The 144179-nt window shown below is 33.1% G+C and overlaps 4 protein-coding genes across 4 annotated transcripts in view; all 4 read left to right on the top strand.

Moving 5' to 3' along the window:
• Positions 1-24765: 24765 nt before the first annotated feature.
• On the top strand, positions 24766-45610 carry LOC143047144 (uncharacterized). Its single transcript, XM_076220094.1, has 10 exons — positions 24766-25150; positions 33101-33193; positions 34448-34636; positions 36847-36915; positions 37235-37507; positions 39889-40029; positions 41598-41702; positions 42294-42455; positions 44335-44460; positions 45105-45610. The coding sequence occupies exons 2-10, from the start codon at positions 33128-33130 to the stop codon at positions 45360-45362; spliced, it is 1389 nt and encodes a 462-aa protein (XP_076076209.1). The 5' UTR covers positions 24766-25150; positions 33101-33127; the 3' UTR covers positions 45363-45610.
• Positions 45611-46389: 779 nt separating this feature from the next.
• LOC143047143 (uncharacterized) lies at positions 46390-83215 on the top strand. The gene is made up of 16 exons (XM_076220093.1): positions 46390-46762; positions 54713-54805; positions 56060-56248; positions 58459-58527; positions 58847-59119; positions 61501-61641; positions 63210-63314; positions 63906-64067; positions 65947-66072; positions 66717-66884; positions 71409-71483; positions 73140-73383; positions 74568-74659; positions 75596-75715; positions 76094-76265; positions 78934-83215. Exons 2-16 carry the CDS (start codon positions 54740-54742, stop codon positions 79443-79445), a joined length of 2514 nt encoding a protein of 837 aa, XP_076076208.1. The 5' UTR covers positions 46390-46762; positions 54713-54739; the 3' UTR covers positions 79446-83215.
• Positions 83216-94765: 11550 nt separating this feature from the next.
• Positions 94766-106731, top strand: LOC143047142 (uncharacterized). The gene is made up of 6 exons (XM_076220091.1): positions 94766-94981; positions 96638-96881; positions 98066-98157; positions 99094-99213; positions 99592-99763; positions 102450-106731. The coding sequence occupies exons 1-6, from the start codon at positions 94976-94978 to the stop codon at positions 102959-102961; spliced, it is 1146 nt and encodes a 381-aa protein (XP_076076206.1). The 5' UTR covers positions 94766-94975; the 3' UTR covers positions 102962-106731.
• Positions 106732-127948: 21217 nt separating this feature from the next.
• LOC143047141 (USP6 N-terminal-like protein) overlaps positions 127949-144179 on the top strand; it is a 23197-nt gene continuing 6966 nt past the window's right edge. The window contains exons 1-9 of the mRNA XM_076220090.1: positions 127949-128069; positions 135714-135763; positions 136229-136311; positions 139412-139497; positions 139840-139882; positions 140565-140645; positions 141567-141674; positions 142501-142610; positions 143775-143889. Of these exons, the coding sequence (XP_076076205.1) occupies positions 135754-135763; positions 136229-136311; positions 139412-139497; positions 139840-139882; positions 140565-140645; positions 141567-141674; positions 142501-142610; positions 143775-143889 (636 nt within the window). The 5' untranslated portion in view covers positions 127949-128069; positions 135714-135753. The remainder of the gene's footprint in view (positions 128070-135713; positions 135764-136228; positions 136312-139411; positions 139498-139839; positions 139883-140564; positions 140646-141566; positions 141675-142500; positions 142611-143774; positions 143890-144179) is intronic.

Raw genomic sequence — 144179 nt, 5'->3', positions numbered from 1 at the left:
TAGTTCCACATTAATACGACAATTTTGGAAAAAGGGTCCATTAACATAAAGGTATACTTAACTCTTGAGCTGGGGAGTCTAGCTGTCCTGGCGGTCTGGACCCCCTGCCGTCCTGGGTCTGCATCTGCAAGAGAAAAAAAAAGTGCACATTAGTTCCACATTAATACGACAATTTTCGAAAAAGGGTCCATTAACATAAAGGTATACTTAACTCTTGAGCTGGGGAGTCTAGCTGTCCTGGCGGTCTGGACCCCCTGCCGTCCTGGGTCTGCATCTGCAAGAGAAAGAAAAAGTGCACATTAGTTCCACATTAATACGACAATTTTGGAAAAAGGGTCCATTAACATAAAGGTATACTTAACTCTTGAGCTGGGGAGTCTAGCTGTCCTGGCGGTCTGGACCCCCTGCCGTCCTGGGTCTGCATCTGCAAGAGAAAAAAAAAGTGCTCATTAGTTCCACATTAATACGACAATTTTGGAAAAAGGGTCCATTAACATAAAGGTATACTTAACTCTTGAGCTGGGGAGTCTAGCTGTCCTGGCGGTCTGGACCCCCTGCCGTCCTGGGTCTGCATCTGCAAGAGAAAGAAAAAGTGCACATTAGTTCCACATTAATACGACAATTTTGGAAAAAGGGTCCATTAACATAAAGGTATGCTTAACTCTTGAGCTGGGAAGTCTAGCTGTCCTGGCAGTCTGGACTCCCTGCCGTCCTGGGTCTGCATCTGCAAGAGAAAAAAAAAGTGCACATTAGTTCCACATTAATACGACAATTTTGGAAAAAGGGTCCATTAACATAAAGGTATACTTAACTCTTGAGCTGGGGAGTCTAGCTGTCCTGGCGGTCTGGACCCCCTGCCGTCCTGGGTCTGCATCTGCAAGAGAAAAAAAAAGTGCACATTAGTTCCACATTAATACGACAATTTTGGAAAAAGGGTCCATTAACATAAAGGTATACTTAACTCTTGAGCTGGGGAGTCTAGCTGTCCTGGCGGTCTCGACCCCCTGCCGTCCTGGGTCTGCATCTGCAAGAGAAAAAAAAAGTGCACATTAGTTCCACATTAATACGACAATTTTGGAAAAAGGGTCCATTAACATAAAGGTATACTTAACTCTTGAGCTGGGGAGTCTAGCTGTCCTGGCGGTCTGGACCCCCTGCCGTCCTGGGTCTGCATCTGAAAGAGAAAAAAAAAGTGCACATTAGTTCCACATTAATACGACAATTTTGGAAAAAGGGTCCATTAACATAAAGGTATACTTAACTCTTGAGCTGGGGAGTCTAGCTGTCCTGGCGGTCTGGACCCCCTGCCGTCCTGGGTCTGCATCTGCAAGAGAAAGAAAAAGTGCACATTAGTTCCACATTAATACGACAATTTTGAAAAAAGGGTCCATTAACATAAAGGTATACTTAACTCTTGAGCTGGGGAGTCTAGCTGTCCTGGCGGTCTGGACCCCCTGCCGTCCTGGGTCTGCATCTGCAAGAGAAAAAAAAAGTGCACATTAGTTCCACATTAATACGACAATTTTGGAAAAAGGGTCCATTAACATAAAGGTATACTTAACTCTTGAGCTGGGGAGTCTAGCTGTCCTGGCGGTCTGGACCCCCTGCCGTCCTGGGTCTGCATCTGCAAGAGAAAAAAAAAGTGCACATTAGTTCCACATTAATACGACAATTTTGGAAAAAGGGTCCATTAACATAAAGGTATACTTAACTCTTGAGCTGGGGAGTCTAGCTGTCCTGGCGGTCTGGACCCCCTGCCGTCCTGGGTCTGCATCTGCAAGAGAAAAAAAAAGTGCATATTAGTTCCACATTAATACGACAATTTTGGAAAAAGGGTCCATTAACATAAAGGTATACTTAACTCTTGAGCTGGGGAGTCTAGCTGTCCTGGCGGTCTGGACCCCCTGCCGTCCTGGGTCTGCATCTGCAAGAGAAAAAAAAAGTGCACATTAGTTCCACATTAATACGACAATTTTGGAAAAAGGGTCCATTAACATAAAGGTATACTTAACTCTTGAGCTGGGGAGTCTAGCTGTCCTGGCGGTCTGGACCCCCTGCCGTCCTGGGTCTGCATCTGCAAGAGAAAGAAAAAGTGCACATTAGTTCCACATTAATACGACAATTTTGGAAAAAGGGTCCATTAACATAAAGGTATACTTAACTCTTGAGCTGGGGAGTCTAGCTGTCCTGGCAGTCTGGACCCCCTGCCGTCCTGGGTCTGCATCTGCAAGAGAAAAAAAAAGTGCACATTAGTTCCACATTAATACGACAATTTTGGAAAAAGGGTCCATTAACATAAAGGTATACTTAACTCTTGAGCTGGGGAGTCTAGCTGTCCTGGCGGTCTGGACCCCTTGCCGTCCTGGGTCTGCATCTGCAAGAGAAAAAAAAAGTGCACATTAGTTCCACATTAATACGACAATTTTGGAAAAAGGGTCCATTAACATAAAGGTATACTTAACTCTTGAGCTGGGGAGTCTAGCTGTCCTGGCGGTCTGGACCCCCTGCCGTCCTGGGTCTGCATCTGCAAGAGAAAAAAAAAGTGCACATTAGTTCCACATTAATACGACAATTTTGGAAAAAGGGTCCATTAACATAAAGGTATACTTAACTCTTGAGCTGGGGAGTCTAGCTGTCCTGGCGGTCTGGACCCCCTGCCGTCCTGGGTCTGCATCTGCAAGAGAAAAAAAAGTGCACATTAGTTCCACATTAATACGACAATTTTGGAAAAAGGGTCCATTAACATAAAGGTATACTTAACTCTTGAGCTGGGGAGTCTAGCTGTCCTGGCGGTCTGTACCCCCTGCCGTCCTGGGTCTGCATCTGCAAGAGAAAGAAAAAGTGCACATTAGTTCCACATTAATACGACAATTTTGGAAAAAGGGTCCATTAACATAAAGGTATACTTAACTCTTGAGCTGGGGAGTCTAGCTGTCCTGGCGGTCTGGACCCCCTGCCGTCCTGGGTCTGCATCTGCAAGAGAAAGAAAAAGTGCACATTAGTTCCACATTAATACGACAATTTTGGAAAAAGGGTCCATTAACATAAAGGTATACTTAACTCTTGAGCTGGGGAGTCTAGCTGTCCTGGCGGTCTGGACCCCCTGCCGTCCTGGGTCTGCATCTGCAAGAGAAAAAAAAAAGTGCACATTAGTTCCACATTAATACGACAATTTTGGAAAAAGGGTCCATTAACATAAAGGTATACTTAACTCTTGAGCTGGGGAGTCTAGCTGTCCTGGCGGTCTGGACCCCCTGCCGTCCTGGGTCTGCATCTGCAAGAGAAAAAAAAAGTGCACATTAGTTCCACATTAATACGACAATTTTGGAAAAAGGGTCCATTAACATAAAGGTATACTTAACTCTTGAGCTGGGGAGTCTAGCTGTCCTGGCGGTCTGGACCCCCTGCCGTCCTGGGTCTGCATCTGCAAGAGAAAAAAAAAGTGCACATTAGTTCCACATTAATACGACAATTTTGGAAAAAGGGTCCATTAACATAAAGGTATACTTAACTCTTGAGCTGGGGAGTCTAGCTGTCCTGGCGGTCTGGACCCCCTGCCGTCCTGGGTCTGCATCTGCAAGAGAAAGAAAAAGTGCACATTAGTTCCACATTAATACGACAATTTTGGAAAAAGGGTCCATTAACATAAAGGTATACTTAACTCTTGAGCTGGGGAGTCTAGCTGTCCTGGCGGTCTGGACCCCCTGCCGTCCTGGGTCTGCATCTGCAAGAGAAAGAAAAAGTGCACATTAGTTCCACATTAATACGACAATTTTGGAAAAAGGGTCCATTAACATAAAGGTATACTTAACTCTTGAGCTGGGGAGTCTAGCTGTCCTGGCGGTCTGGACCCCCTGCCGTCCTGGGTCTGCATCTGCAAGAGAAAAAAAAAGTGCACATTAGTTCCACATTAATACGACAATTTTGGAAAAAGGGTCCATTAACATAAAGGTATACTTAACTCTTGAGCTGGGGAGTCTAGCTGTCCTGGCGGTCTGGACCCCCTGCCGTCCTGGGTCTGCATCTGCAAGAGAAAAAAAAAGTGCACATTAGTTCCACATTAATACGACAATTTTGGAAAAAGGGTCCATTAACATAAAGGTATACTTAACTCTTGAGCTGGGGAGTCTAGCTGTCCTGGCGGTCTGGACCCCCTGCCGTCCTGGGTCTGCATCTGCAAGAGAAAGAAAAAGTGCACATTAGTTCCACATTAATACGACAATTTTGGAAAAAGGGTCCATTAACATAAAGGTATACTTAACTCTTGAGCTGGGGAGTCTAGCTGTCCTGGCGGTCTGGACCCCCTGCCGTCCTGGGTCTGCATCTGCAAGAGAAAGAAAAAGTGCACATTAGTTCCACATTAATACGACAATTTTGGAAAAAGGGTCCATTAACATAAAGGTATACTTAACTCTTGAGCTGGGGAGTCTAGCTGTCCTGGCGGTCTGGACCCCTGCCGTCCTGGGTCTGCATCTGCAAGAGAAAAAAAAAGTGCACATTAGTTCCACATTAATACGACAATTTTGGAAAAAGGGTCCATTAACATAAAGGTATACTTAACTCTTGAGCTGTGGAGTCTAGCTGTCCTGGCGGTCTGGACCCCCTGCCGTCCTGGGTCTGCATCTGCAAGAGAAAAAAAAGTGCACATTAGTTCCACATTAATACGACAATTTTGGAGAGAAGGGTCCATTAACATAAAGGTATACTTAACTCTTGAGCTGTGGAGTCTAGCTGTCCTGGCGATCTGGACCCCCTGCCGTCCTGGGTCTGCATCTGCAAGAGAAAAAAAAGTGCACATTAGTTCCACATTAATACGACAATTTTGGAGAGAAGGGTCCATTAACATAAAGGTATACTTAACTCTTGAGCTGGGGAGTCTAGCTGTCCTGGCGGTCTGGACCCCCTGCCGTCCTGGGTCTGCATCTGCAAGAGAAAAAAAAAGTGCACATTAGTTCCACATTAATACGACAATTTTGGAAAAAGGGTCCATTAACATAAAGGTATACTTAACTCTTGAGCTGGGGAGTCTAGCTGTCCTGGCGGTCTGGACCCCCTGCCGTCCTGGGTCTGCATCTGCAAGAGAAAAAAAAAGTGCACATTAGTTCCACATTAATACGACAATTTTGGAAAAAGGGTCCATTAACATAAAGGTATACTTAACTCTTGAGCTGGGGAGTCTAGCTGTCCTGGCGGTCTGGACCCCCTGCCGTCCTGGGTCTGCATCTGCAAGAGAAAAAAAAAGTGCACATTAGTTCCACATTAATACGACAATTTTGGAAAAAGGGTCCATTAACATAAAGGTATACTTAACTCTTGAGCTGGGGAGTCTAGCTGTCCTGGCGGTCTGGACCCCCTGCCGTCCTGGGTCTGCATCTGCAAGAGAAAAAAAAAGTGCACATTAGTTCCACATTAATACGACAATTTTGGAAAAAGGGTCCATTAACATAAAGGTATACTTAACTCTTGAGCTGGGGAGTCTAGCTGTCCTGGCGGTCTGGACCCCCTGCCGTCCTGGGTCTGCATCTGCAAGAGAAAAAAAAAGTGCACATTAGTTCCACATTAATACGACAATTTTGGAAAAAGGGTCCATTAACATAAAGGTATACTTAACTCTTGAGCTGGGGAGTCTAGCTGTCCTGGCGGTCTGGACCCCCTGCCGTCCTGGGTCTGCATCTGCAAGAGAAAAAAAAGTGCACATTAGTTCCACATTAATACGACAATTTTGGAAAAAGGGTCCATTAACATAAAGGTATACTTAACTCTTGAGCTGGGGAGTCTAGCTGTCCTGGCGGTCTGGACCCCCTGCCGTCCTGGGTCTGCATCTACAATAGAAAAAAAAAGTGCACATTAGTTCCACATTAATACGACAATTTTGGAAAAAGGGTCCATTAACATAAAGGTATACTTAACTCTTGAGCTGTGGAGTCTAGCTGTCCTGGCGGTCTGGACCCCCTGCCGTCCTGGGTCTGCATCTGCAAGAGAAAAAAAAGTGCACATTAGTTCCACATTAATACGACAATTTTGGAGAGAAGGGTCCATTAACATAAAGGTATACTTAACTCTTGAGCTGTGGAGTCTAGCTGCCCTGGCGGTCTTGACCCCCTGCCGTCCTGGGTCTGCATCTACAAGAGAAAAAAAAAGTGCACATTAGTTCCACATTAATACGACAATTTTGGAGAGAAGGGTCCATTAACATAAAGGTATACTTAACTCTTGAGCTGTGGAGTCTAGCTGCCCTGGCGGTCTTGACCCCCTGCCGTCCTGGGTCTGCATCTACAAGAGAAAAAAAAAGTGCACATTAGTTCCACATTAATACAACAATTTTGGAAAAAGGGTCCATTAACATAAAGGTATACTTAACTCTTGAGCTGTGGAGTCTATAAACAATTAAACCCCTGTCAGATTTGCTCTAAATGCTTTGGTCATTGAGATATTAGTCAAAAACTGCATTTAACCCCCTATGTTCTATTTTTAACCATGGCGGCCATCTTGGTTGGTTGGCCGGGTCACCGGACACATTTTGAAAACTAGATACCCCAATAATGATTGTAGCCAAGTTTGGTTTAATTTATCCCAGTAGTTTCAGAGGAGAATATTTTTGTAAAAATTAACGACGCCGGATGCAAAGTGATGAGAAAAGCTGACTTGGCCTTTTTGTCCAGGTGAGCTAAAAAGTTGATCAACCACCATTTTAGAAATAGTTTGATATTGGTGATAATTACAAAGTATAAATTTTATAAAAATCTGGCAAATATTGTATCCATGAGAGCACTTACGAGGCCATTTTCCACAAATTTAATATTTCCAAGGGACATAACACTTTTAAAAATTGTTTATCAGCCCCAATTATAGAGCTTGTCAAAAACAAGAGGAGGCTCTCAAGAGCCTGAATCGCTAACCTTGATTTTTTGGCATTTATCTTTCGTTTAAGAGTGTAAGTGTCTAATTTCATCGTAGTTTTTTTTTTTTTTTTTTTAATATACATTATATATAATAAGTGTTTGAAAATGTAGTTTTTTGTCATACTTTCTTCAATTTGGTTGGAATTGGTTCAGTAGTTTTAGAGAAGATTTTTTAAAGTTAAAAAACATGATAAACAAATTGTATAAAAATTGTCCTTAAAGGGCAATAACTCTTTGAGAGGTCAATTGACAAGTTTGGTTTTATGAATCTTACTTTGCTGAACATATTTGCTGTTTACAGCTGATCTTTATCATTAATACTATTCAAGATAATAACCAAAAACTGCAAAATTTCCTTAAAATTACCAATTTAGTGGCATCAACCCAACATTGGGTTATTAGGTTCATCTGAAAATTTCAGTGCTGAAAGAACTTTACCTTGTGAACACTTTTTACCCCATATCAGATTTGCTCTAACTGCTTTGGTTTTAATATAAGCCAAAAACTGCATTTTACCCCTCTGTTCTATTTTTAGCCATGGTGGCCAGGTTTTTTTTGACAAAACAGAAATAAAACACAAACTTTATTCTAGACATGTACCTAAATATCATTCAGCTTCAGTTTGGATGGAATTGGTTCAGTGGTTTCAGAAAAGAAGATTTTTTAAAGTTAGAAAACAAATTGTGTAAAATTGTCCAAAAAAGGCCAATAACTCTTCAAGGGGTCAATTGACAATTTTTGTCATACATGTATTAACTTATTTGTAGATCTTACTTTGCTGAACATATTTGCTGTTTATCTTTATCATTAATACTATTCAAGATAATTACCAAAAACTGCAAAATTTCCTTAAAATTTTCAATTTAGTGGCAGCAAACAAACAATGCGTTATTAAATTCATCTGAAAATTACAAGGCTGATAGAACGTTCCCTTATGAACACTTTAACCCATTTTAGATTTGCTCTAACTGCTTTAGTTTTTGAGATATATCAGCCAAAAACCACATTTTACCCCCATTTTCTATTTCTAGCCATGTTTTTTGACTAAACAGTAATATAACGCAAACTTAATTCTTGATACCCTAAGGATCATTCAGTTTAAGTTTGGTTGGAATTGGTTCAGTAGTTTCAGAGGAGAAGATGTTTGAAATAGTTTACACCAGACAGACGACGACGGACGCCAAGTAATAGCTAAAGCTCACCGTTCCAAAGGAACAGTGATAAAAAAAGAATTTGTTGATATTAACCTATATAGTATAAGTTTTATCAAAATCTGGCATGATTTGTACCCTAGAGAGCACTGATGAGGGCATGTACCATAAATTCAGTATTTCAAAGGGGCACAATTCTTTTAAACAAGAGGCTCTCATGAGCCTGAATCACTGACCTGTTATCGTTTGCTCAGATACAATTTGTAAACTAGATACCCTAAGGAATATTAAATTAGAGTTTGCAAGTATTTTGCAAAGTGGCCTCCAGGTGCAGGAGTTTCTCGCTGCATTGAAGACCTGTTGGTGACCTTCTGCTGTTGTCTGCTCTATGGTCAGGTTGTTGTCTCTTTGACACATTCCCCATTTCCATTCTCAATTTTATTACAGAAGATTTTTGAAATAGTTTACAATGACAGACGACAACCATGACCGATGACGTACTATAACAGACAACGGACAATGACAGCAGTCGCTAAGTGATGGCATAAGCTCGCATCAGAACCTTCCGTCCCTGGTGAGCTAAAAAGTCAATTGCCCACAATTTTAGAACTCGTCTGAGATATAACTGATATTAACCTATAGCATAAGTTTTAATATACATTTTTTTGTAATATGCTACAGGGCAGAGCTTGATATGACTGCAGAGGTCGAACTCTGAACAGTTGGGACAAGTATGGACAACATTCAAGCGTGATACCGCTCTGAATTTGGATTGTTATTAAATATTTGACAAAACATAGGTTTTTGACACAAAATGTATGTGTTCCAATTGAACATAAAAAAATTAAATTAACCTATTATGGTCTAATACCCAAAACTAAATATATATATGGTTAGTTTCAGTATATCAAAGAATCCCAAGAATTATTTTTTTGATGAAATCCAACAAGGTTTAATGCTGTGGGCCCTTTTGATCTCAATGTGGACCAATTTTATAATGGGGCCCAAAAAACAAAAATCTAAAATTAAAATACATGGTGAGATTTAGCATATCAAAGAACCCAAAAAATTCAATTTTTTAAAAAATACTCTTAATTCAATTTTGGACCTTAAAGTGGATCAATTTGAAAAAGGACCCTGGGCCCCAGATTAAAAATATAAATACAGTTAGATTCAGCATATAAAAGAACACCAATAATTCAATTTTTAATAAATCAAACAAAGTTGAATTTTTTTGACCCTTTTGACCTCAATGGGGACCAATTTAATGAAGGGGCCCAAATATCAAAAATCTAAATACATTGTTAGACTCAGCCTATATTCAGTTTTTGTTGAAATAAAACAAAGTTCAATTTTGGATCCCGATTTGGACCAACTTGAAAACTGGGCCATTAGTCAAAAATTTAAGTACATGTTTAGATTCAGCATATCAAAGAACCCTAAGAAATCATTTTTTGTTAAAATCGAACTTAAGTGTTATTCTAGATCCTTTGGACCTTATTGTAGACCAATTTTAAAATGGTACCAAAAATTAAGAATCCATATACATGTACATGGTTAGATTTGGCATGTCAAAGAACCGCAATACATATTAATTCAATTTTTTTATGAAAGCAAACAAAGTTTAATTTTGGACCCCAATTTGGACCAACTTGAAAACTGGGTCCATAATAAAAAATCTAAAAAGATGTTTAGATTCAGCATATCAAAGAACTCCAAGAATTCAACTTTTATTGAAATCAAACTAAGTTTAGTTTATGTAGACCAAATTGAAAACGGGACCCAAAATTAAAAATTTCAGTAAAAACTTTGACTCAAATAATTTAATTTTTAATGAAATCAAACAAAGTTTAATTTTGGACCCCAATTTGGACCAACTTGAAAACTGGGTCCATAATAAAAAATCTAAAAAATGTTCCAAGAATTCAACTTTTATTGACACTTCAGACCTAAATGTAGACCAAATTGAAAACGGGACCCAAAATTAAAAATCTAAGTAAAAGCTTTGACTCAAATAATTTAATTTTTGATGAAATCAAACATAGTTTAATTTTGGACCTTTTGAACCTCATGTGGACCAATTTAAAACGGGGCCCAAATTCCAAAAACTTAGTATACGATTAGATTCAGCATATTTAAGAACCCCAAGAATTCAAGAATAAAACCCCATTGAAATTAGTCAAGAACCAAGAAATTTATACAAAATATTAGAAAAGTATTGTTTTTATGAGATACAAAGTGACATGTGAACCCCCCCCCCCCTTTTTATACAAAAAAACTCAATTACTCTAAAATAAAATTTTAAATCATCACCAAAAAGTATACAGATCTTTGGATTAGAATAATTAAGAAGTGTGTGAAGTTTATAGCAATAATCAGAAATCATTTTTGAGATACAGCGCAACATGTGAAAAAACACCCCCCTGTTTTAATTATAGAGTCCTGTAACTCAAAAAGTTTAAATCCTATTTTCACCAAAAAGTATACAGATTGTTTGACCATCACAAGAAACAACTGTCTTCAGTTTCATGAAATTTGGACAAGCGGTTCTCAAGTTACAGTGCGACATGTGGATGCAGGACAGACAAAAAAGTCATATGGTAACGGATAGACGGACAGAGGGAAGCCATACATTTGTATACCATTATATTTCACTTCAAAATTTTGTGTATAAAAAGTGGGGTATTCCCTGTTTAAGAGTGTACCAGTGTTTAGAAAAGGTATACAGCCTTTACAGGGAGTTCCTTTTCCAATTAAAATTTATGGTATGAAAGGAGTAGGTCCGGTAAGGGCAGATTTTGGCCTCAATTTTCAAGTTCATCTGACGAAAGATTTTAGACACTTTTTAAACACTTAAGTGTCTATTTCGGATGATTCAATAAGTTAATGTGAAAGATTTTAACTGATATACTCATTAAAAACGCTCCGATTCTAGCTTAAATATGAAAAATCCGTCAAATATGCCCAAAAATGTCACTTTTCAGATGGTTTTTGTCAAAAATGAAAGTGGCCGCATCCGTGTTCATTCACAACCTTTATATATGTTATGTATTATCATAAAATACAACTAACAGTTAAATATTATGAATGAACACGAATGTTGCCACTTTCATTTAAGACGGAAACTGTCTGAAATTTAGCTAAAATGCTAAAATTGTGAAGATTTCAGTAATTTAGCATGTCTAAATGATGCTGGTACCCGATATATGTGCATTGTATTGTCAAAAACAGCCCAAATTTATGTAGCATAAGCATTTTACTTTCAAATGAATAACTAAAGTTTTACATCAATTTTGTAAAACAGCTATATTTTGGGGCCAAAAAGGGGGCTTACTGAACCTACTCCTTTACCTATGAGCATTTAAAAAAAATTGACAACAGAGTGGATTGGAGTACTGTTTTTTTATATTAATGGTTTAACTTTAATCATAGCATTTACCGGTCTACTCGACTCATTTGAATTTGTAAACTTTTATTGGCATGATAAATTTGGACTTGAAATGAATATAGTGGATCGAAGGTAACGATAAAAGACATTAATCTAGCCATAAACAGAAGAGATATAAAAAGTCGGCGTAGCAAAATACAGGTTTAGTCCCTAAATATACTTAAAATTCGTTCTTCTTTTTTTGGTATCCAGTTATCCATCTTCTTCTTCTTTCGTACATCGGTGTTTACTAACTACTGCGCATGCGTACTAGGATAAAAATATTAAAAACAAAAATTTATAAAAGAATAGTACCAGCAAAAAATAAATAAATCCAACATGACATGTGGTTAAAACTACATACCTATTAAGGTTTACTGTTCAATATTGTAGATAATTGTTGGTGTCAACTTTTCTGTAGCGGAAGTTAACGTGGGAGAGGGGGGGAGGGGGGGGGAGGTCACATTTCAGTGGCGGATCTATAAAATTTTCATAAGTGGGGGCCTACTGGCTGATTAAGAGGGGGCCCGCTCACGTCACGCTTCAGTGATTCTATATAATAAACCCAGTTTATTTCTCAAAAGGGGGGCCCCCTAAATCCGCCTCTGCATTTGGAAGCAGTTAATTCCATTGAGTAATTGTTAAAGGAAAAAGGAATAATTCTAACAGTAATTTTTATGCGACAATATGATCACGAAGTTAGACAGAACAATTCAAACGAGAAAACTAAAGGCCTTATTTATGTCTGAGACTACAATAACACATTATAGTTGTCTCTGTTTATTAAGTACATTATGAGTTTAGTTGGTTTTTTTAAGTCTGCGTTGTTGTGATAAAGGAAGGTCATTTAAGAGTATTTAGCATGCCTGTAGGATAACGATTACAGTCATACCTAGTCGCACTCCGGGTCATCTCAAGTTTATTGTATTGTTCACCAGTATGAGGGTTCCAAACCAAGCAAGCCGCATACTCTAGTTTTGGTCGAACATGTACAAGTGTCGTAAGTAGGTATTCCTGAGACTTAATGACGTCCTTTATGTTTGGGATAGATGTTTTGATATTTCTTTTAACAAAGTCTATGCTTTTGTTTACATTTGCAATAATATTGTTTGTGTGTTGATCAAGTCCATTTTAAATCAGGTTGAAGAGTAATATCAAGATATTATGATGAAGAGATGATTCTATACAGTATGACTGCGACGAATGTAATTATGTTTGACGGTAGCTTTCTTGTTTGAGGCAGTGTCAGGATGAAAAGCCATGATCAGCCAGTCTTCTGTTGTCAATGGTTGTATCATATACGGTATAGTCTTCGTGCGTTTTAGAGCTTTTTCCTAAAGCATGTAGTTTAAAGGTTTGATTGGCTTGTTTGCTTTGTTTGAATAAACTTTTTTCTCAAGCATCAATTAACATGAAACAAGCTGCAGCCCCACCTATATATTGAGTGCAATGTAAATCTTAACTATAATGCTTGAGCAAACAGTTATACAATCAAATCAAGCAAGTTCATATTATAACCTGTAAACGTGCCAGCTTTAGGAAAATAGCTGTAACTCGTTCTCGACATTTAAGACCACTGAACCTATATATAAACGTTCGCGTGTAAAAATCAAATACGCCGTTATTTACAGCTAGGTCATTGTTATGGTACCGGCGAAGAAAAAATAAGACGATTGATAATATAAGGAAGTGCCAATCATGACTTTTATTGTAAAATGAATAACCATTTACTCGACAAATACAATACTAACCAATAAATAGATAGCCGGCCTTTATTAACCATGAATCGGGAAATTAAGGACGAACTATAAAACAGGACTTCACTTAAACTTAAACTGGGACTATCAAAATATTGAGCCATAGACTATAACTTAAGTCAAAATTAGTTTGTCAATAGTCTAGGTCGACTCAGTGTATTCAAATAAGAGGGGGGGGGGGATTACACACGGCTTCCGCTGGGCTAATATAGCTTAACTCAAGATTTTGATCATTATTCAACTTCATCTAGTACAGCATACGTTTTACCGCTAGCAAACTCTTTATATCTTGATAATGTATCAATCATTTACTTCAGATCCACTTTCGCCTCGTCGTAAATATGCGTGATATATTTGCCACTGGAGCACGGGAGCAATCAATTCATCAGTTTCATATAGTGATGCATACTGATAATTCAAACAGTTTTCCAGTTGTGATATTTTATTTTTATTTGATATTTTATTTTTAAACGAGAATTTTGAATTTCTTTCCGCATTTTTCTCTTTGAATTCATTTGTTTGAATAATCAATAATAATATAGTAGTCTACATCAGTGGTTAAATTGTATGCAGCCAAACTATGTAGAGGGCAGTAGAACAAAAAACAATCTCCATTGTGTATATGTGCAATAACTCATTATATATTGAAGCGTAAAACCACGGCAGTTAGTCTCGTTTAGGTGGAAAAATTACTGTGTCAATTTCATATACTTATATATTGTAAATATATATGTCATAAAAGCAAGTTTTATTTATTTAGATGGTGTTTTAACGTATAGATAGCGCGAAACTCTCCTTACTCTATGCATCGGATATACAACTTTTTTTATTTCGACTAAACGAGGCTGCAAATTTATACATCCGATCAGCTAAACGGCCGCACCCAATTTTAGCAAAGATATACACGTAACTGCATGTGGGACGGGAGCAGTCCAGATATGAGAATAGTTCTATACCCAATCAATCCTTTTTTATGAAAAAGATTTTAAGGTTTACATTAATACGACAGCAACCCAACGACACATATAATTCAAAACACTTAGAGTCAACATACAGATTTTTGTTATAGCTAGAAGCCTGTAAAGAAAAAAAAACCAAAACTGCAACATGAATATATAGTACGGAGTCGGTGAGATTTTAGACAAGTGTTTGGTTTCAAAATTTCAAGTGTTCTTTATTTATTTCGATATTTGAAATTATAGACAGTGTAATATAAATCAGTGTAAGAAAAACACTTCTTTGTAAAGTAACAGTAAAATAAAAAATGATTATGGATGATGGACGTCAAGTGGCATATTAAATGAATAATCAGAACAAAAACATCAAATGTAAATATAATTTGAAAATTAACCTAGCTTTGACTATAGACCGACACACAGAAACGGATTTCTAACGTGTAATACGTTTGTTTTAAAAGAGGGATGAAATATACCAGAGCCGGGGATTATTTTAATAGTTTGTAATTCCATGGTTTGCATGTTTCACACCCGGGTTTCACAATTTTGACGAACACAATAGTAAAGCTAACTAATTATTATCTTGTTCATTATAAATAAGAAGATGCGATATGAGTGCTATCGAGACAGTTTAGGCTGTCAGAAGTTCCACTGGAAACTTTGTTATAAACAATGTCATAATACCTATTCCTGTTGGAACAAATATGCTATGCCATTTATTCCATTAGGAACAAATACTGTAATATTTTTTCCTTTTGGAACTTTTATTATGAAGGAACTTCTATTCCGTGACATCAAGCCAAGACCGTACATTTACCTATAATTGTTTCCTTTTATAAATTGTGACTTGGATGGAGAGTTGTCTCATTGGCACTCATACCACATATTCATATATCCAGTCAATGACAAAGGGGAAAACAGTTGCAATAACATAGCAAATAAAACGACAGTGACCATCTTCATCAATCACATGAAGAGTTGGCATGGTAAAAAATGTTTGTGAGCCCTCAACCTCCATCTAATTTGGGGAAAAAAGAGTGCCAATACACATGGAAAACAACTAACACTTTGAATCACCAAGTAATTTATATATGTTAATCGAAATTTTGGAATCCTAATGAAGCATCCAGTGTAATAGTATCATTATCATAAAGGTATTTACTCTAAGTGTTGGTCAAAACTGTGAGACGTATTCTCTATAATTTTTCATAAATGTAGCATATGGAATATCATATTTAGCGCATTTTTAAACATCCTGGTCTAGACATGTGTTTCAAGGGGTGTGAATATGAGTTCGCACCGAATAAAAAACACTTCCTGATTTAGAATAAAATATCAAATCCTGACATCCCGAAATTCGAAACAAGTGATCCCTGCCCGCGAAAGTGTCAATCCCGAAATCCCAAACTTAAAAACACCCGATCCTGACGTCCTGAAAATGGTCCTGCCCCCTCTCATGTAACTTGCGTCTAAAAAGATGACTCAACTTTAAAATTTCCCTCTAATTTGCTCCCCTTGAACTCTATTTGGCCCCTTCCCCCGTCATTTTCCTCTACATTTGTTTAAAAGTCATATATACTTTTTGGTCCATTTACAGTAACAGCTGTTTTGTGATTTTGATTCGGTTTCCATGTATTTGTGTCTTATATGAAGGATGTTTCAGGTCATGTTTTCCTAAACATCTTATTGCTATTTGTCTGCCATGACTGGACATTACCCAGGTTCCTGTAAAATTTTGACTTCACAATACAAAATAACTGATGCCACAACGGAAACGGGATTGTTGTATGACATCAATAGTTAAAGTGGGACAATAGTAAGTGATATTAGGTGACTTGAATCTAAGAGTCATTTGCTTAAATCAGTTCCAATAATGCATTGGACATACATAAATATGTAAGGTTTTTCTGTTGGTCAAGTGACAATTTTTATACGACAGCAAAAAAAGTTTTTGCGTCGTATAATGGTATGATGTTGTCGTCGTCTCTTCGTCCGAGGAAACATTTAGTTTCCAGACAATAACTTTAGTTTTAGTAAATTGATTTTTATAAATTTTAAACAGAAGGTTCAATACCACTAAAGGAAGGTTGGGCTTGATTTTGGGGTCGTAGAAAGCTGTACCCTGCGGAGCATCTGGTCGTTATAGGTACAACAATCAAACATCACCCACACCAAACTGGATGTAATTGAAAGACATCTAGAGGTCAATAGACAGTCTCCAACAGAAGACAAAAAAAAAGAAAAATATAGCGAATTTTGGAGAATTTATATTATTACATGTAAATACATTTGAAATATCTAAGATACATTGTTTCAAATTTTTTAGTTTTAGGTTCCACCTAGCTACCATTTTAGAAAACTGGCATTTCAATGCTAGTCTATTTAAGGGATATTTGATTTTCCTTGGTTGTACATGTAGATATGGAATATTATTTTATCATGAAGTCAGATTTGAAAACGACTTGGGGAATGAAGTTGTCAGTAAAGACCGAATGTCAGTTTTAGTCTTATATATGCACTTTAAAATTTTAGTCTTACATGTATATAATTATGTGTACATATATCACTGATTCAGTGGCAATGGTAAATAGACACTGACAAGTCTTAGATAACATTTTATAGTTTTGAATGTTTTTTTCATCAGTTGACTAAAATTAGGTGGAGGTGTGTTATTTCCAACAGAGGGGCACCCAACCTATATCACATGATTTGTGCATGAAGTAAATTGATAGTTGCTAGATACTGAAGGATTATACCACAAGAAAGTTTTAACCATATATAAGTAAAATACGATAAAAAAAATCATGTCTTTTTCAGGACTTCTGATCCAACCATGTAGTATGGCATGTTATTGAGATATGGTTTTGGTCGATGGATGTTCGTGAAGGACCTGAAGTACAAAGTATATCACTGGATTTAGCTCTTTGTCTAAGTGTATTATTAAAGTACTTTGCTTTGAGCTCAGTTCATTGTTATGCAATTCATTCTTTGTGAAATAAAGATTTGACAGACAACTCTCATGTACAAGGATTTGTCAAAGAAGTATCACCTCCATGTACAATGTAAGTAACAGGGAGATAAAAGCATTCTATTTCGATTGTTCATTGACCAAATTTAAAAAAAAAAGACCAAATTTACCTGACAATGCTACTCCCGCTACTAGTAATATGATGCTAGGTTGTTTTAATACATCTGAACTGCCTACTGATGACTTGGTCCTGAGTGTAAATGGTCCTTCAAGTATGTTTAAAAAAATCATAAGGCCTATCTGGCCTAATCGATTTCTAAACCTATATTTTATTGTACATGTTGAACATTTTTCTTTCATTTGTTTATTTCTTAATTTTTGTGAATTAACATTGATACAGTAACTGTTAATTACTACACTTTCATACCACAACAAATACTGTATTGGTACATGTATCACTTATATTAGTATCCATATAACAGAAAAAAATGAAAAGAGAATAATTTTACATAACCTTTTGAATACTATTACTTTTTGATATTTAGACATATCAAGACTAATTAAGCTGTTGATAATATCCACTTGACATGCTTGAAATTCTATCAAGATTACTTTTGGAGCAGTTATGAGTCTTTGGAGCATGCTCACAAAGGTTCTTTTGGTGAAATCATTGTCATATTAGTCAAAAATTTTCTTTGCTTCGGCCAGATTTGGAGGGGATATTATCAAAGAATTGATAAAAAATCAGCACAAAGGTTCTCTTCCTAGATCATATAGCCCCAAGAATCATGTCTGGCATTTCCATTACTAAAAACCAATAAATGTATTCTAATATGAGGAACATTTTAACAAAAAAATTTACTAATGATACTGATGATCCACCACAGAATGATATAAGTAGAACCATACAAATAGTAAGTAAATACATATAAAAAAAGATGTGGTATGATTGCCAATGAGACAATTCTCCACAAGAGACCAAAATGACACAGAAATTAACAAATACAGGTCACCATATGGCCATCAACAATGAGCAAAGCCAATACCCCATTATCAGCTATAAAAGGCCCCGAAATGACAATGTAAAACAATTCAAACGAGAAAACTAACGGCCTTATTTATGTACAAAAAATAAACAAAATGCGAATATGTAACACACAAACAAACGACAACCACTGAATTTCAGGCTCCTTATATCATGTTATCAAATCTATATATCATCTCCCATTTAGAAAAAAAAACACATCAAAAAATGAACCTATTATGTGTTGCTCTCCTTGCTACAAAATGAATCCAAAATCAAAGATGTGGAACATATTCTATCATAATCATTTGGTAACTAATGTAATTACTGTCTCTTATTCCATACCCGTCTTGAACATAAAAAATAAATATTAAATAAACAATACTCCTAATGCTCAGGATGCTTGTCATCGTGCAACGCCGTTAATAACACCATATAAGAAAACATGGAACTCCCTTTTTTCATAAGACACTGTCAAACATCCAAACATACTATCCACACTCAGTGTCCACACTAGTTAAAAATATTAAAATTCTATTTAGGTATTTGCCAAACCTCAGGTCAACAGAGTGAACGTCTCCTGCTATACATGCCTCATCCGACAAGCTAATCCATTTTGACTGAGTCAGTTTTGAATTATATTACAGTAAATAGTACACCAAGTTTTAAGATCAGACATTTACTTTTTAAATACAAATTTACATTGTCTTATCGGGGCCTTTTACAGCTTACTATGCGGTATGGGCTTTGCTCATTGTTGAAGGCTGTACGGTGACCTATAGTTGTTAATGTCTGAGTCATTTTGGTCTTTTGTGGATAGTTGTCTCATTGGCAATCATACCACATCTTTTTTATATTAGAAGACAATACAATCTTATCATACCAATACAATTAAATAGCTATGTTGAGGGAACAACATGGGAACGGGATAACTATCTTCTGGAAACGACAAAGCATCTTGAGGGAACAGCATATTTGTTCTTTCATAGCTGCATTTTGCCGCTGTAGTTTATATAGTTTAATTGCTGTTCTTTAGCTTTTCAGACCTTGTTGAATTTGAAAATGTAAATAAATAATAAATAGACGGAACATATCTTATTGAAAGCAAACGATATGTCTACTCTATGCAGTACTGAATTTGCGCTGAAGCTTAACTTAAACGGTCCCACTAATAGTCGATAACCACTCTGACTGATTTACTACAATTGATAATTCTGAAAATGTATTAACAAACTGAACATGATTTGTTTAATAAATGATCAGTCGTTTAAGATATACGCACGTCGACGATCAGTCTTTTAAGATATACGCACGTCGACAGACGTAGTGTAATGCTTCTTTTCCGTCGCTTTAAAAATAACCGAGGTCATATCAGCAATCAATCTTGTTGTGAATCTGTGCCAACAATTTCACCAGTAACAGGATTAAGAGGACGACCATTTGATATTTCCCGGGGGAGGAGGATTGTATTCTTTATTTTAACTTCTTTTGCAGCGCAATCTAATTTTCGACATTTTTTACATCTAGCATAGATACGGCGTTGTTCTGTAATGTTCCCTGTAATATTGAGAACAGACACTTTTCTTTGAAATGGACCCTGGTTATAGCTAGTTCACTATCTACAAAGCTAAAAGGTGCTGTAGGTTTGCACTCCGTCCGTCTGTTTGTCCGTCTGTCCGTCCGTTATCAGTCCTGTTAATCAGTTTCACAATTTCCCCCCGTTATTTTTGAATTTATAGGTTTGATATTTGGTACATAGTTTTATCCTGACCAATTATTACAGATCAAGTAATTTAGTATGTTATATAATGTTGAAAGATTTGTTTAAATAGAAAATTTAAAATCTTACAATAAAACGCAAATGGAAATGAATATGCATGAAGAAACATATAAATGTAAAAAAAATCTGCTGTTCCTTGCGGGCTAGGATTCAGAATGAGATGAACAATTAAATGAATATTCCGTGACTTTATTCACTTTATTCATCTTTAAATGAAATAATATTAATATAAGATAAATGTTTGTCTAAAAATCAACCTGCATGTTTTTTCATATATTTCCTGACCATATGAGTATTTGGACCGTAATCGTATGTGTTTATGTAACAGAAAATATATTCCAGCACTAAAATTTGTTCCGGACCTAAATAAGTTCCGAAACAAAAATCATAGCTCCGTGAATATTGTTCCGATTAATATTAAGAGTTTTTAAAAAGTTAAATAAATTCCTGTGATATTATTTTTAAACAAACATACACATATTTTAAAAAATCAATGAACAAGTTCCGCTCAAACCTATTTTCACAGAAACTTTGAGAATCAGAAAATAAGTACCTTTGCTTACTTCTAACAAAATTGAACCATACTGGGGCTAGAAGAGAATTATTTCACTATTCAACTTTCATCAATGTTTGGGTAAAACTCATACATTTGTTTTGTTTTTATCTTGTAAAGCTGGTGCCCCTTTAAATGCATTTCACAAAATCTTAAACTGAAATGTTGATTACGCGGACGTCGGAAAAGACATCACATGAACATGTATATTTATACAGTTCTCCGTTATAGATTTATTCGTATCCGCAAAGTACCAAAGTATGGTAGCCAGAAAAAGAAAACAAGTTTTTCTATTTCATACTTTGTATAACTTAACTTGGCAATAAAATATTATATTACTTTGTGAGAAACTATATATCTCCAGCTGGACCCCTATAATGGTTTACTTTTACATATTGTAATATTAATATATATTACATTTGACTCATACCACATCTTTTGATATTTACATGTATGGGCGTTTTTCAATAAAAACGCGATTTCTTGTCCCAGCCACTTTTTAAAAAAATGTGTTTGATCTTTACAAGTAATTTTTTGTGCAGTCAGTACATTGAATTAGATTTAACATTGTTACGCAAAGAAACATATACTATTTTTAGCGGGATTAATAAGATATTGATTCCTGAATGGTTCAAAATAACCAAAATGGCATGTCCCTAGACCCCCTGTTCAACATTCATATTCTAAAATATTGTAAAAAAAAGGTAGAAATAAATGTTATTTTTACTTGGTATAAGTTCTTTAATTATTCAAAATAAAATTGAGAATGGAAATTGGGAATGTGTCAAAGAGAAAACAACCCGACCATAGAAAAAACAACAGCAGAAGGTCACCAACAGGTCTTCAATGTAGCGAAAGTATGTTTAGAGCCAACATATCTTAACAAACAGCTTTTGACAAAGGATTTTTTTATTTTAGAAGGTGTGTCCCTGACAAAATGTCCACTTCGAAACGAAGTCATTAAATTTTGCTAAAAAGCAATTTTATAAAATCAATCATTGTCAATTACTGCTTGCAAGAGATATAAACATTAGGGTCTTACAAAAGAAGTGGTGCTTTTAAAACGGCAGTTTAATTGTTGGCAAACAAAATTGAGCACATCAAATTGACCAGAGTGATACCGTATTTTTGTTAATGTCCACTACGAAACGGGTCAAATCTCCTTCGGTATCTGGTTTTAAAATTATGAAAAAAATATCAGTGTACAGCTTAGTACGCGCTTTGATTAATAGAATCATTCTTGTTACTATTGCAATATAGGGATTGTGGGGGAAAATAAAACATGTGAATATGTCCACTACGAAACGGTCACCTACGAAACAAGTATGGCAGAAAAAAGTTTCGTAGTGGACACTACCACTACCATGCAGTCGTTTTTTTTACTCTTTTTTTCAATTATATTCGTGCAGAACAGATAATAAGGGTTAATTTTTCTTTAAAGTTACAGAAACGCGAAAACCATTCGCGCCCTATGCGACACATGGCGCTAACGGGAGTTGTAAGTTGTAAGTAAGTTTCATGTAATTTTCAGTATGTTTTTGTCAACATAGAATAGGGTTGATGTCCACTGCGAAACTTTTTGTCCACTACGAAACGGTTTTGTCCATTACGAAACTCGTCAAAATGTCCACTATACGTAACATGAGTTGTACCTTCATACATGTATATAAAGTACTGTCTAATCTTTATTGATAACATATGGTTCTCTAATTCAGAAAAAAAATAAGTAAAACAAACTGGAATGTAAAAAGGAGACATGAAAATGCAATAAGATGTTCGTTAAGAAGCAGTTTCGTAGTGGACAAATGTCCCCTACGAAACAGTATATAAATTATGAGAATAATATCATTTAAAAGAGCATTTAAGATTGCAATTTTTACTTGAAAACAGGTCTATAATATAGGTATTCAAAATAGTTCTTGAAATAAAATTTTAGAGAAGTTGATTTTCCATTTTTTTAAGTCTGAAAAATACACTTTTATTGAAAAACGCCCGTATACCGTTTAGAGGGCTATTTTCACCGGGTGTAAATTTTTGCTTATTTTTGAGGATAGAACAAAATCGCCAAATTAAATTTCGCCAATATAAAAGTGCACATGAAAAGGTATAGATAAAAGTTTTGAATCCGTCAAAATAATACCCGCCAAAATATATTGTATACCTTATTCAATGAAAGTCGTAAATTTTTACACCCACGAAAATAACCCGCTATACCACGGCCGACACTCGGCTAACCGAGAGATTGGTCGGTTAATCTATATTGAGTATGTGGCTATATCGGCGGTGGGTCTGTTAATCGGGTTGGCTAAAGTCTGTTAATCAGGTGTTATCGAGGAAATCATTGGAAATTCTGCATGTTTCATTGTATAACTTTTTAAATATATGTTTATCATAAAAATTATTCATGTCTAACAAAACAATTCAATGTACTGAATCCAGTGGTGTAATTATTATTTTTCTAGCTTCGATGTACGATCTATAAAATGAAAAGGCGTGTTACTCATCAATAAATTTATACACATTTTACACACACAAAATGTACACAAAAAGACACGTTGGTTGAATTTACTTGCATGCGATATTTTGAACATCGAACAAAGACAGGCATTATGTTTGTCAACCAAATTGATATCATTGTGTGAAAAATCTACACAAAAATCTGTATTTTGGTGACATAAATCAATCTTTATTTAAAACCTGGTCTGTTAATGGGTCGGATGTATAAAACCCGGTCTGTTAATTGGTCTGTTAAGAGTTATGAATGGCAATAAATATGGGGTGTTATCAGATGAAATGGGTAGGCTCAAGACGAGTGGCTAAAATATACGGAAACAACACATGAGCAATGAAACATAATATATACGGAAACACTGACATGAACAATGAATTTAGGCCATGAATATTGAAAACTGATATAAAAAGTGTAATATTAAAGTATTATTAAACATCATGTTAAAATGCCATATTTTGATTGCCTAATACGAAGGTGTTAATTTACTCTATCACATGGCTGAGCGGGTGACAATTTTTTGGAATGTCACCCTCTCGGCTAGACCAATCAAAAATTGGCAGTTTAAACGACAATGAATTGAATCTACATCAAGTTATTTTATAGACAATGCTTAAAGTTCTAATTTACTATACAACGAAGCGTGGAACGACTCAAACTTATTTCTTTTACAATTGTTGGAAAAACGTATTTCACTTGTTAATATTTTTACTTTAAAACCTATAAATCATTGTGTGTTATGCTTATTGTTGATATTAAACGCATTCGTTCACCATCGATGGGTTTCAACTGGTGATGTACATTTCATCATGTTCAATGTGATGTATATTTCTCACCCAGATATCAGGCCTTTTGAAAGGGGTATTTACCAAAATTTAAATAAATAAACCGAATATCAAAATAACAACAATTGAAAATATTTTTTTTTCTTGATAGCAGAGCTTTTTTCCCGTTTCGGGCCTAATCCTTGTATCGTTTATATGTCAAGTCAATGCACTACTATTGTCTATTTACTTCACTTCTGAAGATTTTTCAAATACCCGTTACGCTGTCAAGTACGTAGTACGGGGCGCCGAATGGGACTCTTGTGTTTTTGTCGACAAAATTCAATTTTGTACGGACAAAAGTGAGTTTTGTTCAACAAAAACGAGTTCAGTTTAACAAAATTTGTAGCATACTACAAATTTCAATTTTGTCATACAAAATTATCTTTCGGTGGACAAAAGTTAGTTTTGTCATGACAAAATTCATTTTTGTAACACAGACTTTACTTTTGTTACCTAATTTGAATATTGGGCGACAAAAGTCAATTTTGTATGCAAAACAGGTTTGGTTTGGATTCTGTGAACTAATTTGCATACAAAACTGAGATTTTGTCACAACATTCAATTTTGTGTTTATTTTTGTGTAGACAAAATTGAGTTTTGTTAAATCGTGAGAAATGAAAATTTAACACAAAAGTCAATTTTGTGCCACAAGAGTCAATTTTGTGTCACAAAAGTCAATTTTGTCTTCACAGAATTCACAAAATTGTATTTTGTGTGACAGAATTCAATTTTGTCATGACAAAAATGAATTTTGTCATGACAAAAATGACTTTTGTAATGACAAAATTCATTTTTGTCGACAAAATTCATTTTTGTCATGACAAAAGTCATTTTTGTGTCACAAAATTCATTTTTGTCATGACAAAATTGACTTCTGTCACACAAAATTCAATTTTGTGTTTATTTTTGTGTGGACAAAATTGACTTTTGTGACACAGAAGTGAATTTTGTAATGACAAAATTCATTTTTGTCGACAAAATTCATTTTTGTCATGACAAAAGTCATTTTTGTAATGACAAAAGTCATTTTTGTTGTGACAAAATTTAATTTTGTGTTTATTTTTGAGTTTTGTTAAACAGAAGTGAAAATTTAACAAAGAAGTCTATTTTGTGTTACAAAACTCAATTTTGTATCACAAAACTCAATTTTGTATCACAAAACTCAATTTTGTATGCAAATGAATTCTCTCATCACGAAGAAGTAAGAAGGCCTCTCATTGGATATAGTAACCGCGGGTCTCGCAGGTTCAAGGATACATCATATGGATTATGCGCTATTCTGCAAAAGACTGAAAAGTAAGTATAGATACCTTATTAAGTATGTAATATAGCAAATATAGGACATTTTGTACAATATTGTTTATTCTAATATGACGTCCTTCTTTGGCTAACACTGTGTAATGTATATATAAATAGGATACATCCGACGTCAGTTGTTTTATACGAATTTCGCGAAATCGCACATGTTTTCTATTTGTCAGGATTTAAAGGAAAGAACAAAAAAAACTTGTTTGAAACACAGTCGCTTGAATTTAAGTGATATATGTATGGCAAAAATACTGTTATATGTAATATTATACATATAACAGTATTTTTTTTCCATACATGTATCACTAAAATTCAAGCGATTGTGTTTCAAGCGAGTTTTTGTTCTTTCCTTTAAATCCCGACAAATAGAAAACATGTGCGATTTCGCGAAATTTGTCTATTTTAACCACACGCATTGTTATCGAGAAGCAAGCTTATTTCACCATTTCCAGTTTTCAGACGTGAAATAATATTTTACAATTTTAACCTACTTTTCCTTGTTCCCAAAACTACCCAAACTTCATCCCCACGGTTCATGTTCAAAGGGGACTGTTCAATATTCATCATCAGAGGGATTGGCTGGTGCATTCAATATTTTGTATCATAAAAAAAATGGATGCGAGCATCCATTTGAATTTTAAAAAATTTTCACCGCCCATCTAAACATTTCTGTAAAAAAATTAGTTGCCATTTATTACAAAAAAAATCTATAATTCTAAGCTTGTTTCTCTTTTTTGAAATCATATGTACCTGAGAATCACCAAATAAGCTGGAGGTGGAGTACATGTATACCACCAATTTATGTATGTTATATAGTTATCAAAATCATTTAAAAATATATTTTCGGTATACTTTTTTTTCTATGGACTCTCATTTAAGTCCCACCCTATTCAACATTTTCATAAATGATCTACCTCAAATGTTTAAACAGGATGACTGTGATCCCTTGAAAATAGAAGACAAATATTCGAAGTCTCCTATTTGCTGATGATATTTTGATAATGTCTGAAACTAAAGAGGGTCTTCAGTCAAGTTTAAACCATTTGTCTCAATACTGTGATAAATGGCAGGTAACTGTAAATTGAAAAAAAACTAAAACTATGATTTTAACAGTTTAAGCACAAGTAACAATAGGAAAAATCTTAACCATTCCTTTAATTATAATGGTGATAAATTAGAGCAAATGGAAAAGTTTAAATTTCATGGTAATATTGTTAGTCAGAATGGAAATCTTATTCATTCAACACAAGAATTAGCCAAAAAATCTATGAAAGTAATGTATTCTATAAAAACATATTGTAATTCGATTCATCAGACTCCTGTAAATTTGTCAAACCATTTATTTAACTCACTCGTCAGACCTATATTAACTTATAACAGTGAAATATGGTATATGGATGCATACTCATCCTTTTATTAAGCTTCAATTTATAAAGGAGATAAAAATAACAAAAAAGTAGATACTCTTAATTTCATTGACAAAAGTCCACCTGATAAAGTACTAAATAAATTTAATAAGTTAACTTTAGGAGCAAAAAAATGCTCTTGAAATATAGCTGCTCGATCTGAATTAGGCAGCTACCCTATTGATTGCTTTATAAAAAGACAAACTCTTCTTTTTCATGATAGACTATTAAGGGAAGAAACTAGTCCCTTACTAAAAGAGACACTAAATTTGGCAAAAACTTTACATAATGCAGGTATTTATTCTTGGTACTCCTATGTAAATCATGTCAGAAGTCAAAATGATTTAGAAATTGTTAACCAAAATAAGGATAAAAATAATAGGCTAATATACAAACAAAATCTAGAAAACTCCTATGAAAATTTATATAATGATAAAATATTAAATTTACAAAAGAATAGCAAACTCCAACTTTTTAAAAAAATAAAGAAAAGCTATAACTTTGAACCATACCTACTTTCTCAAAACTTTGAATATAGACAACTAATTTCTAAATTTCAAATAAGTGACCACTGCTTATTAATAGAAACTGGAAGATCTATACAGGAAAATTCCCAGAGATTTAAGACTATGTACACATTGTGATGTACTAGATGATGAGTTTCATTTCTTTTTTAAATGTAAAATAAAGGAACATTTAAGAAAAGAATTTTTAAATGAAAATAAATGTAATAACTTAAATGATATAGATAAATTAAAACATATCCTCAATCCTGAAACAAAACAGGACACTTGCAAATTAGGCTCCTTTTTAAAAAATTCACTAACACTGAGGGCAGGGAGTCCTTGATATAATTTGAATCTCTTATATATATATTGATTTAAAAAAAAGACAAATTATAGTTCAAAGTGTCTCCGTTGTTTATTTTCATTGTTTTATGTTAACTGTATATTATGTATAATGTTTTAAGCCATTGGTCCATATGGGCGTAAAGTGCTTTTCAATAAAGAAAATTATAATATAAAAAAAGAAAAAAAAGAAAATTCATTATAGAATGCACCACCAAACTGTTGACAGTCAGAAATGCTCATTTATTGTCCCCTCTAAAAAAAAAAACAATAGACCACTTTCGAGTTCATCCGTCACCGGAAAAAACTCGTCAATTATACGCGCCTTTATCACCGTCAATTGTGCGTTTAGGGGCGTCGTCACTTCCTTCCAATGTTGAGCGAGTGGTTGGAAAACTATAATTCTATATTGTACGAATTATTCGGCAAATTGAATTCTCAAAATTGACAATCAACACTGCTGTCATTAGGGAATTGTCAGTAAGTACCTACAGAGCAACCATTATTTCTAGTTTATCCTGCACAAAGACGATCACCAAGACGCTTGATGAACGTAAATAGTGCAGGGATACAGGCGAGCCCCTCTATCTGGTAAATGACGTCATAAAGGCGTGCATAATTGACGAGTTTTTGCCGGTGACGGATGAACTCGAAAGTGGTCTATCCTGGAATTCAGTGGATATGATTAGTGACTTATTACATTTATATATAGATGCAGTATAATTTATCAACTCACAAACAAAGGTTTTTTGATTTATCAACCAGAATATAGCCCATCCTACAATATCTGTTTTTATACGCCCGTAAAAACTTTGACCGGATGTATTATGGTATACACATGTCGGTTGTCCGTCCGTCTGTCTGTCCGGCGTAAACATGTCGCACCGTAACTTGAGAACAACTTATCCAAATTTAATGAAACTTAATATAGTTGTTTTTTATGATGGTCAAATGATCTGTATACTTTTTTGTGAAAATTAGATTTAAACTTTTTGATTTACGACACTTTGTAACTGAAACAGGAGTGTGTTGTTTTCACATGTCGCACTGTATCTTAAAAACGATTCTTGATTATGGCTTAAAACTTAAAACACTTCTTAGTTATATTAATCTTAATATCTGTATACTTTTTGTTGATAATTCAAAATTTCATTTTTGAGTTATTGTGTATTTTGTAAAAAAGGGGGAGGTTTTTTTTTACATGTCGCGCCATATCTCAAAATCTATTTATGATTATTGCTACAAACTTTACACACTTCTTTGTTATATTAATCTTAAGATCTGTATACTTTTTGATGATGATTCAAAATTTCATTTTTGAGTGATTGAGTATTTTGTAAAAAAGGGGGAAGTTTATTTTACATGTTGTGCCGTATCTGTAACAATTTATGATTATTACTTTAAACTTTACACACTTCTTTGTTATATTGATCTAAAGATCTGTATACTTTTTGGTGATGATTCAAAATTTTATTTTTGAGTTATTGAGTATTTTGTTAAACAGGGGAGTTTTTTTTACAATTTTGTCGCGCCGTATCTCAAAAATAATTTATGATTATTGCTTAAAACTTTACACACTTCTTTGTTATATTAATCTAAAGATCTGTATACTTTTTGGTTTTGATTCAAAATTTTATTTTAGTGATATTTAGTTTTTTGTAAAAAAAACAAACCAGGGTCTGGGGTTTCCCGCCCTGTCTCAAAAACTATATATGGTTATTGCTTAAAACTTTCTCAGAAACTATTTATGAGTATTGCATATAATTTCGACATAAGACGTCGGGCGTATCATGAGCTCATGGCGCAGCTGTTTATTTCTACTGGGGGACACATAGGTACATTTACAGGGGAGTGAAACAATAGGCTTGCGCGCATCTTTCTTAGTTTAATGCATATGAAATTGGAATAAAAAAATTGTAGAAAGGTACAAACTTGTGACAAAAAAAAATATTGCAGTTTAGACAGTATATATATATGAATCCATCCTAATTTGAAAATGAACTTTAGTTTTAAAAGGGACTACTTAAAATCTATCAGTCTATCTTTGAAAATGACCATTACCTTTTTAAATCAAATGGGAAGCTATATCCATAATTGTACTGTTCTTACAAAGTGCACAGTTTATTTTCATTAAGATTTTTATGCTCAAATGATATGAACTTAATTATTATGTAAAAAAAAATAGACTTTTCATTTGGAATTAAATTCATATAGTTAACATTAGAAAATGTCTAACTTTTTCAAATTATGTGAGATTTTCATACAACTTGTCTCCTTTTTCAATATTTTTATACTGTTCTTACATCATGTACATATTGGAAAATTTGTTTTTCATTTATATTTATTGGTGTCAAATTTTATCCTTTTAAATCAAAAGAGAAAATGAGAATTTTCAGTTAGGACTAAATTCAGATACTAATAGTCAACTTTGAGAATTTCTGTAACTTCATAAAATGACCTGAGATTTTCATAGAATAAGGCCATTATGTCATGTTTATACTGTTCTTACAATACATGTAAAATCTTAACTCATTTAGAGATATATACTACATGTTGAATAGGCAAATTCTACAATTGTTTTCAGTAAATCATGACTGTCAGTGATAGCAACTGTTATTTTTTTCAAGTCATAAGATTGTTACAGACCTTTACAAGCATACTCCATGCAAATTAGTCCTAAATATTACATTTTGTGATTACTTAACACAAGATTTGAAAATTTGAAGTTAAATGCAAATGGAATTAAACTATTTGATAGGAAACAATTGTTGATAAATAATACTCCAAATTGACAACAACACTTCAAATTAGATACCAAGCTAGGCTTTAGAACAATTTCATGTATCATATAATAGTAAAACGAACTCAATTTACATTGTAAAGAAACTTTAATTTTCTATATTTATCTTATCTATTTAGAACTCTATTGCTAATTTCACTTTTCATTGTTTCTCTCACCATGACGTCAAATTTAATGCACCACTTTAAGTACTTCAGGGATGAATTTCTGTATAAAAATTGTCCTGATGAAGCCTGCCTTGCAGGCGATACATGTAGACCACAGCAAATAAAATTGCAGACCATTTGAAGTGTTGTTGTCAATTTGGAGTATTATTTAAATGTTGCATTCATTTGCATAATTTGACAACCCGGCATATCAAGGTATCCACTTCAGGGACTCTATCGAAATGATTCACACAGGCGTTGGTTCACCTCTTGGAGTTTAGTTGTTGATAAAGTTAATGAAATATTTAATGTTTTATATATATTAAAATGTTAATTGAATATTTTATATATAAATTAATAGAAATAAGGTTGAGTCCCACATTAACAGTTTGATTTTTCCCAACAAAAAAGCTAGGGTCTGCCCCTGTCACTATTCTTAGTAAAAAATGATTTTGCCCTGCCCAAGTTTGCACATGCCAATCTCGCAGTTAAATATTGAACAGTCCCTAAATAAAACCACATTTAAAAGAATGTCTGTTTCCCCTCCCCCGGGTCTACCCTTTGTAAACAGACCAGGAAGGCAGGTTCTTTTTTTTTTTTTTTTTTGAACTGGTAGTGATTGTCATAGCATGGTCACATGAATAGACCACTTTCAAGTTCATCCGTCACTGGAAAAAACTCGTCAATTATACGCGCCTTTATCACCGTCATTTTTGCGTTTAGGGGCGTCGTCACTTCCTCCCAATGTTGAGAGAGTGGTTGGAAAACTATAATTCTATATTGTACGAATTATTCGGCAAATTGAATTCTCAAAATTGACAATCAACACTGCTGTCATTAGGGAATTGTCAGTAAGTACCTACAGAGCAACCATTATTTCTAGTTTATCCTGCACAAAGACGATCACTAAGACGCTTGATGAACGTAAATAGTGCAGGGATACAGGCGAGCTCCTCTATCTGGTAAGTGACGTCATAAAGGAGTGCATAATTGACGAGTTTTTGCCGGTGACGGATGAACTCGAAAGTGGTCCATTGTTTGACTTGTCCAGTCCAGGCCACTTATCAGTTGTTTGTGCTCAATTTTATTGTATTTAATTTTATTTAGATTATCAATCCTTCAGCTTTCAAGCACTTTCCAAAAATTGAAACAAATTATTTTCAGGAAAGGGGGGGGGGGGGAAAGGGAAACAAACATATTTTTAATTTTGGCCTAGCAAGTTTTTAAATATCATATCTTATGAACTTTTAAATTTAATCCAATTCAATTATCGGAAAAGTAATGCCCTTAAATATTGTTACTATGACAGTAAAAATTAATAACAGCTGTGACAACATCTTATAACACATAAGAATTGGTTTATTAATTTAAAACCATCTAAAATATGTATTAAAGATAATTATAAATATTCAATGCATATATTTTATTTTTGTCCTTGAGAGATAATTCCTAGGATATCTGTTAAAGATGTCTAAATTGACCAATAAGGCTAAAAAAAAATTATTATTCATTTCTAGAGACAAATGATACTAATTGATATTTTTCTTCAATTTGAGTAATTTTAAATCTTCTATTAATATCAAACATGCATACCATACTATACTTTTGACAACTATCAAGAACTGATGACCTTTTGCACACAATGTCAAAATTGAGCACAACAACGGATGTTATGATTTTTTTTTATTTACGCAAGAGAACATCGTGAGGATAAGGGGATACAAGTATCTACTAAATTAACACAATCAACTTTGACCACATTTATTTGAAGAACTGGCCCAACTGGAAAAAAGTTTGTTACATTGTCGAGAACTGATAACACTGATAGAGATTACAAAGGACATTTCGTTGAGCCGGCAAATGACGATGGCCTTCTTTAAATAATGGAGTGTATTGCTGCCGAGTAGAGCAAGGCGGAAAAAAAATAATGGTGATTGTTGTAAAAAATAAACAAAAAATAACGAAAACACATGAACTCTTCCTACAGAAGGGACTGATCATTTAACTTTAAAAGGGGGGGGGGGTCATGTTTTTTTTTCTGGCCAAATATTTATTTTTAAGACACGTCACAACAAATTATTTTTTCAAACTTAACAGGGGGGAACTGAACACGAAACATGTGAAATAAAATTGTGAAACGAGAAATAAGATCATAAATATTAAAGCAATAAGTGATAGAAGTTATTATTCAGCCATTATTGGAGATCATGCAGTCATTATCAATGATCATGGATACTTTGAGTCACATTTTAGTGCTGGGCTGACTTATAAATCATTTCTGGCCTACTTTTCAATCAAATGTGTGATATTTTAAGCACGAGAAATTGAAGCTAACTGACACGAAAAATGGGAAATATTTAAGGGGAAACACGAAGCACACACACTGACCCTAACACAAGAAAAGGAGAAATAAAATGTCTAAACACGAAAACACAGTAAATTAAAACAGTTGGAAACCTTGCACGAATATAACCCTTCACCACCCTCTTAACATTATTTTTATGGTATGCATCCTCCCTCAGAATATTTTTTCTTCTTCCTTTGAATATTTTTTTCCCTCAAAATTTAGAATCAATTATATTTTTGTGTTGGCAAACAAATTATAAAAATTAAAAGGCTCTTGAGCAAGTAATCGTCATGGATAATCAGTTGTATAGATTCTGAAATTGTAATTGATAATTTTTAGTAGATTTTCCTATTGAATGCATAAAAAAATGATTTTTTTTTTATTTTCAAAGAAAGCTTTGCCGAACAATTGAGTTGTGATGAATGAGAATAATGATCCTCCACTACCTGCTAACAACAGTGTGTTGTTGCAACAATTTGGACAGGTAAGAATTTAATATATGAATGAAACTGAACACCATGAGACAGAGTAATTTGTTTGTACATTAAAGTCTGCCTAAACCAACAATTTTGATAACTGAAATTCTGTCCAAACTTTCAGGGATCACTTTAGGCTGCCACTTGGCTTCATTGACACAGTAAAATGATAAAGAACGCACTGAAACATTTACTGTGGGCCAGATAGACGCAGTACCGATTCTAAGGGTGCATGGTTTATCAAACAATGCCTTTACATAATTGCTGTTATCCTTGGAATCTTACTTAGAGGCCACCATTACTATGTATCGCATATTTTGTTGTTGTTGAACTGACCCCTTTTGTCGGAGTTATGTGACTAATTGACTATTTCTTATTATTGTACACTAAGGGAACATTTTGTGGATGCAATTCCTCATCGACCACTAATCCGATTTCTTTAAATTTTTCAGGATCGCTAGTTTCCATAAGTACTACATCATACTGCACCTCCATTTTAATATCAACCAATTTTGTTGGAGTTACATGTATGGGACCATACTGTTCTTATCCCCCCCCTGTACATTGACGGGGGCATTAAGCTTTACCCTTGTCTTTATGTACATGTATATATGAAAAATAGTTGGGTCCTGTTCTATAACTAATGTTTGCCTCAACCAAGGCAAATGATTTAAAACTTATACACAAATGTTTATTACGTACTACAATGTACACAATACAGATCAGGTTCAAATTTAGGTGCTGTCACTTTTGCCGTTCTTGAGTTGTGCCCCTTTTTACCTGAGAAAAGATAGTATATGAAATGCTAAGTACCATAAAACACAGATCTTGTTCCTATTTGGGTGGCGTCACTTTCACTGTTCCTGAGTAATTCTCCTTTTCCATTTTGTTCTTGTCCCGATTATGCATGATTCAATCCATTTTGCCCGCATGGACATCCAAGTCCTTTAATACACATTCTTCATTTATTTATTTTCCCCGAGTTGTAGTTTGAATATCCTATAAATGAACAGGAAATGGTTTGGGACATAAATTGAATCATTTTAAGTGAATGGTGCAGAAGCTTAGCAAAGAGGCAAAGATCTATATTTATAGAGTTTCGTATGCACCCCCACCCCCCGTAAGATGACAGGGGCATTAAGATTTACCCTTGTCCATCTGTATGTCCATCTGTCTGTCCTTCCGGCATATTCCCTATTAATTTATTAGTTTAAATTTTACTAATTAAATATTTAATGTTCTATCTATCCTTTTTCTGCCAGTTCCTGCAGACTATTCAACCATTGCTTGCCACTCAATCTTCATCAGCATCAGATGCTTTGTCAATACAGTCTGAAGTAACTCAACCAGAGAGACAGTCACAGATTGCATCACAGACTGAGAGCTCAAAGCAGTCACATCCAAGGCAGATCTTTTCCCCAAGCCGTTTACGTATACCATCGGCAAGGATGGTAAGATAATTGCTTATTTTATGCCGCCTTTTATTGCCCCGTCTTGATGGGTTGATGTAAGTTTTACCTTCTGTTCTGTCTGTAGGTGCTAATGTATGTCCTGCATATTTTCCTCAGCTAATACTTTGGAATTTTCCATGTCCATGAGAATGGTTTGAAATTTGATGTTTAGCATGAGTTGTACTCTATTTTCCAGACATTTTTAGCTCGCCTTCCTCAAAGGTAGGGTGAGCTTTTGCAATCACCTTGCATCCAATAGTTTGCATGATTGTTTCTTAGAGTATTCTGCACAAAATGATTGTTAAGATTTTCAGAAAGATCGGTTGACAGATGTTGGAGTTATGGCCCCTGAAACATGTAGGTTAAGGTAATTAGTTGAGGGATTCAGGTTCCTAGGCGCCTCTAGTTTATATAATTTCATTGAATTTCAGTGTTACATTTTTGTGAACTAAAACGTAAGAACTGTCCATGGGAATGATTAAAAAACGTGCATACAGCGTCAGCATGAGGGTTTGTAATGTGTGTTTTTGCAACTTTCATTAAGGTGGAATGTCAATATCCTGTTCACCAAACTTTTTTTAGGCGTTGACATTCATGTTCTTTGGACAAATCAAAAAAATTTGTTTTTTTAAATTTTATCTTAATTCTTAAACTTCATCAAGAGCTAGTATGTTTTCACGTCTGTCTGTCCATCAGTCACCGCAAATCAGTTTTCCACACTTTTTTAAATCGTGCTTGAAGATATTGATTTGATATTTGGTATATAGTTTAATAAACATGACCAGTTACAGATCAAGTTCAAATTTGGTTTATGTAGGATGATTTTTTGTTGTTGTGGTCCTACTAATAAGGACTTCCACAAAAATAATCAGTTTTCTATACTTTTCAGCGTCAGGTTTATAGTTTTATTATGACTAGTTACAGATCAGTTTTGAATTATGTCCTGGTCTGATGATTTTTGGTGAAGTTATGGTCTTTGGACTTAGAGAATTTATTAATTACACAAATACTGTAAACCAGGTTATTTTCTTGCTGTCTTTTTCTTGCGATTTAATTACCAACTAAATCCACATCGACTGTTTTAAAATTACCATTTTACAATTATAAAGTGAAAAAAGTTAAATACAAAAGCATGTTGTGTCATATTTTCCTGACAATTAATATCTACCTTGAACTTTCTTAGTACATTTTAAGTTCTATTACATCAATGATTTATAATATTTGCATATGCTAGTTCTATAATTGACGCCCGTCCCCTTTTACGGCTTTCATTATACATGAACCTTAGGAATGTTAGCATGTTAACTTTATGAGTATAGTTTTTAGATATGCAATTAGTGTCATTGAGCCAATTCACGTGCAGGCTTGTTAAAACAGTTACACAATTATATGAAAGAAATGACTTGATCAAAAGAGCATCTAATGCTGTAGGTGTTGTGTTTTGTTGTTAAGGTGGTACCTAACACTACAGGGAGATAACTCTGTAAAATCGGCTAAACATTTTAATTATGTTGTGTTGTAAAAGGAATATTAGGCTTTTCCGATTGATCAAAATTGGTGTTTGTCAAATTGCTATATAACCAGTGTAATTTTTCTGACAAAACGGTTGGTTCAATTTTTTTATATTTTCATATTTTAGTTAAAGTGTCACAGAAAATACTTTGACAAAATTTTATGAAAATTAAATGAGCCAAATTTATTGTAGTGAAAGTGTTGGGTGCCACCTCAATCAGTAGACTATTTGATACGTGACAAGAAACCACTGCAGATTAACGGATTGGGGTGTGACATGATTACATAACATTTACTGTTTTAGTGTTTATTGCTCAGCCAATTAGTCATGTCAATTGATGTTTTAATATTTTAACAAACTTACAAATGATAAACAGTCTGTAATTTCACTTTGTCTTTTTATGAATAATTACAGATAATGTTTCAATTGGGTTCTAGTCTTATGATTTGTAGGTCCTTGGACTTAGAAAAAAGCCCAAACTATCTGTTTTCAGAACTTCTTTTTCATGTAGCTTAAAAATATTGATTTGATATACAGATTTTTGACGAGTCATGTGTTAGTCCGAGTCCATACTTGTCTTTACTGTTCAGGGTTCAACCTGTGTGGTCTTATCAACAAGCTGCACCCATTGAAGCCAGTAGGGTTCCATGTATTGTTTGCAATATATTAAGAATGCTTGATGAATGTTTGTTTTCAGAATTCTAGTGCTACATTGTCCCTTTTGAGGGCAGAGTCTGAAGATGACTTTGTGCAGCAATCAAGTATGGTGAGTATGGTAATGGTAAGTTGAGTATTTATTTGTAAGTTACATTAATTATTATATTATTTCAAGGGAAATCATGTGTAAAAAAACAACAAAATTGTGGCAGGAGACATGTCTTAAGTATTAATAATGGTTACAGTCTCTGTTCACCTGGCCTTTACATGATCTAGTTATTACCATATATACTATAAAAAAAAATCTCATGGCAGGCAGTGTTTTGCAAAAGAGGACAGCTATACTGTAAATTTGTATATATTTTTATTGATGTCATAAATAAGTTGGCATGATAATACAAATTTTCATTTGAAATATTTTTAAACAGCCTGTTCTTAGACGTCCCAAGCGCACAAGGGCAGTGACGGTTGAAGTCAAGGGAAAGAGGAGGGGACGAGTTATCACAAAAGACGTTGTAATACTGCCTCACACAACATCATCACATCTTGACACCTACACTATGCCTACGTCAAACATGATAACAGAGTTGGCAAAGAGGAACATGGTGGGAAAAATTACATTTTCTTCGGTTGACAAAGAAGATGCTGTAAGGAGTGAAATAAATTCCCTTTTTGGGGATTTCAGTTTCGCATATCTGCAGGTATTGATTGATCTTAGGTGCTGCTTGGTTTGATTGTTAATTAGTTAGACCAGGCATTGTAAGACACAAAAAAAAGAAAACAAACATTTTATGTTGTTTTGGCTGATAAAATTGACTTCAGTTGGGTGGCATTAAAGGGAAACTTCACGTTTTTTCACTTATCATCTTATGTTCATAATTCCATAAAAAAAACATATTCACCAAGTTTTATTTTGAATTAAAACTAATAAAGAAGAAAATGGGGAATTATTAATTTTATTCCTTCAAACTTCCTGACTAATTTGACGTAGTTGAAGTCTTTTTGCATGCTGGGAGTGAAATAAATCTCATTTGAGTCTTGTTCGTTAGCCATATATATGATAAGGGCATTTAAAGTGCATCAACGACTTTTAGTGTAGCTATCAACCAACTAAAAACAAGTGATAGCCATACAACTTTTAAAATGAGATTGTAGGATTTATATGCGGATTTTTTATATGAAATTTAGTAATAAAAGTTAATCATACAATAGAACATTTTTATGATGTTTTTACTACAAATATTTTAAACAAACAAATGAAACTGACATGATCATGCAATAGTGTATTAAAAATACATGCTTGATTCTGACAATGGGTATTAGGGCTATTCCATTTAAACATACATCAACCCCCAGGAAGGCACTATGACAATAGGGCAGCCACCCAGAGAAGCATTTTTACAAATTTTGAAGGATTGTCCTCATCAAAACTTTGAAAAGGGCACCCACCACTAGAAGTGGTTTCAAAATGCCTTCCTGGGGGTTGATCTATGTTTAAATGGAATAGCCCTTATTATGTGACACTTTGTGAATGTTGAATGCGTGGTTAAACTCGAGATAATTACTGTGCCTATCCAATAAGCTTTGTGGTAGTAAACTACCTATTGCCTGACCAGTTTAAAAATTGTCAATACAATTTGTCCATTTAAATTGTACAACAGGTATTGTGAGAGCTATTATCAACAGGTGGTCATTTAACTACCTGTAGATTTACCTGGTTTGTTTTTGACAGAGCTAATTTAAATGAATTTAAATGAATGATACATGTAGCTAGCTTGCTTTCCTCATGTTTAATGTCCTGAATGAACTATTCTATTTAGGTATGGGATATTTTACATTAAATACACTATTTGTTCTTTCTAATAAAGATATGTATTGTATATTTATTCATTTTGCTTACAATCACAAATAAATCATTGCTGGTAAATCCCACTTTCATAATGAAGAATAAAGCATTGAAATTTCTATTCACTAAGCCATTTGTACTTTTTTTTGATATATATTGAAAATAAATTTTTAAACAGTAATTCCAATTGAAGTAGATCCTTAATATCAAATGAAACTTAGCATCACTGCTATTCCATTTCAGGAATCTTAATATAACATGAAAATATATCCCATTAGAAAACACTACGCCACACATAATTCATCTTGTAGAATTATTCACAAATAATTGGGCTATCCAAAAAAATCCATTTCACAAACACTTTAATTCCATTTAGGATCAAAAACTTAAAATACATCCCACATTAAAAACACCATGAAGCAAACATATATCGCCTTTTTTATAAACTAAATTCACTGATTGAAATTTCCATCTTGACTATTTTGAGACACAAAAAGAAATGGCTTAAAATGTCCCATCTCTAAATAGAATAGTCTATTCTGGACATTGGTCATGATGCATGAGGAAAGCAAGCTAGCTATCAGTCATTTAAATTTTACCTTTTAGGAATAGTGAAGATTTTTTTACTGGGTAGTTAAATGACCACCTGTTGATGAGCTCTCACAATACCTATTGTACAATTTAAATTTATTCTGGTCAGGCAATAGGTATTTAAATACCTCAAAGGTGATGGGATAATGACAGTAAAAGATGAGCATATATTCCATTCTGATCTTTTAATCTTCAATCAGTGAATTCTAGCCATCACGGTTCACCGTTCCAGGTGTGAACAACTATGTATGATAAAGGGAAATGCATTAGCTCACTTTTAAATGAAGTATGACTTCTGATTACTTTTGTAACGATGAAATACTTAATTAATTTAATTGATTAAATTTATAAAAAATAATAGCCTTTTAAACACAGTGTAATGAACTTATAAAAAGGGGGCTAATATACCAGGTAAACCTACAGGTTGAAGTTGAATTTTCAAGAAGGAAGTATGCCATCATGATGAAACTCAATACACGTATGCATTTCGCTTGCACTAGTCCACATGGACTAATAATTGACTCAAAGGTCCAGATAAGATAACTGGTAATACAAATTTAAGACAGAAGCCAGAATCACTATAAGAAGAATATGTGATGTTTTATTAATTCTTAAGTTTTTAAATCAACCATATTATTCATCTAGGTTATGCCAGGAAATAAAAGTCTCAAGAAACCATTTGTTTCCAAGAGTGTCAGGTTTGATGCAACTACCTTGATAACCATGAGCCCACAGGGACGAATGTACATTTTGGCACTAGAACCTGTCCCCAGTGCATCAAGTATAGTAAGTTCTGATAAGAATGCTTATAATACATCCTGCATTGCAGGCACCCTATAGTTTTCACTTTATCCTTCTGTCACCTGTTAACAATTTGTTGTTAACACAAAAGCTTTGAAATCCTTACGAAATACAGACCTGAAATTTGACAGCACCAGAGTTTTACTCAAAATTGCATTTGGTAAATCATGAAAGTTCACAGCTTATTTTGATCTCTGCCAGCGTTTCCAATATATATGGGTTATCATTGCACTCGTCCCTTGAAGACAGCCTTAGAGATTATATGTTCGTATGAGCTCTGTACAGTGATACTGCATAGATGCCAACCATTATGATTTTGGCGTAGTTTTCCGATTTTGCGATAAAAACTACGCTATTACATTCAAAGTGGAATAGTTACAGATTACCAATCATCGTCGTTCAATTTTAAATTTGTAATACACGGATTTTTATCATTACTTTTCCGTCCTGGTCTGGTATTTAGAAAATGCCAATGTAATGCTTTCGAATTCTCGAGAGTTATCAACCAATTGTTGAGTAACTAACTGACTTCCGAAGAGGCAAACTTGCATTTTATGAAGTAGCCTTCCCCCTTTCTCTACTTCTCCTTGACAAAACGAAAATGTACCAGTCGAGAACATCTGAACAATTATTTAATGCTACAGACAACATGTTAAATGACAAATTTTAGTGCACATCACTTAACAACCACTTGTCAGTAATTTTTATTGGTAAATGTAAGTTTATGAATGATAACTGAAAGCTTTTCAAAAATACGTAAAATTTGATAATTTGTTACTGATTGTGTTAAAACAGGGTTGGCATCTATGATACTAGACATATTATCACTCACAATTTAAAGGAAAGTTAAGCAAAATAGCTATAAAACCACATATAAATGCATCATCAGATAATCATAAAACTGGAGATAAATACTGTATACAACAGTGTTGACCGGGTACTAAATGTCCAATATTTTGTTTGTTCTCAGTAAAACATTCAGTTCTTTCTATTTGAATCAGTATTATATTTTGGAAAAACATTAATTCAAACTTTGGCAGTTTTGAATATTGGGACTTTTCACTGAGCACAGCACTGCAAATGTACTGCCTAAATAATTTCATAATGATGTTCATTTTCTGGATGTGTGCTAATGGAAGAGGTGGCTACGCCATGCTATGCGACCCCTCCTTACAAAAATTGATTTTGACCAGTAAAAATTAGCCAACACTTCATATAAACAAATAGACAAAAGCTTTAAAACTGTTTTTTGCAGTCATCCTGAAGATCTATTGAAATTGGCAAAAGTCCAGTAAAATTAAGTTTGGTCCAGTAAAAGTTGTTGATGAACTTGACTAGATGTCCAGTAAGTTTATCTAAAAAAATATCAAATTATGTCCGTTAAAAAGGTCTTTGGTCCAGTGAAGAACCTACTGTTTTCGTACTATTAGTTAAAAGTTTTTGGTGTACTGCACTGCCTAAAATCAGTGGTGGATGTTAAGCCTATAATTGTGCATATTCACTAGTTTCTCTTTAAAAGATTAATGAAATTTCTATTTCATTTGAATTTAAAGGAGAGCGATGAGGATGACAAGGAAAACAACTTGGATGGCATTGAGAACCACAAAGCAGGTGAAATGGAGTGTCATGAAGCTGACAGAAGCACTAGTGTCCATAGAGTAGGTTTTATGGCTTATTTTAATCTATTTGTGCCCCACAACTTGAAGTTTAGTTGCATATTTTTTAACCCTTATCTGTCAGTCTGTCCTATTTAGGGGATAACTATTCCCGCAGTTTTATGCTAGAATGTTTTTACCTGCATCACCTGTGGTAAAAGCAGGTCTAGTACTCACTCCGTCGGTCAGTCCCTCTGTCTGTCAGGTTTTAACTTAACGGGTGGTTTTTTTTCTACAAAGCTTGAGATATTGAGCTGAAATTTGAAATATGAGTCTACTATGATGAGTTACAGATCAAGTTTGCTGTTTGTTTGGGTCAACTGGTATTTGGCAAAATTACAGCCTATGGATTTAGAAAAAAAACAACAGTTTAATGCAAGAAAGATTTTGATTTGTCTTATGTTTGTTCATGTGTTGAAGATATGTATATTAGGATTTTATAGTTCACGTTAACAAAGTTTAGGTTGACTATTGGAGTACCCTTGGCGTTCTTGTTATATGGAGCTGATCAATTTCCAGTTGCTCTAGATAATTAAGTTTGTTGTATAGTTATTTGTTTTCCAATATACAGACAAGTGTTTGTTTTATTTTCAGACATGCCCAGCTGGTCACACTCTGGAAGGTCTTGGTAGTAACTGTCTTTGCTGTGAGCAAGACAGAGAGTATGCACAGGTTTTGGCTATTGACCGTGAAATAAGAAGAAGAGAGGAAGCAGAAAGGAGGCAAGCTACTGAAGCTGCTGAGGCAGTTGAATTAGTAAGTAATGTATATGCAGTGATGTGTGTGAGAAAGAATTATTCCCACAACTTTATACTTACATTTTTATACGCCCGGGCAATAACTCAAAAACACTTTCACCAATTTCCCTGAAACTTAAGTGAATTGTTATATCTACTGAGGTAAGCTCCCTTTTGTCTTTTTTTAATTTCAGATTTTTAGTTTTGGATTTATGGGGCTTTATTCATAAAAAAAGGGGGGATTTTCAACACTTTGGACAACAACTCAAAAAGGCTTTCACCAATGTCCATGAAACTTTGGTGAATTGTTTATATCTATTGATGTAACAAGTAGCACTTAATAAAATCTGATGAAAACATAAAATTTGTAAAATCTGTAGTTGAATTTAAAACATTAAATTTCTTGTAAAAAATAGGTTCCATGAATGTCATACGTTAGTACTTATTATTGAGTAGTTGCAAGGATGAAAGCACATTAGCAGTCCCTGAGATTCTAACTGTTCCCTGAGGCATATATCATTTTATGATAACATACTTTCATCACCTATTTCCTCATTTAGATCATAACTTTCAGTAGAGTCACTTTCACCATCTTCACTTTCACTGTTTCTTCTTGCTGCTCCTCATTGTCATTGTAGTCTTTTTTGTCATTTTTATATGCCCGTCGTCTTTCAGACGGGACGTATTATGGTATACCGTTGTCCGTCCGTTGTCCACACTTCAGACAATAACTCATATAAGCTCCCTTTCCATTTTTATACCCCACGCAACGAGTTGCGGAGGGTATAATGTTTTTGATCCGTCAGTCCGTCCGTCAGTCCTGTTTCTTGTCATCGCAACTCCTCTCAAACCACATAACAGAATTCCACGAAACCTTTTTCAGATAATAAGGACATACTATGTAGTTGTGCATATTGACAGAAATTTGCGATTCAATTTTTTTTCTAGGAGTTACGCCCCTTTGAACTTATTTACTTTAATGTACTACTGCAACAGTTTGTCATCGCAACTCCTCTCAAACCACACAACAGAATTTCATGAAACCTTTTCAGATAATAAGGACATACTATGTAGTTGTGCATATCGACGGGAAATTGCAATTCAATTTTTTTCTAGGAGTTACGCCCCTTTGAACTTATTTACTTTAATGTACTACTGCAACAGTTTGTCATCGCAACTCCTCTGAAACCACATAACAGAATTTCATGAAATTTTGTAGATAATAAAGACATACTATTTAGTTTTGCATATTGGCAGGAAATTAATTTTTCTTATACAATTTTTTTTTCTTAAACTTATTTAATTTCTCCAATGACAATTTGGGGACGTGGGGTATGTGAGCGTGCTCTGACACTAAGGTTCTTTAATATAAATATAAAAGGTACTTGGTACTCAGAAAGTGTGTTGTGAACAAGATAGAATGTATGGATGAAAAATTAAGACAACAAACTCAGTTAAATTTGAGGTAGCCTTAATAGTGCCAATTTTTTTGTGCATTTTTATTCATTATTTGACAGGGCTCACACTATTTCTAGTTGATCATATAAATTCATTAAAAGACAAGTTAAAAGAGCAACAGGCGTATCATGCGCTAAAGTGCAGCCTTTTATTATCCACTGCCGTGAAAAAAAAGAATTTTTATTTCACAACAGATTAAGTTAAAATTTTGACACACTTTTAAAAGCTGTATGCATTATAGCTTGAACAGTCTTAATTTCATCATTTTCATCCATTTTTTATATTTGGTAAATGCCTTTTACGTGATTGAAAATTGCAAAATTTTTCTTGTTAGTGTTCTAGAATTTGATGTTTCATTTGAACAGTAGTATCTAATCATGTTCACACAAGTGTTGATATTCTCATTCTCAAATTTTAACTTTACTTGCTTCCTATAACAGATAAGATTGAGGAGGCAAACAAGATTGCTCGCTGAGCAAACAGATTCAGATCATGGATTTGAAATAAAGATACGAACGCAAGAGGGAGTCCTGTCCAGAAAATTCTTGGAATGTCAGGACATTCAGGTAAATTTCAGTAAAATATGAACAGAAACAATGCTACTTGAACCCCTTTTGAACAAAGTTGGTTGTGCAGGGTCTGTAGATTTTCTGTTGTATTCTCTACATATTTTATACAAATCATGCAGGAGCTGCTCCATGCGTGTTAGGCAATTTCTTACAAATTCCACAGACAATTTATTGTGTGAATCAACATTTATTTTTAGAGTCCTCCCTTCCAAGTTGTCATTACAATGAACATGATGAATATTATAAATGGTTAAAAATGTGACCATATTGTCAATTCTGGCAATTTTGAGCTTGAATAAAACATTCAATAATGTCACAAAATGACGTCACTTTTCATTTTTGGAGAAATCAAAAATGAAAATTAGGAAAATCTTCATTTTCACAGAATTTGATACATAACGGATTCCAGAAGCATTCTGTCAAAATATCAGTTCATTTCTATAATTAACTTTAAAGATATTGGCATCTGAATTTAAATTCCAACGAAATTAATATAAGTGGGGCGTTTCTTTTGTTGGTTAGTATATTTCATTGTTTCAACAAGAATCATGAGCTCTAGGAATTAAATCACCAAATATATTGCAGTGACTATCAAAAGATTTTTTGAATAGAAGTTCATGATATTTTATTTTCTTCGTTAGGTGCTGATGGACTTCATTGGCTCACAGTCAAGTGCAACTGAGTTTTTTACTGTTAGGGGTGCAACAATGGAGATGGCACTAGAGTCGTCTTTGTCAGGCAAGCCATTGTCACACTTTGGGATAACTGGCCCAACGGTGCTAAATTCTGTCTGGATGACAGAAAGCGAGGTAAGAAAACTGAAGTTATATATTTGTACCCTTTTCATTTTAGTGTACTGCTTTATTATGTCCCAACCATGTACAGGATGTGACATATAGTGTTACCCTTGTCCATAAGTCAGTCCGTACATAACACTTTGGTTAAGGTCCATATCTCAGAAAGTAGACATGGTATAGTTATGGTACTTCACCTGTGGAAGTGTCATGGGTAGTGTGCCACGGTTCAGAAACTCTCAGGTCACTTTGACCTACATTTTATGCTTCATTGACTCTGGTTCAGTTCTTTTGAGTTGAGTTTATATCTGGGAAAGTACAATCTATGGGAGGGACATCTACAGGGTGCTGAATGGGACTTGCACTTTTTGTAATCAAAATCAATTTTGCGTTTACAAAATTCAAATCTGTCATTACAAAACCATTTTCGTCTTGCAAAACTATGTACGGGGCGCCGAATGGGACTCTTGTGTTTTTGTCGACAAAATTCAATTTTGTACGGACAAAAGTGAGTTTTGTTCAACAAAAACGAGTTCAGTTTAACAAAATTTGTAGCATACTACAAATTTCAATTTTGTCATACAAAATTATCTTTCGGTGGACAAAAGTTAGTTTTGTCATGACAAAATTCATTTTTGTAACACAGACTTTACTTTTGTTACCTAATTTGAATATTGGGCGACAAAAGTCAATTTTGTATGCAAAACAGGTTTGGTTTGGATTCTGTGAACTAATTTGCATACAAAACTGAGATTTTGTCACAACATTCAATTTTGTGTTTATTTTTGTGTAGACAAAATTGAGTTTTGTTAAATCGTGAGAAATGAAAATTTAACACAAAAGTCAATTTTGTGCCACAAGAGTCAATTTTGTGTCACAAAAGTCAATTTTGTCTTCACAGAATTCACAAAATTGTATTTTGTGTGACAGAATTCAATTTTGTCATGACAAAAATGAATTTTGTCATGACAAAAATGACTTTTGTAATGACAAAATTCATTTTTGTCGACAAAATTCATTTTTGTCATGACAAAAGTCATTTTTGTGTCACAAAATTCATTTTTGTCATGACAAAATTGACTTCTGTCACACAAAATTCAATTTTGTGTTTATTTTTGTGTGGACAAAATTGACTTTTGTGACACAGAAGTGAATTTTGTAATGACAAAATTCATTTTTGTCGACAAAATTCATTTTTGTCATGACAAAAGTCATTTTTGTAATGACAAAAGTCATTTTTGTTGTGACAAAATTTAATTTTGTGTTTATTTTTGAGTTTTGTTAAACAGAAGTGAAAATTTAACAAAGAAGTCTATTTTGTGTTACAAAACTCAATTTTGTATCACAAAACTCAATTTTGTATCACAAAACTCAATTTTGTATGCAAATGAATTCTCTCATCACGAAGAAGTAAGAAGGCCTCTCATTGGATATAGTAACCGCGGGTCTCGCAGGTTCAAGGATACATCATATGGATTATGCGCTATTCTGCAAAAGACTGAAAAGTAAGTATAGATACCTTATTAAGTATGTAATATAGCAAATATAGGACATTTTGTACAATATTGTTTATTCTAATATGACGTCCTTCTTTGGCTAACACTGTGTAATGTATATATAAATAGGATACATCCGACGTCAGTTGTTTTATACGAATTTCGCGAAATCGCACATGTTTTCTATTTGTCAGGATTTAAAGGAAAGAACAAAAAAAACTTGTTTGAAACACAGTCGCTTGAATTTAAGTGATATATGTATGGCAAAAATACTGTTATATGTAATATTATACATATAACAGTATTTTTTTTCCATACATGTATCACTAAAATTCAAGCGATTGTGTTTCAAGCGAGTTTTTGTTCTTTCCTTTAAATCCCGACAAATAGAAAACATGTGCGATTTCGCGAAATTTGTCTATTTTAACCACACGCATTGTTATCGAGAAGCAAGCTTATTTCACCATTTCCAGTTTTCAGACGTGAAATAATATTTTACAATTTTAACCTACTTTTCCTTGTTCCCAAAACTACCCAAACTTCATCCCCACGGTTCATGTTCAAAGGGGACTGTTCAATATTCATCATCAGAGGGATTGGCTGGTGCATTCAATATTTTGTATCATAAAAAAAATGGATGCGAGCATCCATTTGAATTTTAAAAAATTTTCACCGCCCATCTAAACATTTCTGTAAAAAAATTAGTTGCCATTTATTACAAAAAAAATCTATAATTCTAAGCTTGTTTCTCTTTTTTGAAATCATATGTACCTGAGAATCACCAAATAAGCTGGAGGTGGAGTACATGTATACCACCAATTTATGTATGTTATATAGTTATCAAAATCATTTAAAAATATATTTTCGGTATACTTTTTTTTCTATGGACTCTCATTTAAGTCCCACCCTATTCAACATTTTCATAAATGATCTACCTCAAATGTTTAAACAGGATGACTGTGATCCCTTGAAAATAGAAGACAAATATTCGAAGTCTCCTATTTGCTGATGATATTTTGATAATGTCTGAAACTAAAGAGGGTCTTCAGTCAAGTTTAAACCATTTGTCTCAATACTGTGATAAATGGCAGGTAACTGTAAATTGAAAAAAAACTAAAACTATGATTTTAACAGTTTAAGCACAAGTAACAATAGGAAAAATCTTAACCATTCCTTTAATTATAATGGTGATAAATTAGAGCAAATGGAAAAGTTTAAATTTCATGGTAATATTGTTAGTCAGAATGGAAATCTTATTCATTCAACACAAGAATTAGCCAAAAAATCTATGAAAGTAATGTATTCTATAAAAACATATTGTAATTCGATTCATCAGACTCCTGTAAATTTGTCAAACCATTTATTTAACTCACTCGTCAGACCTATATTAACTTATAACAGTGAAATATGGTATATGGATGCATACTCATCCTTTTATTAAGCTTCAATTTATAAAGGAGATAAAAATAACAAAAAAGTAGATACTCTTAATTTCATTGACAAAAGTCCACCTGATAAAGTACTAAATAAATTTAATAAGTTAACTTTAGGAGCAAAAAAATGCTCTTGAAATATAGCTGCTCGATCTGAATTAGGCAGCTACCCTATTGATTGCTTTATAAAAAGACAAACTCTTCTTTTTCATGATAGACTATTAAGGGAAGAAACTAGTCCCTTACTAAAAGAGACACTAAATTTGGCAAAAACTTTACATAATGCAGGTATTTATTCTTGGTACTCCTATGTAAATCATGTCAGAAGTCAAAATGATTTAGAAATTGTTAACCAAAATAAGGATAAAAATAATAGGCTAATATACAAACAAAATCTAGAAAACTCCTATGAAAATTTATATAATGATAAAATATTAAATTTACAAAAGAATAGCAAACTCCAACTTTTTAAAAAAATAAAGAAAAGCTATAACTTTGAACCATACCTACTTTCTCAAAACTTTGAATATAGACAACTAATTTCTAAATTTCAAATAAGTGACCACTGCTTATTAATAGAAACTGGAAGATCTATACAGGAAAATTCCCAGAGATTTAAGACTATGTACACATTGTGATGTACTAGATGATGAGTTTCATTTCTTTTTTAAATGTAAAATAAAGGAACATTTAAGAAAAGAATTTTTAAATGAAAATAAATGTAATAACTTAAATGATATAGATAAATTAAAACATATCCTCAATCCTGAAACAAAACAGGACACTTGCAAATTAGGCTCCTTTTTAAAAAATTCACTAACACTGAGGGCAGGGAGTCCTTGATATAATTTGAATCTCTTATATATATATTGATTTAAAAAAAAGACAAATTATAGTTCAAAGTGTCTCCGTTGTTTATTTTCATTGTTTTATGTTAACTGTATATTATGTATAATGTTTTAAGCCATTGGTCCATATGGGCGTAAAGTGCTTTTCAATAAAGAAAATTATAATATAAAAAAAGAAAAAAAAGAAAATTCATTATAGAATGCACCACCAAACTGTTGACAGTCAGAAATGCTCATTTATTGTCCCCTCTAAAAAAAAAAACAATAGACCACTTTCGAGTTCATCCGTCACCGGAAAAAACTCGTCAATTATACGCGCCTTTATCACCGTCAATTGTGCGTTTAGGGGCGTCGTCACTTCCTTCCAATGTTGAGCGAGTGGTTGGAAAACTATAATTCTATATTGTACGAATTATTCGGCAAATTGAATTCTCAAAATTGACAATCAACACTGCTGTCATTAGGGAATTGTCAGTAAGTACCTACAGAGCAACCATTATTTCTAGTTTATCCTGCACAAAGACGATCACCAAGACGCTTGATGAACGTAAATAGTGCAGGGATACAGGCGAGCCCCTCTATCTGGTAAATGACGTCATAAAGGCGTGCATAATTGACGAGTTTTTGCCGGTGACGGATGAACTCGAAAGTGGTCTATCCTGGAATTCAGTGGATATGATTAGTGACTTATTACATTTATATATAGATGCAGTATAATTTATCAACTCACAAACAAAGGTTTTTTGATTTATCAACCAGAATATAGCCCATCCTACAATATCTGTTTTTATACGCCCGTAAAAACTTTGACCGGATGTATTATGGTATACACATGTCGGTTGTCCGTCCGTCTGTCTGTCCGGCGTAAACATGTCGCACCGTAACTTGAGAACAACTTATCCAAATTTAATGAAACTTAATATAGTTGTTTTTTATGATGGTCAAATGATCTGTATACTTTTTTGTGAAAATTAGATTTAAACTTTTTGATTTACGACACTTTGTAACTGAAACAGGAGTGTGTTGTTTTCACATGTCGCACTGTATCTTAAAAACGATTCTTGATTATGGCTTAAAACTTAAAACACTTCTTAGTTATATTAATCTTAATATCTGTATACTTTTTGTTGATAATTCAAAATTTCATTTTTGAGTTATTGTGTATTTTGTAAAAAAGGGGGAGGTTTTTTTTTACATGTCGCGCCATATCTCAAAATCTATTTATGATTATTGCTACAAACTTTACACACTTCTTTGTTATATTAATCTTAAGATCTGTATACTTTTTGATGATGATTCAAAATTTCATTTTTGAGTGATTGAGTATTTTGTAAAAAAGGGGGAAGTTTATTTTACATGTTGTGCCGTATCTGTAACAATTTATGATTATTACTTTAAACTTTACACACTTCTTTGTTATATTGATCTAAAGATCTGTATACTTTTTGGTGATGATTCAAAATTTTATTTTTGAGTTATTGAGTATTTTGTTAAACAGGGGAGTTTTTTTTACAATTTTGTCGCGCCGTATCTCAAAAATAATTTATGATTATTGCTTAAAACTTTACACACTTCTTTGTTATATTAATCTAAAGATCTGTATACTTTTTGGTTTTGATTCAAAATTTTATTTTAGTGATATTTAGTTTTTTGTAAAAAAAACAAACCAGGGTCTGGGGTTTCCCGCCCTGTCTCAAAAACTATATATGGTTATTGCTTAAAACTTTCTCAGAAACTATTTATGAGTATTGCATATAATTTCGACATAAGACGTCGGGCGTATCATGAGCTCATGGCGCAGCTGTTTATTTCTACTGGGGGACACATAGGTACATTTACAGGGGAGTGAAACAATAGGCTTGCGCGCATCTTTCTTAGTTTAATGCATATGAAATTGGAATAAAAAAATTGTAGAAAGGTACAAACTTGTGACAAAAAAAAATATTGCAGTTTAGACAGTATATATATATGAATCCATCCTAATTTGAAAATGAACTTTAGTTTTAAAAGGGACTACTTAAAATCTATCAGTCTATCTTTGAAAATGACCATTACCTTTTTAAATCAAATGGGAAGCTATATCCATAATTGTACTGTTCTTACAAAGTGCACAGTTTATTTTCATTAAGATTTTTATGCTCAAATGATATGAACTTAATTATTATGTAAAAAAAAATAGACTTTTCATTTGGAATTAAATTCATATAGTTAACATTAGAAAATGTCTAACTTTTTCAAATTATGTGAGATTTTCATACAACTTGTCTCCTTTTTCAATATTTTTATACTGTTCTTACATCATGTACATATTGGAAAATTTGTTTTTCATTTATATTTATTGGTGTCAAATTTTATCCTTTTAAATCAAAAGAGAAAATGAGAATTTTCAGTTAGGACTAAATTCAGATACTAATAGTCAACTTTGAGAATTTCTGTAACTTCATAAAATGACCTGAGATTTTCATAGAATAAGGCCATTATGTCATGTTTATACTGTTCTTACAATACATGTAAAATCTTAACTCATTTAGAGATATATACTACATGTTGAATAGGCAAATTCTACAATTGTTTTCAGTAAATCATGACTGTCAGTGATAGCAACTGTTATTTTTTTCAAGTCATAAGATTGTTACAGACCTTTACAAGCATACTCCATGCAAATTAGTCCTAAATATTACATTTTGTGATTACTTAACACAAGATTTGAAAATTTGAAGTTAAATGCAAATGGAATTAAACTATTTGATAGGAAACAATTGTTGATAAATAATACTCCAAATTGACAACAACACTTCAAATTAGATACCAAGCTAGGCTTTAGAACAATTTCATGTATCATATAATAGTAAAACGAACTCAATTTACATTGTAAAGAAACTTTAATTTTCTATATTTATCTTATCTATTTAGAACTCTATTGCTAATTTCACTTTTCATTGTTTCTCTCACCATGACGTCAAATTTAATGCACCACTTTAAGTACTTCAGGGATGAATTTCTGTATAAAAATTGTCCTGATGAAGCCTGCCTTGCAGGCGATACATGTAGACCACAGCAAATAAAATTGCAGACCATTTGAAGTGTTGTTGTCAATTTGGAGTATTATTTAAATGTTGCATTCATTTGCATAATTTGACAACCCGGCATATCAAGGTATCCACTTCAGGGACTCTATCGAAATGATTCACACAGGCGTTGGTTCACCTCTTGGAGTTTAGTTGTTGATAAAGTTAATGAAATATTTAATGTTTTATATATATTAAAATGTTAATTGAATATTTTATATATAAATTAATAGAAATAAGGTTGAGTCCCACATTAACAGTTTGATTTTTCCCAACAAAAAAGCTAGGGTCTGCCCCTGTCACTATTCTTAGTAAAAAATGATTTTGCCCTGCCCAAGTTTGCACATGCCAATCTCGCAGTTAAATATTGAACAGTCCCTAAATAAAACCACATTTAAAAGAATGTCTGTTTCCCCTCCCCCGGGTCTACCCTTTGTAAACAGACCAGGAAGGCAGGTTCTTTTTTTTTTTTTTTTTTGAACTGGTAGTGATTGTCATAGCATGGTCACATGAATAGACCACTTTCAAGTTCATCCGTCACTGGAAAAAACTCGTCAATTATACGCGCCTTTATCACCGTCATTTTTGCGTTTAGGGGCGTCGTCACTTCCTCCCAATGTTGAGAGAGTGGTTGGAAAACTATAATTCTATATTGTACGAATTATTCGGCAAATTGAATTCTCAAAATTGACAATCAACACTGCTGTCATTAGGGAATTGTCAGTAAGTACCTACAGAGCAACCATTATTTCTAGTTTATCCTGCACAAAGACGATCACTAAGACGCTTGATGAACGTAAATAGTGCAGGGATACAGGCGAGCTCCTCTATCTGGTAAGTGACGTCATAAAGGAGTGCATAATTGACGAGTTTTTGCCGGTGACGGATGAACTCGAAAGTGGTCCATTGTTTGACTTGTCCAGTCCAGGCCACTTATCAGTTGTTTGTGCTCAATTTTATTGTATTTAATTTTATTTAGATTATCAATCCTTCAGCTTTCAAGCACTTTCCAAAAATTGAAACAAATTATTTTCAGGAAAGGGGGGGGGGGGGAAAGGGAAACAAACATATTTTTAATTTTGGCCTAGCAAGTTTTTAAATATCATATCTTATGAACTTTTAAATTTAATCCAATTCAATTATCGGAAAAGTAATGCCCTTAAATATTGTTACTATGACAGTAAAAATTAATAACAGCTGTGACAACATCTTATAACACATAAGAATTGGTTTATTAATTTAAAACCATCTAAAATATGTATTAAAGATAATTATAAATATTCAATGCATATATTTTATTTTTGTCCTTGAGAGATAATTCCTAGGATATCTGTTAAAGATGTCTAAATTGACCAATAAGGCTAAAAAAAAATTATTATTCATTTCTAGAGACAAATGATACTAATTGATATTTTTCTTCAATTTGAGTAATTTTAAATCTTCTATTAATATCAAACATGCATACCATACTATACTTTTGACAACTATCAAGAACTGATGACCTTTTGCACACAATGTCAAAATTGAGCACAACAACGGATGTTATGATTTTTTTTTATTTACGCAAGAGAACATCGTGAGGATAAGGGGATACAAGTATCTACTAAATTAACACAATCAACTTTGACCACATTTATTTGAAGAACTGGCCCAACTGGAAAAAAGTTTGTTACATTGTCGAGAACTGATAACACTGATAGAGATTACAAAGGACATTTCGTTGAGCCGGCAAATGACGATGGCCTTCTTTAAATAATGGAGTGTATTGCTGCCGAGTAGAGCAAGGCGGAAAAAAAATAATGGTGATTGTTGTAAAAAATAAACAAAAAATAACGAAAACACATGAACTCTTCCTACAGAAGGGACTGATCATTTAACTTTAAAAGGGGGGGGGGGTCATGTTTTTTTTTCTGGCCAAATATTTATTTTTAAGACACGTCACAACAAATTATTTTTTCAAACTTAACAGGGGGGAACTGAACACGAAACATGTGAAATAAAATTGTGAAACGAGAAATAAGATCATAAATATTAAAGCAATAAGTGATAGAAGTTATTATTCAGCCATTATTGGAGATCATGCAGTCATTATCAATGATCATGGATACTTTGAGTCACATTTTAGTGCTGGGCTGACTTATAAATCATTTCTGGCCTACTTTTCAATCAAATGTGTGATATTTTAAGCACGAGAAATTGAAGCTAACTGACACGAAAAATGGGAAATATTTAAGGGGAAACACGAAGCACACACACTGACCCTAACACAAGAAAAGGAGAAATAAAATGTCTAAACACGAAAACACAGTAAATTAAAACAGTTGGAAACCTTGCACGAATATAACCCTTCACCACCCTCTTAACATTATTTTTATGGTATGCATCCTCCCTCAGAATATTTTTTCTTCTTCCTTTGAATATTTTTTTCCCTCAAAATTTAGAATCAATTATATTTTTGTGTTGGCAAACAAATTATAAAAATTAAAAGGCTCTTGAGCAAGTAATCGTCATGGATAATCAGTTGTATAGATTCTGAAATTGTAATTGATAATTTTTAGTAGATTTTCCTATTGAATGCATAAAAAAATGATTTTTTTTTTATTTTCAAAGAAAGCTTTGCCGAACAATTGAGTTGTGATGAATGAGAATAATGATCCTCCACTACCTGCTAACAACAGTGTGTTGTTGCAACAATTTGGACAGGTAAGAATTTAATATATGAATGAAACTGAACACCATGAGACAGAGTAATTTGTTTGTACATTAAAGTCTGCCTAAACCAACAATTTTGATAACTGAAATTCTGTCCAAACTTTCAGGGATCACTTTAGGCTGCCACTTGGCTTCATTGACACAGTAAAATGATAAAGAACGCACTGAAACATTTACTGTGGGCCAGATAGACGCAGTACCGATTCTAAGGGTGCATGGTTTATCAAACAATGCCTTTACATAATTGCTGTTATCCTTGGAATCTTACTTAGAGGCCACCATTACTATGTATCGCATATTTTGTTGTTGTTGAACTGACCCCTTTTGTCGGAGTTATGTGACTAATTGACTATTTCTTATTATTGTACACTAAGGGAACATTTTGTGGATGCAATTCCTCATCGACCACTAATCCGATTTCTTTAAATTTTTCAGGATCGCTAGTTTCCATAAGTACTACATCATACTGCACCTCCATTTTAATATCAACCAATTTTGTTGGAGTTACATGTATGGGACCATACTGTTCTTATCCCCCCCCTGTACATTGACGGGGGCATTAAGCTTTACCCTTGTCTTTATGTACATGTATATATGAAAAATAGTTGGGTCCTGTTCTATAACTAATGTTTGCCTCAACCAAGGCAAATGATTTAAAACTTATACACAAATGTTTATTACGTACTACAATGTACACAATACAGATCAGGTTCAAATTTAGGTGCTGTCACTTTTGCCGTTCTTGAGTTGTGCCCCTTTTTACCTGAGAAAAGATAGTATATGAAATGCTAAGTACCATAAAACACAGATCTTGTTCCTATTTGGGTGGCGTCACTTTCACTGTTCCTGAGTAATTCTCCTTTTCCATTTTGTTCTTGTCCCGATTATGCATGATTCAATCCATTTTGCCCGCATGGACATCCAAGTCCTTTAATACACATTCTTCATTTATTTATTTTCCCCGAGTTGTAGTTTGAATATCCTATAAATGAACAGGAAATGGTTTGGGACATAAATTGAATCATTTTAAGTGAATGGTGCAGAAGCTTAGCAAAGAGGCAAAGATCTATATTTATAGAGTTTCGTATGCACCCCCACCCCCCGTAAGATGACAGGGGCATTAAGATTTACCCTTGTCCATCTGTATGTCCATCTGTCTGTCCTTCCGGCATATTCCCTATTAATTTATTAGTTTAAATTTTACTAATTAAATATTTAATGTTCTATCTATCCTTTTTCTGCCAGTTCCTGCAGACTATTCAACCATTGCTTGCCACTCAATCTTCATCAGCATCAGATGCTTTGTCAATACAGTCTGAAGTAACTCAACCAGAGAGACAGTCACAGATTGCATCACAGACTGAGAGCTCAAAGCAGTCACATCCAAGGCAGATCTTTTCCCCAAGCCGTTTACGTATACCATCGGCAAGGATGGTAAGATAATTGCTTATTTTATGCCGCCTTTTATTGCCCCGTCTTGATGGGTTGATGTAAGTTTTACCTTCTGTTCTGTCTGTAGGTGCTAATGTATGTCCTGCATATTTTCCTCAGCTAATACTTTGGAATTTTCCATGTCCATGAGAATGGTTTGAAATTTGATGTTTAGCATGAGTTGTACTCTATTTTCCAGACATTTTTAGCTCGCCTTCCTCAAAGGTAGGGTGAGCTTTTGCAATCACCTTGCATCCAATAGTTTGCATGATTGTTTCTTAGAGTATTCTGCACAAAATGATTGTTAAGATTTTCAGAAAGATCGGTTGACAGATGTTGGAGTTATGGCCCCTGAAACATGTAGGTTAAGGTAATTAGTTGAGGGATTCAGGTTCCTAGGCGCCTCTAGTTTATATAATTTCATTGAATTTCAGTGTTACATTTTTGTGAACTAAAACGTAAGAACTGTCCATGGGAATGATTAAAAAACGTGCATACAGCGTCAGCATGAGGGTTTGTAATGTGTGTTTTTGCAACTTTCATTAAGGTGGAATGTCAATATCCTGTTCACCAAACTTTTTTTAGGCGTTGACATTCATGTTCTTTGGACAAATCAAAAAAATTTGTTTTTTTAAATTTTATCTTAATTCTTAAACTTCATCAAGAGCTAGTATGTTTTCACGTCTGTCTGTCCATCAGTCACCGCAAATCAGTTTTCCACACTTTTTTAAATCGTGCTTGAAGATATTGATTTGATATTTGGTATATAGTTTAATAAACATGACCAGTTACAGATCAAGTTCAAATTTGGTTTATGTAGGATGATTTTTTGTTGTTGTGGTCCTACTAATAAGGACTTCCACAAAAATAATCAGTTTTCTATACTTTTCAGCGTCAGGTTTATAGTTTTATTATGACTAGTTACAGATCAGTTTTGAATTATGTCCTGGTCTGATGATTTTTGGTGAAGTTATGGTCTTTGGACTTAGAGAATTTATTAATTACACAAATACTGTAAACCAGGTTATTTTCTTGCTGTCTTTTTCTTGCGATTTAATTACCAACTAAATCCACATCGACTGTTTTAAAATTACCATTTTACAATTATAAAGTGAAAAAAGTTAAATACAAAAGCATGTTGTGTCATATTTTCCTGACAATTAATATCTACCTTGAACTTTCTTAGTACATTTTAAGTTCTATTACATCAATGATTTATAATATTTGCATATGCTAGTTCTATAATTGACGCCCGTCCCCTTTTACGGCTTTCATTATACATGAACCTTAGGAATGTTAGCATGTTAACTTTATGAGTATAGTTTTTAGATATGCAATTAGTGTCATTGAGCCAATTCACGTGCAGGCTTGTTAAAACAGTTACACAATTATATGAAAGAAATGACTTGATCAAAAGAGCATCTAATGCTGTAGGTGTTGTGTTTTGTTGTTAAGGTGGTACCTAACACTACAGGGAGATAACTCTGTAAAATCGGCTAAACATTTTAATTATGTTGTGTTGTAAAAGGAATATTAGGCTTTTCCGATTGATCAAAATTGGTGTTTGTCAAATTGCTATATAACCAGTGTAATTTTTCTGACAAAACGGTTGGTTCAATTTTTTTATATTTTCATATTTTAGTTAAAGTGTCACAGAAAATACTTTGACAAAATTTTATGAAAATTAAATGAGCCAAATTTATTGTAGTGAAAGTGTTGGGTGCCACCTCAATCAGTAGACTATTTGATACGTGACAAGAAACCACTGCAGATTAACGGATTGGGGTGTGACATGATTACATAACATTTACTGTTTTAGTGTTTATTGCTCAGCCAATTAGTCATGTCAATTGATGTTTTAATATTTTAACAAACTTACAAATGATAAACAGTCTGTAATTTCACTTTGTCTTTTTATGAATAATTACAGATAATGTTTCAATTGGGTTCTAGTCTTATGATTTGTAGGTCCTTGGACTTAGAAAAAAGCCCAAACTATCTGTTTTCAGAACTTCTTTTTCATGTAGCTTAAAAATATTGATTTGATATACAGATTTTTGACGAGTCATGTGTTAGTCCGAGTCCATACTTGTCTTTACTGTTCAGGGTTCAACCTGTGTGGTCTTATCAACAAGCTGCACCCATTGAAGCCAGTAGGGTTCCATGTATTGTTTGCAATATATTAAGAATGCTTGATGAATGTTTGTTTTCAGAATTCTAGTGCTACATTGTCCCTTTTGAGGGCAGAGTCTGAAGATGACTTTGTGCAGCAATCAAGTATGGTGAGTATGGTAATGGTAAGTTGAGTATTTATTTGTAAGTTACATTAATTATTATATTATTTCAAGGGAAATCATGTGTAAAAAAACAACAAAATTGTGGCAGGAGACATGTCTTAAGTATTAATAATGGTTACAGTCTCTGTTCACCTGGCCTTTACATGATCTAGTTATTACCATATATACTATAAAAAAAAATCTCATGGCAGGCAGTGTTTTGCAAAAGAGGACAGCTATACTGTAAATTTGTATATATTTTTATTGATGTCATAAATAAGTTGGCATGATAATACAAATTTTCATTTGAAATATTTTTAAACAGCCTGTTCTTAGACGTCCCAAGCGCACAAGGGCAGTGACGGTTGAAGTCAAGGGAAAGAGGAGGGGACGAGTTATCACAAAAGACGTTGTAATACTGCCTCACACAACATCATCACATCTTGACACCTACACTATGCCTACGTCAAACATGATAACAGAGTTGGCAAAGAGGAACATGGTGGGAAAAATTACATTTTCTTCGGTTGACAAAGAAGATGCTGTAAGGAGTGAAATAAATTCCCTTTTTGGGGATTTCAGTTTCGCATATCTGCAGGTATTGATTGATCTTAGGTGCTGCTTGGTTTGATTGTTAATTAGTTAGACCAGGCATTGTAAGACACAAAAAAAAGAAAACAAACATTTTATGTTGTTTTGGCTGATAAAATTGACTTCAGTTGGGTGGCATTAAAGGGAAACTTCACGTTTTTTCACTTATCATCTTATGTTCATAATTCCATAAAAAAAACATATTCACCAAGTTTTATTTTGAATTAAAACTAATAAAGAAGAAAATGGGGAATTATTAATTTTATTCCTTCAAACTTCCTGACTAATTTGACGTAGTTGAAGTCTTTTTGCATGCTGGGAGTGAAATAAATCTCATTTGAGTCTTGTTCGTTAGCCATATATATGATAAGGGCATTTAAAGTGCATCAACGACTTTTAGTGTAGCTATCAACCAACTAAAAACAAGTGATAGCCATACAACTTTTAAAATGAGATTGTAGGATTTATATGCGGATTTTTTATATGAAATTTAGTAATAAAAGTTAATCATACAATAGAACATTTTTATGATGTTTTTACTACAAATATTTTAAACAAACAAATGAAACTGACATGATCATGCAATAGTGTATTAAAAATACATGCTTGATTCTGACAATGGGTATTAGGGCTATTCCATTTAAACATACATCAACCCCCAGGAAGGCACTATGACAATAGGGCAGCCACCCAGAGAAGCATTTTTACAAATTTTGAAGGATTGTCCTCATCAAAACTTTGAAAAGGGCACCCACCACTAGAAGTGGTTTCAAAATGCCTTCCTGGGGGTTGATCTATGTTTAAATGGAATAGCCCTTATTATGTGACACTTTGTGAATGTTGAATGCGTGGTTAAACTCGAGATAATTACTGTGCCTATCCAATAAGCTTTGTGGTAGTAAACTACCTATTGCCTGACCAGTTTAAAAATTGTCAATACAATTTGTCCATTTAAATTGTACAACAGGTATTGTGAGAGCTATTATCAACAGGTGGTCATTTAACTACCTGTAGATTTACCTGGTTTGTTTTTGACAGAGCTAATTTAAATGAATTTAAATGAATGATACATGTAGCTAGCTTGCTTTCCTCATGTTTAATGTCCTGAATGAACTATTCTATTTAGGTATGGGATATTTTACATTAAATACACTATTTGTTCTTTCTAATAAAGATATGTATTGTATATTTATTCATTTTGCTTACAATCACAAATAAATCATTGCTGGTAAATCCCACTTTCATAATGAAGAATAAAGCATTGAAATTTCTATTCACTAAGCCATTTGTACTTTTTTTTGATATATATTGAAAATAAATTTTTAAACAGTAATTCCAATTGAAGTAGATCCTTAATATCAAATGAAACTTAGCATCACTGCTATTCCATTTCAGGAATCTTAATATAACATGAAAATATATCCCATTAGAAAACACTACGCCACACATAATTCATCTTGTAGAATTATTCACAAATAATTGGGCTATCCAAAAAAATCCATTTCACAAACACTTTAATTCCATTTAGGATCAAAAACTTAAAATACATCCCACATTAAAAACACCATGAAGCAAACATATATCGCCTTTTTTATAAACTAAATTCACTGATTGAAATTTCCATCTTGACTATTTTGAGACACAAAAAGAAATGGCTTAAAATGTCCCATCTCTAAATAGAATAGTCTATTCTGGACATTGGTCATGATGCATGAGGAAAGCAAGCTAGCTATCAGTCATTTAAATTTTACCTTTTAGGAATAGTGAAGATTTTTTTACTGGGTAGTTAAATGACCACCTGTTGATGAGCTCTCACAATACCTATTGTACAATTTAAATTTATTCTGGTCAGGCAATAGGTATTTAAATACCTCAAAGGTGATGGGATAATGACAGTAAAAGATGAGCATATATTCCATTCTGATCTTTTAATCTTCAATCAGTGAATTCTAGCCATCACGGTTCACCGTTCCAGGTGTGAACAACTATGTATGATAAAGGGAAATGCATTAGCTCACTTTTAAATGAAGTATGACTTCTGATTACTTTTGTAACGATGAAATACTTAATTAATTTAATTGATTAAATTTATAAAAAATAATAGCCTTTTAAACACAGTGTAATGAACTTATAAAAAGGGGGCTAATATACCAGGTAAACCTACAGGTTGAAGTTGAATTTTCAAGAAGGAAGTATGCCATCATGATGAAACTCAATACACGTATGCATTTCGCTTGCACTAGTCCACATGGACTAATAATTGACTCAAAGGTCCAGATAAGATAACTGGTAATACAAATTTAAGACAGAAGCCAGAATCACTATAAGAAGAATATGTGATGTTTTATTAATTCTTAAGTTTTTAAATCAACCATATTATTCATCTAGGTTATGCCAGGAAATAAAAGTCTCAAGAAACCATTTGTTTCCAAGAGTGTCAGGTTTGATGCAACTACCTTGATAACCATGAGCCCACAGGGACGAATGTACATTTTGGCACTAGAACCTGTCCCCAGTGCATCAAGTATAGTAAGTTCTGATAAGAATGCTTATAATACATCCTGCATTGCAGGCACCCTATAGTTTTCACTTTATCCTTCTGTCACCTGTTAACAATTTGTTGTTAACACAAAAGCTTTGAAATCCTTACGAAATACAGACCTGAAATTTGACAGCACCAGAGTTTTACTCAAAATTGCATTTGGTAAATCATGAAAGTTCACAGCTTATTTTGATCTCTGCCAGCGTTTCCAATATATATGGGTTATCATTGCACTCGTCCCTTGAAGACAGCCTTAGAGATTATATGTTCGTATGAGCTCTGTACAGTGATACTGCATAGATGCCAACCATTATGATTTTGGCGTAGTTTTCCGATTTTGCGATAAAAACTACGCTATTACATTCAAAGTGGAATAGTTACAGATTACCAATCATCGTCGTTCAATTTTAAATTTGTAATACACGGATTTTTATCATTACTTTTCCGTCCTGGTCTGGTATTTAGAAAATGCCAATGTAATGCTTTCGAATTCTCGAGAGTTATCAACCAATTGTTGAGTAACTAACTGACTTCCGAAGAGGCAAACTTGCATTTTATGAAGTAGCCTTCCCCCTTTCTCTACTTCTCCTTGACAAAACGAAAATGTACCAGTCGAGAACATCTGAACAATTATTTAATGCTACAGACAACATGTTAAATGACAAATTTTAGTGCACATCACTTAACAACCACTTGTCAGTAATTTTTATTGGTAAATGTAAGTTTATGAATGATAACTGAAAGCTTTTCAAAAATACGTAAAATTTGATAATTTGTTACTGATTGTGTTAAAACAGGGTTGGCATCTATGATACTAGACATATTATCACTCACAATTTAAAGGAAAGTTAAGCAAAATAGCTATAAAACCACATATAAATGCATCATCAGATAATCATAAAACTGGAGATAAATACTGTATACAACAGTGTTGACCGGGTACTAAATGTCCAATATTTTGTTTGTTCTCAGTAAAACATTCAGTTCTTTCTATTTGAATCAGTATTATATTTTGGAAAAACATTAATTCAAACTTTGGCAGTTTTGAATATTGGGACTTTTCACTGAGCACAGCACTGCAAATGTACTGCCTAAATAATTTCATAATGATGTTCATTTTCTGGATGTGTGCTAATGGAAGAGGTGGCTACGCCATGCTATGCGACCCCTCCTTACAAAAATTGATTTTGACCAGTAAAAATTAGCCAACACTTCATATAAACAAATAGACAAAAGCTTTAAAACTGTTTTTTGCAGTCATCCTGAAGATCTATTGAAATTGGCAAAAGTCCAGTAAAATTAAGTTTGGTCCAGTAAAAGTTGTTGATGAACTTGACTAGATGTCCAGTAAGTTTATCTAAAAAAATATCAAATTATGTCCGTTAAAAAGGTCTTTGGTCCAGTGAAGAACCTACTGTTTTCGTACTATTAGTTAAAAGTTTTTGGTGTACTGCACTGCCTAAAATCAGTGGTGGATGTTAAGCCTATAATTGTGCATATTCACTAGTTTCTCTTTAAAAGATTAATGAAATTTCTATTTCATTTGAATTTAAAGGAGAGCGATGAGGATGACAAGGAAAACAACTTGGATGGCATTGAGAACCACAAAGCAGGTGAAATGGAGTGTCATGAAGCTGACAGAAGCACTAGTGTCCATAGAGTAGGTTTTATGGCTTATTTTAATCTATTTGTGCCCCACAACTTGAAGTTTAGTTGCATATTTTTTAACCCTTATCTGTCAGTCTGTCCTATTTAGGGGATAACTATTCCCGCAGTTTTATGCTAGAATGTTTTTACCTGCATCACCTGTGGTAAAAGCAGGTCTAGTACTCACTCCGTCGGTCAGTCCCTCTGTCTGTCAGGTTTTAACTTAACGGGTGGTTTTTTTTCTACAAAGCTTGAGATATTGAGCTGAAATTTGAAATATGAGTCTACTATGATGAGTTACAGATCAAGTTTGCTGTTTGTTTGGGTCAACTGGTATTTGGCAAAATTACAGCCTATGGATTTAGAAAAAAAACAACAGTTTAATGCAAGAAAGATTTTGATTTGTCTTATGTTTGTTCATGTGTTGAAGATATGTATATTAGGATTTTATAGTTCACGTTAACAAAGTTTAGGTTGACTATTGGAGTACCCTTGGCGTTCTTGTTATATGGAGCTGATCAATTTCCAGTTGCTCTAGATAATTAAGTTTGTTGTATAGTTATTTGTTTTCCAATATACAGACAAGTGTTTGTTTTATTTTCAGACATGCCCAGCTGGTCACACTCTGGAAGGTCTTGGTAGTAACTGTCTTTGCTGTGAGCAAGACAGAGAGTATGCACAGGTTTTGGCTATTGACCGTGAAATAAGAAGAAGAGAGGAAGCAGAAAGGAGGCAAGCTACTGAAGCTGCTGAGGCAGTTGAATTAGTAAGTAATGTATATGCAGTGATGTGTGTGAGAAAGAATTATTCCCACAACTTTATACTTACATTTTTATACGCCCGGGCAATAACTCAAAAACACTTTCACCAATTTCCCTGAAACTTAAGTGAATTGTTATATCTACTGAGGTAAGCTCCCTTTTGTCTTTTTTTAATTTCAGATTTTTAGTTTTGGATTTATGGGGCTTTATTCATAAAAAAAGGGGGGATTTTCAACACTTTGGACAACAACTCAAAAAGGCTTTCACCAATGTCCATGAAACTTTGGTGAATTGTTTATATCTATTGATGTAACAAGTAGCACTTAATAAAATCTGATGAAAACATAAAATTTGTAAAATCTGTAGTTGAATTTAAAACATTAAATTTCTTGTAAAAAATAGGTTCCATGAATGTCATACGTTAGTACTTATTATTGAGTAGTTGCAAGGATGAAAGCACATTAGCAGTCCCTGAGATTCTAACTGTTCCCTGAGGCATATATCATTTTATGATAACATACTTTCATCACCTATTTCCTCATTTAGATCATAACTTTCAGTAGAGTCACTTTCACCATCTTCACTTTCACTGTTTCTTCTTGCTGCTCCTCATTGTCATTGTAGTCTTTTTTGTCATTTTTATATGCCCGTCGTCTTTCAGACGGGACGTATTATGGTATACCGTTGTCCGTCCGTTGTCCACACTTCAGACAATAACTCATATAAGCTCCCTTTCCATTTTTATACCCCACGCAACGAGTTGCGGAGGGTATAATGTTTTTGATCCGTCAGTCCGTCCGTCAGTCCTGTTTCTTGTCATCGCAACTCCTCTCAAACCACATAACAGAATTCCACGAAACCTTTTTCAGATAATAAGGACATACTATGTAGTTGTGCATATTGACAGAAATTTGCGATTCAATTTTTTTTCTAGGAGTTACGCCCCTTTGAACTTATTTACTTTAATGTACTACTGCAACAGTTTGTCATCGCAACTCCTCTCAAACCACACAACAGAATTTCATGAAACCTTTTCAGATAATAAGGACATACTATGTAGTTGTGCATATCGACGGGAAATTGCAATTCAATTTTTTTCTAGGAGTTACGCCCCTTTGAACTTATTTACTTTAATGTACTACTGCAACAGTTTGTCATCGCAACTCCTCTGAAACCACATAACAGAATTTCATGAAATTTTGTAGATAATAAAGACATACTATTTAGTTTTGCATATTGGCAGGAAATTAATTTTTCTTATACAATTTTTTTTTCTTAAACTTATTTAATTTCTCCAATGACAATTTGGGGACGTGGGGTATGTGAGCGTGCTCTGACACTAAGGTTCTTTAATATAAATATAAAAGGTACTTGGTACTCAGAAAGTGTGTTGTGAACAAGATAGAATGTATGGATGAAAAATTAAGACAACAAACTCAGTTAAATTTGAGGTAGCCTTAATAGTGCCAATTTTTTTGTGCATTTTTATTCATTATTTGACAGGGCTCACACTATTTCTAGTTGATCATATAAATTCATTAAAAGACAAGTTAAAAGAGCAACAGGCGTATCATGCGCTAAAGTGCAGCCTTTTATTATCCACTGCCGTGAAAAAAAAGAATTTTTATTTCACAACAGATTAAGTTAAAATTTTGACACACTTTTAAAAGCTGTATGCATTATAGCTTGAACAGTCTTAATTTCATCATTTTCATCCATTTTTTATATTTGGTAAATGCCTTTTACGTGATTGAAAATTGCAAAATTTTTCTTGTTAGTGTTCTAGAATTTGATGTTTCATTTGAACAGTAGTATCTAATCATGTTCACACAAGTGTTGATATTCTCATTCTCAAATTTTAACTTTACTTGCTTCCTATAACAGATAAGATTGAGGAGGCAAACAAGATTGCTCGCTGAGCAAACAGATTCAGATCATGGATTTGAAATAAAGATACGAACGCAAGAGGGAGTCCTGTCCAGAAAATTCTTGGAATGTCAGGACATTCAGGTAAATTTCAGTAAAATATGAACAGAAACAATGCTACTTGAACCCCTTTTGAACAAAGTTGGTTGTGCAGGGTCTGTAGATTTTCTGTTGTATTCTCTACATATTTTATACAAATCATGCAGGAGCTGCTCCATGCGTGTTAGGCAATTTCTTACAAATTCCACAGACAATTTATTGTGTGAATCAACATTTATTTTTAGAGTCCTCCCTTCCAAGTTGTCATTACAATGAACATGATGAATATTATAAATGGTTAAAAATGTGACCATATTGTCAATTCTGGCAATTTTGAGCTTGAATAAAACATTCAATAATGTCACAAAATGACGTCACTTTTCATTTTTGGAGAAATCAAAAATGAAAATTAGGAAAATCTTCATTTTCACAGAATTTGATACATAACGGATTCCAGAAGCATTCTGTCAAAATATCAGTTCATTTCTATAATTAACTTTAAAGATATTGGCATCTGAATTTAAATTCCAACGAAATTAATATAAGTGGGGCGTTTCTTTTGTTGGTTAGTATATTTCATTGTTTCAACAAGAATCATGAGCTCTAGGAATTAAATCACCAAATATATTGCAGTGACTATCAAAAGATTTTTTGAATAGAAGTTCATGATATTTTATTTTCTTCGTTAGGTGCTGATGGACTTCATTGGCTCACAGTCAAGTGCAACTGAGTTTTTTACTGTTAGGGGTGCAACAATGGAGATGGCACTAGAGTCGTCTTTGTCAGGCAAGCCATTGTCACACTTTGGGATAACTGGCCCAACGGTGCTAAATTCTGTCTGGATGACAGAAAGCGAGGTAAGAAAACTGAAGTTATATATTTGTACCCTTTTCATTTTAGTGTACTGCTTTATTATGTCCCAACCATGTACAGGATGTGACATATAGTGTTACCCTTGTCCATAAGTCAGTCCGTACATAACACTTTGGTTAAGGTCCATATCTCAGAAAGTAGACATGGTATAGTTATGGTACTTCACCTGTGGAAGTGTCATGGGTAGTGTGCCACGGTTCAGAAACTCTCAGGTCACTTTGACCTACATTTTATGCTTCATTGACTCTGGTTCAGTTCTTTTGAGTTGAGTTTATATCTGGGAAAGTACAATCTATGGGAGGGACATCTACAGGGTGCTGAATGGGACTTGCACTTTTTGTAATCAAAATCAATTTTGCGTTTACAAAATTCAAATCTGTCATTACAAAACCATTTTCGTCTTGCAAAACTATGTGATTCAGACTTGTTTTATGAGAACTTCAATTTTGTAATGATAAAAATTCTTTTTGTAGACAAAATTCTCTTTTGTAGATAAAATTCATTGTTTGAGAAACAAAATCGACTTTTGTGAGACAAAGATATACTTTTTTTGAGACAAATTTTGTCTCAACAAAATAGATTTTTGAGAGTCAAAATTCATTTTTGTTGAGACAAAATTGATTTTTGTGAAACAAAATTCACAAAAATGAATTTTGTCTCACAAAAGTCAATTTTGTCTCAACAAAAATGAATTTTGTCTCACAAAAATGAATTTTGTTTCACAAAACTCATTTTTGTGAGACAAAATTGACTTTTGTTGAGACAAAATTGACTTATGTTGAGACAAAATTGATTTTTGTGAGACAAAATTGACTTTTGTGAGACAAAATTGACTTTTGTGAGACAAAATTGACTTTTGTGAGACAAAATTGACTTTTGTGAGACAAAATTGATTTTTGTGAGACAAAATTGACTTTTGTGAGACAAAATTCATTTTTGTGAAACAAAAGTGACTTTTGTCTCAACAAAATTGAGTTTTGTGAAACAAAATTCATTTTTGTGAGACAAAATTAATTTTTGTTGAGACAAAATTGACTTTTGTGAGACAAAATTCATTTTTGTGAGACAAAATTGACTTTTGTTGAGACAAAATTGATTTTTGTGAGACAAAATTCATTTTTGTTGAGACAAAATTGACTTTTGTGAGACAAAATTGACTTTTGTGAGACAAAATTCATTTTTGTGAGACAAAATTGACTTTTGTTGAGACAAAATTGATTTTTGTGAGACAAAATTGATTTTTGTGAGACAAAATTGATTTTTGTGAGACAAAATTCATTTTTGTTGAGACAAAATTGACTTTTGTGAGACAAAATTGACTTTTGTGAGACAAAATTGACTTTTGTTGAGACAAAATTGATTTTTGTGAGACAAAATTGATTTTTGTAAGACAAAATTCATTTTTGTGAACAAAATTGAGTTTTTTGAAACAAAATTCATTTTTGTGAGACAAAATTCATTTTTGTGAGACAAAATTCATTTTTGTTGAGACAAAATTGATTTTTGTGAGACAAAATTGACTTTTGTGAGACAAAATTCATTTTTGTGAGACAAAATTGACTTTTGTTGAGACAAAATTGATTTTTGTGAGACAAAATTCATTTTTGTTGAGACAAAATTGACTTTTGTGAGACAAAATTGACTTTTGTTGAGACAAAATTGATTTTTGTAAGACAAAATTCATTTTTGTTGAGACAAAATTGACTTTTGTGAGACAAAATTGACTTTTGTGAGACAAAATTCATTTTTGTGAGACAAAATTGACTTTTGTTGAGACAAAATTGATTTTGTCTCAACAAAAGTCAATTTTGTCTCACAAAAATGAATTTTGTCTCACAAAAGTCAATTTTGTCTCACAAAAATCAATTTTGTCTCAACAAAATTAACAAAATTGACTTTTGTCTCAACAAAATTGACTTTTGTGAGACAAAATTCATTTTTGTTGAGACAAAATTCATTTTTGTTTCAATTTTGTCTCACAAAAGTTGATTTTGTATGCAAATTAGTTCACAGAATCCAAACTTAACTAATTTTCGTTCAAAAATGACTTTTGTAGCCCATTTATCAAATACGGTAAGGCCTAAAAAAAAAAAGATCTGTGTTACCGGTAACATCATCTTGAAAAATAGGTCAGTAGGTCTCTAAATTCTTATTTCTGATATTTGTTTTTTTTACATTGTTAAATCTGGAAAATTATCATGGTTTTTCTCCAAGGATGGGTCTGTAATTAGTTTCAAATACCCAAAGTGCAGCCATTTGCAATGTTTTTGAAGCACCTGGTGTGCAAATTTCTTGGATTTAACCTATTTGGAATACCTTTTTAACATTAATAAAATGGTTTACTGGCTTTCTGTGACAATAGAGGCAAGGTAAATAAATTATTATGTTGATTAACAGAAGCCTGTGTCAAAAACAGGGTCGGTTGATACCTTTTTTGTTTTGATTAATCTAATAAAATAATTAGGGTCAGGGCTTAAAAACAGGGTCAGTTGGGTTACTGGAAACTTAGATTTTTTTGTCTGCCTAACAATAGTCAAGTCTGTGATACAAAATTGATTTTTTTCATGACAAAAGAAACTTTTGTCCACTGAAAGATAATTTTGTATGACAAAATTTAAATTTGTAGTATACTACAATTTTTATTAAACAGAACTCATTTTTGTTGAACAAAACTTACTTTTGTCCATAAAAATTTGAATTTTGAGTACAAAACCACAAGAGTCCTTTTCGGCACCCCAAAACATCTGGTTTTACACACACATTTTCTAGTTGGCAATGCTTTATCACTGCCTCACTACAACTATAAAAGTTTTTCTAGTCGCTTTCCACAAAGCAAGTTTTAATCATTTCTTCAGTTTACTGATGATATTAGTAGCTTTTAAATGAAAGTATATTTAACAGTGTGTGTATACGCTCGTCTTTTAGAAGGGACGTATTATGGTATACCATTGTCCGTCATCCGTCGTCCGCACTTCGGACAATAACTGAAAAACACTTTCACCAATTTCCATGAAACTTAAGTGAATTATTTATTTCTGTTGACGTCAGCTCCCTTTCGTTTTTTTTTTATTTCAGATTTTAAAGTCATAAGAAACGAGTGACCGATGAAAAATAATGTTCTTCCAATTCTTGAACCAATGCATACAAACATCATAAACTTAGTCTTCTGTGCTCGAATTTATCACTTTTTTCGTGTAAATTTCGTATAATCGTCAATTTTTTTTTCAATCGGTCAGTGAAAATATGGCAGGTAATTAAAGTTCGTGTTTTGAAGCCGAAGTTTAACGATTGTCACATGTTTGTCAACAATTGACGAAAAATAAACAAAAAAGCATGGAAATTGAGCACGTGTTTAACATGTATATTCAGATAATAGTTTATTTTAAGGACATCCATGCGTATTGTGGTCACCGGATTTTTACGAGATGGGTCACACTGAGGTCACCTTGCATACGGATAATATGTCGGGGGAATTGCTTGCTGGAAGGAAGCAATTCCAATAAGTAAACTTTTTCTAAATATGAATAAATTAAAGAATTTTCTTCAGAAAAAAGTATATGTACATAAGTTTTATAATGAGAACTATCCATTGAGTTATAAAAAACATATGCATTATTATTTTTTTATTTGAGGTTTCTTATGACTTTTAGTTTTGGATTAATGGGGCTTTATTCATAAAAAAAGGGGGATTTTTAACACTTTGAACAATAACTCAAAAAGGCTTTCACCAATGTCCATGAAACTTTGATGAGTTGTTTATATCTGTTGATTTAAGCTCCCTTTCAATTTTTATAAATTTCAGATTTTACATTTCCGTGTTATGAATTTTTATGCTTAAAAAGGGGGGGGATTTTCCAATTTTGGACAATAACTAACACTTTCACAAAATTTTATGCAACTTTGTTAAATTGTTTATATCTATTGACATAAGCTCCCTTTCCATTTTTATAAATTTTAGATTTTACTTTTTCTTAAGAAATGAATTTTTATACTTATAAAAAGGGTATTTTATGCAACTTTGGTGAATAGCCTTAAGGTGGTACCTAACACCTGAACTAAAATTAATTTGGCTCGTTTAATTTTCTTAAAATTTTGACAAAGTATTTACTTTGACCCTTTGACAAAAATATAAAAAAATCAAAAAAATTGAACCAACCGTTTAATCAGAAAAATTACACTGATTACAGATTATATAGCAGTTTGACAAACACTCATTTTGATCATTGAGAAGCTTAATATTCCCTTAAGAATACAACGTCATTTAAACATTCTGCTGAGTTATCTCCCTGTAGTGTTAGGTACCACCTTAATAGTGCCAAATTTTTTGTGCATTTTTATTTATTATTTTTTTTTTTGGGGGGGGGGGGGTATTTGACAGGGCTCACACTATTTCTAGTTGATCATATAAATTCATTTAAAGCATAAAAGACAAGTTAAAAGAGCTACGGGCGTATCATGCGCTAAAGCGCAGCCCTTTATTTTATATTGTTGCACTATTTTTTTTTTAGACAGCTGATAATGGTGAGCAGACATTTGCTGATACTTCAACTATTGGTAGTGCTTCTACTATTGAGACTATGAAGGTACTTAAACCTAGTAGATGTCGAGATATTTACAATAGATTGCAGCAATCTGAATAAATTCTTATTTCTTCACAATTCAAGATTTGATAACTTAAATAATAGAAAAATTAATCGAAATGGGAATTTGTCAAACTCAAAGGGACAACAACCCATCCAGCGAGTAAGAATAAATCACAGGAAGACACATCGGTCTTCAATGAATAGTGAGAAACCATCACACCAAGAGGTAGGACGTAGCCGGCCCTGAAACCTTTATGTAAACTGGTTCAGTGAAATGGGCTTCTTTCTAGACTTCACATACCTGTCAACTTTTGAAAATGCCCATGGGGGTTTTAGTGCGCGACAACAATTTCAAAGGTTGCAATTCTTTGCGATGACTATTTTGCGCGTGCTGTTTTGTGGTCTAGAAAAAGTGTCATATTTGTAAGATGAGCGTACATGCCTTTTTCTTAAGTTTATTTGCATGATTCTAGTTATTATATCAGTAGAAAATATGAACATGTAGCTGTAAGACCAGGAATTATTTTCATGTGTAAGAATACTAAATAGTTGTTGACTTTTCCAATTTAAAATTATACACAAAGACGGACCAGCTTTATCAGGTTGGGAACAACACCTAGGGATACCCCCTCAATGTTAGGACATTAAAAACCACTTTTTTTTCAGTACAAATGAGTACATGTAGATCATAAGATGTATAGTTCTTTGGGAAAAGTGTCTTCAAGTAATATGAATGTGTGCTCATTTGTACATAAAAAGTGGTTTTTAATACCCTAACATTGAGGGGGTATCCCTAGGTGTTGTTCCCAACCTGATAGACCACAAAACAGCACGTGCAAAATAGTCATCGCAAAGAATTGCAACCTTTGAAATTGTTGTCGCGCGCTAAAACCCCCATGGGCATTTTCAAAAGTTGGCAGGTATGTTATCACAAAAAAAGATCAAAGGAAGAATCCACAAAATTGCGATAAATATTGTTATTCTTCTTTTCAGGCCACAATTTTTTCTCACAGGCAGAGTTCTGCCTGAACAGTTAAGATTGAAACTTATTTTGGTCAAAAAAGCTGTCATTGATGTGAAAGCTGTCAAAACGCGTTAAAATGTTTTTAAAAAAATGGTCATTTATCTCCAAAACTGTTAAGCAGAATATGATGAAACTATGTATAATTGTTCAATAGGCTATGAAGGTGGAATTGATGGGAAAAAATAGTAAGAATTGTCGATATTTTGGCAACCATTTCGAAAGATGGGCTACAGATGGCTACAAACTCAACATTGTCTTTTTTCAACAAAAATTGATGTTTTGGCTAATTTTATGATTGTGAACAACATGCAGCCATCAAAAATGACCAGTGGCAACATCAACTATAGCTTGCAATTCTAGTTATGTTTGACATTGTTGCAAATTCAAATATAATATTAAGTCATATATTAAGTCATTATGACAGATAAATGTAATAAAAATTTATTAATTTACTTTTGTTGGGGCACTTTAGGGCTTGGTACATGGTGTGGATTGAAGACCATGGGGTGACCCCTGGATGAAAGTGTTTTTTTTTTTTTTTGTGATTGATTCTGTATTCACTTATTTACTCCATATCATTTAATTTTCTCACATAATATTTAGAACATAGCACATAAGCAACTACTTTTCAGGAGCCTAGAAAAATAGATGATCTCATTGAAGCATGCAGTTTGAAGCTTGATCCGAACATATCAATTATCTCAATCCTGCGTGAAGATGCTATTGACACCCTTCTTGTGGAAGTTGCCCGTTTTAAGCCTGGATCAAGGTTACATATTGAGTTTGAGGCGGAGGATGGCTGTGATGGTGGAGGGTTATTGAGAGAGCTTAACAGCCTTGTCTTGAAACAGTGGGAGAAATCTTCTCTCAGCAATGGTAAGAGCAGAACTGGTTCCAAAATCCTCAACTTCAGGTTGATATTCTTCTTTTGACCTTTTTAACTGTATTAAAGCATATTAATAGACCTTTTTAACTGCATTATAGCATATTAATAGACCTTTTTAACTGCATTATAGCATATTATATAGGCCTTTTTAACTGTATTATAGCATATTAATAGACCTTTTTAACTGTATTATAGCATATTAATAGACCTTTTTAACTGCATTATAGCATATTAATAGACCTTTTTTAACTGCATAATAGCATATTAATAGACCTTTTTTAACTGCATAATAGCATATTAATAGACCTTTTTAACTGTATTATAGCATATTAATAGACCTTTTTAACTGTATTATAGCATATTAATAGACCTTTTTAACTGTATTATAGCATATTAATAGACCTTTTTAACTGCATTATAGCATATTAATAGACCTTTTTAACTGCATTATAGCATATTAATAGACCTTTTTAACTGCATTATAGCATATTAATAGACCTTTTTAACTGTATTATAGCATATTAATAGACCTTTTTAACTGTATTATAGCATATTAATAGACCTTTTTAACTGCATTATAGCATATTAATAGACCTTTTTAACTGCATTATAGCATATTAATAGACCTTTTTAACTGCATTATAGCATATTAATAGACCTTTTTAACTGTATTATAGCATATTAATAGACCTTTTTAACTGTATTATAGCATATTATATAGACCTTTTTAACTGCATTATAGCATATTATATAGACCTTTTTAACTGCATTATAGCATATTATATAGACCTTTTTAACTGTATTATAAAATTGAGAATGGAAATGGGGAATGTATCAAAGAGACAACAACCCGACATTTTATCATCAAAATTATGGTTTTTAGTAGAGTTAACCAAGTCAAATAGACATATACTCCATAATGTTTCCTCCCATTTTCCTCAGCATCTGTAAATCACAGCTGCAATGCAACGCAGGTGCAGAAATCGATTGGTCTTGTTTAAGCATAGATGACTACATGAACCTATGAAATCAGTACCTGCTTACTCAGAAAAACATCTAATATTCTTTCTGAAATTAAGCAAAGAGTCTGCTTATTTATAGAGTTAAGCAAGTAGCTTCAATAATTTGTCCTTAAAGCATATAAATGATGCCATGATTTTTTTTTGGACATTAGCTTCTGGTAGCGGTTTCTCCATAAATGCTTCTGCCTTAGACAACCAGGACTTTCAGACCCTTGGACGCTATGTTGGTAGTACAGTTGCCCAGGTATAGTTCTTTTCAATACGACTTTGATATGTTGGTACTTCTTGATTTATAGGACATGAGTTGAATAACATTTCATTATTCATGCCCAATGAAGTATAGTTCTTTGTAAGAAGAATTGGATAGTCCGTTGAATTGCTATAAATAAACATGAATAAAAAATTCAACTTGGCTCTCCAACATGTCTTAGTTTTGGGTAATACTGTGGATTCATTTATTTTTGTGTGTATTAATTTTTGTGGATCGCTGAAAATATGCATATTCGTGGATCTTAGATTTCATGGTTTTGCCAATCTCTGTTTACAAAGCCTATTGAAAATATGATAGTCACTGGACATTTGAATTTCGAATTTGTGGTTCACGAAACCCACGAAAATTGGTATCCAACGAACAATAAAGATTCCACAGTAAACATTTTTCCAATTATCATTTCATCAAGCTTTAGAATTGATGTAACTTTGTTGTCATTCAGCAACCTAACTTCTGACTGTCAATGCCTCTGATATGTGACTTAGATAACCCTGATGCTGAAAGTCGAGCAGCATCATACTCAGGGTCATGCATTCATTTTACAAGCAGTATGAAGATGAATTATTTTTTTAACAGTAATGTGCTGTTATCATACTTGACAATTTCATTAATATCAGTTAATAAGAAATTCAGAGACATCATGACTAAATAAATGTGGCACTCAGAGAACAGAATTTTGAGGAAACTGGTAAGAGATTTATTAATAATCTGCAGAGTTTTGTATTTCATCATTTTGAACAATAATACTAGGAACTTGTAGGAGGTATACAAAAATTATTGTATAGAATAAGAATTTGGGCAGGATAGTCAGAAACCAATTATAACACTATCCTAGGGGTTAGTACATGTTTGTACTTCATGTGTTTAGCACTGCACTACAAGGCTAACATTCTATACTACTAATTTTAGGGCACAGTTGGCTTGCCTGTATTTACAGAGCCTTTAGCTAAGTTTATTATTAAAGGCAGTCTAGGAGAAGTGACAAAGCAACACTTTGAAACAAAGGAGCAGCAACAGTTAGCAGAAAAGGTAAAGAGGGGGTATATAAAGAATTTTTTTTAGATTCTATTGTAATTACTTTCTGTATAGGTAAGAAGTTCTGACGTGGTAATTATAAGGGTAAATATTTCTTCTTTAAAATGTTTCACAGTGGTTACTTATTCTTGTGAGAGAAAAAGTTTTTTCAGAGGTCACAAAGTAATATCTCTTTGGTTCCCACATTCTGGTAGATTTTGAACAGCTCTGATATAAATATCCACATTCTTTCCAAATTTTCATATAAAATACTTTTTTTTTGGAAAGTGTCATTCTTTACACCAACTGGCTACAACCATTCTTGGAAGGCTGTTAATTTATAATTGGAGGTATTAGTATTTACATTCTAATGTTACCATGGTCTTTTTACAGGTTCTGAATTGCAAATTAGATGAGATAGATGACATTGTGGATAGGCTTTCAATTGGTTGTTCGAAGCCTTCCTCAGCCCTGTGTGAGGCTGACAGAAAATGCTGGCTCCGAGGCCTCTACAGGAGAGATGTGCTGTCCATGCAGTTGCCTGCCATCATGGATTTTCAGAGAGGCAAGTTTGTTAGTGAGATTTATATATATGGTCTAGCATGACGGCTGCAGTGCAGGCGATTTGGTGTCACGATATCACAGTAGCATGGGTTCGAATCCCGGCGAGGGAAGAACCAAAAATTTGCAAAAGCAAATTAACAGATCTAACATTGTTAGGTTGATGTTTAGACGAGTTGTATATATATATATATATATTATATATATATATATATATATATATATATATGTGTATACAACTCGTCTAAACATCAACCCAACAATGTTAGATCTGTGAGTTTGCTTTCGCAAATTTTTTTGTTCTTCCCTCGCCGGGATTCGAACCCATGCTACTGAGATACCATGACACCACAACGCCTGAATTGCAGCCGTCCTGCTAGACCACACAACCACCTGGGCTTCACAATAATAAAGCTTTCGATGGCCATGTGTTACCTTTCCTCATCAGTTTTAATCTAGCTGCGTACTACAGTACATGATATATTAGGCATGGAGAGGAGATGCATGGATATACATATGTGTATATATATAACTGATGTGGAAAGTTAACACCTGGCCACTGAAAGCTTCATTTTTATGAAGCCTAGATGTTCATGAGGTGTAGCGGGACGGCTGCAGTGCAGGCGATTTGGTGTCACCATATCTCGGTATCATGGGTTCGAATCCCATCGAAGGAAGAACAAAAAAATTGTGAAAGCAAATTTACAGATCTAACATTGTTAGGTTGATGTTTAAACGAGTTGTATATTTTCAGATATATATATAGGGTGGAGAAGTCTTAACTTGTATATATATATTATATAGGCGTAAAAAATAATTTTCACATGTGCAGATGTATATATTCATTAAATAAAATAGTGAAATAAGTTAAAAAGTTAAGTTGAATGGAACTGTTAACTATTAACTTATTTTACTATTTTATTTAATGATATATATATTGTGTACATGTTGTATCTACTTTAGTCTCCTGAGGTAGATTCATGGTATACTGCCATCTTGGATTGTACAATCACAGTACAAAATCGGTCTAGTTATTTGCCTAAATCTGCAAATATGGAGACAGATTTGCAATTCAATGGGTTAGAATGTTTTTTTCTATTTAAAGGAAATTTGTAAATTAATTGTATTGTACAAAATACTTTAACAAATATCATTTTTTGTGGTTTTAAAATCATTTTTTTTCAAAATGAGCCATTCAAGGGGAGATAACTCTTTTAGTACAAAATTTATACTGGGCTAATGGGAATTTTTTTATTTTTACTTGTAGCAAGAAATCAAGTTCGGTGACACCATGTTTTCTTTTTATTTTCTTAAAACATATTATGAAACCTTTCTTCTTACAATTTATTTCAAAATTCTTTTTATGCACACTATTTTTTCATGAACAAACTAACCAAATTTTGGCAATTTTCAAAGACTCAAAGCTTGAAAAATAGCACAGTGACCCCTACTTTTTATTAAATTTTTGAAAAGAGCATAGTAAAATCTTCATTTTGGCAAATTATAAAAAAAAAATGTCTCAAATAATATATACTTGTGATCTACCTAGCTGCACAAAAGAATTCACTGAAACTCTCTGAGAGTCTGTCTCCTACTATTTTATATTTTGACATGTTTGATGACTGTGAACTTAGGGGTTTCCCATGGCAAAACATGAACTCCACTATTAAAGCCTATAGGTTGTTCATTTTGCAAATGTCTATGCAACAACTCGTAAACTTATCTTCTGATTTCAGTTTTATAAGACCACAAAAAGTTATGTTATGAGGTCTGTGTTTGTTGTTGTCCATTGACTTGAGTCTTTTTCAAATTTCAACACAATGTTCCTCGTGACAATGTGAACACAAAAAAGGGGCCCAAAAGGGTGGAAAATCAAATGCTGTTTAAAAGTAGGGTTGTAATATATCATTGGAAAGGTAATACTTTACTAAAATTATATTTTTGAGGATCCCAACCTTTTCTGCTGTGCAGAAAGATGTCAAAAGGGTGAAAATCAAAAATTGTTAAAAAGTGGGGTTGTAATATATTAACTTGTAGATTACAAAAATTAAATTTTCAAGGATCCTGACCCTTTCTGCTGAGAAAAAAGGAGCCCCAAAATATTTTTTTTAAAGCAGTGTTGTAATAAATCATAGCAAAAGTATAAAGTTATAGATAATAAAAAGGAAAAATTTGAGGATCTAGACCTCCTTTCCATCGAGAAAAATGGGTCCAGAAGTGTTCTCACTCAGACATCCAGTTGGCATTTGCAGATTATTTCTAAATTTCAGTGTTGTTTTTAGCACACCTGGCCAATAGCCTATGTAAACTTTTGCCATCACTCTGCCTCTTTCTTCCTTTGTCTTAAACTTTTTCAAACGTTAACTCCTCTGAAACTACTAGGTGGAATATGATTAGCCTACTAAACAAAGTTGATAAACTCCCATAACTCCTGTCAAAATAATTGAACAGTGATGATGTTGGAACTTGTCCAAGGTATTAGTGGTAGTAACATGTGGTATAAATTTTATAAAATTCAGTTGAGTAATGTCAGCATGAGAGCTCTTACAAAAGTGTGATAGACAGACAGACACATGGAGGCTAGCATTGCTATGTCCCTGTTCCGCATTACCGCAGGAAAAAAAAAGAAAGCAGGTGGTATGACTAATATTTTATTTATTTTTTCTTTCCAGGTCTGCAACCATTCCTCTCAGTCTGGAAATCAACGCCAGAGGCAGAGGAAGCTGCATTGCATTTTTTGAGCCTTGACCTCATTCCCAAAAAAAACCAGAACGAGTTCTTAGAACTCTTCAAGCTAAATAAGTATGGTGCATGTGGTTCTCAGCTGGCAAGACAAGAGGACAAGGCATATGTCTATTTCAAGTCCTTCCTGAAAGATGCGTTCGCAGGGCTTGCTTTGTGCAAATCAGAATCACCACGTAGCGACTATGAGCCTGCCAAGGAGGATTTGCAAATCTCAGCTGAGGAAGTTTTGCGCTTCTTCACCGGCAGCACCATGGAACCTCCAGGAGGATTTTATAAGCCAATACTCATCCACTTTGATCCCAACTTCAAAAGTCCAAAAATAAGCACCTGTGCGCTGAATGCAACATTCCCCTTAGATTTAAAAGCACAAACTCGAAAAGCTGGGGAACGTTACTGCAAGTGGATGGTAATGGGAGATGGGTTTGGTCTTAGTGACTGAATAGTGAGATCTTAACCTTTACAGCAAAATAATTGCCATTTGATTAAAGAAACTTTATATTATTTTTTGTTACAGATTAACACAAAAAATGTGTTTCGGTTTTTTGATAGATGCTTTTTGGTGTGGAGAAAAAGATAAGTCAATCAATAATCAGTGTAACATCCTTTGATGTATACATATTGTATTGCAGTACTCATTGAGTCTCATCAGAGCACTACTTCTGACTATTTGTTGCCATAAGCAAGTAAATGTATTTTAGAAGTCGGTTACAGACTCCACAATTAAAGGTGGCATTAATTCGTTTGAATTTCAGTTGAACAGTTTTTGTTTGTGTTAATTTATGTATGGTGTTTATATATTATGGTTTTCTCGTAAGTATTTCTGATTTACTGCTGAAAATGAAGGCGTAATTTGAAGTTTATTTTTGTCCAGGCCTTTTATAGTCCAGTCAATTGAGCATAAATTTGACCTTAACCTTAAAGTTATTGCAACAGAAGATTTTTTAGTTTTAATCTTTAGCATATTATACCCCAAATATACACAGAAAAAGTCAAACAAGATCTAATTTGTGGAAGACTAAAAAATCACGATTTTAATATTCCTATGGAGATTTGCATTGAAAATGAGAGATAAGTCTGCAAAAAAAAAGGAATATCAATACAAATTGGAACAAAATTATAACTTTACCGTTTCTATTCATCAGAATGTATTGATTCTTGATATTTTAGCCGTCTATATAGAGAATAACAAACAGCTCTAAAAGTGTTTTCATATCTTTAATCAAGCTACAACCAAGATTTCAAAATTCATTAGTTGACCATTTATTAATTTTTTCAACTTGTCATGGTAAAGAATATCAAACTTCATAAAAATAATTAAGCATATATTCTTCTTTTTGGGCTTTAAAGTTTCTTTAAACAAAGAAGTTGCCGAACAAATATAATTTACAGAAATAAACCATACCAAATTTTCACATTATTATTTCAAAATGGTCATAAAGCAACACATTTGCTATTTCTTTAATGAAAAATGTGCAAAAAAAAATACCCATAACACTTTGGTTTTGTGCATTTCATGAGCAGAAGATTATATAATATAGTCAAATAAGAACTTATAACCCCGTCAAAGTTTCATACTTTATGTGAATTTTAAGAAAATCAACAAAAAATTGACAACAAAAAAAGACTTGTTTTTAGTTATCTCCCCTTTCCAATGTTAATTTCCATAGGAAATTAAAAATGCTGATTTTGAGCTTTCCTCAAGTTAAATTTTATGGGACTTTTTTCTGTTTATATTTGTGGCTTAATGCTATAGATTAGAACTAAAACATTTTCTGATGCAATTAGTTCGAGGTTAAAGCTTAATTTGACTGGACTAGTATGGTACATTGTCCATTGGTAAACATCTACATATTGATCAATTGTACATTGTAATCTATTTTTGATGCACTCCACCATCAACTTCCTGTCTTTGCTGGAATTGAGTTTTTTTTCAGTGAATGAGATGTTTTATGGATAACTTTCATCACAAACAAAAAAATAAAATGGAATGATATCAAAATTTGATACATAGCTTCACATTCATCAGTTTCATGAAGTAAGCCATTTTAATTTTACCATAAGTAACAAAGTTGCGGAGGGTATAATGTTTTTGACCTGTCCATCTGTCTTTCATCACTCTCTCTGTCCGTCCTTCAGTTCTGTTCTCGTCATCACAACTCCTCTGAAACCACACAACAGAATTTCATGAAACTTTGAAGATAATAAGGATGTAGATGTGCATATCTACAGGAAATTTCGATTCTATTTTTTTTCTAGGAGTAATGCTCTTTAACTTGTAATTTTTGCCTAAATATACTTCTGCAACAGTTTGTCATCGCATTTCCCCTGAAACCACACAACAGAATTACGTGAAACTTTGTAGATGTGCATATTGACAGGACACTATGATTAAATTTTTTTTCTGGGAGTTATGCCCCTTTAACTTTGAATTTTCGCTGAAATTTAATACTGCAACAGTTTGTCATCACAACTCCTCTGAAACCACACATCAGAATTTCATGAAACTTTGTAGTTAATGAGGACATAATATGTAAATGTGCATATCCACAAGAAATATTTTATCAGTTGACTTTTGTAGAGTTATGAGTCTTTGACCTTAGGAATCTGTGAAGATTTTGTGTGTCCAGTGAGAATATGGGGGCGTGGGGTATGTGAGCATGCTCACAAAGGTTCTCTAACTGCTGTCCAACTTTGAGGGGGGATATACCTAGTAGTGCTAGCACATGACGGGCATCTTTCATGCTTCAGTTATGTTTACATTGCTTTACATTCATTTATGTTTTGATTCAAATTTTAAGAACTATCTGTTATTTAAGAAATAATTTTATTTGTTGGAAATTTTAACATGGCCTTGATATTCCCATTTAAGGTAGTTAATTAAGGATGATAGCCTTGCGCATCCAATCTGCGCAATTTGGAATTATTCATAACCAATATACTTTTGTTATGATTATTGGTACAAAATATCAAAAATAATATATTTGATTTGAAAAATACACGAATCATATTGAATTAATGCTTAATTTGTAAAATTGTACATTTTTTGGATTTTACAAAAAAGGGAAATAATTCGCATATATTGTGCAGGAGTGCCTTTGTTTTACTTCACTTTCCACAAAATATAAGCAATGGACCAATGTATTAATTAGTAATATTTTATAAGCATATTATGTAAGGCTACTATTCTAGAAAGTTCTTTGACTATATAGGTAACAAAATATTTATATTTTTGCAGAAAATTACTTTGAAAGTATTATCTCCCCTTTCCTGCCAAACACAAATTACTATATATTTTATGCTGTAACTTTTGACATATCAATTTTTATGACTCTAATTTGAAGCTATCTATTAAATCAACATATACTTAAAAGTTTGAGGAATATTCTTTGTCCTGTTTGAGAGTTATATCACCTTAGTTGTAAAATTTCGGTATTTCCATATCCAGGGTAAAATCAAGAATTTTAAAGGATGATTTCATTTATGTTAACTGTGACATAGGTTGTCAGAACTTAATTTTGTTCAAAACAAATATTACACCTAAAAACAAAACATGACAAGTGGGTTTATAATTCCACAACCAGTACCCTTGCTCCTTCTTTTCGCTACTAGGACCTTTCAGTTGATTATTAATGCATATGTAAAAGGTAAAAGTCCCAAACATGGTCCATTTTTAAAGCTCTGTATCTTTTAAAGTATATCCCTGACCCCAAAGTTTCTTTGCAAATTTTGATTGCTCATTGAACAAAGTTTTATTATACAAAATCTTGTTCACATTATATGGCAATGATCAAGACCCCCCCCCCAAAAAAAAAAACTACCTTAACCCTGAGCGGTAGTTAGTGGTTAAATAATGAATATAAAGGACCAGGTCATCTTAAAATGACAACAAATTAACTTTTTCAGGAAACAATATCTATATAAACAACACATCTTATTGTAATCCACCACAAACAAAAGTATTAAAATGCGCAGCTACGAAAAGTGGTTTATTGAGCATTTAAACAGAGTTTAGCCATAAAGCAATTACAGCAAATCATATTAGAATGCATTACTCGAAATATCAATCATATCACAATATTATGAGTTACATTAAACTTAAAACTTTTGAATGTATAAATGTTGTTTTGATTATCATTTATGTTTGAAGTTGTTATCTGATGTTTTTTTGAATATGCATTGATTTATAATAATAAACTGTACGGTAATTTCTATGTTGTTGAATTGATTTATATACATTAAATCCTTCAAGGCATAACATTTCCTTGGCTTCAATTTGAGAGTATGGCTGGCAAAGTGAAAAGATTGGTAATCAACAATTACAAAGTTTACCTCTTTATGGAACATCAGTTGAAAGTAAATCATTCAATTGTAAAATATAGTTCATACCCACGGTCCACCCAATTGTAGACAAAAAGCAAATTCTGCTCATGTACCACCCCTAAAGCATACATGATCCGATCATGCATAGTTGCTGAGATATGAACTCAGATGTAAATGTACGGGAAATGTAGGTCACAGTGACATAACTTTGTCTGGATGCAGATGTATCATCCCAATGCATGCACATGCAAGGTCAAAGCATGATCCTATAATGTGAATTGCTGAGATATGAACTTCGATGTAAACTTTAATGTAAATTAAGTAAGTCATTCATTCAAGCGGAAAATGTAGGTCACAACGACTTAATTTTGACTGGATGCTGATGTTTCATCCCTAGCGCATACATGTGCACGCAAGGTTACATGATCCTTCCATGTATAGTTGCTGAGATATGAACTCGGACGTTAACTTGAATGGAGACATAGACGCTTGCACCTTGAGGCGAACAAAAAAAATAACTTGGGCACTGCCAGGCTACGATTACTCTTGAGTAGTAAAAATAAAAAAAATATTAGGATTGATTAGCAGACTAAATGCATACCGGCATGGGTATGCATTGTAGGGAAAGGAATCGAATATTTCTGGGTGTAACAAAAACATAGGTTATGTACAGTTACTTCCTCTTGTTGTTATTCCCATGTACGACAAACTGAGACATAAAATACTGTTGGCTCACTGTGTTGAAATATATAGTTAGTCATTGCAGATAAAGGGTCATCTTCCCAAGTCTAGCGCTGTCGATCCGCTACTCTGAATAACCAAATGAATCCGAAAACCTTCGACTTCGGAAGAGGGTAAAGGGTAAATACATTGTCTATAAAAGTACATTTTCACTCACAAGTAAACACAAATTAAAGAGAATGTTTTTGCACATTTTGGATATGTCGGTAATGTTATCCTTAATAAATGAATTGCAATATTTTACATCTTTATCTTTGTCGTTTTGTATTTCCTACCAGTAATAAATTATATTTTTCTATAAATCTTTCTTTTTTCTGTGATTTTTGTCGAGCCTGCAACTTTTGTTGCAGAAAGCTCGACAAAGGGATAGTGATCCGGCGGCGGTGTTAGCTCACTTCTTTAAAAGGTTAATATTTTAGAAGGTGAAAGACCTGGATGCTTCATACTTTGTATATTGATGCCTTATGTTACGAAGTTTCCGTCAGTCAAATGTCCAATGTCCTTGACCTCATTTTCATGGTTCAGTGACCACTTGAAAAAAAGTTCAGAAATTTTGTAATGTTGAATTCTCTATTATTATAAGTAATAGGATAACTATATTTGGTATGTGCGTACTTTGCAAGGTCCTCATGCCCGTCAGACAGTTTTCACTTGACCTCCACCTTATTTCATGGATCAGTGAACAAGGTTAAGTTTTGGTGGTCAAGTCCATATCTCAGATACTATAAGCAATAGGGCTAGTATATTTGGTGTATGGAAGGACTGTAAGGTGTACATGTCCAACTGGCAGATGTCACCTGACCTTGACCTCATTTTCATGGTTGAGTGGTTATAGTAAAGGTTTTGTGTTTTGGTATGTTTTTCTCATATTTTATGCAATAGGTCTACTATATTTGTTGTATGGAATGACTGAAAGGTGTACATAGATATAGGAAGATGTGGTGTGAGTGCCAATGAGACAACTCTCCATCCAAATAACAATTTAAAAATTAAACCATTATAGGTTAAAGTACGGCCTTCAACACGGAGCCTTGTCTACCTGGCAGATGTCATCTGACCTTGACCTCATTTTCATGGTTCAGTGGTCAAAGTTATTTTTTTAAGTTTTGGTCTTTTTATCTAATATTATATGCCAAAGGTCAACTATATTTGGTGTACTGAAATATATTATGATCTAAATATCAGTCCCGCAGGTTTTATTTGACCATGACCTCAATTTCACAGTTCATTGCACAGTGTTAAGTTTGTGTGTGTTGGTCTATTTTTCTTAAACTTTAAGTAATTGGTCAACTATATTTGTTGTATGGAAGCATTGTTAGCTGTATATGTCTGCCTGGCATGGTTCATCTGACATTGACCTAATTTTCATGGTTTATTGGTCTTTGTTTAAGCCATCTTGGTTAATGTTAAGTTTAAGTGACAGTTGTAATAAAGCTTTATACTTAGGACTATCAACAAAATATCAATGATTAGTAAAGAAGGCGAGACATTTCAGTGTGTGCACTCTTGTTAATAAAATAATCCCCCAAATTGTACCGACGTTACATACCAGCATTTAGTGAGCGAAGTAATCTGAATATTTTCTTATTGTTACTTTTCCGAAGTAATCATAGCCAGTACCTGTAACTTATAGGTTGCCGGGACAAATGTTATACAATCAGTCTGTGTGCAGAAAAACTAGAACCTTGTTCTTACGATAGTGTTTTTTTTTTTATTTCACATACATATTCTTTGTGACAAGAAATCTCTTTTGGTAAAATTATTTTTTATATCTTGCTTAGTTTTATCTACTTCAAAAAACTTTAATCTGCACAATTTACAAGATTACATGACACCGATTACATACCAGTAGTTGTAAAATACACACTTTTCAAATATTCAGACTTCTGTTCTTGTTTATCTTTTCATGAAATTGTTCTTATGTACGAAGCAAATACTTTTCAATAGTTGACACGACTTCTAAATACAACCGACGTCCATCTCTTATTTCTAAAGCTGTGCCTAGTGCACAGAGTTCCTCACGGAGTTCTGCTGGGAATCGTTCAAACTCGTCACACCTAACATGTTGTAATGGGCGAGCCAAGTCATCAGGATCTTGGTATGAGCAGACCACACCTTCATGTTGCTCGATGGGCTTGTTTTCATAAGCTGCTTTGAGGTGCATAAACTGAATTTCGAGCTGGCAAGGTGATCGCTGATGTTCTGTTGAAATCTTCCGCTTGTTAAGTGCCAACACTTCCCTTGTAAGGTTGGCCTGTATTAAGGGTAGAAATACCCAGTGAAGGCACATAATGTCCGTATCATTGTCTGTATTCAGTAAACCATCTCTAGCCATTGAATCAAAGAGTACCTTGAATGGCAATGTCACCCTGTCATTTATAATGCCCCATAATTGTTCAATCGGCTGGTTGTGGACAGAACTACCTACTAATGCTGAACGAGGTCCACGCTTATCAAGAATAGCCTGCCAAATTAGCTCGTTTTCTCCTCCAAAGTCTGTCCTTAATCGAATTGGCCAGTTGAACTGCTCGGTAGCAGCAATAAACCCTCTGTGAACAGTTGTGGCTTTGTTATTATTGGATATATTCATGAACACCACTAGTCTGGTAAACCCATCAATACCTGAAAATTAACTGAATATATAAATAATTGACAATACTGGAAGATACAATTACTGGGAATCCAGTAGTGCCAAAACTGGTATAATAAATGACCCACAGAGGCGAATTTAGGGGACAGGGGGCCCGGGCCCCATCCTTTTTGGGGGAAAAAATGGTTGCTGATATAGGGAATCACAGGAGCGGGTCCCCACATTTCTGGATCCGCCTCTGACCCAGTATTGTGACAGTGACCAGTATCGGGATCGTTCTCCTTACCTAACCCCACATCAACTATTTATTTATTATTGCACTCCTAATTGTAGAGCGGTCAATCTCATCAAGTTATACCATGCATCCACTATTGACAAAATTATACTCTCAGCATTCAAATATTTTAAATAAAAGTACATAAATAAATGTTTTAAATAATTCTTAAAATTATAGAATTTTAATGAGCCATCATACAGCTCAATATCACGACTCACTGAAAAGTTAGGGTTTGTGAAGTACATTGTTATCCCTTTATTCTGCATGTCAAGATTGACAATAATTGAGCATAAACAATCATTTACAAAGGTTTGCTGATGATTAAATCTCACCTTTGATATCATAAACAAAGAAACAATAATATAATAAATTGTACTCGGTTGAATAACGAATTGTGAAATTTAAATATGTTATGGTGGCCGGATGCGGCCATTTCGTCTTTTCGTGTTTTCGCGTTTTCTCCTTTCAATTTCACCCGAAATCGGGAAATCGGGAAATCATGGCCAGAAATCGAGAAAGCGAAAACGCGAAATCGAGAAAGCAAAAACGCGAAAACGCGAAAACGCGAAATCGAGAAATCTATTTCATTTCGCGTTTTCTAGATTTCGCTTTCTCGATTTCCCGATTTCGCGTTTTCGCGTTTTTGCTTTCTTGATTATTCGATTTCGCGTTTTCGCTTTCTCGATTTCTCGATTTCGCGTGAAAGTGAAAGGAGAAAACGCGAAAACATGAAAAGACGAAATGGCCGCATCCGGCCACCATATTATTTTGTCAAGATTTTTAATGATTCCTACGTTACTGATACTTTAAAATTGAATAATAGTTATAAATATTCTGTAATCGAGTCTTGGTATTTAGTAGTTTCTATGTAGTGTGATAAATTTGTACGTTACAAGTAATTCTTCAAAGATCTTCAAAGTTTCAGGAATAAAAAAAAATGTTAATTTCATGTTACCAATACTTTGACTTTTTTCGGCTAGCAATCTCCACATTAATGATTTCAAATGCATTCAAAATTCCTTAGATTTTACTACATTTATTTTTCCCGATTTTTGGACCCCCAAATAGATATAGGAAGATGTGATGTAAGTGCCAATGAGACAACTCTCTATCCAAATAACAATTAAAAAAAAAAGTTAACCATTATATATATAAATAGGTTGGTGTACGGCCTTCAACACGGGGCCTAGGCTCACACCGAACATCACGCTATTAAGGGCCCCAAAATTAATAGTGTAAACCCATTCAAACGGGAAAACCAACGGTCTAATCTATATAAAAAAAAAGAGAAACTAGAAACGAGAAACACGTATATATCACATAAACAAACGACAACTACTGTACATCAGATTATTTAAACGAGAATGATTGAGAACCGGAGATATGGTCCTTAACCAAGAAATTAAAAAAGTGATATATATACGCAATGTAGGTGGTGTCCTGCAACCCAAAACACGTATGCTGGTCAGATATCATGACAGCTCTTTTATGTGTGATGCCCGAGATATTTACCTAAACTAAGAACTTAACTAAAGTCGTTTATGCATAAAATGTAGGTTGCAAAGACCTAATTCATAGTGGGTGGTGTTGCACTACCCAAGACCCATCTACTTGTCAAATGTCATTTGTAAAATGTAGGTCACAATGACCTAGTTTATAGTGGGTAGTTTTGTACAACCCAAGACATATATCTACTGATCAAATATAATTGCTCAACTACTTGAGGTGCCTGAGATATGCACTCGAACCAACAACTTAACCGACGTCATTTTTTTTCAAATGACCTAATTCATAGTGGGTGGTGTTGTACCACCAAAGACACATATACCGGTCAAATAACATTACTCTGCTACTTGTAGTGCCTGAGTGATGGACCTTAACCAAAATTTAACCAAAGTCGTTGTTGCGTAAAATGTATGTCACAATGACCTAATTCATAATGGGTAGTGTTGTACTACCCAAGACTCATACGGTGTTAAACTATCATTGCTCTACTACATGTAGTACCCAAGATATGGACCTAAACCAGGAACTTAACCAAAGTGTGACCGACTGACGAACGAACAAAGGTAACATAAGTCCCGACTATTATACATTATATTAACATTCATCTTACCTCCATGGATTACCATTTTCCACTTTATCAGCTTATGATTTCCATCAATGTGCCACAGATAATGTGGACATGGCACAGAGTACTGGCGACGTTTAATTGTAACCGTCCGCCGAGCCTGAACCCCGGCACTATCAACAAAATGAATAGCAGCTCTTAGTCTCCAGCGCTGGATCTTGATAGGAGGGGTACGGGCCTTGAGGTGACCATCCAACAGAGCCTCGCCATCGTTTGGGTGATTTTGTTTGATCTCTATCACAATATCTACCAGATCGTCATCATTGATATCAGAGAATGGTATTCTCGTTATTCCAAAACTCTTCATTCGTCTGTAGATTGTTTTTGTACACACATTGAAGTCTTGTGCAATCTGCGTGATTGGCATATCTTCATCTAAAAACTTTTGTAGCCTGTCTATATTTATGTTTTCGTCAGGCAGGCTACTTGTTGAGGCCATCGTTATCAGTTTGAAAATTAAAATATGGTTTAACCTACAAATGGAAATTACACCAAAGCATATTAAAATATAATAAAACTAAGTAATCTCTATTTCAGTCGGGGAAAAGTAAACCTAAAACATGAGTTTTTTTGTTTATTTAGACATTATATCTTCTTCTAAAAACAATGAAATACAACATGTATGTACGATTATTTATCCGATATGGAAAAGGTAGAGGGGTCAGAAAAATCTGAAATTGGAGAAGGGGGTCCAGAGGCTTCTTTATGAAGGAGAGGTCATGTTTATTTACTTTATTTTTTTTTAATTCTATTTTCAAAAAGCACCAGCATTTTTTTTTTTCGATCGTCTTTTGAAAAACCAGTGACATCGAAAGTTCAATTTTGACGTCATTTACGTGCATCCCTAAGTAACATGGATTTGTTGACATTAAAGCAAAAGAAGGACGTCATACTAGAATAATATGACGTCCTGCACAGAATATCATATATAAACTTCATTAGGTATTACTTACTTTTGCGGAATAGTGCATCATCCATATATGACCTTGAACCTGCGAAACCCGCATTCTCTATATCCAATGAGAGGCCTTCTTGCAAAATCGTGACGAGATAATTCAAGTGCAGATCCAAATTTGCATACAAAATTGACTTTTGTGAGACAAAATTGACTTTTGTGAGACAAAATTGACTTTTGTGAGACAAAATTCACTTTTGTGAGACAAAAGTGACTTTTGTGAGACAAAAGTGACTTTTGTCTCAACAAAATTCACTTTTGTGAGACAAAATTGACTTTTGTGAGACAAAATTCACTTCTGTGAGACAAAAGTGACTTTTGTGAGACAAAAGTGACTTTTGTGAGACAAAAGTGACTTTTGTGAGACAAAAGTGACTTTTGTGAGACAAAAGTGACTTCTGTGAGACAAAAGTGACTTCTGTGAGACAAAATTCAATTTTGTGAGATATTTGTGAGACAAAAGTGAATTTTGTCTCACAAAATTAACAAAAGTCAATTTTGTCTTACACAATTGATTTTGTGTTTTAATTTCCATATCAGGTAACAAAAGTCAATTTTGTATGCAAATGAGTTTATATTTGCATACCTTTTTGACAAAATTCACTTTTGTCATAACAAAAATGAATTTTGTCTACAAAAATGAATTTTGTCTACAAAAATGGATTTTGTGATGACAAAAATGAAACAAGTCTGTATCACATAGTTTTGTAAGACAAAAATGATTTTGTTAATGACAAAATTGAATTTTGTACAAAACCACAAGAGTCCCATTCGGCGCCCCGTACTATGTGATTCAGACTTGTTTTATGAGAACTTCAATTTTGTAATGATAAAAATTCTTTTTGTAGACAAAATTCTCTTTTGTAGATAAAATTCATTGTTTGAGAAACAAAATCGACTTTTGTGAGACAAAGATATACTTTTTTTGAGACAAATTTTGTCTCAACAAAATAGATTTTTGAGAGTCAAAATTCATTTTTGTTGAGACAAAATTGATTTTTGTGAAACAAAATTCACAAAAATGAATTTTGTCTCACAAAAGTCAATTTTGTCTCAACAAAAATGAATTTTGTCTCACAAAAATGAATTTTGTTTCACAAAACTCATTTTTGTGAGACAAAATTGACTTTTGTTGAGACAAAATTGACTTATGTTGAGACAAAATTGATTTTTGTGAGACAAAATTGACTTTTGTGAGACAAAATTGACTTTTGTGAGACAAAATTGACTTTTGTGAGACAAAATTGACTTTTGTGAGACAAAATTGATTTTTGTGAGACAAAATTGACTTTTGTGAGACAAAATTCATTTTTGTGAAACAAAAGTGACTTTTGTCTCAACAAAATTGAGTTTTGTGAAACAAAATTCATTTTTGTGAGACAAAATTAATTTTTGTTGAGACAAAATTGACTTTTGTGAGACAAAATTCATTTTTGTGAGACAAAATTGACTTTTGTTGAGACAAAATTGATTTTTGTGAGACAAAATTCATTTTTGTTGAGACAAAATTGACTTTTGTGAGACAAAATTGACTTTTGTGAGACAAAATTCATTTTTGTGAGACAAAATTGACTTTTGTTGAGACAAAATTGATTTTTGTGAGACAAAATTGATTTTTGTGAGACAAAATTGATTTTTGTGAGACAAAATTCATTTTTGTTGAGACAAAATTGACTTTTGTGAGACAAAATTGACTTTTGTGAGACAAAATTGACTTTTGTTGAGACAAAATTGATTTTTGTGAGACAAAATTGATTTTTGTAAGACAAAATTCATTTTTGTGAACAAAATTGAGTTTTTTGAAACAAAATTCATTTTTGTGAGACAAAATTCATTTTTGTGAGACAAAATTCATTTTTGTTGAGACAAAATTGATTTTTGTGAGACAAAATTGACTTTTGTGAGACAAAATTCATTTTTGTGAGACAAAATTGACTTTTGTTGAGACAAAATTGATTTTTGTGAGACAAAATTCATTTTTGTTGAGACAAAATTGACTTTTGTGAGACAAAATTGACTTTTGTTGAGACAAAATTGATTTTTGTAAGACAAAATTCATTTTTGTTGAGACAAAATTGACTTTTGTGAGACAAAATTGACTTTTGTGAGACAAAATTCATTTTTGTGAGACAAAATTGACTTTTGTTGAGACAAAATTGATTTTGTCTCAACAAAAGTCAATTTTGTCTCACAAAAATGAATTTTGTCTCACAAAAGTCAATTTTGTCTCACAAAAATCAATTTTGTCTCAACAAAATTAACAAAATTGACTTTTGTCTCAACAAAATTGACTTTTGTGAGACAAAATTCATTTTTGTTGAGACAAAATTCATTTTTGTTTCAATTTTGTCTCACAAAAGTTGATTTTGTATGCAAATTAGTTCACAGAATCCAAACTTAACTAATTTTCGTTCAAAAATGACTTTTGTAGCCCATTTATCAAATACGGTAAGGCCTAAAAAAAAAAAGATCTGTGTTACCGGTAACATCATCTTGAAAAATAGGTCAGTAGGTCTCTAAATTCTTATTTCTGATATTTTTTTTTTTTACATTGTTAAATCTGGAAAATTATCATGGTTTTTCTCCAAGGATGGGTCTGTAATTAGTTTCAAATACCCAAAGTGCAGCCATTTGCAATGTTTTTGAAGCACCTGGTGTGCAAATTTCTTGGATTTAACCTATTTGGAATACCTTTTTAACATTAATAAAATGGTTTACTGGCTTTCTGTGACAATAGAGGCAAGGTAAATAAATTATTATGTTGATTAACAGAAGCCTGTGTCAAAAACAGGGTCGGTTGATACCTTTTTTGTTTTGATTAATCTAATAAAATAATTAGGGTCAGGGCTTAAAAACAGGGTCAGTTGGGTTACTGGAAACTTAGATTTTTTTGTCTGCCTAACAATAGTCAAGTCTGTGATACAAAATTGATTTTTTTCATGACAAAAGAAACTTTTGTCCACTGAAAGATAATTTTGTATGACAAAATTTAAATTTGTAGTATACTACAATTTTTATTAAACAGAACTCATTTTTGTTGAACAAAACTTACTTTTGTCCATAAAAATTTGAATTTTGAGTACAAAACCACAAGAGTCCTTTTCGGCACCCCAAAACATCTGGTTTTACACACACATTTTCTAGTTGGCAATGCTTTATCACTGCCTCACTACAACTATAAAAGTTTTTCTAGTCGCTTTCCACAAAGCAAGTTTTAATCATTTCTTCAGTTTACTGATGATATTAGTAGCTTTTAAATGAAAGTATATTTAACAGTGTGTGTATACGCTCGTCTTTTAGAAGGGACGTATTATGGTATACCATTGTCCGTCATCCGTCGTCCGCACTTCGGACAATAACTGAAAAACACTTTCACCAATTTCCATGAAACTTAAGTGAATTATTTATTTCTGTTGACGTCAGCTCCCTTTCGTTTTTTTTTTATTTCAGATTTTAAAGTCATAAGAAACGAGTGACCGATGAAAAATAATGTTCTTCCAATTCTTGAACCAATGCATACAAACATCATAAACTTAGTCTTCTGTGCTCGAATTTATCACTTTTTTCGTGTAAATTTCGTATAATCGTCAATTTTTTTTTCAATCGGTCAGTGAAAATATGGCAGGTAATTAAAGTTCGTGTTTTGAAGCCGAAGTTTAACGATTGTCACATGTTTGTCAACAATTGACGAAAAATAAACAAAAAAGCATGGAAATTGAGCACGTGTTTAACATGTATATTCAGATAATAGTTTATTTTAAGGACATCCATGCGTATTGTGGTCACCGGATTTTTACGAGATGGGTCACACTGAGGTCACCTTGCATACGGATAATATGTCGGGGGAATTGCTTGCTGGAAGGAAGCAATTCCAATAAGTAAACTTTTTCTAAATATGAATAAATTAAAGAATTTTCTTCAGAAAAAAGTATATGTACATAAGTTTTATAATGAGAACTATCCATTGAGTTATAAAAAACATATGCATTATTATTTTTTTATTTGAGGTTTCTTATGACTTTTAGTTTTGGATTAATGGGGCTTTATTCATAAAAAAAGGGGGATTTTTAACACTTTGAACAATAACTCAAAAAGGCTTTCACCAATGTCCATGAAACTTTGATGAGTTGTTTATATCTGTTGATTTAAGCTCCCTTTCAATTTTTATAAATTTCAGATTTTACATTTCCGTGTTATGAATTTTTATGCTTAAAAAGGGGGGGGATTTTCCAATTTTGGACAATAACTAACACTTTCACAAAATTTTATGCAACTTTGTTAAATTGTTTATATCTATTGACATAAGCTCCCTTTCCATTTTTATAAATTTTAGATTTTACTTTTTCTTAAGAAATGAATTTTTATACTTATAAAAAGGGTATTTTATGCAACTTTGGTGAATAGCCTTAAGGTGGTACCTAACACCTGAACTAAAATTAATTTGGCTCGTTTAATTTTCTTAAAATTTTGACAAAGTATTTACTTTGACCCTTTGACAAAAATATAAAAAAATCAAAAAAATTGAACCAACCGTTTAATCAGAAAAATTACACTGATTACAGATTATATAGCAGTTTGACAAACACTCATTTTGATCATTGAGAAGCTTAATATTCCCTTAAGAATACAACGTCATTTAAACATTCTGCTGAGTTATCTCCCTGTAGTGTTAGGTACCACCTTAATAGTGCCAAATTTTTTGTGCATTTTTATTTATTATTTTTTTTTTTGGGGGGGGGGGGGGGGTATTTGACAGGGCTCACACTATTTCTAGTTGATCATATAAATTCATTTAAAGCATAAAAGACAAGTTAAAAGAGCTACGGGCGTATCATGCGCTAAAGCGCAGCCCTTTATTTTATATTGTTGCACTATTTTTTTTTTAGACAGCTGATAATGGTGAGCAGACATTTGCTGATACTTCAACTATTGGTAGTGCTTCTACTATTGAGACTATGAAGGTACTTAAACCTAGTAGATGTCGAGATATTTACAATAGATTGCAGCAATCTGAATAAATTCTTATTTCTTCACAATTCAAGATTTGATAACTTAAATAATAGAAAAATTAATCGAAATGGGAATTTGTCAAACTCAAAGGGACAACAACCCATCCAGCGAGTAAGAATAAATCACAGGAAGACACATCGGTCTTCAATGAATAGTGATAAACCATCACACCAAGAGGTAGGACGTAGCCGGCCCTGAAACCTTTATGTAAACTGGTTCAGTGAAATGGGCTTCTTTCTAGACTTCACATACCTGTCAACTTTTGAAAATGCCCATGGGGGTTTTAGTGCGCGACAACAATTTCAAAGGTTGCAATTCTTTGCGATGACTATTTTGCGCGTGCTGTTTTGTGGTCTAGAAAAAGTGTCATATTTGTAAGATGAGCGTACATGCCTTTTTCTTAAGTTTATTTGCATGATTCTAGTTATTATATCAGTAGAAAATATGAACATGTAGCTGTAAGACCAGGAATTATTTTCATGTGTAAGAATACTAAATAGTTGTTGACTTTTCCAATTTAAAATTATACACAAAGACGGACCAGCTTTATCAGGTTGGGAACAACACCTAGGGATACCCCCTCAATGTTAGGACATTAAAAACCACTTTTTTTTCAGTACAAATGAGTACATGTAGATCATAAGATGTATAGTTCTTTGGGAAAAGTGTCTTCAAGTAATATGAATGTGTGCTCATTTGTACATAAAAAGTGGTTTTTAATACCCTAACATTGAGGGGGTATCCCTAGGTGTTGTTCCCAACCTGATAGACCACAAAACAGCACGTGCAAAATAGTCATCGCAAAGAATTGCAACCTTTGAAATTGTTGTCGCGCGCTAAAACCCCCATGGGCATTTTCAAAAGTTGGCAGGTATGTTATCACAAAAAAAGATCAAAGGAAGAATCCACAAAATTGCGATAAATATTGTTATTCTTCTTTTCAGGCCACAATTTTTTCTCACAGGCAGAGTTCTGCCTGAACAGTTAAGATTGAAACTTATTTTGGTCAAAAAAGCTGTCATTGATGTGAAAGCTGTCAAAACGCGTTAAAATGTTTTTAAAAAAATGGTCATTTATCTCCAAAACTGTTAAGCAGAATATGATGAAACTATGTATAATTGTTCAATAGGCTATGAAGGTGGAATTGATGGGAAAAAATAGTAAGAATTGTCGATATTTTGGCAACCATTTCGAAAGATGGGCTACAGATGGCTACAAACTCAACATTGTCTTTTTTCAACAAAAATTGATGTTTTGGCTAATTTTATGATTGTGAACAACATGCAGCCATCAAAAATGACCAGTGGCAACATCAACTATAGCTTGCAATTCTAGTTATGTTTGACATTGTTGCAAATTCAAATATAATATTAAGTCATATATTAAGTCATTATGACAGATAAATGTAATAAAAATTTATTAATTTACTTTTGTTGGGGCACTTTAGGGCTTGGTACATGGTGTGGATTGAAGACCATGGGGTGACCCCTGGATGAAAGTGTTTTTTTTTTTTTTTGTGATTGATTCTGTATTCACTTATTTACTCCATATCATTTAATTTTCTCACATAATATTTAGAACATAGCACATAAGCAACTACTTTTCAGGAGCCTAGAAAAATAGATGATCTCATTGAAGCATGCAGTTTGAAGCTTGATCCGAACATATCAATTATCTCAATCCTGCGTGAAGATGCTATTGACACCCTTCTTGTGGAAGTTGCCCGTTTTAAGCCTGGATCAAGGTTACATATTGAGTTTGAGGCGGAGGATGGCTGTGATGGTGGAGGGTTATTGAGAGAGCTTAACAGCCTTGTCTTGAAACAGTGGGAGAAATCTTCTCTCAGCAATGGTAAGAGCAGAACTGGTTCCAAAATCCTCAACTTCAGGTTGATATTCTTCTTTTGACCTTTTTAACTGTATTAAAGCATATTAATAGACCTTTTTAACTGCATTATAGCATATTAATAGACCTTTTTAACTGCATTATAGCATATTATATAGGCCTTTTTAACTGTATTATAGCATATTAATAGACCTTTTTAACTGTATTATAGCATATTAATAGACCTTTTTAACTGCATTATAGCATATTAATAGACCTTTTTTAACTGCATAATAGCATATTAATAGACCTTTTTTAACTGCATAATAGCATATTAATAGACCTTTTTAACTGTATTATAGCATATTAATAGACCTTTTTAACTGTATTATAGCATATTAATAGACCTTTTTAACTGTATTATAGCATATTAATAGACCTTTTTAACTGCATTATAGCATATTAATAGACCTTTTTAACTGCATTATAGCATATTAATAGACCTTTTTAACTGCATTATAGCATATTAATAGACCTTTTTAACTGTATTATAGCATATTAATAGACCTTTTTAACTGTATTATAGCATATTAATAGACCTTTTTAACTGCATTATAGCATATTAATAGACCTTTTTAACTGCATTATAGCATATTAATAGACCTTTTTAACTGCATTATAGCATATTAATAGACCTTTTTAACTGTATTATAGCATATTAATAGACCTTTTTAACTGTATTATAGCATATTATATAGACCTTTTTAACTGCATTATAGCATATTATATAGACCTTTTTAACTGCATTATAGCATATTATATAGACCTTTTTAACTGTATTATAAAATTGAGAATGGAAATGGGGAATGTATCAAAGAGACAACAACCCGACATTTTATCATCAAAATTATGGTTTTTAGTAGAGTTAACCAAGTCAAATAGACATATACTCCATAATGTTTCCTCCCATTTTCCTCAGCATCTGTAAATCACAGCTGCAATGCAACGCAGGTGCAGAAATCGATTGGTCTTGTTTAAGCATAGATGACTACATGAACCTATGAAATCAGTACCTGCTTACTCAGAAAAACATCTAATATTCTTTCTGAAATTAAGCAAAGAGTCTGCTTATTTATAGAGTTAAGCAAGTAGCTTCAATAATTTGTCCTTAAAGCATATAAATGATGCCATGATTTTTTTTTGGACATTAGCTTCTGGTAGCGGTTTCTCCATAAATGCTTCTGCCTTAGACAACCAGGACTTTCAGACCCTTGGACGCTATGTTGGTAGTACAGTTGCCCAGGTATAGTTCTTTTCAATACGACTTTGATATGTTGGTACTTCTTGATTTATAGGACATGAGTTGAATAACATTTCATTATTCATGCCCAATGAAGTATAGTTCTTTGTAAGAAGAATTGGATAGTCCGTTGAATTGCTATAAATAAACATGAATAAAAAATTCAACTTGGCTCTCCAACATGTCTTAGTTTTGGGTAATACTGTGGATTCATTTATTTTTGTGTGTATTAATTTTTGTGGATCGCTGAAAATATGCATATTCGTGGATCTTAGATTTCATGGTTTTGCCAATCTCTGTTTACAAAGCCTATTGAAAATATGATAGTCACTGGACATTTGAATTTCGAATTTGTGGTTCACGAAACCCACGAAAATTGGTATCCAACGAACAATAAAGATTCCACAGTAAACATTTTTCCAATTATCATTTCATCAAGCTTTAGAATTGATGTAACTTTGTTGTCATTCAGCAACCTAACTTCTGACTGTCAATGCCTCTGATATGTGACTTAGATAACCCTGATGCTGAAAGTCGAGCAGCATCATACTCAGGGTCATGCATTCATTTTACAAGCAGTATGAAGATGAATTATTTTTTTAACAGTAATGTGCTGTTATCATACTTGACAATTTCATTAATATCAGTTAATAAGAAATTCAGAGACATCATGACTAAATAAATGTGGCACTCAGAGAACAGAATTTTGAGGAAACTGGTAAGAGATTTATTAATAATCTGCAGAGTTTTGTATTTCATCATTTTGAACAATAATACTAGGAACTTGTAGGAGGTATACAAAAATTATTGTATAGAATAAGAATTTGGGCAGGATAGTCAGAAACCAATTATAACACTATCCTAGGGGTTAGTACATGTTTGTACTTCATGTGTTTAGCACTGCACTACAAGGCTAACATTCTATACTACTAATTTTAGGGCACAGTTGGCTTGCCTGTATTTACAGAGCCTTTAGCTAAGTTTATTATTAAAGGCAGTCTAGGAGAAGTGACAAAGCAACACTTTGAAACAAAGGAGCAGCAACAGTTAGCAGAAAAGGTAAAGAGGGGGTATATAAAGAATTTTTTTTAGATTCTATTGTAATTACTTTCTGTATAGGTAAGAAGTTCTGACGTGGTAATTATAAGGGTAAATATTTCTTCTTTAAAATGTTTCACAGTGGTTACTTGTTCTTGTGAGAGAAAAAGTTTTTTCAGAGGTCACAAAGTAATATCTCTTTGGTTCCCACATTCTGGTAGATTTTGAACAGCTCTGATATAAATATCCACATTCTTTCCAAATTTTCATATAAAATACTTTTTTTTTGGAAAGTGTCATTCTTTACACCAACTGGCTACAACCATTCTTGGAAGGCTGTTAATTTATAATTGGAGGTATTAGTATTTACATTCTAATGTTACCATGGTCTTTTTACAGGTTCTGAATTGCAAATTAGATGAGATAGATGACATTGTGGATAGGCTTTCAATTGGTTGTTCGAAGCCTTCCTCAGCCCTGTGTGAGGCTGACAGAAAATGCTGGCTCCGAGGCCTCTACAGGAGAGATGTGCTGTCCATGCAGTTGCCTGCCATCATGGATTTTCAGAGAGGCAAGTTTGTTAGTGAGATTTATATATATGGTCTAGCATGACGGCTGCAGTGCAGGCGATTTGGTGTCACGATATCACAGTAGCATGGGTTCGAATCCCGGCGAGGGAAGAACCAAAAATTTGCAAAAGCAAATTAACAGATCTAACATTGTTAGGTTGATGTTTAGACGAGTTGTATATATATATATATATATTATATATATATATATATATATATATATATATATATATATATATATATATGTGTATACAACTCGTCTAAACATCAACCCAACAATGTTAGATCTGTGAGTTTGCTTTCGCAAATTTTTTTGTTCTTCCCTCGCCGGGATTCGAACCCATGCTACTGAGATACCATGACACCACAACGCCTGAATTGCAGCCGTCCTGCTAGACCACACAACCACCTGGGCTTCACAATAATAAAGCTTTCGATGGCCATGTGTTACCTTTCCTCATCAGTTTTAATCTAGCTGCGTACTACAGTACATGATATATTAGGCATGGAGAGGAGATGCATGGATATACATATGTGTATATATATAACTGATGTGGAAAGTTAACACCTGGCCACTGAAAGCTTCATTTTTATGAAGCCTAGATGTTCATGAGGTGTAGCGGGACGGCTGCAGTGCAGGCGATTTGGTGTCACCATATCTCGGTATCATGGGTTCGAATCCCATCGAAGGAAGAACAAAAAAATTGTGAAAGCAAATTTACAGATCTAACATTGTTAGGTTGATGTTTAAACGAGTTGTATATTTTCAGATATATATATAGGGTGGAGAAGTCTTAACTTGTATATATATATTATATAGGCGTAAAAAATAATTTTCACATGTGCAGATGTATATATTCATTAAATAAAATAGTGAAATAAGTTAAAAAGTTAAGTTGAATGGAACTGTTAACTATTAACTTATTTTACTATTTTATTTAATGATATATATATTGTGTACATGTTGTATCTACTTTAGTCTCCTGAGGTAGATTCATGGTATACTGCCATCTTGGATTGTACAATCACAGTACAAAATCGGTCTAGTTATTTGCCTAAATCTGCAAATATGGAGACAGATTTGCAATTCAATGGGTTAGAATGTTTTTTTCTATTTAAAGGAAATTTGTAAATTAATTGTATTGTACAAAATACTTTAACAAATATCATTTTTTGTGGTTTTAAAATCATTTTTTTTCAAAATGAGCCATTCAAGGGGAGATAACTCTTTTAGTACAAAATTTATACTGGGCTAATGGGAATTTTTTTATTTTTACTTGTAGCAAGAAATCAAGTTCGGTGACACCATGTTTTCTTTTTATTTTCTTAAAACATATTATGAAACCTTTCTTCTTACAATTTATTTCAAAATTCTTTTTATGCACACTATTTTTTCATGAACAAACTAACCAAATTTTGGCAATTTTCAAAGACTCAAAGCTTGAAAAATAGCACAGTGACCCCTACTTTTTATTAAATTTTTGAAAAGAGCATAGTAAAATCTTCATTTTGGCAAATTATAAAAAAAAAATGTCTCAAATAATATATACTTGTGATCTACCTAGCTGCACAAAAGAATTCACTGAAACTCTCTGAGAGTCTGTCTCCTACTATTTTATATTTTGACATGTTTGATGACTGTGAACTTAGGGGTTTCCCATGGCAAAACATGAACTCCACTATTAAAGCCTATAGGTTGTTCATTTTGCAAATGTCTATGCAACAACTCGTAAACTTATCTTCTGATTTCAGTTTTATAAGACCACAAAAAGTTATGTTATGAGGTCTGTGTTTGTTGTTGTCCATTGACTTGAGTCTTTTTCAAATTTCAACACAATGTTCCTCGTGACAATGTGAACACAAAAAAGGGGCCCAAAAGGGTGGAAAATCAAATGCTGTTTAAAAGTAGGGTTGTAATATATCATTGGAAAGGTAATACTTTACTAAAATTATATTTTTGAGGATCCCAACCTTTTCTGCTGTGCAGAAAGATGTCAAAAGGGTGAAAATCAAAAATTGTTAAAAAGTGGGGTTGTAATATATTAACTTGTAGATTACAAAAATTAAATTTTCAAGGATCCTGACCCTTTCTGCTGAGAAAAAAGGAGCCCCAAAATATTTTTTTTAAAGCAGTGTTGTAATAAATCATAGCAAAAGTATAAAGTTATAGATAATAAAAAGGAAAAATTTGAGGATCTAGACCTCCTTTCCATCGAGAAAAATGGGTCCAGAAGTGTTCTCACTCAGACATCCAGTTGGCATTTGCAGATTATTTCTAAATTTCAGTGTTGTTTTTAGCACACCTGGCCAATAGCCTATGTAAACTTTTGCCATCACTCTGCCTCTTTCTTCCTTTGTCTTAAACTTTTTCAAACGTTAACTCCTCTGAAACTACTAGGTGGAATATGATTAGCCTACTAAACAAAGTTGATAAACTCCCATAACTCCTGTCAAAATAATTGAACAGTGATGATGTTGGAACTTGTCCAAGGTATTAGTGGTAGTAACATGTGGTATAAATTTTATAAAATTCAGTTGAGTAATGTCAGCATGAGAGCTCTTACAAAAGTGTGATAGACAGACAGACACATGGAGGCTAGCATTGCTATGTCCCTGTTCCGCATTACCGCAGGAAAAAAAAAGAAAGCAGGTGGTATGACTAATATTTTATTTATTTTTTCTTTCCAGGTCTGCAACCATTCCTCTCAGTCTGGAAATCAACGCCAGAGGCAGAGGAAGCTGCATTGCATTTTTTGAGCCTTGACCTCATTCCCAAAAAAAACCAGAACGAGTTCTTAGAACTCTTCAAGCTAAATAAGTATGGTGCATGTGGTTCTCAGCTGGCAAGACAAGAGGACAAGGCATATGTCTATTTCAAGTCCTTCCTGAAAGATGCGTTCGCAGGGCTTGCTTTGTGCAAATCAGAATCACCACGTAGCGACTATGAGCCTGCCAAGGAGGATTTGCAAATCTCAGCTGAGGAAGTTTTGCGCTTCTTCACCGGCAGCACCATGGAACCTCCAGGAGGATTTTATAAGCCAATACTCATCCACTTTGATCCCAACTTCAAAAGTCCAAAAATAAGCACCTGTGCGCTGAATGCAACATTCCCCTTAGATTTAAAAGCACAAACTCGAAAAGCTGGGGAACGTTACTGCAAGTGGATGGTAATGGGAGATGGGTTTGGTCTTAGTGACTGAATAGTGAGATCTTAACCTTTACAGCAAAATAATTGCCATTTGATTAAAGAAACTTTATATTATTTTTTGTTACAGATTAACACAAAAAATGTGTTTCGGTTTTTTGATAGATGCTTTTTGGTGTGGAGAAAAAGATAAGTCAATCAATAATCAGTGTAACATCCTTTGATGTATACATATTGTATTGCAGTACTCATTGAGTCTCATCAGAGCACTACTTCTGACTATTTGTTGCCATAAGCAAGTAAATGTATTTTAGAAGTCGGTTACAGACTCCACAATTAAAGGTGGCATTAATTCGTTTGAATTTCAGTTGAACAGTTTTTGTTTGTGTTAATTTATGTATGGTGTTTATATATTATGGTTTTCTCGTAAGTATTTCTGATTTACTGCTGAAAATGAAGGCGTAATTTGAAGTTTATTTTTGTCCAGGCCTTTTATAGTCCAGTCAATTGAGCATAAATTTGACCTTAACCTTAAAGTTATTGCAACAGAAGATTTTTTAGTTTTAATCTTTAGCATATTATACCCCAAATATACACAGAAAAAGTCAAACAAGATCTAATTTGTGGAAGACTAAAAAATCACGATTTTAATATTCCTATGGAGATTTGCATTGAAAATGAGAGATAAGTCTGCAAAAAAAAAGGAATATCAATACAAATTGGAACAAAATTATAACTTTACCGTTTCTATTCATCAGAATGTATTGATTCTTGATATTTTAGCCGTCTATATAGAGAATAACAAACAGCTCTAAAAGTGTTTTCATATCTTTAATCAAGCTACAACCAAGATTTCAAAATTCATTAGTTGACCATTTATTAATTTTTTCAACTTGTCATGGTAAAGAATATCAAACTTCATAAAAATAATTAAGCATATATTCTTCTTTTTGGGCTTTAAAGTTTCTTTAAACAAAGAAGTTGCCGAACAAATATAATTTACAGAAATAAACCATACCAAATTTTCACATTATTATTTCAAAATGGTCATAAAGCAACACATTTGCTATTTCTTTAATGAAAAATGTGCAAAAAAAAATACCCATAACACTTTGGTTTTGTGCATTTCATGAGCAGAAGATTATATAATATAGTCAAATAAGAACTTATAACCCCGTCAAAGTTTCATACTTTATGTGAATTTTAAGAAAATCAACAAAAAATTGACAACAAAAAAAGACTTGTTTTTAGTTATCTCCCCTTTCCAATGTTAATTTCCATAGGAAATTAAAAATGCTGATTTTGAGCTTTCCTCAAGTTAAATTTTATGGGACTTTTTTCTGTTTATATTTGTGGCTTAATGCTATAGATTAGAACTAAAACATTTTCTGATGCAATTAGTTCGAGGTTAAAGCTTAATTTGACTGGACTAGTATGGTACATTGTCCATTGGTAAACATCTACATATTGATCAATTGTACATTGTAATCTATTTTTGATGCACTCCACCATCAACTTCCTGTCTTTGCTGGAATTGAGTTTTTTTTCAGTGAATGAGATGTTTTATGGATAACTTTCATCACAAACAAAAAAATAAAATGGAATGATATCAAAATTTGATACATAGCTTCACATTCATCAGTTTCATGAAGTAAGCCATTTTAATTTTACCATAAGTAACAAAGTTGCGGAGGGTATAATGTTTTTGACCTGTCCATCTGTCTTTCATCACTCTCTCTGTCCGTCCTTCAGTTCTGTTCTCGTCATCACAACTCCTCTGAAACCACACAACAGAATTTCATGAAACTTTGAAGATAATAAGGATGTAGATGTGCATATCTACAGGAAATTTCGATTCTATTTTTTTTCTAGGAGTAATGCTCTTTAACTTGTAATTTTTGCCTAAATATACTTCTGCAACAGTTTGTCATCGCATTTCCCCTGAAACCACACAACAGAATTACGTGAAACTTTGTAGATGTGCATATTGACAGGACACTATGATTAAATTTTTTTTCTGGGAGTTATGCCCCTTTAACTTTGAATTTTCGCTGAAATTTAATACTGCAACAGTTTGTCATCACAACTCCTCTGAAACCACACATCAGAATTTCATGAAACTTTGTAGTTAATGAGGACATAATATGTAAATGTGCATATCCACAAGAAATATTTTATCAGTTGACTTTTGTAGAGTTATGAGTCTTTGACCTTAGGAATCTGTGAAGATTTTGTGTGTCCAGTGAGAATATGGGGGCGTGGGGTATGTGAGCATGCTCACAAAGGTTCTCTAACTGCTGTCCAACTTTGAGGGGGGATATACCTAGTAGTGCTAGCACATGACGGGCATCTTTCATGCTTCAGTTATGTTTACATTGCTTTACATTCATTTATGTTTTGATTCAAATTTTAAGAACTATCTGTTATTTAAGAAATAATTTTATTTGTTGGAAATTTTAACATGGCCTTGATATTCCCATTTAAGGTAGTTAATTAAGGATGATAGCCTTGCGCATCCAATCTGCGCAATTTGGAATTATTCATAACCAATATACTTTTGTTATGATTATTGGTACAAAATATCAAAAATAATATATTTGATTTGAAAAATACACGAATCATATTGAATTAATGCTTAATTTGTAAAATTGTACATTTTTTGGATTTTACAAAAAAGGGAAATAATTCGCATATATTGTGCAGGAGTGCCTTTGTTTTACTTCACTTTCCACAAAATATAAGCAATGGACCAATGTATTAATTAGTAATATTTTATAAGCATATTATGTAAGGCTACTATTCTAGAAAGTTCTTTGACTATATAGGTAACAAAATATTTATATTTTTGCAGAAAATTACTTTGAAAGTATTATCTCCCCTTTCCTGCCAAACACAAATTACTATATATTTTATGCTGTAACTTTTGACATATCAATTTTTATGACTCTAATTTGAAGCTATCTATTAAATCAACATATACTTAAAAGTTTGAGGAATATTCTTTGTCCTGTTTGAGAGTTATATCACCTTAGTTGTAAAATTTCGGTATTTCCATATCCAGGGTAAAATCAAGAATTTTAAAGGATGATTTCATTTATGTTAACTGTGACATAGGTTGTCAGAACTTAATTTTGTTCAAAACAAATATTACACCTAAAAACAAAACATGACAAGTGGGTTTATAATTCCACAACCAGTACCCTTGCTCCTTCTTTTCGCTACTAGGACCTTTCAGTTGATTATTAATGCATATGTAAAAGGTAAAAGTCCCAAACATGGTCCATTTTTAAAGCTCTGTATCTTTTAAAGTATATCCCTGACCCCAAAGTTTCTTTGCAAATTTTGATTGCTCATTGAACAAAGTTTTATTATACAAAATCTTGTTCACATTATATGGCAATGATCAAGACCCCCCCCCCAAAAAAAAAAACTACCTTAACCCTGAGCGGTAGTTAGTGGTTAAATAATGAATATAAAGGACCAGGTCATCTTAAAATGACAACAAATTAACTTTTTCAGGAAACAATATCTATATAAACAACACATCTTATTGTAATCCACCACAAACAAAAGTATTAAAATGCGCAGCTACGAAAAGTGGTTTATTGAGCATTTAAACAGAGTTTAGCCATAAAGCAATTACAGCAAATCATATTAGAATGCATTACTCGAAATATCAATCATATCACAATATTATGAGTTACATTAAACTTAAAACTTTTGAATGTATAAATGTTGTTTTGATTATCATTTATGTTTGAAGTTGTTATCTGATGTTTTTTTGAATATGCATTGATTTATAATAATAAACTGTACGGTAATTTCTATGTTGTTGAATTGATTTATATACATTAAATCCTTCAAGGCATAACATTTCCTTGGCTTCAATTTGAGAGTATGGCTGGCAAAGTGAAAAGATTGGTAATCAACAATTACAAAGTTTACCTCTTTATGGAACATCAGTTGAAAGTAAATCATTCAATTGTAAAATATAGTTCATACCCACGGTCCACCCAATTGTAGACAAAAAGCAAATTCTGCTCATGTACCACCCCTAAAGCATACATGATCCGATCATGCATAGTTGCTGAGATATGAACTCAGATGTAAATGTACGGGAAATGTAGGTCACAGTGACATAACTTTGTCTGGATGCAGATGTATCATCCCAATGCATGCACATGCAAGGTCAAAGCATGATCCTATAATGTGAATTGCTGAGATATGAACTTCGATGTAAACTTTAATGTAAATTAAGTAAGTCATTCATTCAAGCGGAAAATGTAGGTCACAACGACTTAATTTTGACTGGATGCTGATGTTTCATCCCTAGCGCATACATGTGCACGCAAGGTTACATGATCCTTCCATGTATAGTTGCTGAGATATGAACTCGGACGTTAACTTGAATGGAGACATAGACGCTTGCACCTTGAGGCGAACAAAAAAAATAACTTGGGCACTGCCAGGCTACGATTACTCTTGAGTAGTAAAAATAAAAAAAATATTAGGATTGATTAGCAGACTAAATGCATACCGGCATGGGTATGCATTGTAGGGAAAGGAATCGAATATTTCTGGGTGTAACAAAAACATAGGTTATGTACAGTTACTTCCTCTTGTTGTTATTCCCATGTACGACAAACTGAGACATAAAATACTGTTGGCTCACTGTGTTGAAATATATAGTTAGTCATTGCAGATAAAGGGTCATCTTCCCAAGTCTAGCGCTGTCGATCCGCTACTCTGAATAACCAAATGAATCCGAAAACCTTCGACTTCGGAAGAGGGTAAAGGGTAAATACATTGTCTATAAAAGTACATTTTCACTCACAAGTAAACACAAATTAAAGAGAATGTTTTTGCACATTTTGGATATGTCGGTAATGTTATCCTTAATAAATGAATTGCAATATTTTACATCTTTATCTTTGTCGTTTTGTATTTCCTACCAGTAATAAATTATATTTTTCTATAAATCTTTCTTTTTTCTGTGATTTTTGTCGAGCCTGCAACTTTTGTTGCAGAAAGCTCGACAAAGGGATAGTGATCCGGCGGCGGTGTTAGCTCACTTCTTTAAAAGGTTAATATTTTAGAAGGTGAAAGACCTGGATGCTTCATACTTTGTATATTGATGCCTTATGTTACGAAGTTTCCGTCAGTCAAATGTCCAATGTCCTTGACCTCATTTTCATGGTTCAGTGACCACTTGAAAAAAAGTTCAGAAATTTTGTAATGTTGAATTCTCTATTATTATAAGTAATAGGATAACTATATTTGGTATGTGCGTACTTTGCAAGGTCCTCATGCCCGTCAGACAGTTTTCACTTGACCTCCACCTTATTTCATGGATCAGTGAACAAGGTTAAGTTTTGGTGGTCAAGTCCATATCTCAGATACTATAAGCAATAGGGCTAGTATATTTGGTGTATGGAAGGACTGTAAGGTGTACATGTCCAACTGGCAGATGTCACCTGACCTTGACCTCATTTTCATGGTTGAGTGGTTATAGTAAAGGTTTTGTGTTTTGGTATGTTTTTCTCATATTTTATGCAATAGGTCTACTATATTTGTTGTATGGAATGACTGAAAGGTGTACATAGATATAGGAAGATGTGGTGTGAGTGCCAATGAGACAACTCTCCATCCAAATAACAATTTAAAAATTAAACCATTATAGGTTAAAGTACGGCCTTCAACACGGAGCCTTGTCTACCTGGCAGATGTCATCTGACCTTGACCTCATTTTCATGGTTCAGTGGTCAAAGTTATTTTTTTAAGTTTTGGTCTTTTTATCTAATATTATATGCCAAAGGTCAACTATATTTGGTGTACTGAAATATATTATGATCTAAATATCAGTCCCGCAGGTTTTATTTGACCATGACCTCAATTTCACAGTTCATTGCACAGTGTTAAGTTTGTGTGTGTTGGTCTATTTTTCTTAAACTTTAAGTAATTGGTCAACTATATTTGTTGTATGGAAGCATTGTTAGCTGTATATGTCTGCCTGGCATGGTTCATCTGACATTGACCTAATTTTCATGGTTTATTGGTCTTTGTTTAAGCCATCTTGGTTAATGTTAAGTTTAAGTGACAGTTGTAATAAAGCTTTATACTTAGGACTATCAACAAAATATCAATGATTAGTAAAGAAGGCGAGACATTTCAGTGTGTGCACTCTTGTTAATAAAATAATCCCCCAAATTGTACCGACGTTACATACCAGCATTTAGTGAGCGAAGTAATCTGAATATTTTCTTATTGTTACTTTTCCGAAGTAATCATAGCCAGTACCTGTAACTTATAGGTTGCCGGGACAAATGTTATACAATCAGTCTGTGTGCAGAAAAACTAGAACCTTGTTCTTACGATAGTGTTTTTTTTTTTATTTCACATACATATTCTTTGTGACAAGAAATCTCTTTTGGTAAAATTATTTTTTATATCTTGCTTAGTTTTATCTACTTCAAAAAACTTTAATCTGCACAATTTACAAGATTACATGACACCGATTACATACCAGTAGTTGTAAAATACACACTTTTCAAATATTCAGACTTCTGTTCTTGTTTATCTTTTCATGAAATTGTTCTTATGTACGAAGCAAATACTTTTCAATAGTTGACACGACTTCTAAATACAACCGACGTCCATCTCTTATTTCTAAAGCTGTGCCTAGTGCACAGAGTTCCTCACGGAGTTCTGCTGGGAATCGTTCAAACTCGTCACACCTAACATGTTGTAATGGGCGAGCCAAGTCATCAGGATCTTGGTATGAGCAGACCACACCTTCATGTTGCTCGATGGGCTTGTTTTCATAAGCTGCTTTGAGGTGCATAAACTGAATTTCGAGCTGGCAAGGTGATCGCTGATGTTCTGTTGAAATCTTCCGCTTGTTAAGTGCCAACACTTCCCTTGTAAGGTTGGCCTGTATTAAGGGTAGAAATACCCAGTGAAGGCACATAATGTCCGTATCATTGTCTGTATTCAGTAAACCATCTCTAGCCATTGAATCAAAGAGTACCTTGAATGGCAATGTCACCCTGTCATTTATAATGCCCCATAATTGTTCAATCGGCTGGTTGTGGACAGAACTACCTACTAATGCTGAACGAGGTCCACGCTTATCAAGAATAGCCTGCCAAATTAGCTCGTTTTCTCCTCCAAAGTCTGTCCTTAATCGAATTGGCCAGTTGAACTGCTCGGTAGCAGCAATAAACCCTCTGTGAACAGTTGTGGCTTTGTTATTATTGGATATATTCATGAACACCACTAGTCTGGTAAACCCATCAATACCTGAAAATTAACTGAATATATAAATAATTGACAATACTGGAAGATACAATTACTGGGAATCCAGTAGTGCCAAAACTGGTATAATAAATGACCCACAGAGGCGAATTTAGGGGACAGGGGGCCCGGGCCCCATCCTTTTTGGGGGAAAAAATGGTTGCTGATATAGGGAATCACAGGAGCGGGTCCCCACATTTCTGGATCCGCCTCTGACCCAGTATTGTGACAGTGACCAGTATCGGGATCGTTCTCCTTACCTAACCCCACATCAACTATTTATTTATTATTGCACTCCTAATTGTAGAGCGGTCAATCTCATCAAGTTATACCATGCATCCACTATTGACAAAATTATACTCTCAGCATTCAAATATTTTAAATAAAAGTACATAAATAAATGTTTTAAATAATTCTTAAAATTATAGAATTTTAATGAGCCATCATACAGCTCAATATCACGACTCACTGAAAAGTTAGGGTTTGTGAAGTACATTGTTATCCCTTTATTCTGCATGTCAAGATTGACAATAATTGAGCATAAACAATCATTTACAAAGGTTTGCTGATGATTAAATCTCACCTTTGATATCATAAACAAAGAAACAATAATATAATAAATTGTACTCGGTTGAATAACGAATTGTGAAATTTAAATATGTTATGGTGGCCGGATGCGGCCATTTCGTCTTTTCGTGTTTTCGCGTTTTCTCCTTTCAATTTCACCCGAAATCGGGAAATCGGGAAATCATGGCCAGAAATCGAGAAAGCGAAAACGCGAAATCGAGAAAGCAAAAACGCGAAAACGCGAAAACGCGAAATCGAGAAATCTATTTCATTTCGCGTTTTCTAGATTTCGCTTTCTCGATTTCCCGATTTCGCGTTTTCGCGTTTTTGCTTTCTTGATTATTCGATTTCGCGTTTTCGCTTTCTCGATTTCTCGATTTCGCGTGAAAGTGAAAGGAGAAAACGCGAAAACATGAAAAGACGAAATGGCCGCATCCGGCCACCATATTATTTTGTCAAGATTTTTAATGATTCCTACGTTACTGATACTTTAAAATTGAATAATAGTTATAAATATTCTGTAATCGAGTCTTGGTATTTAGTAGTTTCTATGTAGTGTGATAAATTTGTACGTTACAAGTAATTCTTCAAAGATCTTCAAAGTTTCAGGAATAAAAAAAAATGTTAATTTCATGTTACCAATACTTTGACTTTTTTCGGCTAGCAATCTCCACATTAATGATTTCAAATGCATTCAAAATTCCTTAGATTTTACTACATTTATTTTTCCCGATTTTTGGACCCCCAAATAGATATAGGAAGATGTGATGTAAGTGCCAATGAGACAACTCTCTATCCAAATAACAATTAAAAAAAAAAGTTAACCATTATATATATAAATAGGTTGGTGTACGGCCTTCAACACGGGGCCTAGGCTCACACCGAACATCACGCTATTAAGGGCCCCAAAATTAATAGTGTAAACCCATTCAAACGGGAAAACCAACGGTCTAATCTATATAAAAAAAAAGAGAAACTAGAAACGAGAAACACGTATATATCACATAAACAAACGACAACTACTGTACATCAGATTATTTAAACGAGAATGATTGAGAACCGGAGATATGGTCCTTAACCAAGAAATTAAAAAAGTGATATATATACGCAATGTAGGTGGTGTCCTGCAACCCAAAACACGTATGCTGGTCAGATATCATGACAGCTCTTTTATGTGTGATGCCCGAGATATTTACCTAAACTAAGAACTTAACTAAAGTCGTTTATGCATAAAATGTAGGTTGCAAAGACCTAATTCATAGTGGGTGGTGTTGCACTACCCAAGACCCATCTACTTGTCAAATGTCATTTGTAAAATGTAGGTCACAATGACCTAGTTTATAGTGGGTAGTTTTGTACAACCCAAGACATATATCTACTGATCAAATATAATTGCTCAACTACTTGAGGTGCCTGAGATATGCACTCGAACCAACAACTTAACCGACGTCATTTTTTTTCAAATGACCTAATTCATAGTGGGTGGTGTTGTACCACCAAAGACACATATACCGGTCAAATAACATTACTCTGCTACTTGTAGTGCCTGAGTGATGGACCTTAACCAAAATTTAACCAAAGTCGTTGTTGCGTAAAATGTATGTCACAATGACCTAATTCATAATGGGTAGTGTTGTACTACCCAAGACTCATACGGTGTTAAACTATCATTGCTCTACTACATGTAGTACCCAAGATATGGACCTAAACCAGGAACTTAACCAAAGTGTGACCGACTGACGAACGAACAAAGGTAACATAAGTCCCGACTATTATACATTATATTAACATTCATCTTACCTCCATGGATTACCATTTTCCACTTTATCAGCTTATGATTTCCATCAATGTGCCACAGATAATGTGGACATGGCACAGAGTACTGGCGACGTTTAATTGTAACCGTCCGCCGAGCCTGAACCCCGGCACTATCAACAAAATGAATAGCAGCTCTTAGTCTCCAGCGCTGGATCTTGATAGGAGGGGTACGGGCCTTGAGGTGACCATCCAACAGAGCCTCGCCATCGTTTGGGTGATTTTGTTTGATCTCTATCACAATATCTACCAGATCGTCATCATTGATATCAGAGAATGGTATTCTCGTTATTCCAAAACTCTTCATTCGTCTGTAGATTGTTTTTGTACACACATTGAAGTCTTGTGCAATCTGCGTGATTGGCATATCTTCATCTAAAAACTTTTGTAGCCTGTCTATATTTATGTTTTCGTCAGGCAGGCTACTTGTTGAGGCCATCGTTATCAGTTTGAAAATTAAAATATGGTTTAACCTACAAATGGAAATTACACCAAAGCATATTAAAATATAATAAAACTAAGTAATCTCTATTTCAGTCGGGGAAAAGTAAACCTAAAACATGAGTTTTTTTGTTTATTTAGACATTATATCTTCTTCTAAAAACAATGAAATACAACATGTATGTACGATTATTTATCCGATATGGAAAAGGTAGAGGGGTCAGAAAAATCTGAAATTGGAGAAGGGGGTCCAGAGGCTTCTTTATGAAGGAGAGGTCATGTTTATTTACTTTATTTTTTTTTAATTCTATTTTCAAAAAGCACCAGCATTTTTTTTTTTCGATCGTCTTTTGAAAAACCAGTGACATCGAAAGTTCAATTTTGACGTCATTTACGTGCATCCCTAAGTAACATGGATTTGTTGACATTAAAGCAAAAGAAGGACGTCATACTAGAATAATATGACGTCCTGCACAGAATATCATATATAAACTTCATTAGGTATTACTTACTTTTGCGGAATAGTGCATCATCCATATATGACCTTGAACCTGCGAAACCCGCATTCTCTATATCCAATGAGAGGCCTTCTTGCAAAATCGTGACGAGATAATTCAAGTGCAGATCCAAATTTGCATACAAAATTGACTTTTGTGAGACAAAATTGACTTTTGTGAGACAAAATTGACTTTTGTGAGACAAAATTCACTTTTGTGAGACAAAAGTGACTTTTGTGAGACAAAAGTGACTTTTGTCTCAACAAAATTCACTTTTGTGAGACAAAATTGACTTTTGTGAGACAAAATTCACTTTTGTGAGACAAAAGTGACTTTTGTGAGACAAAAGTGACTTTTGTGAGACAAAAGTGACTTTTGTGAGACAAAAGTGACTTTTGTGAGACAAAAGTGACTTCTGTGAGACAAAAGTGACTTCTGTGAGACAAAATTCAATTTTGTGAGATATTTGTGAGACAAAAGTGAATTTTGTCTCACAAAATTAACAAAAGTCAATTTTGTCTTACACAATTGATTTTGTGTTTTAATTTCCATATCAGGTAACAAAAGTCAATTTTGTATGCAAATGAGTTTATATTTGCATACCTTTTTGACAAAATTCACTTTTGTCATAACAAAAATGAATTTTGTCTACAAAAATGAATTTTGTCTACAAAAATGGATTTTGTGATGACAAAAATGAAACAAGTCTGTATCACATAGTTTTGTAAGACAAAAATGATTTTGTTAATGACAAAATTGAATTTTGTACAAAACCACAAGAGTCCCATTCGGCGCCCCGTAGTACGTGACTACATAGAAAATACTTTATAATAAAACTCATCTGTTAAAGAAAATGATGATAGGACATTCATTATAATAAATCAAATATCACATAGCTGAGAGGGTGATAGAGCAGATCGGTATCCTTCGAAAAAACATTGTCAACCTTGGCTTCGCCGCGGTTGACAATGTTTTCTCGGGACCCAATCTGCTCTATCACCCTCTCAGCTATGTGTTATTTATATCTTATCACATATTTGTTACGGATACGGATAAATTTTTAAGATTTACCTGTTATGGTTCATTATATTGTTATAATTGAACTTTTTTTCCCTCTTTTCTGCAACACTTAAATAAGTGATAAATAGCTTAAAGATTATAACATGTTTTTCCATATTTGCCCTGGTATCATCCCTCGACCCATATCGGCCCTCGGCTAAAGCCTCGAGGCCGATATGGGAGTCTCGGGATGATACCAGGGCTAATATAGAAAAGGGCATGTTATAATCTATACATATTGATTTCATCCAAGAATGGTCGCATATATCATGTAGATTCTGTTTAGGTTGTCATGAAGGACACTAATTTGTATCTAAATTGGTATTAACCAGTATATAAATCAGAGATAAACGTCGTAATGTAAGTAAACATCAGTAAGTAAAATATATTGGGATGCTAGAATATATAAAGAATAAAGAAATAATAATGAGTAAGATAAAATAAAATGTAGAGAAAAGTAACAGACAATTTAAAGAATATAGAAATAAACAACACCCCCTATCCGGACCCTCATTGTATACACGAGAATCTGGATGGAAACACAGAATAATAGATAAGGACAGTAGGAAGTGATGCATTAATAAAAAAAGATAGAAAAAAAATAATAACTGTTTGAGAATAAAGACATCAAACACCCCTGGGTGTTGAAACAGTAACGGATTTCTATGTACTCATATTGGTAATAAATGCTAAAAGTTTACATGCGGACAACTGCAGTTCTCCTCTGCACTTATGTAGAAAGGAACTAAACGGAATAAAATGAATTAAAACTTAAGATAACCAAATGTAGCTGCATTCGCTCCTTTCCATTTACTTCTTTAGCCTGATTTGTAAACAACAGATGATTCAGTAATAGAAGAAAAGAACCAATCGGATGATGTTGACGATTTAGAGTTTAACGTCCAGTGACAAATATCATGTGCATATGAGAACGACAACACGTTATATGTACCCTGTGTTGTATTAGAAAGACACTTTCGGACGGATTTGAGAACGTGCTACTTTGAACAGACACAAACATTAAGGCTGAAGAAAACGTTAATAATAGATTCATGCATATTCCAGCAGGCAATCCATATCCATATTATATTGAAGTGACACACCCCTTAATAAAATGCAAAGGAAGTCAAAATAAAAATGTTCTTACTAGAAGGATACTGTTGCAGCGTATTGTCATTTTTTTTTACTCAAGAGCATCTCATTCTTAACTTTTTCAAACGGAAAATATAAAGGTAGCACAACTATTGTCGTGGCTAAATAACTCTTAACTGACACAATTTCAATTGTCCAACCCATTAACAGACTTTATTCCCATAATGTTCACTAAAACGTGGTATTACTCACGTTATATTACAATTATGAAATATTTACTAATTTCAATTTATATTTTAGAACCAAAGTACGATTTTGTGTCCTTTAAATGATATCTAAAATTGTTTTTTTCGCCAAAATTACAAAAATTGCTATGCGTATAAGCATAAATACTACATACTTGCACGACGCCTTTTAGTTTTACTGAAAACTGCGGAGACTATGAAATGTTTTTACAGTTGGAAAATGTTCTATGATATATATCATTTTGTCAGACACTTTTCTTTTTTTGATTTGATTCTTATAATATACCTAAAATCTGTATATTAAATAGATTTTAATATTAAAATTGTGCGTTTTACTCTTAACAGACGTATAACCAACCCGATTAACAGACCAACCGCCGATATAGCCGCATACTCAATATAGATTAACCGACCTATCTCTCGGTTAGCCGAGTGTCGGCCGTGTATACGGTAAACCACCGTCGCACATATACATTATATTACCATTGAAATGTGTTACATGTATGAATTATACCCTTATTTCATCAATCAGATTTTTATGATACAAAATATATCTATATCCCTGCTGGTATTTTTTTTAGTAATGAAAATATTAATTCGTTGATTTAAAACTTGAGATGAGATAGGTTTTGCAATAACAAAAGCTCAAAATTTAAATTTTGATACCATTATTTGTTCACACTCTTGAAACAGGAATAATTAATCAATCGTTTTGTTCAAGACCTGCTAAAATATATATTTATAAATGCCTGTTAAAATTTATTGATTTGATCTTTTACAATATATTTTGAAGAAAGCTTGTTGATTTGATTTAGAATTAATATTATATTTACAAAGTTTAAATTCTCTTTAAACTTTCAGCATAATATTCTTTTAAAAATTATCAATATACCAAATATATGCAAAGTTTGCAGCAGAGTGGTACTTGCTCCTTGAACACTAAAAGTTGTAATTTTTCCATAGTTTTAGGTAACACATTTTTCACTAGTCCTGGTGACAAAAGACTTCAACCCTGAAAAATATGAAGTACTCTGTAAGATTTTATGCAGGAAATCCTGCATCTATGTTAGAGCTATACTTACATGGTTTAACAAGGGGATCATGTGCAACTGATGAAAATGGTCGATTTTCTGTTAGAGATTTTGATGCAAAAAGAGCTTTTGTCAATGCAAAAATAAAAGGTATAGTCCATATATATACACTTTTATAGTTCATTTGTATTTAATTTTTAAACAGGATGATCTTGCAAAGTAAATATTATTTTTGATCAGTGTGCCTTACAATTTTATTTGTATTTTAAGTTGGTTGACCGTTATGGAATAACCGTTTCACAGATGATATCGGATATGTTCCTTACGTCGTAACTACAATTCCCTACCCTTGAATGTGACCTACCGAATTAAAATTGAGAATGGAAATGGGGAATGTGCCAAAGAGACAACAACCCGACCATAGAAAAAAAACAACAGCAGAAGGTCACCAACAGGTCTTCAATGTAGCGAAAAATTCCCGCACCCGGAGGCGTCCTTCAGCTGGCCCCTAAACAAATATATACTAGTTCAGTGATAATGAACGCCATACTAATTTCCAAATTGTACACAAGAAACTAAAATTAAAATAATACAAGACTAACAAAGGCCAGAGGCTCCTGACTTGGGACAGGCGCAAAAATGCGGCGGGGTTAAACATGTTTGTGAGATCTCAACCCTCCCCCTTTCCCTCTAGCCAATGTAGAAAAGTAAACGCATAACAATACGCACATTAAAATTCAGTTCAAGAGAAGTCCGAGTCTGATGTCAGAAGATGTAACCAAAGAAAATAAACAAAATGACAATAATACATAAATAACAACAGACTACTAGCAGTTAACTGACATGCCAGCTCCAGACTTCAATTAAACTGACTGAAAGATTATGATTTCATCATATGAACATCAGGCACAATCCTTCCCGTTAGGGGTTTAGTATCATACCATCATAACATATATGAGAAGAACATAACCCGTGTCATGCCAACAACTGGTTTTTGAATAAATGTGTTTAGTTCCGATGCAAAGACCCTATAAGTGAATCAATATTAACGCCAAAATATGCAATCTTTAATGACCTGACAACAGTATCGTAACTATATCCCTTCTTAATAAGTCTATTCAAAGGTTTTGTTAGTTTTTGAGGTGAATACTGACACCTTTGTGCTTTATAAAGAATATTTCGACTATTTACTGGATTTGTTATAACATGAGCAACACAACGGGTGCCACATGTGGAGCAGGATCTGCTTACCCTTCCGGAGCACTTGAGATCCCCCCAAATTTTTGGTGGGGCTCGTGTTGCTTATTCTTTAGTTGTCTATGTTGTGTCATGTGTACTATTGTTTGTCTGTTTGTCTTTTTCATTTTTAGCCATGGCGTTGTCCGTTTATTTTCGATTTATGAGTTTGAATGTCCGTCTGGTATCTTTCGTCCCTCTTCTTTAACAAAGTAGAGTGGAAATAGGAATATTTCATGAAGCAGATAGATATAAGTTTAAAATATTATAACACAGATTAGTAGTTAAAATGTATTTTGGAAAATATTTTTTTTTAATTGAGTAAATAACATTTTTGCAATAATTGAGATGCAATTGGTTTGTTTTTTTTTTTTTGTCATCTGAAAAACTATCATACAATTTCAGTGTATGATAAGTTTGGAAGGGTAGATTTTAAGTTTTTGTATGCATCTTTTATTAAATTTCTCATACATAGAACGACTGGAGCACCTTGAACATCCACCTGAAACTTGAAAAATGCTTGTTTTGGGCCCCTAATTCCTAAACAGTTGGGACCATCATCCCCAAAATCGATCCCAAACTTCCTTTTGTATACAGCTACTTTTGCATAGGTACTATTTCTGTACCAAAAATCTGTAGTACTGAAAATTTACTTTTAATATTCAGTACAGTTTTGTTACCTTAAAATTATTGTAATATTTAGGTACATGTATTTTACAGTACTTGATTTGTACTTGAAATCTTAGTACTACAGAATTTTGGTTACACCGTTACATTTTCAGCAGTTTGTCTATTTCAAATCTCTAAAAATTTGATTTTCAAACATGGAATATTGCGATCACTGTTGGTATTATTTCTGTACCAAATTTTTTAGTACAAATCAAGTACTATAAAATACAGGGTACCTAAATATTACAATTATTTTAACGTAAAGGAATAGTACTAAATATTAAGGGTATATCTCCAGTACTACAGATTTTTTTGGTACAGAAATAGTACCTATGCAAAAGTAACAATGTAGTATTGAACCTTCTGAAAAAAATTTCATAAAGATATATTCACTTAAAATTAAGTTATTGTCCGGAAACTAATGTGTTTTCGGACGACGGATAAGATGAAGCAGACGGATCACCGCACACATTTTTTATATGACGCCAAACAAAAAAAATTTGGATTATATAATGGTATGATGTCGTCGTCGTGAGCGTCTCACGACGACGACATCATACCATTATACAATCCAAATTTTTTTTTGGCGGTCATATAAAAAATGTGTACGGTGACCCGGCCAAGATGGCCGTCATGGCTAAAAATAGAACATAGGGGTAAAATGTAGATTTTGGCTTATATCTCTGAAACCAAAGCATTTAGAGCAAATCTGAAAAGGGGTAAAGTTGTTTATTAGGTCATTACCTATCTGCCCTAAACGGAGCCTTGGCTCACACCGAACAAAAAGCTATAAAGGGCCCCAAAATTACTAGTGTAAAACCATTCAAACGCGAAAACCAACGGATAATCTATATAAAAACGAGAAACGAGAAACACGTATAAATTACATAAACAAACGACAACTTCTGTACATCAGATTCCTGTAAAGCCTACATCTCTGTTCGATCATCCAAGTGTGCCCATATCTTATGCATGCATACCATGCATCTTCCCTTACCAAATGCATGCATTCGTCACACCTTGTCGTGTTCATGCATGTATATATCGCATCTCTTATTAATGTATACATCATATATACTCGCATTGATTCAGGTATACCAAACAGTTTTTAGCTCACCTGGCCGAAAGGCCAAGTGAGCTTTTCTCATCACTTGGCGTCCGGCGTCCGGCGTCGTCCGTCGTCGTCCTGCGTTAACTTTTACAAAAATCTTCTCCTCTGAAACTACTGGGCCAAATTTAACCAAACTTGGCCACAATCATCATTGGGGTATCTAGTTTAAAAAATGTGTCCGGTGACCCGGCCAACCAACCAAGATGGCCGCCATGGCTAAAAATAGAACATAGGGGTAAAATGCAGTTTTTGGCTTATAACTCAAAAACCAAAGCATTTAGAGCAAATCTGACAGGGGTAATATTGTTCATCAGGTCAAGATCTATCTGCCCTGAAATTTTCAGATGAATCGGACATTTCGTTGTTGGGTTGCTGCCCCTGAAATGGTAATTTTAAGGAAATTTTGCTGTTTTTGGTTATTATCTTGAATATTATTATAGATAGAGATAAACTGTAAACAGCAATAATGTACAACAAAGTAAGAACTAAAAATAAGTCAGTATGACCAAAATAGTCAATTGACCCCCTAAGGAGTTATTGCCCTTCATAGTCAATTTTTAACAATTTTCTTAAAATTTGAAGATTTTCAATAACATTTTTCACAGAAAGTACTGTTATAGATAGAGATAATTGTAAGCAGCAAGCTTAAGAATGTTTAGTAAAGTAAGATCTACAAACACATCACCATCACCAAAACACAATTTTGTCATGAATCCATCTGTGTCCATTGTTTAATATTCACATAGACCAAGGTGAGCGACACAGGCTCTTTAGAGCCTCTAGTTAGTGATAAAATACTCTACATGTTGGGTGACTCCCTCGACTGCGGAAGGAGAGTAACGTAGGTTCTATATCGGGTCTAGACAAACCAATTCAAGACTTACTAAATGGTATTGCTAGCGAGATTGCTAGCTGCTTCTCTTTAGCGACATTGAGTAGTAAGAGCAAAAACTTGCTGGCCTGAAGTCGGAACAGTGTGTCAGAGTTTCACAATGATACGTGTGGGGTTCGTGTTGCTTATTCTTTAGTTTTCTATGTTGTGTCATGTGTACTTTTGTTTATAAAAAAAATGTGGTATGATTGCAAATGAGACAACTCTCGACAAGAGACCAAAATGACACACAGATTCATTGAGATTAACAATTGTCTGTTTGTCTTTTTCATTTTTAGCCATGGCGTTGTCAGTTTATTTTCGATTTATGAGTTTGAATGTCCCTCTGGTATCTTTCGTCCCTCTTTTCCCCTGTTATCTTTAAACTATTGATTCCTATATCGGTCTAGTATAAATCAGGTTTAAATACATATCACTTTCACATGTTATTGTCCTGATGTGTATGTATGAAATGATTGCAACTGGATATTAATAAACACCAAACAATTCTCTCAGAATGAATAACGAAAAAATGTTGAGTCAAAAATTATTAAATGGGTTTATTAAACGGGTCCACTCTGTGTTTTTCGTTAGACTTCATTCTATTTGCATCTAATCTATCTGACGGATTAAGCCCTTTCAGCTGATTTTTATAGTCCGTTTTTGTCTTATACTGCTACAGCATGTCCCAGGTTTAATATGTGGAGGGATATATATATCCAACCTATCTTTCATTATACTTGTCTAGAAGTATTACAACCATTACACTCACATACAGGCATATAAACATACATCTAAGGGCTCTTACAGACATTCATTCTTCCCTTCCATTGTGGAATGCGCTCCCTGTTATACTTTTCTATTCATCGTCCATTGATGGCTTCAAGGGAGAGCTCACAGTCTCCAGTTATTCTATGTACTATTATTTAATTAAGATTATATATAGATTAATATAATATCACCAAAAAAATCATTGCACTACTGAAATACTTATATATTTATTTTATTTTTTTATAAATAGTCCACGAATGCGACAATAGGTAATCATCAGATGTCGATGGAATATTGTATATCAAAAGAAGAACCAAGTTCAACACATATAATTATGGTAAAACAAGAGCAGTTAAAAAAAAATCCCCAACATTTAGGTGCTCGCAAGGTACTATACCTGTCTTAGTTATATATATTGATAGATAGATGTCAACAGAAGTCCATTCTTAGTTCTAGACTGTTATTCCCATAACCATTTTAGGTGGTTTTCTCCATCTTGGATTTTGAAAAAGCAGATAACAATCGTTCTAGATCTTTATTGAAATGTGAAAATTTCGAAAGTTGTATGAATTCATGTGTAGGACTTTTCGTGTAGAAAATTATGTGTTTTGTCATATTTACAGCTTATTTTACTGACCAAAACAGATATTTTTTTGTTTGATTGAACTTTTTCCATCTTTGTATTTTTTTTATTTTACATTCACTTATTTCTCTATATTTTTCATTTGGTAAAAAATTATTTTGCTCGTTCATTGATTTCAAAAGTGCATTTGATACAGTTTGGAGAGCTGGACTTTGGCAAAAGATGCTACAATATAATATTCAAGGCAAAATATTGAGAGTTATACATAATATGTATCAGAATATCCAGACATGTATTAGAATGGGAAAGGATATTTCTGCATTTTTTAGTTGTAATATAGGAGTGAAACAAGGGGAGAATTTATCCCCCTTTCTGTTTTCTCTCTTTTTGAATGATTTGGAGAAATTTTTACTAGATAATGATGTTAAAGACCTTGAAAATATATCTGATAAATGCAAAGAAACCTTATTATGTTATGTAAAAATATTTATAATATTATATGCAGATGACACAGTTATTTTATCTGAGTCAGAGGAGGATCTGCAACATGCATTGAAAGTTTTTGAGCAATATTGTAATGAGTGGAAACTCACAGTTAATACAAGTAAAACTAAAATTGTAATTTTCAGCAAAAAGAAATTCAAGGTTAAAGCAGATTTTGAAATCTATGGTAAAAATATTGATGTATTAGACTCATATACTTATCTGGGTATTGTATTTAATTATAACGGCTCTTTTTGTTCAGCTAGAAAGAAATTATTGGAACAGTCCAATAAAGCATTGTATGCACTATATAGAAAGATAAGAAATATTGCAATACCCGTAGATATACAGCTAAAGCTTTTTGATTGTCTTATTCTACCTATAATGATTTACTCTAGTGAAGTATGGGGATTTGAAAATAAACAGGGATTGGAACGGATGCACTTGCAGTTTTGTAAAAATATTCTGCACGTGAGGAAAAGTACGCCAAATTTTATGGTTTACGGGGAACTGGGTCGTTATCCCATTGATATTACTATTAAGCTACGTATGGTTATGTTTTGGAATGATATGCTCTCAAGTGAGAATAAATTATCTAATACATTATATAGACTTATGATACAACTTCACCAGAGTAAACCTACACATTTTAAATGGGTTACGTACATTAAATCCATTTTTGATGAATGTGGTCTTACTTTTATATGGAATGACCAAATACCTATGAATAGAGAAATATTGAAATCTCTTGTCAAACAAAAACTTGTTGATCAGTTTATACAACAATGGTTTTCTGTAATTAATAATTTTTCTAGAGGAGAATTCTATGGTAAATTCAAAAGTATATTTGAATTAGAACCCTATCTACTTCGATTGGGAAATACTGATAGATTGTATATGGCTAAATTTAGATGCTCAAATCTTAAATTCCCAATTGAAACGGGAAGATGGAAAAATATTTTAAAAGAAAATAGGATATGTCATCTATGTAATCAAAATATTGGCGACGAATATCACTATTTGTGTGTTTGTTCACATCCTAGTGTATCACTTCTTAAACAAAATCGTGTACCTAATTATTACCTACAATATCCTTCAAGGCAAAAATTAATCGGTTTACTTTCATTTTGCAACATAAAGGTGTATAGGAAAGTATGTACTTTCCTTAGAAAGATTACTTATTTTTTGTAGATGCAATTTTTATACATTTGTATATATTTATGTACTTACAATCACTGAACAATAAGAAATAATTCTGTATATATGTAATCCTCTAAACTCAATAGGTAATAATATATATAATGTATATGTCTCAATGTCATGAAAATCACGTGCTATTATCGTACACTACTCTGCTGTCGATTCATATGTATATACTTTATTATGTTTTGACCTCTTGTACACGTTTGTGTCTGAGGAAATAAAATATGTTGTCTTGTCTTGTCTTGTCTTAAGAGCTCTTAAACCGACTGATATTAATAAACAAAACATACATGGAATAACATCAGATACACATACAACACAAACATACAGATACAACATATATATATTAATGCATAGATAGCACATGCAGAATAAAAGCTAAGCAAGATATATTAAAACAAATGTCTAATATCAGCACATATATAGTAGCATATAGTATTTATATCAGAGTAGCACATGCAAACTTAAACACTATAAGCACAAACAACAAAAGACTGCATGCAGCTATAGCAAAGGTAATGCATAAGCAAAAGAAATAAATGGCTAAATAAAAAATAAAAATAACTCAAAAATACAAAACATAAAAAAAAAAAACAAACAGCAGGCTTCGATATCAAGTTATGGGGCAGCAAGTAAGTACATTATTTACAAGAACTGCATGTGCATTTTTCTGAAAAACACCAGGTGGAGATATTTTTTTGAACTGGCCAAAAGTTGAAAAGCTCCTTGCCTCATTTGGCAAGGAGTTCCAGAGTTTTGCTGCCTCATAACTAAAGCTTTTCTTACCATACCTTGTTGTTTTTGGCCGTGGTATATCTGCTATGCCTTTGTACCTGAAGTTATATGAATTTTCTTTAATTTTTACTAAATTATGTAGGAATTCTGGACTTTATTTATTAATTATTTTATATGTCTCTAATGCCATGGTTCTCAATCTTCTGATTTTTAGTGCTGGTAGCTTAGACTGTTCAAGAAGTGTATCGTAAGAATTTGTGTAGTCGTCATAAATAAATCTGAGTGCTCTTTCTTGTATTTTTTCTATTTTCTTTGTGTTTTGTTCACTGCAGAAGTGCCATGTAAGAGGACAGTAGCTGAGGTTTGACATGATAAATGAGTGGTATATTGTAAGTTTTGAAAGTCTGGTGAGATGAGTGCCAATTCTTTTTATAACGTTTAGTTGTCGTGCAGCTTTTTTGCAAATATTTGAGATGTGAGTGTTGAAATCCAGTTTAAAGTCTATTGTTACACCGAGAAGTTTCACTTCGTCGTCACATTTTATGTTGAATCCATTTAGGTTGAAAATAATATTTTGAGTGCGTGTTTTTTTACCTATGGAAATTGCCTGGAATTTTTCTGGGTTTGCCTACATTTTGTTGAAAGAGAACCATGAGATTAGGGAATTACTATCTTCCTCTAAGGGTTTAACTACTGATTTCAAAGTAGTACCTGTGTTTGAGAGGGTGTTATCATCAGCATAGTTGTATAAATCACAGTGTTTGACAAAAAGAAAAATATCATTTATGTCATGTATAGCAATCTGACGGAAAATTTTGCACAACCCTGTATACTGAAAAAAACCCGGTATTATCCCATACGTTGTGGGTGATAAATGAAAGAAGACCCATTGAGTTGGTGTCGGCTCGAGCTCTTCTAGCTGACAATTTTGTCACACCTACAAGACTGAAAAGAACAATCAAAGCCAAAATATATTCAAACGGTGTGAAACATAAAATATTATTGAACGACAAATAGTAACATAACACAGAAGGGTTTAAAGTACCAGACACCAATCCAATAAGCCACAATATGTTCATTATATTTATGTGAACCAACTGCCAAATAAAATTATCTGAAATGTTCATGCATATTCTGTAGAGCGGCATTCTGAAAGAGGATTTAGGACTACTTTACAAGAACATCGCTTTTCTAAATAGGATTCTACACATACCAATACAGATACAGAAAAATTTATATGTTTTTGAAAAAAGGATGATATTAACATATTTTCGTATACAAGTATTATCTATACCACGCTATTTACGAGTTAACATATTTAAACGACGAATCCGCAGGATGAGTTCGTTTAAATGTGTTAATGAGTAAGGCGTGCATGTATATATGTTTTGTAACATCATTCAACAGTGGCCTGGTAATTTTTTTGTCCAATAAAAAACTAGTGGGAGTGTCGTTCTAGCCCACTGCTTAGCGCGCGCACGAGAAAACTGGTCCAGTTGGGATACGGCACATCTTAATTGGGTTGAAGTCATAAAACTTTGCTCAGTGCTTAGAGCACAAAAATCATGCTCGAAACATAAAATCCAACATTTTGATTGGTCGATTTTCGAGTACGAGTACAAAAAAGTGACTCGAAAGTTTTATGACCGCAAGGCCAGATATGACAAAAAGTTATTTTTCTGAATTGAGCGACTCTGGTTCCTCTAAGACACATACACTTTGATTTTTTGGGGGCCTATGAATTTTTAGAACAAATTATTCCGGCTCTGATTTGTCATAAAAAATATCTTTAAAATAAAAGATTTTCCCCAACAAAATTGTATTGCAATAAATATTCCGGCTCAGGTATAACCCCACCCCCCGTTGAAATTATAAAGTCAGTGACGGAAAGTAGAAATTCTCTTTGTAAAACAAACGAAATTTTGTCATCATGCGTTTAATAAACTGTCAATCACACGGAGACGTAACACAGTGGCGGAGTTTAAACTCGGGGGGCCACTTGCTATATATTTAGTGGTAGGGATGAGCCGCTGGAATAGGTCACTTTTTCATGCTCTATGATATATGAAAAGGGTGAGAAATTCAGATTAAATATATCATTAGGTTGATATTGTCACTTGCTTGATTATATCATAAGTATCTGAAACTGATCAGATGTCCGTATTTATTCTTGATGCGGTTAAACCACAGTCGTAAATGCATCAGTTATTTGTCAAACCAATTAAACTCTATGTATTCTGATGTGGTATTTCCACTGATGCCAGTGATAGATGCAATAAATCCAACTATTTTGACATTTGCACCTAATTAAATGAACAGATTAACATTCAAGGGTTTCTATACATAAAACATGATAACAATTATTTAAAGAAATTCCATTGTGACAGCGCCCTTTACGAGGAACGGCAATGAAACTTTTTATCAGTTTTTAATTAATATTTAAACATGTTAAAGTCAGTGAAGGTGTTACAATCTGGGGTGATATTACTTTTATCTGACCATAGATATAATACCATCTATGAGGGGGGATAGGAGGGCTCCTGATCCCGAAATCCCGGGCTTAAAAACACGATATCCCGAAATCTCGGACATAAAAACACGAAATCCCGAGGTCCCAAAATTCGAAAAAAGAATTCCCGGATCCCGAAAGGGTCAATCCCGAAATCCCGAGCTTAAAAACACATCCCGGAGTCCTGATAAAGGTCCTATCACCCCTCATCTATGATCTGACCAAACGTCTTTTATATGTATTGTATTTTGGAATTGAAATATCTTCATAATGAAAGATGTAAAATGGGCAATAAGAAAAAAGTGTTTAAGATGTGACGAATTTATTAGAAAAGAAGGTGATATTATTGCGACTATTTTGCTTCTTATCAAGAACGTGATGATGAGCGGGAAAAATATTGAAATATATCTATAGGTCTGTTTTTTGTTAATTAATATATGACAAGGTATATATTTTTGATTAACAAAATATATGAAAAGGGTGGGGTACTTGATGTCTCAGCTGCTCACCCCTACCAAAAAAAGTTTGAAGTGGCCCCCCCGAGAGTTTAAATCATGGTTTAACATAAAAGATATCAGATTAAACCACAGTCCAAGATCCGCCTATCTACATGGAGTTGCAAGGACAAAGTACGTCATGATTCTTTTTAATGGAATAACATATCAATCTTTATATTAAACCATGGTTTTTCAAAAACCGAACTATTAAGCAGATTATCACGTAAAAACTTCAAAGGAAAAATGCCGTATTTTATGTTACAAGATCTTACAAGCTTTTTTAAAAAGCTTTTGTTTAATTTTCAAGACCGTAAGCGGTTCAAGTGAGTCACGTGATTTTAGGTGTTTCCTGTTAAGCAAGAAATCAAGAAAAGAGAACGAATACAAACTTCACTTCGATCATGCAGTGAAAATCAATAGAGTTTTAAGCTTATACAGCACTGTGTTGATACAATGTATGTTTATAGTTTTGAATAAGAAAAAGCAACTTCATATCAAACCCCATTCAGATGCATTATTTACAAACAAGACTGACTATGTCCAGTGAAAACAGTATCTTGTCAGTAGCTGTTAACATTATTTACAGACTTCTACTTCTACCATTTTGCGGCCACCATCAACAAACTGATTATTTTGCCACTTTTTGGATGCGCATGTTAATATTTTAGATAAAAATATGTGAACATGTGCTATACATTCTATATACATGATATATACAGTGATGTTAAAATCATCCTTGATGTGGTCTAAATCGTCTCGTGTAGGAGTCTTGAAACTTTCAAGACTACCTGCACTGGTGGTGGTAAGTGGTAGTGCGTTCCAGTCCCTAATTGTTCTTGGATAGAATGATGCTTTCCTCACTTCTGTTCTGCAAGTTGGTAATTGTAAACTAAGTTCCGGGATAATCTGTCTGGTGGAATGAGCGTGACTTCTGTATTTACATTTACCATCCCATTTGAAAGTTTGTACGACATTGTGAGTCTTGCTGATTTTCTCTGGTCTTCAAGGGATTTTCATACTAGTACATTGTAGTATGACAGAAAAAGCTACTGTTCGGCCTGACTGGTTCAGTTGCACAATTGTCTTCTATGGAATATTGAAAGACCCTCAATTTTTATAAGTAGTAGGTTTTGCACACGCAATTATGATTTGATCAGCAATTATTATATAGAAATATAAATATAACATTTTGTACAGACAACTACTAAAATGTACACCATTCTGACACTGTTAGATACATTTTTAGTCTTTTAAATAGATGACTGACAGACTCTCAAATTCATGCATCTCCTATGGGAAATGATTCTTATATCAACCCTTAGTTAGAACAGATAGTTGATTGACCTCAGTTCAACTGGTGTAACTAACTCTTGTATTAAAACAATAACCCTAGATTAATCCTGTAACACTACACTAATACAAATAGATAATAGAAAGTGTGTACAAAACATTTGTTAGACCAATAACAGAATACATGTACGTAAGTCCTGTAAGGGATCCATACAATAAAACAGTAATAGACCGACTAGACATGCTAGAGATGATCCAGAGACGTGCAGCACGATATGCATGATATATAATGAACAAACACCAAAATCCCTTGAGTGTAAGTAAGATGCTAAACCTCCTAGAATATAGGTCACTTGAACAAAGATGAAAAGATGCAAGACTTACCATACTCTTCAAACTAGTAAATGATTCCACCTAAACGAATGTCAAGAAATATGCATGACAGAAGCTTCCAAATTCCAGAAGCATTAAATGATTACCGGAAATTTTCTTTCTTTCTACCAACCATCAAATATTGGAACAGTCTCCCTCCGGGGTAGTGTCAACGCCGTCAGTCGAGGCTTTTACAAAGCTGAACTAAATTCAAACAATATTGAGGGAGGGGGAGGGGTCAGTATGCGCACCGAAGTCATGGCAAAATATTCAGTTTGTTGATTGTGGCCATTATCCGGTAGAAGTAGATATGAGCTGTGCTACCTGATGAGTTTGAGAGAAAACCCAGAGATTATTGCCTCCTAGAATTTTAAAGAATCACAGATGTTCAAAAATATACATTGGTGCATGTTGTTTTATTTATCATATTTTCCAATAACATTAAATTAAAAAATGCATAGATACATTGACAGGAAGCAGTATGCTCCTTTGTGATATTCATGATATTTGATGAAAATTTAGACACTAGAACTTATAGTAAGAAACAACCATCACAACTACCACATAGAAACAAGACACTTTGACACATCTCATCATCTTGTTCCAAAGACAATTTGGTACCATTTTGTGATCATGGAAATTGAATAAATGTACCTTGTTTTTATACGACCGCAAAATTTGAAAAATTTTTCGTCGTATATTGCTATCACGTTGGCGTCGTCGTCGTCCGAATACTTTTAGTTTTCGCACTCTAACTTTAGTAAAAGTGAATAGAAATCAATGAAATTTTAACACAAGGTTTATGACCACAAAAGGAAGGTTGGGATTGATTTTGGGAGTTTTGGTCCCAACATTTTAGGAATTAGGGGCCAAAAAGGGTCCAAATATGCATTTTCTTGGTTTTCGCACTATAACTTTAGTTTAAGTGAATAGAAATCTATGAAATTTTGACACAAGGTTTATGACCACAAAAGGAAGGTTGGGATTGATTTTGAGAGTTTTGGTTCCAACAGTTTAGGAATTAAGGGCCAAAAAAGGGCCCAAATAAGCATTATTCTTGGTTTTCGCACAATAACTTTAGTATAAGTAAATAGAAATCAATGAAATTTTAACACAAGGTTTATGACCACAAAAGGAAGGTTGGGATTGATTTTTGGAGTTGAGGTCACAACAGTTTATGAATTAAGGGCCAAAAAGGGGCCCAAATAAGCATTATTTTTGGTTTTTGCACCATAACTTTAGTATAAGTAAATAGAAATCTATGAAATTTAAATACAAGGTTTATGACCATAAAAGGAAGGTTGGGTTTGATTTTGGGAGTTTTGTTCCTAACAGTTTAGGAATAAGGGGCCCAAAGGGTCCAAAATTGAACTTTGTGTGATTTCATCAAAAATTGAATAATTGGGGTTCTTTGATATGCCGAATCTAACTATGTATGTAGATTCTTAATTTTTGGTCCCGTTTTCAAATTGGTCTACATTAAGGTCCAAAGGGTCCAAAATTAAACTTAGTTTGATTTTAACAAAAATTGAATCCTTGGGGTTCTTTGATATGCTGAATTTAAAAATGTACTTAGATTTTTAATTATTGGCCTAGTTTTCAAGTTGTTCCAAATGGGGGTCCAAAATTAAACTTTGTTTGATTTCATCAAAAATTGAATAAATGGGTTCTTTGATATGCCAAATCTAACTGTGTATGTAGATTCTTAATTTTTGGTCCAGTTTTCAAATTGGTCTACATTAAGGTCCAAAGGGTCCAAAATTAAACTAAGTTTGATTTTAACAAAAATTAAATTCTTGGGCTTATTTGATATGCTTTATCTAAATATGTACTTTGATTTTTGATTATGGGCCCAGTTTTCAAGTTGGTCCAAATCAGGATTCCATATCAAGTAATGTGCAATAGCAAGAAATTTTCAATTGCACAGTATTGCACAATAGCAAGAAATATCTAATTGCACAATATTGTGCAATAGCAATTAATTTTCAATTGGAGTTATCTTTCTTTGTATAGAATAGTAGTTGATAATATATGTTGGAAATTTGCCAGACATGACTATGATGTCATTTTCTATTTTTATTTGCCAATAACTTTATGTAAATAACTTCATTGGAAATTTGCCAATATAAAATGTTGCTGATGAAGCTTTTTTTCCTTATCTTATCTAAAATGTTTTTAGATAATGTATGTTGGACATTTGCCAGACATGACTATGATGTCATTTTCTATTTTTATTTGCCAATAACTTTATGTAAATAACTTCATTGGAAATTTGCCAATATAAAATGTTGCTGATGAAGTTTTTTTTATTGTTTTATACAATAAACAATGTATATTCACTTTTACTACCAACCAATCTTTACCATTCAGTGATAACAAGCACTTTATTTTACATTTTAATATTTTATGATGTATTTAAAAGAGTAGTTATTGTTGCAAACTCCATTAGAAATTTGAATTGATATCAGTTTTGGAGAAAGGGAAACAGGGATGTGAAAAAAGGGGGGGGGGGTTTAAATTTTTCTCATTTCAGATTTCATAAATAAAAAGAAAAAATTTCTTCAAACATTTTTTTGAGAGGATTAATATTCAACAGCATAGTGAATTGCTCAAAGGCAAAAAAAAACTTTTAAGTTCATTAGACCACATTCATTCTGTGTCAGAAACCTATGCTGTGTCAACTATTTAATTTTAGATTTAAAAAGTTTGAAGAAGAAATCTTTAATTGATTTGTAAAATCTTGACATTTGTTTTGTGTAAAAAAAACCCATGTAATGTCAAAAATTTGATCACAATCCAAATTCAGAGCTGTATCACGCTTGAATGTTTTGTCCATACTTGCCCCAACTGTTCAGGGTTCGACCTCTGCGGTCGTATAAAGCTGTGCCTTGCGGAGCACCTGGTTTATCGCTATATTTTCCTGTAAATAGGTAATCTTAAAAAGTTAATAAAAAATAATAATTACAGGAATCAAAAGAACTGTAAATCAAGAATTTTTCTAATGATAATACATCGTTACACATGTTTCAGAAAGTTATAAAGTAAATTAGATTTATTGAATGAACATAACTCATAAGCAGATAAGCGTTTTTTGTCTCGGTTTTTTTTTTAATATAGATTATGCCATTGGTTTGGTGTGGGGCCCTTTGTTGTTTGCTTCTCCATGTAAGTAAAGGCTCCATGTTGAAGGCCATACTTTAACAAAAATATACAATTGTCAGTTTGTTTCTTGGATGGAGATTGGAGAGTTGTTTCGTAGACACTCATACCACATCTTCTTATTTATATTCAATCATTTGATTATTTATTTTTAATTATACATCTATCAAAATTTTATTTACACATGTTACATGTAAGTTGATAATGAGTTTTGATAAATTCTCACTTTTTTATGTGCCAATTTGTCTTCATACCAAACTCTTTCTTGGAAACCGAATTGTCTTTCACATATGTCAATAGTCTTTGTGCCAAGTTGTCCCAGTGCTGAAGTGTATAAAATTCCTGTCCCACTGTTTCCCTCCATGTTCTAATCTAATTATCTATCAGCTACAGATACATGTATTAATTTTGCTTTTGAACAATGATTTTGGATTCCAGTTAGTTAATATTGTACGTAGTGAAGTGGTGATGCTATTTAAATCTGAATAAGGGAGTAAACTTATGATAATTTTGTACTGCTACCAACAAGAAAAACTGATTTTTAAAGTGGCCAAGAACATGTACTAATAATGTTGATGATTGAATTTTTAAGATAAGAAACAAGTTAAGCTTGTTAATCAAGACAAACGAGGTTACAAGACATATTTTGAACAGTAATACTACAATTTTCGGCGGCATTAGACCCAACTGTTCAGGTTTCAATGCGGTTGTATCAGGCTTTGCTCAGCGAAGCATTTTTTTTTTACTTGCTTATTTAAGTGACCAAATTATGTTCTTGCTTTAAAATTTGACAATTTTAAGTTGACTTGCCATCTAAAGTACTGAAATCAATATAGAGAGGTTCAACTGCATGTTGAAATTTAATTGATGCAGATTATTAATCATATTGATGCAGATAGATTGGAGTATAAAACATGTCTTCTGGCTTCAAAATTCCAAGTGGTCATGGGGTTAATACAAGGTAGTATTTTGAAATTGGAAAACTTTGGATTAGTCATGTTAGTTTAGCAGTACTAGTTACAAAATGTATGTTGGGTTCCTTCAACTTATTGGGGTTTGACTATGGATTTTACTATTGAATTTACACAAGACATAGATCTACATTAATCTTATCAACAGTTTATATATCCATAATTTTTACTGCCATGATTCATAAACTAACAGTGGAAAATACAGCTAAGAAATGATAATGTTAAATATACATGTATATTGTTTAGTGAAGTTCTTTGACAACTTAAGCTTGAAACAATAGATTCTTTGAAGGTTCAGCTTTTTGTACGTATTTTAGAATGATTTAAGTGATACAATGATAAATTGCGTAAGAAAGATAAAATCAATTTGAATTGTTGACTTTAAGCAAGTAGGTAAACTAAGAAGAAATCAATTTAAGTTTACAGTATACTGTTTTAGTTTAGAATTGCAATCATTTGATACATATCTGGTTTATTATGTATGCATGAATATTGTCAATTGTAAAATTATCAGTAGATATCTAATTAATAGGTTATGTAATTCAAAATGAAAATAAGTACACAAAAATGCAAAACTATTCAGTCATACCACATCATCTTATTCATATTATTTTTATATTTACATTGTACAGTACTATTGATTTTCAAAGGATCTTCAGTCCAACTAAACATGTACTACATGCATGACATGTAAATTGAAGTTTTTATTGTAATAACATTGTAAACAATAGTGATTATTGTCCAAGATTTATGGGTGAAATGAATTGAAAAAAACTATGAAGAAGACTTAGATTTTAGTGAACAGGTGCATTATTTGTAATAGAAAGTACAATGTACAAAATGTATTATAATTTTCAGTCTACTTTAGTCTTAATCTTATTGCTGACTGGACATTATTTAAAAAATAAAATTTTGTATTCCCTTTATTATTATTTGAGCATCGTGAACAGGTTTATATCTGGTTAACAAGTAAAACTATAAATTAATATATATATATATAATATGTATCATTGATAATACAGTCGTTTAATGGTCACTACATTAAACAAATTATTACAAGTTATAATTGTTGTTTATGGCCCTAGGTATTTATTATTATCCAAATTACATACATCATGTACATAGGTAGTTTAGAATCACAAAGAGGTATTGTATGGCCAGAAAATTTCTTGTCAGAAACAACTTGGTCACTGTCTTGTCAGAGACCTAAAAATAACTAACATTTGTTTCCAAAACAGGCTCCTAAGCAAGACCTTTTTAATGATTCAACATGATAAAAGGAAGTTGTTTGATGGCCACCACATTAATGGTATAGGCCTAAGGCATTTACTAACTTTCAATTGCATACATGCATAGGTAGTCACTATAGTCAAGAAACACAAGAATGTAAGGAAGTCAAATTTTTTTCCAGTCAGCATGGATGGGTACCAGTTTTGTCAATGTTCACCTTTAAAGCAGTCAAGGTCATATTATAATCGGAAAATAGACCTAACATTCATTTGACATTAGGTGGATTCTGTAAAGAATAAACATTCAAAAGAAAATGTTATAGGAACATCAGTAGTAAACTGTCACAATATGGAAAAGAGATATATGTATTTACGAAAAATGTTTACAACAATTGCATATTACATGTCTCATGTGTCTAATAAACTGTCCCTTGTCAAATATCTGAACAAAGTCTTTTACTTTAATATGTAAGGGATAGACATGTAACTACCTCCAAAACAATTTTCCTGTACCAGCAAATAAAAGACACTTGTATTAGATTTACCCGTGACAAGCAGGGTTCTCATTTAGACTAGCTAGCTATAGTCCATCATTTTATGAGGAGTTCAAAGATATATAAGAAATGTCTAATTTTGTATCAACTGAACACAGATTTTTTCAGTTGGTTGCTACCTGTAAGGTTTTAAAGTTAATTTGAATTTGATTTTATTTAATTTCCTTTCTTGTCATACAGAATTTATTGATAAATTTAATTTACAATGAGATTGTATTTTATTCTCAATATAGGACATGCATTGGACGTAGATGGTAAATATATGGCCTTGCATACACATTCTTAGTGGGAAGAATGTCTTATGTAAGACTTTATTATGAATGAATGTACTTGTAACATTCTGGAATTAAAAAAAAGAGTATAAATCTTCCTGTTCAGTGACTTTTATATATTTATAATTTTAAGAGTTGATGAAGCATGTCAAGTGTGTAATGAGTGTTTATTCCAATTATTATAAGTTATATACATCACTAAATTTAGATGTATTTCCTGGATAAGTAATAATGATATTTATATATTTGTAGGTTTTATGATTATATGGATCAAGGATAACTAGAGTACAGAATGAGTAGTGGTATGTGTATACTGTTATTATAAAAAGAAAAGTGAGGAAAGATCAGTAATGATCATGATGATACAAAACACATTTGGCCTAAATCAAAGACAACATAGCGTATCTAAAGATATTATTTTGCCTTACAACTTCAGTCATGGTTCATTGACTTTGAATATGTTTTGCATACATGTATTACAAGTTAAAATATTGCCATGTATATTCCAAAATTTTATGGTGAATCATGCATATATCTCTGTTTCAATAATTTATTTTGATGGTTTCTTAATTATAAATGAAAAATTTATGAAATATATCATTCTATGTTGTAAATTGTCATAGTCATTGTTCTTTAACTTTATTATGTTTATTGGAAATAAAAATGTCATGTCTGTGGATTTTTGAAAATCAGTAGTCTCAGAAATTTGAACCATTTATGCATTTAAACATTTGTGAAATTATTGAAATTCATTTATATATATATAGGCTCGTCCCCTGTGTATGATCAGTATGAACAGATAAGGCAGGCCGAGAGGGAAAGGGCAGAGATCGTTGGCAGATATGACAAGGTAAACAAATCAAATAAATCTGTTAGGGAGATTTGACATCCTTCACTGATAGTCACAGAATGGGGGGGGGAATTATTTTTTATGCATCGTAGGGGGCACATTCTCCATTTTTAAGCAGTTAAGCTGCTTTATGCGAGCACCCTAGATTTATGTTCTACCCAATAAATGCTGAAATATGTGCCACTTTTATTATCTGGCTGGCTATCATGTTATTTATAACTAATTGGACACTTTTGTCATACTTTTTATTCTGGAATATAAAAAATATTATCATAAAAACGTTAAATGGTCGTCGATTTTCCCAAAAGTTTTGAAGTTGCACATAGGAAGTAGTGCTCGATAGAAATCCTTCTATAGTTTATTATCCCCTGTGCTGTTGGCTAAGATGCCAAAGAACAATTGTATGAAATATTTGGTCGCCGAAAATCTATAAAGATGAGTCGTTTACATTTCCCAAATGGCAAAAGTCGTAGGAATATTGTTTGTCATCGATACGTATTACATACGTCAGTAGTCTATCAATAAGTTGGCGGCAATTTCAAATTACATAGAAGACGAAATTTACGTACCTTTTAAATTGAGAGGATTCTGATGATCAGGGCTTTCGGTGGCTTCAAGTGCCGGCTACTTCACTGACAAAAATATAAATTCAAAAAGATAAAAAATATCTTTTTCAAATGTTTACAGGCAGCCGAGAGACGTATTGTCGCAAAGTTGCGGTCACGATAAACAAGGGTGAAAAGTCAGTGTTTACCGTGGGCTAAATATAGTTCACATGAATTCAGGTCACTGATTGGTTGTCTATTTAAAGTCAGAATGCATCGTTTCTTTTCAAAGATAACAAGAGAGACGTTCCGGTGGTCATTAAACGATAACAATAGAGACGTTCCGATGGGCATTAACTCGTTGGCTTTTTTTTTTTTTTATAACGTGAAGACAATCAGATAGGATGACAATCTTATGTTATGGAATAATATCAGTCAAATTGAAGAAAGTGTAGTAGATCATATGTTCAGAATCTGGAAAATAGTATCTTTTGAAGTTCATTTATCAAAGCCCACGTGGTGTTCAGAGAATCAAGGTTAAAAAACGAAAGTAGAATATTGTCGACTCGACCTCAAATAAATAACATTTCCAAATGATTTATGACTTATTGAACAGTTTACAAAAAAAAAGAAAATCAGAGGATATGTCAATTTTCTGTCAATGCTTGAGAAATAATTGTATGATTTAAATACGCGTAACAGTCTTTAGAGAGAAGAGGGGGTCATTTGTTTACAAATGCACGTAGTTATGCAAAATAAATCGATCAAGATTTATAACAAACCGGATTATTATATAAATAAAACTCCTTTAAAAGTAAATGAATTTTAAGCATAAGGTAATAAAAATAAAAAACTATAACATAAAAAAAATGAAATTTCTTTGAGATTTTTATTTCTTTCTTAAATTTCATACATAAAAAATGGTCAGTTGAAAGATGAATTAGGTGCCAGGAGATTGCGAGAATGCAGGATTTCATGCTCTATTTATGCCAGAGCTTCTGGGGGCCTTGAGGGGCCCCCAGACCCCCTGCCGTAAGGCACCAATCTTACAGCTTGGTGGGCGTCTGGCTTCGCAGAACGCATGTTACAGCCGCCTATAATTTTAATTGAGCCTTCTACTTCAATTTCATGGGAAAGCCCTGCATTAGTGGGTCCTCACTATGGACAGGTGCATACAGAATGTGGCGGCTTAAACATCTTAACTGGCACAAAACTCTCGCCTAACATAGGACAGTGTATGTGTATAATCTCAAACATTGAATCTTTATAAATATAAATTGGAAATAACTTTTGAAAGTGGTAGGATTGCATAACATAAACATTACTGTACAAGCATTATTTGATACTTTAGAAATAGCTGAGAACAATGCCTGAGATAAATAATTGACTAATTCTTTACACTATTCATCTGAACTTTGCCAAGTTTGCCTTTGGGTTTTTAATTAACTGCCTATAGCACCCTTTGGTGCTTTGATTACATCTTGCTTTTTATTGCCGACTCCATTCAGTTAAATGGACAACTTCATTACTTTTGAAGGAAAACTATTTTTCTCCTCTTAAATATCTTTTTGAAGGTTACAAAATTAATAAGGTATATATGGCAATTATAAGCAATCACTACCAAGTTACTTGTGCCATTTTATATATTTTTATTATCTAACCATATTTTTATTTTGCCCGGAGGGGGCATAAAATTTTACCCTTGTCCGTCCTTACACCCAAAGTTGGTTTCAGTTCTCTAACTTTAAATTGCCTCAACTAAATACTATGAAAATTATACACAATACTTATATCAACAAAATACAGATCAAGTTTGAATTTTGGTGGTGTCACTTTAACCATTCTAGAGTTATGCCCCTTTACATTTTTTTTGTTTCTGTTCTCTTACTTAAACTTACCTCAACCAAATGTTATGAAACTTATACAGAATTGTTTTTACCACAAAACTCTAGATTTAGTTCAAATTTGGATCACTATTACTGTACTTCAGTTATGTCCCTTCATAACTTTATATGATAAATGGAAGCGGACACAATCCCCATTTATTTGTTTTAATTTACACTAAAAGAAGAAACATATCTTTATTATTAAAGTGGTTTGGGAGTATAAATTAAAAATGATAGAATTTTTTCATACATTGCTAAAACTTAGTATATATTGTGATATGTTCAAAAATATATTAAAAATTGTAGGTCACAGAGCATTTTACAATCTACAGGTTGTGAGAAAATAACACAATGTGTATGGATTATACTAGAAAAAACATCACTATGTGATTAGAAGCTAAGCTAAATGATAAGATTGTAAAATAAAATAAGAGAAGATAGCTTTTAGAGAATGCTTTGTGATTCACAATATGTGTTTTTTTAAATGAAAATTCTCATTCTTTATCTTCAAATTTTGATAATTTGATTGAAAATCTGGACCTTGGTTCTCTATTATTTACATTCCAAGATGGCAAAAGACACCTTTATACTACCTTTATTAAGTGTATTATCAGTATTGAATTCATTGTATGTACACGCAATACATTGTAAATGAATTTTCCTCAACAGGGAAGAGAAGAAGGAGCACAAATTGATCCATGGGAGGACCCAACATTTGAAGTCTATCATGTGACAGATAGATATGGATTTATACAGTAAGTCAAAATTAAAAAAAATTATGAAGAAAATGAATAACAACATTAAAATTGTAACAATTATATGACTGTTAACACATTACTTCCACTATTTCCAGTAAAATTGGGAAAATATTAAAATAGATAAATGCATTGATATAATTAAAATAGATTGTTAATGTTATTTATATTTTTTTAAAACATCTTTTCAAATCAGTTTTCATGGTTTTGTTTATCAAGCTTTTAATTAATACTTTTTAAAGGCCTCAAAAGAAAAGAGTTGTTGTTTATTGCTTGATTGTTATTAGTACTACTATATAACCTCTATATGATTAATGCATCTGTTGTTTCTGAATATTTCAGTGATAGTAGATTACCAACCCAAAGAGATGCTGCTGAAATAAAGGTAAAAATTAAGCTTTTTTCCATAGCTTAGTTGTCCTCAACAAGACACGTTGCAGGGGACATAGAAATACAGGTGTCCATCTCAAATTTTATCTGTCTGTCTCGCACATGTACAATTCCTGACCAATTTTTTTTATAAAACTTGTATCAATCATAGATTTATAAAAGCAATGTCTGCGGAAAAGTAGAAAATCAGTGCCGATCAGCTATTTTAGAATAGTTATGCCCCTTGGAAGTATTAACTAAATGACAAATTTCATTGTTAGCGTTCTCATGTATACAATTTTTGCCAGATTTTTATCAGATTATATATCAATGGTTTATATAAGCAATGTCTCAGAGAAATTTGAAAATCTCTGACTATTAATTATTTTTTAAAGAGTTGTATATTGGAAATTGCTTTTTATTTGCTCTCAAGCTTTCATTTCTCTAAGATATTTGTAACAAGTTTTAAAGAACAAAAATATTGTTTTTTATTTATTTTCCTTGGATAAATAAAATACATTCAATACTAGGAGATTTAAGACTGTTCTTTTATTGTCTTAGAATAACACCAGCAATGATCCTTCTTATACTGTTTTCCATGGTTTAGTTGTTTTCATCAAGTTAATTCTTATATATATATATGTTATAATAGAATGATCAACATCATGTTCTTATATTTCAAATTGATTTTTTTATAGGCAAAAGAAGTGGAATCAGAGAGAACCAAGAAATGGCTGAAGATGATGAAAAGCTGGAAAAAATATTATCCTGGAGAGAAAGTAAGATACTGTACTGAATAAAAACTCTATAAATATTTTAAATAAACTCATCATAGATATCAGGATTGAATTTTATACAAAAGACTCATCAGTGACGCTTGAATCCTAAAAAGTTAAAAAGGCCACATAAAGTATGAAGTTGAAGAGCATTGAGACCAATATTTCTAAAAGTTTTGCCAAATACAACTGAGTACAGTTAATATAGCTTCTGTACAATTCTACTAAAGATTCATTCCATCACACTATAATCAGTTAAATTAAATGCCTCCAGTATGCTGACTTAGTTAGAATAAAGTTGTGACCACTCCTGTTCAAATCACAGATTTCTAAATGAATAATTCTGGTAAAATGTTTGAAGCAATTGTATATCTAAGATAAAAGAATAATGAATTCTTTGTTTTGTAAATATTCAGGTATAGAAGTAATTTTTTTGGAAAATTCAGTCAGCTACTATTGGTCTGTAATGATGATCTTTACATGCCTGAAAGCAATTTTACCAGCCTTGGCTGCTAGGCCTGTGCATAAGTGTGAAAACAGCTCTTATTAATCTGTTTAACATTTCCTTTCTTTATATACTGTGAAAGTCATTTTAATCATGGGTACCATTTTTTCGCAGTTTGAGCAAAAGAAACATGTCAATGGGTTCTTCAATTCATGAATTTTTAGGTTTCTAAACCTTTATTGGGAATCTCTCCATATCATGATTTTGACAACAGTTGTTATATTTCCTTAGACACTTCAATTCGTGGATAAAGCCATTCAAGAAAACCAAGAATAGTGGTACCCTACAAATTTAAATACTTTAACAGTAGTAGATATTTATCTAGCATAAAAGTCTATTGAGGCATTAATGAAGGGTGACAGTATATATATATAATCCATGGTAATTGGACATACATGTAGATTGATTAATGTTTTCAGATGACAAGAAGAATTTACAAAGGTATACCAGATAGTTTGAGAGGTGAAATATGGGCTAGACTACTAGATATCAACAAAGTTAAAGCTGAACAAAGTGGAGTCTATAGAGTATGTATAACAAGATTCAAAAACAAGAAAGTTTTCCAGGATTGAAATATTCTTAAAAATTTAACTAGATATAATATTTCCGATAGAAACGAAACAAAATTTTTGGTTCGATATGAAAAAAAAACTGAATTTGACCAATTTCTTTGGCTAGACTATCTCCCCTATCACTGGCATTTGGTTTATCTTAATATATATTATGAAATATCTCCTATTTTAGTAAACTCTGGTTTATGAAATTATTTTTCAAATTATCAAGATAATTTTTTCCAATACTTTGTGCTCATCATATACATGTAGCTTTTGTACATTATAACATTTCTTCATGACATGATTTTCTCTTAAGATCCCAAATGAATAAAAGTTTTTTTTTGAAGTTGCTCTTTCATCAACAAGGCTCTGATTAGTACAACATTTGTCTAAGTTTCATAAAAAAGAAAATTACAGTGCCACACAAACGTATGACTACAAACAGCAAAACAGAAATATTGTACTATGGATATATATATTTTCGTGGGTATCAATTTTCTTGAATTGAGGAAAACTTTTTTCATGGATATTTGATTTCTGTGGTTTTGACAATCTCTGCATACAATGCCCAATGAAAAATTGTAATTCGCTGGACATTTGAATTTGTGGTTCACTCATAACCATGAAACCCACTAAAATTGGTATCCAACGAATAATAATGAATCCACAGTATCTGTAACTGACATTAAAGCATCACATACTATTAGGAAATTCTTCTGGGCTAAATATTATTGAATGAGTGTAAGCCCTTAAAATGATGGTGTTTGATAAAAGAATTGACAAGTATGTTTTTATTTAGAAAATGAAGATGAGGGCACGAGCCAAATCCCCAGATATAAGACAGATAGACTTAGACATTAACCGTACTTACAGAAATCATATAATGTACAGGCAAAGATACAGTGTCAAGTAAGTTACCGTGGTTTATATAATGTTCAGTCTAAGCAAATACAGTGTCAAAGTAAGTTACTGGGGTTTATAATGTTCAGTCCAAGCTAATACTGTGTCAAGTAATTTACTGTGTGGTTTGTAATGTTCAATCTAAGCTAATACAATGTCCAGTAAGGGAGAAAAAAATGCATCGTATAATGGTATGATGTGGTCAGCGTTGGCATAGTTCGAAGACACATTTGGTTTCAGGACTATAACCTAAGTGAATGGATGTTTATGAAATTTTACTGGAAGGTTCAAAAAGTACCAAAAGTTTATAAATAAGGGGCCAAAAACGAGCATTTTATTATCTCTGGGCAATAACCACAAAGGTAAGGCTGTGATTAATTCTGGGGTTAAAAAAAAAATATTTTTGGGATTTTTTTTTTTAAATCATTATTTATAATTTTCCACTTTTCTATTGATTATTTATGATTTATATAATAAAAGCTAAAAAATACTGATATGGCAGGAGATACACACTTTTAAAACATGATTTATAATGTGAAGTATTGTGCAATAGCACAGTATTGCATAGTTTAGCACGTAATCTTCAATTGCATAGGATTGTGCAATAACAAGAAATCTTCAATTGAATAGTATTGCGATATAGCAAGAAATCTTCAATTTCGCAATATTGCACAATAGCATGAAATCTTCAATTGCACAGTATTGCGCTATAGTACAATATTGGACAGTAGCACAATATTGCACAATATCACAGTATTATGCATTAGTACATTATTGCACAATATTACAGTATCTTCAATTGAAAATTGATACACCACATTTATTTTCTGTCAGAAACCTATATGTTGTCAACAAAATTTGATCAGTCCAAATTGAGACAGTATTAAGCTTGAATTATGTGTCCAAACTTGCACAAACTGTTTAGGGTTCGACCTCTGATGTCGTATCAGGCTGCACTCTCAAGCATTTTATTGGAACTTCACTTTAAAAACTTATGTAGCTTTAAATAAATAAATTGTTTGTTTTTGGTTTTCTAATTGCTATCTTGATTAAGTAGAAGAGAAATAAAATAACTATGATGAATATGTAACTTATTTTGATGAGCTAGAGTTCAGACAATTTTTTTTTTGCACTGTCCGATATTTCAAATGATATATGTTTGTTTACTTACAGCCAGCAAGCTTTGTTCCATGTTCTGTCAGCCTACTCCATGTACAATACAGAGGTTGGTTACTGCCAGGGAATGAGTGAAATAGCAGCCTTGTTACTTATGTATCTTAATGAAGAGGTACGGGTTATTTACATTGTAATCTCAATACTGTAAACAGGGAAATTTTCGCAGGAGTTTAATTTTCGCTATTTTCACGGTAACACTTGAAACGCTAAAAATAAAAAGACAGCATAAATTTCAAGGAAACTCTATTCATAAGATGAAGACAATAAGTGTATATGTATATGAATAGGATATTTAGAGGACCACTGTATAACACATATTTTACAGACTACAGATTAATACCTCAAATCGTAACTATATTTCTAAATGAAAAGCAATGTTAAGAATCAAGACTTTAACTCAAG

This window comes from Mytilus galloprovincialis, chromosome 10 (assembly GCF_965363235.1).
Source record: "Mytilus galloprovincialis chromosome 10, xbMytGall1.hap1.1, whole genome shotgun sequence".
In the NCBI taxonomy this organism is placed as follows: Eukaryota; Metazoa; Mollusca; class Bivalvia; order Mytilida; family Mytilidae; genus Mytilus; species Mytilus galloprovincialis.
This window is presented reverse-complemented; position numbering and strand designations above follow the sequence as displayed.

Bases quoted from the DNA above. Each gene is read 5' to 3' on its own strand.
- LOC143047144 (XM_076220094.1), top strand. From the start codon at position 33,128: ATGAATGAGAATAATGATCCTCCACTACCTGCTAACAACAGTGTGTTG. The intron at 36,916-37,234 runs GTGAGTATGGTA...ATTTTTAAACAG, and splicing joins TTGTGCAGCAATCAAGTATG to CCTGTTCTTAGACGTCCCAA. The intron at 44,461-45,104 runs GTAAATTTCAGT...TTTCTTCGTTAG, and splicing joins TGGAATGTCAGGACATTCAG to GTGCTGATGGACTTCATTGG.
- LOC143047143 (XM_076220093.1), top strand. From the start codon at position 54,740: ATGAATGAGAATAATGATCCTCCACTACCTGCTAACAACAGTGTGTTG. The intron at 63,315-63,905 runs GTAGGTTTTATG...TTTTATTTTCAG, and splicing joins GAAGCACTAGTGTCCATAGA to ACATGCCCAGCTGGTCACAC. The intron at 75,716-76,093 runs GTAAAGAGGGGG...GTCTTTTTACAG, and splicing joins AGCAACAGTTAGCAGAAAAG to GTTCTGAATTGCAAATTAGA.
- LOC143047142 (XM_076220091.1), top strand. The intron at 99,214-99,591 runs GTAAAGAGGGGG...GTCTTTTTACAG, and splicing joins AGCAACAGTTAGCAGAAAAG to GTTCTGAATTGCAAATTAGA. The intron at 99,764-102,449 runs GCAAGTTTGTTA...TTTTCTTTCCAG, and splicing joins CATCATGGATTTTCAGAGAG to GTCTGCAACCATTCCTCTCA.